Source organism: Podarcis pityusensis, assembly GCF_964106645.2.
Source record: "Podarcis pityusensis genome assembly, chromosome: 4".
Lineage (NCBI taxonomy): Eukaryota > Metazoa > Chordata > Lepidosauria > Squamata > Lacertidae > Podarcis > Podarcis pityusensis.
Genome location: NC_138027.1, coordinates 33,511,532 through 33,653,832, shown reverse-complemented (window position 1 = coordinate 33,653,832; position 142,301 = coordinate 33,511,532). Strand labels below are relative to the sequence as shown.

Sequence of the window (142,301 nt, the reverse complement as noted above, 5' to 3'; positions counted from 1 at the left end):
CGGAGCCATTCCCACTCCCCTGGGGTGGCAACAGAAACCTTAACAACTTACGGGTTGTCTTGTACATTTCACCTTTCTCCCAGTGCATCACAGACAGTGCCATTGGGAAAGGCCCCAGACTGAGCAAAGAGTCAAAGAAGCAGCCAGCTCAAGCGATGGGACTCCTGGGTGCATCATGCCTGCCCCTGCCCATGCTGGTGCAGCATTGCAGCATTTGTCTCAGTGGGTGGTGAGCAGCAGGCAAGAAAACCCGTGAGCAAGTGGGAGAAAGGTATTGGAGGAGAGAGCTGCGTCTGCTCCATGGGCTACTGCGGTGTCAGCCCCAAGCTAGCCTGCTTCCCCCAGTTGCAGTGAAGCATGCTGTCCTATTGCAGGGTTGAAGGAAGAGCCAGCGACTAGCTGTAAGTGGAATTAGAAAACAAAATAGAAAGGGAAGGAAAAAAGTATCAACCTACTCAAGTCCCTAGCAGGTCACAGAAGGCATTACTTTGTGGAAGTTACAAAGTAAAAAAATGTCCCCAACCACACGATAAAATTAGCTTTCCAAAAGAGGATTTCAACAAGCCTTTTAGGCAGACATCTTGCCCAGTCTGTCTCTGTATCGGAATTGTTTTTAGATGTTTTCATTGTTTTATCGCTTCTGTGTTTGCTGTCCTGGGCTCTTTTGGGAGGAAGAGCATGATATCAAGTTTAATAATAATAATAATAGTAGTAATAATAATAATAATACAGTACAGTTGTACCTCAGGTTAAGTACTTAATTTCTTCCGGAGGTCCGTTCTTAACCTGAAACGGTTCTTAACCTGAAGCACCACTTTAGCTAATGGGGCTTCTTGCTGCCGCCGCACCGCTGGAGCACGATTTCTGTTCTCATCCTGAAGCAAAGTTCTTAAGCCAAGGTAATATTTCTGGGTTAGTGGAATCTGTAACCTGAAGCGTATGTAACCTGAAGTGTCTGTAACCTGAAGTACCACTGTACCGGGATGCTTCGAGAGAAAAGAAACTGAAATGGGCTTCCCCCCCCTTCACACACTCCAACACACACACACCTGTCAATACCTAAATATTATAAATACATATATTTGTTTTATTTATTTATTGCATTTATAACCAACCTGTTTTCCCAAGGAGCTCAAGGTGGCTTAACATGGTACTCCCTCTCTTCAATCCCCCCCCCCAAAAAAAACACAACCCTGTGAGGTAGGTCAGGCTGAGCAGCCCAAGGTCACCCAAAGAGCTTCATGGCCAAGTGGGGATTTTGAACCCTGGTCTCCCAGGCACTCTGACCACTATAGCACACTGTCTTTCAATCTATCTATGTCAATTTGGGGCTGACTGAGCCACTAGGTCTATATAGAACAGCAGGGCAGGTGCGGGAAGTGTCCTCTTTCCAGAGTGGCTGGGGAAACCCAGCCAGATGGGCGGAGTATAAATAATACATTTATTATCTTTACACTTGTTACAGCTCATCCTCTCCAGAGACCTGAACATGAACATTGTATTCCCAAGCTGTCTGGGGCCTTGGCCAAGAGGACTTATTGTACTGGATGATGGGATATACTGTAACATTTTGTTCCAGATCCACTTGTTTATGCATCTTTTGCTTCCCCATGTGAACTTGCTCTGTGTTGATCTTCCAAACAAAGACTTCTGGGGCTGCCTCTTCAGAAGTAAGGCCACCCATGATAGTGTCTTTTCAGTCAAGTTTTTATTCCATTACCCCTTTAATTAGGGAAGGAGATGCAAAAAATAATACAACAGCTGTGGCTTTTTTTGGTTAACTTATGTGAGCAACACTTGAACAAATACATTGGTGTGTTACTTAATTTTCCACCTTTCTTTCCATGAGAACTGCTCCAGTTTATGATTCAAGCTCAATACACACTTTATTCCTAAGGATTATGACTGCGATATATATATATATATATATATATATATATATATATATATATGCGGTGTGCCAAGCCGTGACATTTGCAAACTTTTGAAAAAATTGAGGCCATTGTATTTATGGACTATTAACATAAGACTATGTGAAAAGCTTTCCCCTATGGTGGATTTAAGGGCAAAGGATTAGAAAAGGCTGTGTTGCCTTCTGAAAGTTTAATTGAAAAATATATCTTGAATGCCTAAATGTAGCTGAGAGAACAAAAAGGAAGCATAGGCCCTGAAGCTTATCATGATTTTCATGTCGGTCATAAATTGCAACATCTAGACACAACTGCAATGTGCGAACAACAAACCGTACTCATGGAAAACCCTATCTCCTTTAGGCGGCTGTTCAAACAACCCCATCTGTCTTGAAGTGACACTGTGCTATTTGTGATAGCGTTTTTTCTAAATCTACATAATACCATCACTTGCTATTTAAAAGCTACATTCTGTGATGTCGAACAGACTGTTGTTGCTATTAAAACTGAAAAGACTGTGGATATCATGGCCAACCCCCTTTGCCCACTGGAAAATTCCTTCTCCAGAGACTAGTGACTTCCAGGAGTAGCCCATACCAATGATCTAGCTTGGGCTCGAGGGAGAGACTACCAGAATTGCCACCTGATAGCTCCATCTTGGAGTAAGAGGTGCCCAGAAATAGTTCTCTGCCTCAAGAGGCAGCCCAGGCCCCTCATACTCAGGTGGAGCGCCTATTTATTAATTTTCATTAGTAAAGGGCTGTACCTGAGTATGGCCTTTCTCCTGAGGAGGACTTCTTCTGGGAGCCTCTGAGGAACTACAGCCAAACCCTGAGTGGGGTTCTGGCAGTTCCTGCTTAAATCCCCACGCTGAGAGACTTTTAGGAATGATTTAACAGCGTTATCGTTGCTTTTATTTGCAGACTTCATCCTGCACTTTCTCTTGTAGTATCTCCGATACCTTTCCACAGGGAAAAAAGTCACAATCTGCTTACATTCCATCGTATATGGATGAAAGTTCCTTTTTCTTTCTGGCATTTCCAGAAAAGTCTTACCTGGATTGAGCTTCAGTTTGTTGGCTCTCATTACTGAGGTGAGACATCGGTCCAGTACATCCAATTTTCTAAATTATTCAGAGCCAGATCCCTCATCTCATATCTTCTTGCATATAGCATTGCATTATATAGTCATGCATGCCAAATATATAATATCGCTAAATGATGATATCTGGCCTAGTCTGCATTGGACTAAAATCCTTAGCAGCAAATTTAAGCCATGGGTGGAAAGTTTTGCTATGCAAAAGAATGAGCAGAGATTCTATCCAAAGCAATTTACATAAAATGCTTTAGTGGCTTTGCCCATTATAACATGATAGAAGCTTCCAGAAATTCGGTTCATTTAATATTTGTATAAGAGAGTTGATGGATGGCTACAAAAACGTAACAACTGAATGAATGACAGTCTTCCAAAGCAATACAGTGGTACCTCGGGTTACATACGCTTCAGGTTACATATGCTTCAGGTTACATACGCTTCAGGTTACAGACTCTGCTAACCCAGAAATAGTTTACATACGCTTCAGGTTAAGAACTTTGCTTCAGGATGAGAACAGAAATCACGCAGTGATGGCGCGGCAGCAGCGGGAGGCTCCATTAGCTAAAGTGGTGCTTCAGGTTAAGAACAGACCTCCGGAACGAATTAAGTACTTAACCCGAGGTACCACTGTATAAGGGGACGCGGGTGGCGCTGTGGGTAAAACCTCAGTGCCTAGGACTTGCTGATCATAAGGTCGGTGGTTTTGAATTCGCACGGCGGGGTGAGCTCCCGTCGTTCGGTCCCAGCTCCTGCCCACCTAGCAGTTCGAAAGCACCCCTAAGTGCAAGTAGATAAATAGGTACTGCTTTATAGTGGGAAGGTAAACGGCATTTCCGTGTGCGGCGCTGGTGCTGGCTCGCCAGCTGCAGCTTCGTCACGCTGGCCACGTGACCCGGAAGTGTCTCCGGACAGCGCTGGCCCCCGGCCTCTTAAGTGAGATGGGCGCGCAAACCTAGAGTCGGATACGACTGGCCCGTACGGGCAGGGGTACTTTTACCTTTACCTTTATCACTGTATAGGGACTCCAAACTCTTGTGTTTGGAGCTGGGCTCTTCGCCAACTGCCCTCCAAAACAGCCTGTTTCAGCCTGAGCAAAAGTGTCACTGGGAGCACAGGGGGCAACTCTGGTCAAGAAAGGAGAAGGCAGCAATCCAAAACCCTGCTGGGGAGCATTGGGACTTAATGGAGGGGCAGGGTTGCAGATGCAACAATGGCCCTGCCACTCGCACCAGCCAGGATGTGCCGTGCCAGCCTGGAGGTGGTGCAGCAATCAGGCCCAATGCCATCATGTCACAGCGATGAGACTAGCTTGGGATCCACTGGATCCTTGGCTGGCTCAGCTGCTCCCTGCACCTGGAACACCCTGGTTCAGCATGTTCTGTAAGCTACTCCCAACAGGGATCCTGCTAGTGGCACCTCAGCCTGCCTGCACATTTGGTGGGTATAGAAGGAGACCAACAAAGGTGTGTATAGTTAAAGCCATGGTTTTCGCAGTAGTGAATGGATGTATGGAAGTGAGACCTGGACCATAAAGAAAGCTGATCACCAAAGAATTATTTATGCTTTTGAATTATGGTGCTGGAGGAGACTCTTGAGAGTCCCATGGACTGCAAGAAGATCAAACCTATTCATTCTTAAGGAAATCAGCCCTGAGTGCTCACTGGAAGGACAGATCGTGAAACTGAGGTTCCCATACTTTGGCCACCTCATGAGAAGAGAAGACTCCCTGGAAAAGTACCTGATGTTGATAAAGATGGAGGGCACAAGGAGAAGGGGACGACAGAGGACGAGATGGTTGGATAGTGTTCTCAAAGCTACCAGCATGAGTCTGAACAAACTGCGGGAGGCAGTGGAAGACAGGAGTGCCTGGCATGCTCTGGTCCATGGGGTCATGAAGAGTCGGACACAACTAAACGACTAAACAACAACAACAACAGGAGACCTGGTGGTCTTATGCCACTAGATCTAAGAGCTGAACTACAGTTGTGCTTAATCCTGAAGGAGAGATTACTAACCTTATAGGGAAAATCCTAGGCTGCAATTCCTGTTGGTTGAAACCGCTAATAAGTGGGGTCATCCTTCTGTAATCCCTACTAGGGCTCTAAGTGTGTGAGCCATTCTAGGAGCTGGGATTCTGCTTCCCTCGGGATTGGCTGATGCTTCAGAAACAGTCTAGACATAGACATGCAGACGCTCCTGAAACTGGTTTCAAGGGAAGAGCAGATTATGTCTATGTCTTCCCTTGCAATATAATGGAATTTGACCTTTTCAATTTTTTTGTCACAGAAATAAAAAAAATATTTTTTGGAGTAGGAAAGAAAGAAAGAAAGAAAGAAAGAAAGAAAGAAAGAAAGAAAGAATCTAGACATCGAAAGCAGCTACAGGAGCTTCTCTGCTGATAACTGCTGGTTGGAATACAAATTTCCTCCTGCCATCCAGATGGCAGAAGCATATGCAGTGTACACCCAAGTTAATTGCTGCCACCTACTGGAGAATTTATGTTGCAGCATTCTCAAGTTTTTGCATTTTTGTAGAGTGCACAAGGCTCACTGACTGCATCCTTAAATTAGCTATGAGTTGCTTCAAAGGACATAGACTTACTCTAGCAAATCTAGACAATGGGAGGAGAAGGGCAGCTGTGGATTTACAGAAACTTCTCATTTTCCAGTCTCTTGTTTGTTTATAAAATGTATATTTTACCCTTTGTCAAGCTTGCGGGTACCCCTGGATATGTCACTGGAGGCCTAAGCTTTCTCTGTGACTAGGAAAGCTTATAACCACTCTGTGTGGGGTTGCCTTTGGGGCTGGTTCAGAAGCTCCAGCTGGTGTGGAACACAGAGGCCAGCCTGCTGTCGGAGTACATGTGACAGCATTATTTAAACATCTGCACTGGCTGCCCATCTACTACTGGGCCAGGTTCAAGGTCCTTGTATTAGTTTACAAAGCCCTAAACAACTTCAGTCCAGCATATCTCAGGGACCACTTGAACCCTTATATGCCACCTCAGTCACTAAGATTAACTACAGGAGTTTCATTGGTTGTTCCCCGAGTTACGAGCTCATCCACACTTAGTTTTTGCACATTGCTTTCTAGGCACAGGTCTGCACTTACCCGATCTGTGTCTTTCCCCAGGAAAACCCACTCTTTAACACTGAATCAGAACTAATGGCAATTCAGGTTTCCCACAGAATTGCTTTCAAAATTATTTTTTCAGAACTGTATTTGCTGGGGGGGGGGGGGGAATTACTTGGACATGGAGCTTTAAACTGTGGACCTGTGCCTAGAAACAAGAAACAAAGGGAAGTCTGGATGAGCTTTTAGTGCAGCTCAGCAACAGCAACAAGAAACCAAGTCTTTAGTGTTGTTGGCCTAGTTCTATGAAATCCACTGCCAACAGAGATTCATCAGGCGCCTTCTGTTTCAGTCTTTAAATGGACACACACCCCTCACAAAAGGACAGATTGCTAATCCTGCTATTGTCTGTTAACTTGAATAAATACTGTGCTTAGGCATATTTCATGAGCATGGGAATTGTTACCCAGACATCCAAACTAGGGTCCTAGGTTTTCCTGGGCAGGGGCTTGAGCAGCAGTTGAATACAAAAGGTCCCTAGATCAGGGTGGATAAACTTTTTGTTCTGGTGGGCCAGATGGTTATCTTGCCCTACCCTGCAAACCAACTTTGAAGCGGCCCACCTGTCAATCATCTGATGTCATAATGACATCAAGTATCTCTCTCTTTCGAGGCCTTGATGACTTCTTTCAGGTGGACAGCAGCAGCAGAAGGTGGAAATCAGCATCTGTGTGATCACAAAAAACTGTGTATTTCAGAAACGCAACCTCTGCACGGGAGCAAATGCCTTTCTTCTGTACCATTTTTTAGTGCAGGATGTTGTAAACAAAAATCTGCCCTTTTCCCCTTATGGGGTATCCAAGAGCCCATATAGAGTCCGTACATAGGTTCCCTATTGGTAGGAGAAAATAACAGAGGCCAACCAGAAAATATTGAGAAGCAAAGCAGCTAGTAAGCCTGATCTTTATTGAACTGTTGCAACAGGGTCCTCACTCACTACACACAGGAGGGAGGAGGAACCCAGAACAATGGTGCGCATGCCTTATATAGACTTTTGAAATTGCCACCCTGTAGATCAAGACCACCCCCAGATACATCATACCTACATCACAGAAAAGGCGGTCTAAAACAGAAATTTGAATGTTGTTTTTCTCCTGTCCTTTATCTCCTGTCTGGCAGGTTACTTGATTGGATACGCTGCTTACGAGATTGGATTGCCTGAGGAGCCTGGCCAGTCTTTTGTAATGATAAATAATTAGTTCCTGGGCCATGTCACAGGCTCACACCCTATTCAAACACAGACATGCCCTTAAGAATGGATTTGTGAAAGAAAAGACCATGGGGAGGCTTTTCCATTTTCCTTTGACCTTGCAGAGAAAACATTTGGTCAGTTTGGGAATCAAAAATGGTTCCAGGTCGGTCTTCGTGTGCTGATCTATGTACGTGCTTGGTTGGTACACTTATGGACATTTAACATATAACTAAGACCTCAAAATTCCTATCACAAGGAAAGGAAGAGAGGCCAGTGAAGGAAACACCACATAGCACCGCCTCTTCTCCAAGACTGAGTTGGCCATTTATAATCAGTTCGGCCACCTACCGCAGCCAGTCCACCCACCAGGTGGGGTGATGAAGCACCCGCTTCAGGCAGCGCTAGTGCAAGACGCCCCACTGCCCAGGTAGTGCCAAACTGATAAATATACCAGGACTAAGTATTTCTTGTTCTGGGTTTACTCTACGAGTGCTTAGGACTGAACCTCTTGATGCATCGTGATCCAACGCTCTCACGTTAAGAGAAACGGGACCCAGGGCTGCGGGCGCGTTTTACTATTGTGATTTATTGAACTCCTATGCCGCGCTTCCTCCGGCGATCACAGGGCGGCTTAGTTCAGTTTGCTCAGCGCCCGCGTTGACAGCCCGCGCCACCAACAACGCGCCCTACGTGCTGCCCTGCCTGCCGCGTTGCGCAAAGCAGGCGCTTCCCCTTTCGGACGCCCATTCCGGAGCTTCCTTGGGAGTTGTAGTCTGGCTGCCTCCCGGCGGCGACGCGCACCACGGAGCGCCGAACTACGTTTCCCAGGAGCCTTTGCTCGGGATTGTTTGCTTGCTTCCCCCGCCCCTTTCCCGAGGCGAGGGGGCGTGTGCGCCTCTTCCTTGTAGTCCGGGCCGTGAGAAGCAGTCGGTGGCCGAGCTCCGCGCTTGCTCGCCATGTCGCTGCTGATGCGCGGGGTTTGCGCCGCGGGCGCCCGGGGCATGTCGCTGCGCGCCGGGCCGCGCTGCTGCTGCAGGAGGAGCTTCTGGGCAGGCGGCTGCGGGGCGCCGCCGGGAGCTTCCCGCTGGGCTGAGAGACTCGGCTGGGGCGCGGCGGCGGCGGCGGCGGTGCTGGCCGGGCTGGGGCTGGCCCGGCGGGCCGAGATGGAGCGGCGGCAGGGGCAGCTGGCCGGGGGCGGCGGCGGCGACCGGGAGGCGGAGGGCGACGACGAGCTGGCGCTGCGCTGCCAGCGCTTCATGGCGCCGCCGGTGAGCGGACTGGGCGAGCTGCGCGACCGCCGCGGGGCCATGCGGAGCCGCATGGAGCTGCTCATCATGGAGACGCAGAGCCAGGTGTGCAGCGCCCTGGCCCAGGTCGACCGCGGCGCCCAGTTCACCGTGGACCGCTGGGAGAGGAAGGAAGGTGACCCAAGTTCCGGAGGGGGGTGCCGAGCACGCGCACGGAAGTGCACGTCCTACACGTGCACTTCGGGCTCCCGGAATTATTGTTGTCATTGACTACTTTTTCCCCCCTGGCAAGGGCTCTCAAGGTGGCTTGAACCAAAAAAGCGTAGAACGTAATAACAATTTTAAGAAAATGATAGAATTTATATGATCTGTTAAAGCAAACGGATCGCTGAAATCGTAGAGTTGGAAGCATAGCTGTCAACTTTCAGATTTGAAAATAAGGGATCAGCAGCCTCACCTGTCCCTGGGACAGTCTACGGGATATCTAACAATCCGGGATAGCAGTGGGAAGCAGTGGGAAACGGCACTGGAATAAGGGAATTTCCCGCAAAAAAGGGAAGGTTGACAGCTATGGTTGGAAGGGATCCCGAGGGTCATCCAGTTCAACCCCCTGCCATGCAGGGATCTCAGTGAGATCATCTAGGTTAAAAGCATCACAGCAAAGCACTCTCTCCTTAAAGGCAGTCAGTTCTGACCACCTCTACACAGAAAATAAGCCCTGCTGAATTCAGTGGGGGTTTCTTCCTTAAGTAAGCAGGGTTAGGTTTGCAGCCTCATTGATGCAGAATTGCCACCACTGTACTCAAGGGACTTGGTTCTGCTGTAAGTAAGGTCAACCACAAGGTTACTTCCCCATAAGTGTGTACAGGATTGCAAGCACTGCTTGAGCAATAGCTTTCAAAACAAAGCCAGAATAGCTAGTTTGGATTTGACTCCCTTCTTCACCCAAAGAGCTGGTGACTTGGAATGTGATTGCAATAAACTAGTGCAAGGGTAAAGGATATGTAACCTGTGTTACATGCACCTGAGCTATGGGCCATGTGAGTTTTAGGGGTGCCTGTATATATGTGTGTAATTGGGGATGCTGCCACAATGTCATGTTTGGCTGTGTGTTTTGACTATAATAAGTGTGAGCTGTAGCGGGAAGTTTTCAAAGTGAGGATTAATTGCTTTTTGACACCTTTCAGTGGATCTGTCATAATTTTGGTAATTGAAGACACACTTACTCCTATCACTGTGTTTATGGGTGAACTTGAATCCATTCGTGTTTATAGCTATCAAACTAGGACATAGTAGCTTGTTTTGGAGCATAAGAGAGTGTGGTCTTTGTGTACATACAGTTAAAATGCCTAACATAAGGAAGTTGCAGATTGGAAGGGGTGGGAAGCTTAGAATATCTTATATTTGGCACTTTTTTAGTCCACCTTTTGTGAATGGGATCTGGAATGTATGTTCATACAAGTCTCTTTATGAGAGAGACGTCCTTTAGGGAAGACAGGTAGACATCTGAGAAGTGTGTGCCTTGGATTGATAATTGGAGTTTTAAAAAATGTAATCTTATAATTTTTAATATGTAATATATATGAGAGTACCTAACCTTTGAATAGTTTCTGTTTGTGACTTTGTGCCCAGGGCTTCAGGGGCTGTTAATAAATGCCTCTCAGTTTTCTCCTGTTAATCATATTTGTTTCTGGAGTGAATTGCCAGATAAGGAACAAAATGTTACCTAACAGAAGCAGAAGTCAAAGTTGCACAGTTAATTGAACTAGACCATTTTTAGAGGCAAAATTCTCTTAAACGATTTGTGTTTAATGGGCAGCTGACTTTTGAAGATGAGCGTGACTGATTGCAAGGGAGGGTTTTGTACGACTGAGGCCAGTGTGGCATGCAGGGTGCGTGGAGTGAAGCAGATAAGAAAGGAGGATCCCACTGAGGTCCTATCTGCTCTTTACAAATATCAGAGAACACTGCATCTTTAAAACCGGGGGGGGGGGGGGGAGCTATCATGTCTACTTTTTGTCCTAATGCACATCATTTTTGAGAGGAAGCTTTATAAAAATATCACTTTAAATTTAAAAAAAAAATAAGAAAAACTTAATTGGTTGATTTTCTTTAATAAGGTAGTTTTTACTATAGTTCTGCTTAGTAACAGATTTTAGTTTTGTTCACACATCACAATAAGCCAAGGTTGCTGGCTTACATTGGGAACCAGCAGCATACTGGAAGCCACTGCCCAGTTACTCCTGCTTCACTCTTTCTTCCTGCAAGCCAGGAAGCTGCAATTAAGCTTGACTTCCTGTGATGCCCAAACCCAGGTTTGTTGCTCTTTAGCAAACCAGACTTAACCCATAGTTTGTTGTTGGCTTTTAAATGCTGGTTTGTTAGGAGGAAGCAGACCAGGATTCTCCTTGTTTTGGGCAGTATGGAAAGCCGCCCTTAATGATGGCTTCCTGGGTTGTTTCCCCTTTTTGTGCCTGGGGCAGGGTGAAAAAGGAATAATCTGACTGGGCACGAGCATGCTGCTTATTTCTGAAACCATAATATGCTGGCCATCTTGCGTATTGTGACCTGCGAACATGGTCAGTGACTGTTCCTTACAAGCTTCAGGTCATTAGTAGCAATCTCTCCATGAAGTGGTAATGCATCCCAACTTGATTGAAGTTTAATTGAAATAATACTTCTGTGAATTTTTCATGCCTCAAGATAATTATTGAAAGTTTTATCATTGCACAGTTTATCCCGCCGCTCAAATGATTGAGGGGCATGGATGAAAGGAAGACTTAAACATCAATTTAACTCAACATCCTTCTGACTGCCACCAGTTTTAGCAAAATCATCAACAAAGTGTAAAAGTGTCAAGTCCCACCAGGCCCCTCCTCTGTAGTTTGAGTGCTGCCTTTTCCTGTTCTGAAGAGCCAAGCTACCAAATTGCTAGGTTTGGATAACTATATGAACAGGTGTCTTTACAAATGGTGTACACTAATTTCAAACTGATTGGTAGTGAAATGAAATCCTGCTTCTTGTCTTAACAGGTGGGGGAGGCATCAGCTGCGTACTGCAGAATGGAGAAGTCTTTGAGAAGGCCGGAGTTAATGTATCTGTTGTTTTTGGACACCTTTCTGAAGAAGCAGCTCAACAAATGAGAAGCAGAGGGAAAACCCTGAAGGGCAAAAGTGGTAAGGCATGTTGCTCTGGAAATCTGGATCTGCCCAAGGCCAGGCTCTGAATGGGAGCAAAGCAAGGCAGGCTTCAGGCTGCATACAGGGCAAGCTGAGGCAGGGCTCAGGCATGATGCAAGGCTCTGCTATAGGTGCATAAGAGTTCCATTGTCACCTCAGCAAAAAACAAACAGAGACTAAAAAGTTGTGGGTCTGTGCACATTGCTTCTGGGATGCACAATGCAGAATTGGAAGCACGGTTAGAAAAAATTGTTTTGTTTTCAGAGCTGGATGGTGTTTTCATTGTTGGCACAGACTTCCTTTATTTTGCCTTATAGGAAAACTGCCTTTTTGTGCTATGGGAGTCAGCTCCGTTATTCATCCAAAGAACCCTCACGTCCCCACCATACACTTCAACTACAGATACTTTGAAATTGAGGAGGCCGATGGTAAGAACAGTAATGAACCAGGAGTGTCTGAATTATATGTGAGTGAAAAAATAATGGAGCCCACCTTTAGAAGGGAGAATTCTTATGCCGCAGTAAGAGATTGAGAATTGCCCTCCTTGACCTCTGCTTGCCTAAACAAGATGATCTGTGGCATGTATACCAGATCTCTACAGCCATGACCTATTAGAGAAGTCAGCAGGAGGGAGAAAAGAAGATTGAGAAGATGTAGGTAGAAAATTTATCTCCTTTATTCCCAGTGGGATGACTATCTCAAAGAACATGAATTTTACCGATTAACCTAGGCAGTGTGGAATCTGTTTGTCTTAACATCCTAAAAATATCTGAGTATTTTTCTTTACAATGGTCTCTTCAGTTTTCCACAACTATTTTATGAAGCATTTCAGATGCTTTAATCCCTGGTTTTGCAGGATGTATTCTGTGACCAAGGGACAGTAGTGTCAACCTGCCTTTTATATACGAACTTGGTTTTTATTACTTTTTAAAAGAATTTCTCTCATCCATAAGCCTGGGAGAGTGCAGAAGTTAAAATAAGTGCCTTATATGTAATCAATTTTCTCAACTACCCTTCAAAATTTTCCTCAGATGTATTGGCAAGTATAATGCAGGCAGTTGCCTTAAGTTCACAATATGTGTGTGTGTGTTACAGATGAGTCAGTAAGTAAATGCATTATTCATATATTACAAGAGTAAATGTAAAAAAGTGATGAGTTAGAGACTTCCGCTTGCAGAACATTCCTGTCTGCTACAGCCTCCTGTACACCCTCAAAATCAGCTCTAAGGGGTTGCAGGACCCTCCAGAGCAGATTTTGTGGGAATGGCGGAGAGGGGAGGAAGGGGAACTCCCATTGCATAAGTGGAGTTCAGGTCGTGGAGCGTTGGAAACAGCTCAAATATATCTAATAGCTTTCTTGTGGGTACAATAATTATGTAGTTGTTCGGGGGGGGGTTTGCCCTTAGGTACGACACAGTGGTGGTTTGGTGGTGGAACAGACCTCACTCCAACTTACTTGGACAAAGATGACGCCGTTCATTTCCACAAAACTCTGAAGGAAGCCTGTGATCGGCATAATCCAGAGCTGTACCCCAAGTTTAAGAAATGGTATGTAGAAAGCCCTAATCAAATTTTCCTTGAGGAAGGAAGAAACTATCATAAAACATCTTGGAGCTTTTGCCCTATAGTTTTAAAGTTGTCCTCTATCTAATAATAGCAGCAGTAGTAGTAGTAATAATAATAATAATAATAATAATAATAATTTATACCCCGCCCATCTGGCTGGACGGCTCCCAACAGAATATTAAAAACACAATTAAACATGAGACATTAAAAACTTCCCTAAACAGGGATGCTCACCAATGTCTGTACTGTTGAGGTCATTAAGAACTGAATGGGATCAGAGAGAGTCGACTCTCTTCCCTCCCTCCGTCCCCTCCCCTCACCCTACTCTTCTGCTAAAGGTGGAGGTTATGCAGCTGTGCCCCCCCCCCCAGGCTGTATATAGTGATGTATTTCAAAATCTGCCGATATAACCAATTTTTTTGTGCCTAACATTCATGGTTGTAGGTGTGATGATTATTTTTATATCAAGCACCGAGGAGAACGACGAGGGATTGGAGGCATATTTTTTGATGACCTGGACTCGCCTTCAAAAGAAGAGGTCTTTCAGTTTGTGCAGAGTTGTGCCAAAGCCATTGTGCCTTGCTATGTTCCCATTGTGAAGAAGCACTGCCATGACACATTCTCACCAGAGGAAAAATTGTGGCAGCAGATCCGCAGAGGGAGGTGAGCTTTGGAAGGCTTCAAACCATGGGGAAGGGGTGCTGTTTTGCTCGTCAGTTGATCAGCAAGATGGCTAACCCAAAACCTTTTTGCCCCTTTTTCATAAAATGTCAGTTTAATACATTTGAAGTAACCAAGAACCTTCTTCGCGTCTTTGTCCTAAGTCAGTGGTATTCTAATTTCTTCATCATCCGAAGCTCTACCAGGCTTCTAACTGCCAGCCTGTTGAGTTGTGCCCAGAACTTAATTCAAAGACACTGAATTTGTTTCCCTGTTGGCAAGATAAATATATCCCCACCAAATGAACTATATCAGCATACTTGTATCCACAAACTAATGACAGTTTCTGAACAATCTTGTTGCAGCATTTGAAATTCGAAGTGCTGACTATGTCTGATTATCTTTCAATTCTAAAGACAGCCTAGGAGCATGGTTCTGGTTTTGTGAGATCAGGGCGTTGCTTGAAGGGAAAAAACACAGGGGCTGCTTCGTGTCTTCTGATAAACCGTGTAGAGGCTGGGATTAGGGTAGCTTAGTTCTGTTTTTCCTTGCGCTAAGATAAGCAGCGACAAGCTAACCATTGTAACCCCTCTTTTCCCCATTCATTGTGACTGGTCTTTAAGATAGAAAGTTCTGTGCTGTGCACATTTTGAAATTGCAGTCAACGTAACTCTGGCTGTATCTTATAACAGAGCTTTCCAAACTGTGTGTCGTGACACATTAGTGTGTCGGCTGCAGTGTGTAGGTGTGTCATGCAAACGCTCCCCACACTCCTGCCGGCGCTAGAAAGGGGTTAGTTTAACCTCCGGTTTGCTAGTAAAACTCAGTTATTGTGTTGTGAAATGATACATGTCTAAAAAGTGTGCCACCAACACAGACGCTTCAGGTTACAGACTCCGCTAACCCAGAAATAGTACCTCGGGTTACGAACTTTGCTTCAGGATGAGAACAGAAATCATGCTCTGGTGGCGCGGCGGCAGCAGGAGACCCCATTAGCTAAAGTGGTGCTTCAGGTTAAGAACAGTTTCAGGTTAAGAACGGACCTCTGGAACGAATTAAGTTCTTAACCCAAGGTACCACTGTATTTTTGTTTGGCTTTCAACCTCTCTCTCCTTTAATTTGAGACACACCAAAAACTTGCTGCTTCCAACTTTTAAAATGTTACTAGCATTCATTTTCTGTCCTGCTTCAAAGACAATGGCTTATACTCTAAGGTAGCAACTAGAGAAGGTGGCAGGAGACCTGTGACCTGTTGAGATTGTGGCCCTGGGAGGGGATTAGCGTATGGGATAAGGATGCTGCTGTAGAGCTGAGAAGGCTTCTGTGGTTGGTTGGCAAAATTATGCCTAGGACTGAAATGTAATTTTCAGTCTACTGTGACTGGACTTGAAGGTGGATGTTCATTTGACAGTCCATTCAGACAGCTTATTTGGAAGCCCGTCTTCCTCTTTCTTGCAAAAATAAAAGTTTTTCTGTGTTTCCTATTTTGTTCAGGGAGACAATACTGAGCATTGATTGTTGCACAAATGCTGAAGTAGGTCTCACACTGATGCCCTTTTGTTTCTGAGCCAAGCAATTGAGCAGTTCTTTTACTAGCAATGTTGCTAACCTATGTGCACGGCTGGATTTATTCCAAGTTTCTCTGCAAGCATCGACTTTCAGAATTCAGCTTAAGATCCTTGGACTCTGAGTTACTTTTTTCTTTTTTTAGCTTCTAATGAAGTTTGACCTGAAAATATGTGGAAAGTGCTTAGTAAAATCATGAAGGCTAGGGCTTTTATGCAGGATATCCCTGGCCAGGTATTGGAGTAGAATTTCCTGCAGAACTTCTTTCCTTTACTTGTAATTAGCAAAGCCAGAATTAGTAACACAGTTTAAGGAAACAGACAAAAGTCTCTCTTTCTCCCCTGTGTTCTCCCACAGGTACGTGGAATTCAATCTTGTTTATGACAGAGGTACTAAGTTTGGACTTGCAACACCAGGATCTAGGATTGAAAGCATTCTTATGTCTTTGCCACTCACTGCCAGGTAAGAGCATAATCTCAACTTCTAAACAGAACTTTTCAGGTATTGCTTGATAGGAATGTGTGCTAGCTAGCTTTGTGCAATAAGTAGCAGTAACTAGCTTTCTCAGAATCCATATTTCCATGTGCACTAAGCCACTAGGTGAAGAATGTCCTTGCCACTGTGAGAAGAACACTTCCCTCTGGAGAGACCCGAGAGAGGAGGGGATAGATAGATATTTGCTGCTGCTGGGTGCTTAGTGAATGGGCAACTGTGAGGGAGCGCCATCAGCTGGGTCTTTTTCCATGTTGTGAACCTGAACTCAGTAGTTCCTCAGGTTTTTAATTTGGGGGGACCTGGCTGGGGATATTGCTACCAATAAGAAACAACTTGCCTTTCCATTGGAAAGTATCCAGCTACTGTTTTTGTTCTGCTCCTCTGGATTTGATGCTTAAATGAAGAACACGCCGAGTGTCTGGCCAGTACAAGAAACTCTGCTTCCCCTTGACTACCTGAGGGTCTGATGAGTGTTCACCTGGGTTTGTGGTCAACAGCCCCCCCCCCCCCAAGTCCCTCCCATCTGCTTATTTTCCTGTTTTGGAGAGAGATGCTGCTATCAACTCCATAAGGGTGGGTGGTTTGGATGCGTATCTAGTATGAGGAAGAGATGAAGGATATTCAAAAGTCCTGCTTTACATACAGGTAGATCTTTTCTCAGGGAGTTCTTAACTGCTTTACTTACGTGTCTTCCTGGCTATTCTAGAGGGTCCCCCAACTCTTGGGAGCTGAATTGGGGGGGGGGGGCTGGAGTGCCACAGGCTGCAGGGAGAGGGGAAAATTGGTGGACACCCCCCTCCCCTCCTCTCTAGTGAATCAAAATCACAGAGACATTTATTGGGTCCCACTCTTGAGATATCAAAAGAAGTATGAAACTGTACTGTCTAGAGAGCATGCATCCTGCTCTCCAGGTGAAAGTAATTGTATGTTTGTAATTTTAAAATTGTCTGCAGGTGGGAATACATGCATTCTCCTCCAGAGAATTCCAGGGAAGCTGAAATCCTAGAAGTTTTGCGCCATCCAAAAGACTGGGTGGCCTGACAAGCTGCGTCGGCTGCACTCCTCCAGCCATGAAGAAAGGACACAAACTCCTGCCTGCTTGCTCATCAAACTGCCATTGTGTGGCAGTTAGTTTTTTATCTCCTTATTCTCTTATCATGTGCCTTAGAAATAGTGTTTCAATTTTGTTATGTGTAAATATCCATTTTAAAAGCCACAAGCTGCTCCGTTAGCAGTTTCTTGGTGGGAGGATCACTTGACCATTTGTACCGGTATGATACACTGCTGAAAATGCAACAGGCTTGGTGCAGAGGCAGCCCAACAAGGTGAAATGCGCTCAAAATGTGGTCGGCACTCACTGCCCTAAAACTCTGCACCAGCTCCTAAGGTTTAGACCCAAAGCTGTTTTTCCAGGAACCTCCCTTGATTTACCCTCCTGATTGGCATGATTCTTTTATAGGCTATCTTAGCCCATTTCAGCAGTTAAGAGTTGCTTTCTCTTTAAATCCACTTTGTGTCCTATGGGGTCATGTATTTTAAAGCTTGTCCTTTTGATCTGCAATAATTTCTCAAATGAGTAATATGATGGGGAATGTTTTGCAATTAGAACAATGTAAAAGAAATTTGGACAGTGGTTTCCTGTCACTAGATCACCAGTTCAGGTTCCTGTAATATGCGTTCACAAACAGTACTGCATAAATTACCTTATATAAAGTACAGTGCATTATGTTTGGGAAAGGGCCGTAGCTCACTAGTGAAGCGGATCCTTTGCATCCAGAAGTTCAATTCCTGGTTTCTCCTGTAGGGAAGAGGGAATCCTTTTGTGTGTGAAACTCTGGAGACTAGCCTCTGTCAGTCATTGTCATACAATACTGAGTTAGATCGACCAAGGGTCTGATATTGTATTGGGCAGCTTCCTATGTTCCTATATATTTGAACATGTGCAAGTTTTTTGAACATTTTCCCAGCAGATGCACAGAGTAAGTAACATTTCTCACTTGCTGGATGAATTTTTTTCAGCCTTTGCCCTCAAGAAGCCTTAACCTAGTCCAAGGGAGGCGTTTCTACAGGCCCAGAAGCATGGCTAAGAGCATCCAAATAGGGTTGGGCAGTGACAGCTTGGACCAATTTTAGAAGTTGTACACTCTTTGTATTTCCCCCATTTGTAAATAAAATGAAAAAGCTGCATGGAATAGAATGCATACCTTTCGATTTTCAGTTCTGTCTCGTATTAACAATTGCAAGTGATTCATTCCAAACATAAAAGTGAGCCTAGTGACACTTGGAAAACGACCATAGACATATAGACCGTAGAAAGCTTATTTTTATACCACTTCTCAGCCCAAAAGGCCCCCAAAGCCTCAATTAATTCAAATTGATCCTGTCTGGGTTGGCAGAATGTACTGTAGGGATGTGTGGTGATAAAAGAATGTCAGCTGAGAATGTCTTAAAAAGAGCAAAACATACTTCTGTCACATCAGATTTATGAAGAAAAGATTCTCTGATCTCAGGTTTACTGCACCTGCACCTTGTCAAGAAAGGCTTTTCTTAAACACCAAGGCTTAGATTTTACATGTGGAAATGGCTCTATGCCTGTGGTATGATGTTGTTCTACTTGTGTTCTAGCGAAGGTCACAATACGTTTTTAATAATTGAGCCGGAGTGTGCTTCCTTAGAATTTTAAGTGGTTTGTTTGTTTTTGGCAACGCTTTCAGTGGTCTCCCTTACTAGAAACCTAGCAGCAGGGGTGTAACATTCATGATCTGTTAGCCATGCTGGCTAGGGCTGATGAGAGTTGGTGTCCAACAACATACAGAAGGCCACAAATAAACTCCCCTCTGGGTTTAAAATTTTCAGTAGTATATTCTGCACTACACTATGCACTAGTATATTATACCATGCACACACTTGGGAGTAAACCCGCTAGAACTCATTAGGGCACTTCTGAGTAAACATACATGGGATATTTGCCTGGAGCTTTATGGGTTTCAGAAAATGGATCAGCTCTTTTGTGCAAAAGTTAGTTTTGTGTTTCTGTGTGAATGTGTGTCTTCAATTGTTCCTCAGTTTTTCACCCAGTGCAGAAAATGGAGGAATCTGCGGCAACGGAGAAGCTGGAAGAGTCAGAGAAATTCCAAAGGCTGCCATGTTTTGTAGATTTGACCGAATCCTTGATGATATTCTGCCTCCAACAACATTTGAAAGTTCCCAGTATCATGTACTAAGCGTGTTGCTTAATAAGTGCTCCAATGCAGTAGCAATGCTATGATTGTTTACATTGCTACCTTTTGAATCTTGAATCAGAAAAAAATGCACTAGTGTTCGTTGGCTGTAACTATTTGAAAATATTGCTCAAGTTTTGCACAACAGCGTTTCCAATTTCTTCCAAGATTTCTCCCCACCCCAATCATTTAAAACCCCTGGTTTAAAAGGGGAATTTTCCCCCCTGAATTTTTCCACGTCTTCCATTCTCCCTCCTGCACAGCCTTCAAATCTACAAAACCTAATAACTTGTTTAGTGCTCTTACAAAATGCTGTTGACTTTAATGTTCTGTTTGCCAGCAGAACTTCACATCCTTTACTGTGAAACTGAATAAAGCGGCTGAGGCTACAAACCTGTGTGCTGGTCATTTTTCTTTCAGGCTTTAGGGAGCTATGTTTTCTGGTAATCACAGGTGATGAAAAGTCATGAGTAGGTAGTTAGTAATTTAAGTGGTTTATTCTATAGAAAATACAAAGGCAATGTGAACATGGGACCATTCCCAGGATTGGATTCCTCATTGGTGGTCTTGCATGCACATTGCTGTGATGGTTCTTGGGCCCCTGATGTGGCCCTTGCCAGCCTGGTGGGCTCCTCCCTGGGCTTGTGAGCAGGTAATTCATCCCACCCCTCATCCTGATCCAACCATCTCCTCTAGGACATCTCAGAACTCAAGACACTTGAGAACCACCCAGATAACTTCATTTGCTCATGCATCCTTCATGGGACACTTACTCTGTATAACTTCATCGTTTATATAAAATCATGTACTGTATATATAATTTTATATATTTTGAAAGTTAACAATCAGGCTTCCCACTATTGTACCTCATATTCAAAAGCAAAACTTAAATTTCTCTTTTCTAACAGTTCAGTTTTTGTGGCTTTTCAAACCAGACCAGTGTTTTGAAAACACACTACTTTTTAAGTTTTGACTCTTGCTTCTGGCACACGGATGACCCCAAGCAATATTCAAAATTATGCATTTAATATATTTATATCCTGCCTTTCTCCCAAGTTGGGATTTGACTACCTTCTCAAACAGCAGCGGTAACTTCAATAGGCATTTATTGCTGAAGGCGCAGACACACCAAAACAAATAGTGCTTTTATTTGCCATAAGATCTCTGCTCTGTGAGGGTGGGTGCAGATGTACCCACTCATCCAAAATGCAAAACCCACTCATCCAAAATTCTATACACTTTTAGGTCCTGTGAAAGTTGGAAAACACACTGCTGTACACAGCTATAGGTAATCTGAGAACAACTTTTAAGAAAGCAAGCTGAGTGTGTTTTGCAGCATGTTGTAGTATGCTCCCTAGGGGGAATTCTGCTTTTCTTCATATATGTTGCTTCAATGGGTGATGTAAAAAAAATGTGCTCAATGGCCTTAAATGTTATGCCCTGCATTAAGTTGTTAATATTTAAGAGTTGTGATTCTTGTTTGGCTTCTCTGGTTTTGTTTTACTCGATTTCCTGAGTATCACCAAAAAGATTCTACATATAGAAAGCTTTAAGTAGAGAATAAAACTCTCCCCAGCCTGACCCCAGCAAAGATGCCTCCTATTTTAAGATACCTGTTAAATTTTCTATATAAACTAGACTAGGTCTGTTGAAAAGTGTTTTTAAATAGGAAAAAGCAAGTTTCAATAAAAACTTGAGAGGTATACCCTACCCCACACAATTGTAACATGCAACTAGGCTGTTGTATTAGTTATGGATTAAGAAAGCTACCCTGTGACATCGGGGACTTAATTCAACTGCAGGAAGGGTGGAGAGGAAACGAAAATATTCCCCACCATCAACATGCTACATATTTACTAAAACTTACGATCTAGTTTCTTTACGTTTCCTGAATAAGGAAGAGGCAGGAGAGATGTCGTAGCAATGGGTGGGCTTCTATCTAGGCTAAAATGGTAAGATATGTGTGGGAAACCATCCGATACCTTTATACAGAAGTAAAACTATCCAGGGGCTGTCATCAGAAGAAAACTATTTCCAAATAGTGTAAATGCATGCAGAACACAAAGGTTAACAGGATCAAGACCAAAAAAACACAGAAGGAATGCGGGTAGTTAATGAATCAGAAGGAGGCTTTTGCTTTGCTTAATGAACAGTATTAAACAATTTAATTACAACCTGCAGCGAACTCTTAAAGACTTGCCTCTCTCACTGCTATTCGTTTTCAAGTAAGCTTTTTCACGAGAAATTTTCCAGCTCAGTGGTGGCGCGCCGTGATCGTATAGTGGTTAGTACTCTGCGTTGTGGCCGCAGCAACCTCGGTTCGAATCCGAGTCACGGCAAAAGTTTTCACCTTGTTTTCTGGGCAGAAGAGAAACCTGACACAGTAACCACCTTTTGTTTCCAGTTGTTGCTTTTTTTTTTCCTTTTAGAAATGTTTCCCGTCTTTCTAGAGGAAAAGGATGCAAAGGAGTCCTCTTTCCTCCAGCCTCTCTAACGCAATTTATCAGGGGCGCACAAAGCAAACCATTAAAAAAGAAACCATTTTAGTGCATTGGAGACATGATGCAGAAGGAAGAGACTTTATTTATACTGTGCAGAAGCCAACTGCAGGGCAGACACCGTCCTGGAGAACGAAGTAAAGCCTATGGGGGAATTTCCATGAATAAATATAAAAATAAAGCAACTGTATCTGTAAAACTAACGTTTGCCCCCAAGGGGAGAAAAGTAGCAAGAAAAGTTAGCTGGCCCGTACGGGGATCGAACCCGCGACCTTGGCGTTATTAGCACCACGCTCTAACCAACTGAGCTAACCGGCCATAGCTGAAAGAAGCGTTTAGATTTTGCCCCTTCCAGAAATTCAATGCTAGTGTGAAGTTTCGTTTTTTTCAAGATTAGACTACTTTACTGTATATGCAGCACTTTGAATTTCCCCTGATGCCCGCACTCTGAAAACACGCATATTTTTCTCATTGCCAAGGGAAATTGGGGCGGTTGCCTGCCCGATCTCATGCACAGGCAGCGGCGGAGAAAAGCAGAAACCCAGGGGAATAATCGCTGCTTGTTTTTCTGCAAAGAATGAATGGCCAGCTCCCTCCGCCTCTCGGCAGCTCACTGCCGCTTCTGCAAGCGAGGGGACCTTCGGCTGGAAGGATCAGAGGTGACGAGCGGAATGCACACCAAGAGGGAAGCGAGTTTCACAATTTTATCGTACCCTCTTAGGTATATTATTCCTTCTGCAAGACCTGAAGCAAACAAAATTAGGAGCTTATTCGGAAGGAACCCGGGATAGGCTCTGGGTGCATTTTCCTTGAAATCTCCTAAATCTCATATCGTGGAAGGGGAAAATTAGGGTTGCAATTCATCGAGCCTTACCTGGATCGACTCCTATATATGTTCCCCACAAAGGGGAGGGTGGGTCTAGTATATATCATGCTCATAGCTGTCAACTTTTCCCTTTTCTTGCGAGGAATCCTATTCGGAATAAGGGAATTTCCCTTTAAAAAAGGGGAAAGTTGACAGCTATGAACTCATGCTAAATCAAGCAAGATGTTGTTGTTATTGATTTGGCTTGTTGTGGGGTATTTGTAAAATAAAAATAAAACAAAAATCACATTTATTAAGCACTTTTTTTTTTTATTAAGGTCTGCTAAGTGACAAGATAAGGCAGTCTCTGCCCACACACTCATAATCTAATAGTCATACAAAATGAATGGGAAGGGAAGAGGAACATCAGGATATAAGAAGAGCTTTGCTGGATCGGTTCAACGACCACCCAGTATCCGCACAGTGGCCAACCAGGTGCCTTTTGGAAACCAGCAAACAGGGCTTGAGCACAACAGCACTTTCCCATCCTGGCATTTAAGACATTCCTACATTGTGAAATGCAGTAGTTGAATTATTCTTTAGGGGAGGCCTCAATAAAGGTATGATGTAACAATAGGCGCCGTGGCTTAGCTGGTTAAAGCGCCTGTCTAGTAAACAGGAGATCCTGGGTTCGAATCCCAGCGGTGCCTTGAAAGTTCCTTTCATTCTTCTACTAGTTTAAGCTTTTCCCCCACCTAAAGAGGTACAGGGGCTGCATCATCTTATGATTATTCTATCAATGGTTTTGCTCTGTGGGATCTCAGCATGAGCAAAGCGTTCCTGTCCCGAGAAAAGGAAGCGCTCAAAATTCAGGTGTGGCTGTATGAACAGGTGAACATGAGGATAGAAGGCTGTATTATTGGATTTGATGAATATATGAACTTGGTTCTGGATGATGCTCACTCCAAGACAAAATCAAGGAAACAGCTGGGTTGAATCATGTTAAAAGGAGACAATATTACTCTTCTACAGAGTGTTTCTAACTAGAAATAGCTATGGAGTCTGTTTTGCTTATTATTTTAATTTTTAAACCTATAGAAGAAAACATGCAGTGGTTTAATGGTATCACTCCCAATTCTACCATTGGTGTCTGAAGAGTGAAGAATGAAGCCAGTTACTTAATTTGTGCTTGCATAATTTTCAATAACTTTTCTACATTGGTGTTGAATGGTAGATCTTTATAAATAAAACTTTTTATTAGTAAACAAACAAACAAGCTACTCCTCTCAACTGCCTCACTCAATGCTCGCTTACTCACACCTAAGTGGCAGGGCTCAACACCAAGGGGGCGCTGCAAAGATTGTGCATCTGAGCATGTGCAAAGTGCCTGCATTTCACCGGGGCCAACAAACATGCCTCCCCCTCGTCCTCATATCAAACATGAGAGGGCATGGAAGCCTTGGTTTCCATGCAATGGGGGATGATCTGAAAGGGCTCGTGTTCCTTTAAGAAGAATCCCAGGCTCGTTTCGACTGCAGACCGTCTCTCCAGATCGCTTTGCTTCTCGCCTCTGCTAGCAGCTTCTGCAGCAATTAGGCATTGCTCCCGCAATGTCTTACTGAAATGGGGTGGGGGCACCTCTTTGGTCCCCGCTCTGTGCTTCTGACCCTCTGCCCGCCGCCTTGGCAATATATCGTTCAGAAAAGTTTAATAAAAATATTTCTTTCCTCCAACCTCTGAACACTACCTTAAATGGCAATAATAATAATACAGGAGCGAAATATTGTTTCGAATACGTAATATTTCTTTATTCGCAAAACACATCGCAGATTTAAAAAGAAACTACGTCGGAAACTACCTAGGAAAATGCTGGCTGTTATTAGCACTGAAACAAAGAAAATGTGTTTGTCAGAAGTGGGATTCGAACCCACGCCTCCAGGGGAGACTGCGACCTGAACGCAGCGCCTTAGACCGCTCGGCCATCCTGACACCTACAAAATACAGCTCTCAAACAGGTCCTAGTAATCCAATATTATAGCGAGAACATTTTTCTATCCACAAATTTTAAATATGTATGGCATATAAAACAAAGGATTTGCTAACACTCAGTTTACTCTTTGACAAGCTATTCATGTGTCCTGGGTTTTCTTCTTACACATCTCCTTAGAATACACCCATCAGTCTGGAGAGAATCTCTACGCAGAGGTTCCAAGATCATTGCAGGCTACAAAACTTGCTCTATATACACAAGGTTACTGAATAGTCTTTTTGCAGTATAAAGCAAGTCCTATTTTCAATTATTGCAAGCTTGCAATTTATGTAGTGCAAGCTTAAAGGTCTGATCACCATATGAAACAAAAATTGCCCCAAGACAGCACTCTTTTGAGGATCAAATTAATAATTCTTTCATAGCTAATATACTTCCTTTTCCAGAGGAAGCATGATTTAGTGAAATACATTTACAGAGACACAACCTGAAGAAGCTTTGGTATGTAATTATGAAACAGATTGAGATAACAAAATGCAGCAGGAAATTTAGGAATTCATTCTAATCTGAGGCTCCAGTATCCCTTTTGGAACCATTTAACATGAAGGCTGCTGGCCAGAGGTTTAAAGACTGTCTCAAGGCAAATCTTTAAAAACGTAGCATAAACACCAACAATTGGGAAACACTGGTCTGCGAGCGCTCCAGTTGGAGAACAGCCTTTACCAAAGGTGTCATGGGCTTTGAAGACACTTGAACTCAGGACGCAAGGGAGAAACGTGCTAAGAGGAAGGCACACTTGGCAAATCCACACCGTGATTAGCTCCTGCCCGGAAACCAATGTCCCCACTGTGGAAGGACATGTGTATCCAGAAATGGCCTCCACAGTCACTTACGGACTCATTGTTAAAACCGTGTTTATGGAAGACAATCTTACTCAGCTACGAGTGATCGCCAAAGAAAGAAGAAGCTCTGCCTCCAGTCAGAGATAGTGTCTTCCTGAATACCAGTTGGCAGAAACCATAGGAGTGGGGTGGTGGAAGAGTGCTTTTGTGCTTGAATCCTGCTCACTGCTTTCCCACAGATATCTGGCTGGCCACTGTGAGAACAGGATGCTGGACTAGAAGGATTTGGCTATCCTTGGGGATTTCCAGTTAGTGCTCCCAGTTGTACCATCCAACTCCTAACATGCTTGCCCGTCCTTCTGCTGTATATGGCCTGATCTGAACTGATCCAAACTGCAGTATTTGCTTGTTGTTTTAGATTTTGTTGGCACAACACACCCAAGTTGCGACCTTCAATCTTTCAACTGCTGTTTGAACCGCTTTGTCTCTAAAGTTCTTGCAGATGAGCAGGGATGACTTTACACACCAGGTTTCTAAGTGGCCTCAGTTGGTGTTCATTGGGACAGCAGTTCAAAGGAAAGGATTCTGGCCATTGCTGGCCATGTGATATGACGAGAAGTATTTATCTTGCAATGGAGCATACTAGGTAGGTGGAAAAACACAAGACAATAGTCTGGCTAGCTAGCAATGATTCAATATCAGACACAGGCAGATCATTCTTCCTAAATTTCAAAGGATCACAAGTAGGGTACGTCCTCCTACAGAAAGGTTTAATTATGAAGAATGGGGTAAGGCAACACTTAACCACTTTTATTCATTAATATAGTGAATTTTCAAAAGGCGCACACAAACGTGGCAACCACATATTTAAAACAGAAACAGTGTTTAAATGCCAAAAAGGAGCTTGAGATCTGCCAGGGTGAGCTTTGTCGAAGAATCTACTCTTCCTGACAACACTTTCTGGGCCAGCTCTTTTTTCTTGCTTTGGAGCTCCGAGATCTTTTCTTCTACTGTCCCTTCACAGACAAACCTAAAATCAAGTAGACAGCATTATGAATACAGGTTTTGTGCATCTTCATTGGTCAAGCTTTCAAAATAAATTAAGCACAGTGCAAAGAACTGAATTAGGCCAGATTCCACCTTGTTGGCCAGCTTTGACAGGGCGATGGGACAGTTCACCTAACAATCACTGTGTGTCAATATGATGCAAGGTGATGATTTCAAAGGGACTCCCTGCAGCACCCATCAGCTGATTGGTGCTGAAAGCAGACTCTTCAAAGGAGCGGGCTGTTGATGCCAATCAGCTGACAAATTACTTTCTGAGCAGATTTTCTCAGCACCAATAATCTGTGGAGCACTGAAAGTGAGCCCCTTTGAAGAAGCACCATCAGTGGATTGGCACCAAGAGGAGCCCCTTTGATGACAGTGAAGCTTCAACAAGGAACGTCAGGTGTTGGCCAAGTGGGTGTGGTTTCGGGAAATGGGCTTCAAGGCCCTAATCAAGTTTGCAAGCTAGAGGCTCCCCATCGCTGCTTTAGAAGAACTGAGCTGTGATCACTTAAAAACCTCATGAAAAGAGATCAGGAGAGCGGATCAGAATACCCCCCCCCCCAACTTCAGCCCCCTTCCATATGGAACCTGAAGAAATCTCACGACCCCTAGAAATTATGCAAACAGAGATGGTGCAAAAAGCAAAGCCTGACCTGTGGATCGTGACATCGTTTTGCTGTCCTACGCGGTAAATGCGGTCACAGGCTTGGTCCTCCAGTGCTGGATTCCTGAAATTTAAGAAACTGTTCAGTCATTTCCCTCTTTATAACTATAGGTTAATCTAGATGAAAGATATTTTAGCTCATACAATTACATCTAGTACACAGGACTGCCAAAAAGCAAGTCAGAGATATCCCCTAACACTTTAAATCTATCTCAGCCTTGGAAGAAGTAGTGACAACATCTCCCTCAATTTCCTCCCAGCTTCTTGTCATCCTCCTCGCCCTGTTCTGTGGCACACCTGGACTCCTGTTCCTTGAACTGAAGGTGCTTGTGGATACAATGAGTCCCTGCTTCCTCATCTTCTCAAAGACCAACTAAGAACTAATCTAGAAGGCGATTCGCTAACACAAGCTGATTTACTGACAACAGATGTAACAGTGAATATTTCTTATTTAACAAAATTTATATGCCGCTTCATTTTAGCAAAACCTCTTAGTAGTTCACAAGAAAACAAAACCCTCTTATGCAGATTATAGAAATATGCACTATATTTTCCAGTTGCAACGATTTGTAAGAACCAAATACATAATTTGGAGTCCTTCATGAATGATTCTATCCTTTTGGTCAACTCAGATCTGATTCTTGCAGCTGCAAACACACACACACACACACACACACACACACACGAAACACCACGAGAAGGTTTCTGTTAAGTGGCAAAAGCTGCCGCATTTTTACCAATGCATGTCAAGGAGAAAGAGATGGTTTCCTCCAACTAGATTGAGGCCAACACCTCCAGCCAGAAGAGAGATCATCATCACCTGTGACAAGAGAAAGCTGTTAGGTGTTGCACAACACATTTATACACCATTTCTCTTCGGCACAGCCTGCGTACATTTTGCCAGTTACACTGCTTCTTGGTTTGTTTCCAGAATCAATTAGAGTGCTGGTTTTAGCCTATAAAACCCTAGACAGCTTGGACCCAGGTTATCTGAAATATCACCTCCTCCCACAGACCCCTACCTAGACCTTTGCTGTTTTGGTATAATTTCAAAATAAACCTTACGCTCCTTCTCTTGCAGCGCAATCCTAACCATGCCTACTTATAAGTAAGTCCTACTGAATTCACTGGGGCTTGTTCCCAGGGAAGTGCGGCTAGGGTTGTAGTCAAGAGTGTGGTTTTACAAGTGTTATTTTGTCTCTACTAGGGAAAGGTTTATGTTGTTGTTTTTACTGACTTTTTGTTTTAATTGTATTTTAAGATTTATATATATATATATAAAATCATATATATAATCTCATCTATCTACTATATCTATATATATATATCATATCTACCTATATATCATATACCTATATATCATATCTACCTAGGAAATGTTACGGGCCGGTGACTATATAATTATCAACATGAACTAGAAACCTAGATTGTTGTTTTATAAAGCAGAAATTCTTAAATGCAGAATTGTGTGCCCCGCAATGCTTGTTTTTACAGTATATGGTATGTTAAACCTAGAATGTTTACTCAGAAGTAAATTCCATTGAGTGCAATAGGGCTTACTCCTAGGCAAGTGGGTATAGGACTGTCAGATTTTTGGCTAAAATGACTACTGGTTAACCCTGCCTAGCAATTAAGGATCAGGCCTTGCACCGCTAGTCACAGTGACAACAAGCTACAAAACTCAGCAGCTTCTCTGATCTTTTCCCAGACCTCAGGTCCTTCAGGATTATTGTTGAATTCCTCAACCACATCCATCCTCTGCTTAGGATTCACAGAGCCATCCACTGTGGCATATTTCATGCTCAGCTTCTCAAGGTGTACTGCCACAATCTTCAGCATACTAGTCCACTGAGAAACAATGACACTAGGAGGAGGGGAGAGAAACCAATCAATCAATCAATCAATCAATCAATCAATCAATCAGTCTAGTCCCTGGTGCAAAACTCACATTAACTACAAACCCACTAAAATTGGCTTTAGACAAGTTATAGCTTCTCAGCCTTCACCTCACCCCTACTTTCTGTTATATGCAGGTTTATGGAGAAATGTTAAACATTTTGTTATGTTCTTATGCCACGCTGGGAAAGCTTTGTGTTTTGAAAAGGAGGCCTTGAAACTGTAAAAATACAATTAAACACCAGCCTGTCTTTTCTGGCTGGTGTAAAGTGTACTGAGATACGTGTATACGAAGTACTTCAAAACATTTGAGGTGGTACTATATAAAGTGATAAGTATTAATATTCTAAAATGGCTGGAATGCGATACATAAGCATATAAACGCCAAGCAAGTATCATTGTGAATGTTAAAATTACTGGAAACTATTCTTCTTGAACTGGATCTTGTACCTTTTAATCTCTTTCCACCATTCATTTAATCAATCAATCAATCTACCAAGTCATTAGCGATGGCTTTCTTTTTGTGGTTAAATATTGAAAACAGAAAGGCAAGCTACAAGCTTTATTCCATGAATGAAGACATGAAGCCCTCCAGATGTTGTTGGACGACAACTCCCATTACCCTGACTATTAACTGGGCTGGTTGAGGCTGGTGTGAATCGGAGCCCCATGACGTGTCAACAGCAGAGTCCTCCCCATTCCTGCTTTACCAGTTCACATGGAGATCTACATTTCTCTTTCGCCCTCTTTGAATACTCCCAGATTTCAATGCATTTGGAATCCTGAGGTTGGCACTGCAAAAGCGTTCAGAAACTGCACCGTGAAATAGAAGCCCCTTCTTAATTGTTCTATTTGCGTACAGTGGACCCTCTGGATATGAACTTAATTCGTTCTGGGGGTCTGTTCGCACCCCAAAAATTACGTAAATAGAGTGCATGTGGTGAAACCCAGAAATATACACTTCCAGGTTTGCCATGGCTGTAACCCAAAGATTCAATATCCAGAGGGATACGTAAGTAGAGGTACGACTGTATTGTTCTTCCTCTAAGGTATACATCGTTATACACTGTATGAACTAAGATTTATGAAATAAATTGAAACCAGCAGGCGTAACTTCACCATGTTCTTTACTTCCAGTTGGTTTACTCTGAGTAAAACTCAGCTGAATAAAACCCAGTATTTCTGAGTGATCACCTATCTAGATAGACAACTCTACCTGCCTTTGCTTCTGGAGAGGCAATTGCAGGTCCTTCTCACCATTACCTACACACCAACATTAAATAGCATCCAAACCCACCCTTTGATGTTCCTTGAAAGTCATATGGTATGCCCGTACTTACGCCTTCTGGGAACGCCCTTTGATGGCCTTCAGCTCTTCCAAGAGATGCGACAGCTAGAAGGAGGGGGAGGAAAATGCACTTATAGCCCTAAGCAGGTTTACTCAGAAGTCCAACTGAGTTGAGTGGGGTTGACTTTCAAGTAACTCTGCTTGAGATTGAAGCCTCATTTATTTAAATCATTTTTATTCCACTCCAGCTGAAAAGGCTCTCAGAGTTGTTTGTGTAAGAGATCAATAACAAGGGAGTCATGCCTTTGGGCTTGCAATCTAAAATAGTGGTGGGCAAATACAAGGGTTGCTAGAACTTTGGTTTTCACTAGAACCCTAAGAGCTGCCCTCCAGAGCCAGGTGCAAAGGGCACAAAGCCAGAGTTAAAGAATTAGAAGTCTGTGAGCTCATTCTAAGCCTAGGATTTTGTTTTCCGTACTAGAAATGACCTAAGCCCACGTTCCTTTCACACGAAAGTCCACACTTGGGTAGCTTTCTTTATTCCAGCCATCTAATTTAGATGGAAAATACATTTTGTTGTTATCATTGTTCAACAATGGGAGTCAGAAACCCTTGCTGATCTACTGCAAATAATCCTGAGATCTGCCAACGGATCCTGATCAAACTACTAGTAAGCCCTGATAAGACACAACATAAAAGGAAAAGTGGATGGGGAGGGAAGAGGGAAAAATAACCAACTCAGATACCACTTCTTAAAGCTACAGAACTGATCTCAGTTGAGGAGGGGCCAAATGGAGATGATTCCCATTTCTCTCCACACATGATAGGTTGACTCCAGATGTACTAATGCTAACGTTAGCCCTACAAATTTTAGGAACCCATATCTAAGATGGTATTTTCCATCTTGCTATATGAAATCACTACAAAGTTGAAACAGGTGGGCAGCCCACTTAGTATTGCGTAGGTACACAAATAAATCCCACAACAGAAAACTTGGTTCTTTGTCACTGTGTGTGACAAAGCACACTGCACACTGTTAAGAAGGAAATACATTTTGTACTGAGTTATAGCTTTTGTTTGTTAAAATGGTTACCTAGGCTGCGATCCTACCCCTTACCTGGGAGTAAGCTCCGTTGAATTCAACAGGACTTTCTTTTGAGTAGACATGGTTAGGATTGCATTGTTAAATCAGGGATGTGTGTGCCCTGCCAGTAGTTGTTCATGTCGGACTACTGACCATGCTGGTTGGGGAGAGTCATTGTCCTAGAGGGTCAAAGGTTCCCATTCCTGAGCTAAAGAAATTAACTGTATTGAGGTTCTTAAAAAAAATAAAAGTAGAGGGAAGGAAAACCCTGATCCTTAGAGCTTACTAGAAAAGATTGTCATAGCTCTGTTACCTTAAAGAGCACCACACCTAATAGACATCAGATGCCCTTTTAAATGTTGTGGAATGGGGGATTATTGGGTTGTTTCTGTTTTTGTTTTGATTAAGTATTTTGTGTTTTTTTAATTATGTACCACCCTGAGATCTACAGGTATAGGCCAGTATGCAAATTCCATAAATAATAATAAAATAATAACAGATGGGCTCACCAAAATTGTCAGGAGCTGAGCTTTTTGGTGGTGCTTCATGCCCTAGAAATTAGTTCTCGCTATACTCAGAAGAGAAAATTCAGCACAGTAGCCTCAGTGTTACAGAAAACCCTCCCAGGGGAGACACAGATGTCAACACTGTACAGATTGGGGCATGCAGTGAAGACATATTTATTTCAGCAAGCCCTTTAGGAATGTTAATGTTGTTCTTTGTGTTCTGTTTTTATCTACAGATGTTTGATTCCTGCATTTCTTTTTGGTGCAAATCCGTCACGAGATCTAGGATTCTAGGTGATTCATACGCATGCTAAATAAGTAATAATAACGATACCTTGGTGCTCTGTTTGGTTGCTTCGAAGAGATCCACGCTAAAAGCTGTACCAAAGAGGTACACCATAGGGTCATTGGTATCTTTGGGTTCAGACAAGGTCAAAGCACTGAGCTGCTCCTCCAAGGAGAGGGAGATGCCTTCACTATTCAGGTTAGTCGGGTCCAGAGCCTTCAATGTAAAGAATACATATGGGGCATGGCAACTTTCTTATTGCAATTACATTTATATCCCACCTTTCCTCCAAGGATCTCAAGGTGGCCTACACGGTTCCTCCCCCTCTCCATTTTATCCTCACAACAGCCAGGTGAGGTAGGCTAGGCTGAGAGATTGTGACTGGCCACCCAGGGAGCTTCAGGACCCAAACCCCCAACTCTCTAACCACTGCACACCACAGTTCTGAACCAGGCGCCTCCAAGCCTGTTCACATAGTTACCACTTTCAGCAAGGACAGGTGGCAGCAGCACTGGCGGAGCCTCAACAGAAGTGACAAGATGTGAATGGTGGTGGAGACGGGAGGAGCATCCTGGCTATGCTTTTCCAGGGTGCCTTGTGGGTGGCATCTAAACTGCTGCGCTCCTGTCAGAAGATGAAATGGCACAGGTGTCAGAGCAACAGATTCCTGGAGCTACCATTCAGTTTCTTTAAGAAGAATCTGAAAACCAGCCAGTGAATATTTTGAACAGTTTTTTTTTTGTATATAACTGACAGATAGAAATGGGAAGTCCTTTTTATCTAGTTTTCTTTCTTTTTTTCTCTTCTGTTCCTCTCCTTCCTTCCTTCCTTCCTTCCTTCCTTCCTTCCTTCCTCTTTTGTTTTCCATGGTGTCTTCTGCTGTTGGGTCTTTACTGGGATTATTCACACAAGAAGTTCAGGAAGGACCCTGACTGAGAAGCAGGGAAGGGAAGGTTTCCCAAGGTGAGAGGATAGGAGCAGAAAGGACATCTCCCAGGTAAGAGCTGGGACGACCCGCCACTTTGTGCGAGTCGAGCGTCAAGAGCTACCTTTGAGACAGGACTCTGCATTTTCTTTTCTTTTTCTGTTTTTATTGAGATTTGTTTGTTTTCAATAGTATTGTATTATGAAAAAACCTTTATATTACTATTCTTTTGGGGTGGAGAAAACCAAACAGGAAATGTAGGCATGCAGATCTTTTGCAATTTTTTCAAAACAAAGTATAGCAGGTGGCACTAAAACAGGGATAGGGAACCGTTTTTAGACTGAGAGCCACACCCCAATTTGGGCAATCTTCCAGGGACCACAGGCTGGTAGTGGATGGGGCAACAAATGAAAATTTTCCTCATAGTGGGCTCGATTTTTACACACACACACCCCACTCTCGATCCTCCATCTAGGAAAACAAGAGGCATTATCAGAGTTCAAGGATACCTTTTAGTCAGACAAAAACACTTGGGGAGGGTGCAAAGAAGAGGGGCACAGCTGGATGAGGGGGATTTGCAGCTGTGGAGGGAGCACAACTTGGAAAAAGCCTTGAGGGCCAGATCGAGGGGGCTGGAGGGCCTCATCCGGCCCCTGGAGTTCCCCTCACCTGCACTGTATTCTGGAGATTGCTGAAATATATACTGTAGAATAGCTACAGAACAGGGCAAAATTAGCTGTGGGGGTGAGGCCACCCTCATCACATCCCTCTCAACACTTTTTCTGCAGTTGCTAGGGGGCGGGGCAAAGAGTTTAAATTCCAACCTTTGTCAAATGGGTTCTCCCCAAGCTGCTGTCCTGTACACTGCATCTCCTGCCGTTTGATGTAGGACTGCAGGGTTGACCTGGTTGAAGAAACCACAGTTAAATTTAGGCAGCTTTGCAATCCCACTGTCCACGGTATAAGCACGATAAATGTAGATGGATGGGGACAACGTTGAACACAAAAGGAGAGAAAACTTGGGGAGAAAGAGGCAGCATATTTGACTCCTGCCCCCCAAAGAACAGTTCTGTTCTCTTTTCAAAAACGACTCTCTGCTGAGACAGAACACATTCTGTTCCTAGTATCATCTTGCTAACAACATGATAATGGCAGCGGCATCAACATGCCAGAAAATAAAGTCCTCATTTAAACTATCAGGAGACTAACAAGAATCTAGGTCAATGAGGAACAAAATGCTTAGCATGTGAAAGCACTAAAGGGGGCGGCGGAGTACTATTCTCCCTTATTTGGCAGGAGGTGAGGACACTGAAATACTTTGCAGAGATATTATTATTACTAGAACTGCTTCTAAATTAATTAAGATACTACACTAGTGATATTACTTTCATTAATAAATTCATTTATTGTGCTCTGCCTTTTTATAAACCACTTTGAAGTTTCTTCTAACATCAAAGTGGTATATAATATGAATAACTAGTATGCCACCCTACTACTAAATGAATTAATACACCGCACTACCGCCACTAATGAACTAATCAATGTACCACTTCATGTCCAAATTGGCTTCTAAGTGGTATGTGACCAAGATAGTGATTCCTATTGCATAGAGCACTCAATTATCAGGACATCTAGGGAAGGGATGTGAGCAGAGCAGGTTTGCATCAGGAGGGCTACAGAAAGTGAGGTCATTGTGTACACTGTCCTTTACAGGCTGAAATGAACTCATTCTTAATGCCTTCACAGGTCTCTATCATACCTTGATCTTCTGAAAAGCACATCATACACCGATTGCTCATCTTCAGAAAGTTTTAGTCTGTGCAGTCGAGTGCAACGTTGAGGCAGCAATACCTAGAGAGAAAAGAAACAGACTGAAAAGTGTGTCAGTATAATTTGCACTAATATGCTTTTCAAGGAGACATTTCTCCTATGAAAGGTCCAGGTGGCACATTTTGCTTTCTGCCCACCAGCAGGTCTAAGGATTCTATGCAAATTGAGCACTGGCTCCTTTTACACTTCTGTATTTTAATGAAATGAACTAATCATAAAATGAGCTTTTCAGGCAGCCAAAACACAGCCTCAGTAAGTCCAAAGAGGCAAATTTTGACAGATGCTTAAAATCCCACTGTTTAGAGTCTCTTTGTTAAGAAAAAATTAAGCAATGCACAGAACAGGAGCGGGTGAGTGGAAAACCAGTAGCTCACCAAGCCATTTTCAGTGGCCTGCCAGCCCCTGACCCAATTTACTGATGGCATCAGGACTGAATGAAGTGCCTGTTGTCTAGCTGCTGCCGATGAGAGCAAATCAGAGCCAGAAAGGGGAAGGAGCTCTCTAGTCCAATGTTTCCAGAGTGCTGATGATGGTGATGAGCTCAGGAAACAATGGAGATCAGGGCACTCCTTCCTGTTTCTGGAGTGCTCTGATCCCTTTTCAGCATCAAGAGCCAGAACACTTCATTTGCTGGTAAATGAAACCTGCAGATGGAAGGAAAACGGCACATTTGGCTGCGTGTGCAGAACAGCCCTAACTGGCCATCAGTGAAGAGAACACAAATCCCAGAGACAGACAAAAGGAGATGGGCCATCAATTACCAAAGGCTTGCCAGATGAGTCCAGCTGGTCCTTAGTCCTTCGCAATAAGAGGCTCCTGGTTAAGAGCGTCAACCTCTCTCCTCCTTTTCTTGTATTGTTATCCACCTGATTCTTCCACACCTTGAATTCATCGAAAGGAGAGCAGCGAAGGAATCTAGGAGGGCAAATGGCAGCAAGAGGAAGGCAGGAGTGACAGGTGAAGTAAAACTACTAGGCTCCATGGAATTGGGGTGGCCAGGAAATATTTTCCATCTAAAGGTGTTGGGACAAAAGTTAACCCCCCTTTTTAATGTGTGCACTTTTCCTAAGGTGTTTTTAAATGTGCACGTATTTTCTGAAGGTGTGCGTCTTAGGAAAACAGGAATTTGCTTTCTTTGCAGCATGTGTGACAGACAGTGAGAGAAAAACTTGTAAGCTGAAGGCCGATTAAAGAAGAGACTTGCAAATCAGAGTTAATCTACAAGGCATGATCATGGGTGTGTTCAACTCACCTTAGCAGGGCGTACATATCCAAGAGGTTGTTCTGAATGGGTGTCCCAGTGACGGCCCACCTGGCGGTAGCTCGCAATTTACAGGCTGCTATTGAGGCCTGGACTTTGGGGTTTTTGATGTTATGGGCCTCATCCAGTATAATTCGAGCCCAGTGTATCCAGAGCAGGGGAGAGAAGGGAACGGACTTATCCTAGAGCAGAAAGTAGGCCTGGTTTTAAAATGCAAGACTTGGAAGGAAAGGGGGCAGAGTTTAGCTGAAAAATAGTTTAATTTGATCAGGGTCCGAGTCTATGACATCAGATTACAACTACTCCTTCTGTAATAAGGATTTAATATTTCAAACAAATAAAAACACTTAAATTTGAAAAAAAAAAACTTATTTCAACTTGAGACTTAATTATTTTTATTTTTGGCTAAATTCTCCTCTTCTCTGCAATTACACAACTCAGATGTGACGCATGATATCCTTGTTGCTAACTTGGCACAAACCAATCTGATGGCAAGGCTACCCACCATACGCATTTTAAGACTAAAATGCAGCTTTTATCTCAGCATCTCCTAAAAGCAAGTCTGGCATGTTTTCAGTCACCTGCACAACGTGGTCGTCAGCAGCAACTTCTGCTTCTTCCTTCTGTGTAGGGATTTCCTTGGCAAGAATACTGTAAGTAGTGACAACAATGTCGTATTCAGAAAGCCTGTGAAGAAGAGGAGAGGGAAAGCTGGTAAGCAATATGACCACTTTAGGATTTTAATCTTGATGCAGAATCAGTGTGGCTGCTTCCAAAAGGTCACACTCAAGCTCACAAGCACCAATCGTACGTATGCTTGTTCAGAAGTAAAGTCCATTGTGACCAATGGGCTTACTCTCCAATAAGAGTGCTTGGAGCCACAGCCTGTGAATAACTCAGCACGGAGTCTTCTTAGGAACAGAAAAGAAGGAACCAATGGCAAACTTGTCACCTGAGGTCCTTCTCCATGTCCCCACCCATTCCCCAGGAGGTCTGGAGGGTGGCAACTCAAGAGTGGGCCTTTTCTGTGGTGGCCCCGTCTATGGAATGCTCTCCCCAGAGAGGCTTGCCTGGCACCATTATTACAAGACATTCCTCTTTACCCAGGCTTTTGGCCATTATGTGTTCTATGGCCTGTTAATACTGGGGGGCGGGCTCTTAGTATTAGTTTATTATTATGCTGTCTCTTATTATGCTTTTATTATAGTGCTCTGTGAAATGTGTTCTTAATGTTGTACACTGTCCAGGGATCTTTTGATAAAGGGAGGTATATAAACTGAATATTGTAACAATAAACTTGACTTCTATCAATTGTGTGTATATTTTCTTGGCAGAGATGGAGAAAGGAAGAGACAAAGTAGAACACGTGGTGCCACAGAACTTGTATGTCGACACCAGAAGAGACAACACGCCCTGTAGAATCACCTCAGCCCAATAACTGAGGAAGTACTTCTCATTCGCTTTGTAAGGACGTGCAGCAATGGCCTCCAGCAACAAGATACACAAAGCAGGACACAGCTGAAGTATGCCCATTGCCCACATCTTGTGCGCATTTAGCTTGCAGTTTCAAGTATACACATGGAAGGTGGGGGTGCTCTTGCGAGATCTCACAGGTCAGATTGTCCCACGAGGTCTCGCGAGAGAATCCCTACCAGTTCCAGAGCTAGCAAGGCTGAGAGCTTAAAAGCAGTCTTTGCACCAGGGTTGCTTTTTCCACAAGTGTCAGAAAGATGAGAGGGGTGGTTCTTGCTGAACTTCTACTGGTAGGGAGTTCCAAAGGGCAGTACCTGCCGCACTAAAGGCTCGGTGTCTACTGAAGGCCAGCTGAAGCATGGGAAACCATCAAGTGTCCCAAGAGAGGATCTCAGAGGTGGAGCATAAGGAATCGTATGGTCCTTAAGGCACTTTGGGAGCAAGTTGGGCTCAAACAACAAAAAAGGTTTTCTTTAGCTTAACTCAAGTGACTATGTTGCATCAGCTCTCTATGCCTGTGCTTCTGCAATTCAGGATACCTAAGCATTGGACCAGGCTAAGGCTCTTTAATTTCCAATGAGCTGGAAGCTGTGCACTTACACAGTCGTGTTCTTAATTCGGCTGGATCCATGGTACAGGCAGACTCTCAGCCTGCCGCTTCTGACGTGTCTTTCTACCTCTTTTTTCCAGTGATGGATCAAAGATGCGGGGCAGACAATCAGCGTGCCGTGGGAATTGATTACAGAGGTATCTTGAAATGCAAACATTAACAGGTAAAGATGTTTCACGGTAATGTCTCAGTGATGCAGAAAAGATACTGCAGGCAGTCTTTGCCACATTTGCTTTCCAACCAGTAAGTGAATCTCATTTTATTAAATGGTGAAAAACAAGTGCAGACGGTGCTGCTAAAATTGGCGGTATCTTGTTATTTCTGTACCTTGCCTTGACACTGAAAGCTCGAGTTTCTTCTCTTTCTCTTTCCCTTTGTCTTTCTGTAAACACTTCTGAACCAGAACAAGAGCAATCATTGTCAGAGTCTTCCCTAAGCCCATATCATCCGCTGGGAAGAAAAAGCAGCATAGAACAAAACAGAAATCAGGGAGTGATAGGCATGTTTGGTGCTGGATATCTTAACTTGCTGACTCAACTGCCTGGCAGGTAAAACTATTTGCTAAGTGTCTCGCTGTGGTGCCCCATCCTTCAGGGAACAGAAGGAATTGGATCTGACATGTAGAAAGTGTTCCTTCATCCAAGCATGGGCAACTTGTGGTCATCCAAATGTTGTTGGACACCACCTCCCATCAGGTCTAAGGCAGCATGACCAATTGCCAGGGATTATGGGAGTTGTAGTCCAACAATACCTGGAGGTTCAGAAGCTAGTCAACAGGTTTATCCAAGAGAAGCTCTAGTTGAACATTAAGATGAAGTAAGGATTGTATTGTAAGGATCTGTCCATTCTCACTAACAGCCTTCCATCATCCAAGACAGGATGTTTGTAAATCCTTCAAGGGCCATAGGAAAGATTTGTGATAAACCTAAGGCCCTTTCCCAGAGCTCAGATTAATATTTTAGGGTGGAAGGGCCACACAGCCTTCCTATTCACCCCCTTGTTCAACACAAAACCTAAAAGCAAAGCTACCTTCATTACAATCTATCTGACAGCAAACACCAGAATCACACAATATCTAATAGTTCCTTACCCAAAATTCCTCCACACGGTTTCTGACTCTCCCTCCAGAGAAGCCAAGCAAGCGCCTGCTTCTGATGCAGGAGCAAGGAGACCTGAGAAAGCCAGCCAAAAGGTGCAGAATTAATGGCTTTTTCATGTATTTACGGTATAGATCAATTGCGCAGAGTTTAGAGCTAGGATGGGGAACCTGAAGCCTTCTAGATGTTGCAAGACTCAAACTTCCATCATCCCGAACCATTGGTCATGCTGGCTGGCACTGACGGGTACCACAGGCTCCCTATCCCTGATTTCCAAGGTAACCAGAATGGCATACATGTCAGGTAATGAATTGCTTTTTGGAGAAAGGTACACTCAGACCTCTGTCTCAATAAAGTATAAAGTTTAGCTTAAAACAAGACACGTCATTTATTTATAGAAATAATTTTATCCCATGCTTCCTCGAGCAGCTTACGTGGGATTCTTCATAGTCAGCCAGCTACCATCCAGATCCACAACCACTTTGTTTTAGCAATAATACAGCACTGGGCACTCCCAGGCCATTAAAACTGGGGTTATGCAATCAGCCTACAACTCTATGATTCCACAAACTAAGATGGTTGGGTGGGACTAGTCTGCCATTTATTAATCTTTGTCACATTCTTCTTAAGCAGATGAGCAACACAGCACCTGTACAATTTAGTAAGATTCATTGCTCCCTATTACTAGGTGGCAGCAAACTTTTGTAGCTATTTGTTTCAAATGGAAGACGAGCCTCGAAGGGTTTTACTGAAAGCAAAAGATCATAGATGAAACTATTTCAACCCCTTCCCATGCTCTTTTTCTTGCCTGCACAAAAATCGTTCAACATTTGTAGGTCCACTGCTAACGCACTTCTTAACTTGGCGACATATTGGGGAGAAAAGATTATAGGAAAAGCAAGCTGCGCAACGCTTTTAATTTGTCCCAGCTCACCTTTAACCCAGGTGGATCCTCAGCCACTGTCTCCTCCTTTGGGCAGGACTTAAGGGAACTGTGAAGCTGGTTGATTGCATCACTGGTGGCATCATACACGGCTCGGAGGCGGTCTTCAGTCATTCGGCCTCCATAAAGGGCCTGCATATGGGAATCCTCTAAAATACAGTAGCAGGAAAATTAGAACAATGAGGAATCACAGTGCTGATTCTGAAGGAGGTGTGATGTAGCGGTTAAGGCAGAACTTAGTTAAGCGGTTATGTGTCATCAAGCAAGATAGGTTAAGCATTTGCATGGGGAAGTGTCTTCACTTAACAGCACAGCTAAATATGCATTTAATTATTTATTATTATTATTATTATTACTATTACTATTATTATTATTATTATTATTATTTGAATTTATATACCGCCCTACACCCGGGGGTCTCAGGGCAGTTCACAGAATAAAATCAAGATATAAAACCACAAAATACATAATCAAAATAAAAATACATTTTAAAAGGGCACAGGATGTAAATTGGATCGACCAAAGGCCTGGTTAAAAAGAAACGTTTTTGCCTGGCGCCTAAAGGTGTATAACGAAGGCGCCAGGTGAACTTCCCTGGAGAGAGCATTCCACAGATGGGGAGTCACTGCCGAGAAGGCCCTTCCCACTCGTAAATGAATGTGCTGGGGGCGGGGGGAGCCCAATCTTCATATGATACAGTGGTACCTCGGGTTAAGAACTTAATTCGTTCTGAAGGTCTGTTCTTAACCTGAAACTGTTCTTAACCTGAGGTACCACTTTAGCTAATGGGGCCTCCCGCTGCCGCCGCACGATTTCTGTTCTCATCCTGAAGCAAAGTTCTTAACCCGAGATACTATTTCTGGGTTAGCAGAGTCTGTAAGCTGAAGCATCTGTAATCCGAGGTACCACTGTACTTGTAACAAAACCATGTTGGATTTCATCATGGCTGCCCTCTCTCCCACTTACCTCTATAAGTGCTACTGGAACACTGACTAGATCCCAAAGGAGGGTGGAGCTCTAAGGAGCTGGCTACCTGAGGCTCCTGGAATGGCTTTGGTCCTCGCCCTGTAACTGTATTTGGCTGTTCTACGGTGGTCTTGGAGAACGGATTGTGCAGTTTCTCTTCACACTTACTGCTGTTCACGTCTACTGCTGTGTAAAAACCGATTGAAATATGCAGAAAATTGTAAGTGGTACAGTCTTTCCTGGACAGTACCAATTCAGGCTGCAAACGCTCCTTCATATTTTGTTTTGATAAACCAGGGGTGGAGAACCTGCGGCCTTCCACTGACGGGAGAGGTCTTGGCGCTGACCTGCTCTAGGACACAGGCAGCTTATCTGAATTCCCTGCCTGTCAGGGCTGACTCCAGGTTTTGGAGGACACTTCCGGACCTGCTCTGTGAGTCTATCTCCTTGCCACCATTAATCATCAGCTGCTCCTTTGTCCTTGCCACTTCTTGCTTGCCAGGCAGAGAGCCAATGAGCAAGCAGGCAGTGGCATCTACTGCCCCTCCTCTTCCTCACCACCTTTGTCTGGGCCAGAGAGAGACAAGAGAGGGAAATGAGCAGGTTGCAATGGTGAAAAGGAGGAGCAAGTCAGGATGGGGGGGTTATTATCAGTGAGCCCTTTGCTGGGGCTCCTGGCAGAGGCCTGATGATACCAGTACTGCTGCTTCTGGAAGATAAAGAATGCAACTATGTACTCAGTGGCGTAGCGTGGGGGGTGCCAGGGGGGCCGGCCGCACCGGGCGCAACATCTGGGGGGGCGCGCTCGCTGCCTCCGGAGTCGCCGAAGAGCCTCGGGCGCAGGCTGTAGCAGAGCCCCATGTCTCGTGGAACCGACGAGCTGTGCGCGCGCCCGGGCTGAAGGCGTCCGGCAGGCAGCGGCTCTCAGCCCCGCGCGTCAGGGCCGCGGAGGACGTGCCAGGCAGCCCCTCCTCACAGCCCTGCCTCCGCTGCTGCTGCTGCTGCAGCTGCTGGGCCATGTTGCATTTTCCTCGCCTCTCTGCCCCCCTCCTCCTCCGGGCAAGCGGCGTGGTTTGGGCGGCAGCGCCAGCAGCAACTCGACTCAGATCGGCAGGTTAGGGGTTGGGGGGGGGCGCAAATTACTTGCCTTGCCCCGGGTTAGGGGGCGCAAATTACTTGCCTTGCCCCGGGTGCTGACAACTCACGCTACGCCGCTGTATGTACTCAATGATAAAGGAAAATGTTTCTTCCTTAGGCATATGAAACGTGATGTTCATAATTCTGAATGAATAAGCTTACCTTCCTTTACACTTTCTTCTGCCTCCAGGTTCAGAGAACTCAGTGCTGCTTCCAGGTCCTGCACCTGCTTTAGTAACCGCTCGCCTTTATCGGGTAGAGCCTGAACATTCACGATTTTCAAAGTGTTCTAGAGAGAAGAGGGGGGAAAACAAGGGAGAGAAATGTGTTATTGACTACCTGAATGCTCAACTTCTCCGCCTTTACCAGACGTTTTCACCATAACAGCTTTGAAATATTTAAGAGTTACATAGAAATCAACCAGCAAGCAGGAATTTGGATGACTCTCATATAATAAATGCTGCATGTACTCCATTGCATGCACAAGTCTACATATCCCCACTGACTTCCCTTTGCTACAAACAGGTCAGTCACTGAGAGAACAGTGCTTGGTCCAACCAAGCAGACTACTTATGTTTTTGGATTAGGGAATTGTTTCCTGTGAACTTCCAAGAAGGAAGAGTGCCAGATGTCAACGAGAATGAAGGAAGCACACATAACTGGAACCAGCAAATAAATGAGTATTGGGGAAGTTGAAGAGAAACTACTGCTCTGTTCCACTTTGCTGCTGCCCCTATTCATCTTCCCTTTCTCTTTGACCCACCTGGTGCAATATTGCTGCCATCAGTCAGCCCCAGATATTTGGCTGCCTAAAGCAGAAGAGCAAATGATGCCCCAAATACACTTAAATCAAGGTGTTTAGTACACAGGGTGGCCATGTTATTGTGGCAGCTCAGGCAGAGAAGCCCGTAAGCTCCTCTCCCACACTGGCAGTAATAGCATGATAAATCAAATAGCTAACAATTTGCTGCCCGTTAACATCACTCAAGCTTCACTGTGTCTAATGGGAAGGCTGGCTTCAGGTGGCATTTTATTTTATAGTCTTCAGAATAGTTTAAAGGGTTAAAATTGCCCAAAAAGTAAATTTACTATAGTAATATTTTCACACAGGGATCTGTGATGTGGGTAGAAAGTTTTCAAGTGCTTTAGGTTTCCCTTTTCCATTTAATAAGTGCATTAGTAACAATGAATAGATGCCAATTGCAGATACAGTATTAGGCTATATTTTTTATCTTTGATAAATATGAGTAAAATAAACGATAAAGTACATCACTGTAGCATCAGAAAATTTTCCAATGCAACTGACAATTTCTGGATGCAAATTAACCTAATTAGCAATTCAAAAATTTCCGGAACACCCACATCACTGATTTGGATATATGTATTTAAATGCTTTATTGTTAACTGCTTCTTTCAAATATTTCCGGGGGGAGGGATGACGACTATGTGTTGGCTAAACTGCATATTCATTACAAGCTTGTGGGCTTCAGACAAAATGTGTGCAACACACTTCGTGTGACACTGGCCTAAGGTAAAGTCTGAGCGCCTTAATGGTTTATAATTCTTGTAGAACTAGCCCAGTTTTACCAAGGCTCAAGGAGTTGCTATTTTGACATGGGAAGCCTTTGGTGATCAGGTACAGAAGGAATAAGCAAGCAAGTTTATGATCGAAAGAGAGACCTTTTTCTGCTTCAGCTGAGCTAAAAGTTGGCTATGAAGAGCTTTGGAATCCAGACTTTCTGCCATTTGCAAAGAGGCCTTTTTGTGTGATGTGGAAGACAAATTCTTTTGACTGCGATCCTTCTGCTGCTGGGGATCCAATTCCTGCCCAACAGGCAATTTGGAAGATACAAATCTGTCACGTTCATCACTGCTGGCATTTTTACCAGAACTGCTTTTATCTTCTGGAGCCGTTTTAAATTGTAATAGTTTCTCTGGGTTTTCTTTAGGGTGCACCGCTGGCAAGCCTGTTAATTCCTGAACAGTCACAACTTGCCTGGGCATCAGTGTTGTCTCTTCAGTCCCCCGGTTGTTACTTGTCTTCATTTTTACTGCTTTGTCCCTGCAGGTTTCTGATCCTCTCCTTCCAAGTTGCGCCTCATTAATAGGCTTCACACCTAATGTTTGGCCACTGAACCTGGGCCAAGACTGCTTTGGACTTTCCTCTTTTTGCAATCCATATTCAGCAGATCTCAGAGCTGAATCCTGCCTTGTGTGTCCAGAAGTTGTCTCAAACTTTTTGCTTGAACTACATTTGTGTGTATCCAAAAATACTGGCTTTTTAATTTCAGTTGTGGACTCGCTTGCTTTTGTTTCTGTTTCTATTCCTTCCTTGGGTGATCCTTCACATTTTTCTCCCAACTTTTTGTTCTGGATCTTCTCTGGTGCTGGATGTTCTTTCTTAACAGATTCAGATGGCAACTTCAGCTGATCCTTTTTATCCAGAACCTGTATTTTATCCTCATTTCTTGATAAGTTTTTGTCCTCACTGTAGTTTGTTTGTTTGAAAGATTCGTGATTCTTGCTTGGTACTTTGAATGGATTTCTTTGATCTCTATGATTATGGAGCAGACTTGCTTCCGAGACATGCTGAGATTGTGGCTCATTTGGCAATATGGTGGCTTTAGAATCCTATAAGACACACGGGTGGAATGTTAAGTTTACCATATAAATCAGACATCTTGAAAGCTAGAACTAAGTGCTCTCTATGCTTCTGCCGAATAGTTGCACAGAAACTCATACATAGGATAAAAAAATGACATTCAGGGGATCTTTATTTTCATGTCTTTTTAAAAGTTATAATAATATTTTTTTTGAAGATTCAGAAACTACACAGCTATTGAGTTTAAAATGCTGTCCTGTAGTTCCCCATTCTTCATAACAAATGGCATGCCTACTAATATTCATTACATCCAAACCCAATACACTTCCTCCAATCTCTGTTCTTTCTACCTGCCATGGGATACTTCCACACCATCTCTTCCCTTCCAGTTTAGCTTTACTGCAGCGATAGAACAGCCTGGTAAAGGAAACAAAACATGGAGAATGAAGCTAGTTTGCAATACTAATACCCCATATCCCTGCCATTAGAAATATCAAGGGTTCTTCAGAAAATATACTTGTATGTGTCTGTCTCCTGTTGCTGCATCAAAAACTGGAGGTCCACCACATGTTTCTCATGCACCAAGCAGTGAGAAGGGCAAAGCCTGTGGAAAGGAACAAGGGATATTGATATAAGCAGGAAAATTTAAGGAATCATAAAGCAGCTTCAGCACAGGAGAATTTTCTGTTAGATTTTGCCCAGGATGACCACCCAATCTAACACTCTAGCCACATGCCAGGGCCACATTCCCACCACCTCAACAGGCATATACACAATTAGCACCATAGCAGGTAAATTTGCATCACATAATGGGGCCACACTCAGTATTAATGCAATAAATAAGCCAAGCCATCTACTACAAAGGCAAGCAATCCCTTCCAAGGCTACTCACTCGCCAATCAATACATTATCACCTGATCCCAAATTTGAAACCTATTCTAATCCCCCAAATATGTTACTACAGCACAGATCTATTTTCCAGTGACACCAAACAGCTCTCCTTTAAAAAGTAACTTGGACTAAACGTAAACCATCTTCCATGGTTTGTTTGTTTGTTTGGTTTGGTTTGTTTTTTAATCCTGTGCAACTAAAAGTGACAGAAAGGTATTTAACCTACTTTGTGAGCAGCACAAATTCACATGGCTGCTGGCCTTGGACACCACACACATAAAAGCTTCTGCCTTTGTTTGGGCCATCCCGGATACCAGTCTTCAAAAGGCAGGGATGCCCTGGATAGGAACAAAGTGAAAGATAAATATGAAGAAAATAGAAACATGACAGAGGCTCTGTGTCATCAGTCAAAATTTCATCTCACTTCAAGAACCTGCATGTCTTTATTACATTTTCATCTCACTCTTTGCCTGCCCTTCCCAAGAAGCTTACAAAGTTCTTTTTCTCTCTCAGCCATATTTTATCCTCAAAACAGGCCTGTGAGGTAGGTTAGGTTGAGACATATTGACTTGCTAAAGACTAGCCTTCCTAGTGCTGTAGTTAGCCACTTCTGTGCCTTGTACAGACATTCACATCTGTGATTCTTTCTTAAGCAGTAGAACCCAAATGCAGCGTGAGTGAGGACTCACGCTGCATTTGGGTTCTACTGCTTAAGAAAAAGTTAAAATCCATATTTCAACCAGTAAGAATTCCATTTGTCAGTATTGCAAACAATCTCATCAGGATTAGCTACTGAGCCTCTAGTCATTCCAAGAGGTCTGCAGCCTTGTGAGGAAAGGGACAGTGTGTGCAACACTAGCCTATGTATGTGTACTCAAAAGACCCACTGAGCTCAAGTGTGTATAGTCAACCCATGCCATTATTATATGAATCCAGTTCTTCCCCGCTCCTGCGTTTTAGCATAGGCCCATCAGTCAGAGTAGGGTAACTGCCAGTTTTGGGTGGTATGCAAGGGAAGCAAATTGTTAGTTAATGTTGATTGCTGCTGCTGTATTTTTACTGCCACAGAGGGAGAGAGAAGCTTATGGCATGACTAAGCCACTTCTGGCGAACCAGAGCAGCGAACGGAAATGCTGTTTCCCTTCCCGCCTATTTATCTACTTGCACTTTGATGTGCTTTCGAACTGCAAGGTTGGCAGGAGCAGGGACTGAGCAACGGGAGCTCACCCTGTTGTGAGGATTTGAACCGCTGACCTTCTGATCGGCAAGCCCTAGGCTCTGTGGTTTAACCCACAGTGCCATCCACATCCCTACTTTGCCAAAGTAGTTCTGGTTATTTTGCTGGTGTTGCTATTTCCCCTTCCTTAGCTCTCTGAAAGCAAAGGAGGCAGCCTGGTGCCTAGCAAGTAAAGACATACCCGATCGCCCCAGCAAACTTCCTTTTTTTACTATTTTTTTACTACTTTTAGTGTTGAGAAATTACAATCAAAACAAAAAAAGGAGACGAAAACGCCCAAGATGATGATGATGATAATAATAATAATAATAATAATAATAAAGCATCGACTGGTAACAAGGAATCCAATTGCAGATAACAAAGAGAGGTGCAAAAGTGAAAGCATGCTCGACCCGTATTGAAAGTTGCACAAAATCTCAAAAAGAGCCAGACATCTGCACCCCACGCGCAGGGATCCGAGCCTGCGCCTCCCGGCTCCTCACCGTGCCCGCTACACAGCACTTTCTCCATAGCCGAGCCGCTAAGCAGACGCCTCGCCTTCCTCAACCCGGCAAAATTCCGTGCAAAAGGCGTACAGGGCGGCCGGGGGCGGAGAGAAAAGACCTGAGGTAACGCCCTCCCGCCCCCGTCAATCCCTGAAACTGCCAATCGCGTCGTCCTCCTTCGCCGGCGGAGCCAATCACGACGAAAAGTAGGCGGGCCGGAGGGAAATACGGATGGGGTGTTGAACCTCCTCAGAGCGCAGACGGAGCGCGAACGGCGTTTCCTCTGCCCGTGCGGCTGCCCAATCACGGCAAGCGGAGGGGAAAGAACGGGGCGCTGGTTGGTGGGGGAAGCAGCCAATGGATTCATATTCCCGAATTCCCCGGGTGTTGCCGGCTGGGCGACTGGTTTCATGCTCTTTGCAGACAGACAGCGCCGTGTGATGAACTGCAGTTGGACGAGCTCGCGCTCGCTTTCCCCAGTCATTTGCACCGCCAGAAATCCCGCCCCCTCCCAGTCCCTTTGGAAAACCACTGGTCTAAATTCTGGCTTCTGTAAGACGCTCTGAGAGCCATTTCCCGACTAAAGGGGCCAGCTAGAGGTGTGCCAAGTATACATACTGCAACACCGCTCAACACATTCTTGAAATATTAACCAGTGTGGAAATGCTTTGAAATAGACACAGAGACGTAAATAGGTGATCACTTGGGAAAGCAAAGGCCCACTGGGGCTTGACCGTGGCCTTTGGCTTGATGATAAGCAAGCTGGACACCTACAAAGAAAAAGGGGCCAAATGAAGATTACAGTATCTGATGGCCTCTAGTCCACCCCAGCTTCTTCAATCAACAAATATTCTTATCTTTAAAGCGCCACCGGGTGTTTTTTGTTATGTACTGAAGTTCTCACCCTGGGCCAGCAGGGGGATACTGTAGATAGTGTTCACTCAGGTCCACATAAGCAAATAAGGGATTGAAAGTGACGTTCAGTGATTGGATAGTTACAGAAAATTGCTACTGTTGCATTGTAGTGGAGCTCTATATAAGCAGGCTGGCTGAACCCTTCAGTTCAGTTCAGTTCAGTTCTGGTCTGGTCTGTGAATAAACAAGAGCAGTTTGAAGAATTGCTGTGTTGTCTGATATGTTCACCCACAACTTAACAGTTTTGCTGCAAGAGATTAACACTAGCATACACCTACTTCTCTGGAAATAGTTTTAGGCAGAAAACAGGTTGTGTGGTTAAAAATGGGTATGTATTGAAGTTAATGTCACAAACTTAAGTAAAGTTCGTCGAAAAAGCACAAAAAAATCTAGATAATTACTTCAGAGATAATATGGATAAAGGGACAAAAACGAGTGTGGTGTGGGATGCAAGTAAGGCAGTGATGAGGGGCCTCTTTATTCAGCAGAATGTATGGAAAAGAAACAACAAAGAAAAAAAGACAAAAGAGATCTTAGAACAGATTATGAATAAGGAACAAAAATTGATAAAAAAACCTAACAATGAGAAGATACTACAGGAAATTAAGATTCTCCAAACCCAATTTGCGATGTTAATAAATAAAGAGGTTGAATGGAATATCAAAAGGCTAAGACAAAAAAACTTTGAGTTTGCCAATAAATCAGGAAAATGGTTGGCCTGGCAGGCTAAGAAAAGGAAAGAACAAAGTACAATTAATAAAATTGAGGTAAATGGAGAAGAAATAACAGACCCGAAAGAAATTAGGAAAAGATTTTTAGATTTTTACAGACAACTATATAAGAATAAAGAAAAGAATAACAAGAAGAAAATAGAAAGATATTTGAAAGAGAAGATGGTGAGAAAGATCCCAACAGATCAAAGGGAACAACTGAATGCCCCAATATGTAAAGAGGAAGTAGAAGAAGTCATAAAAGAATTAAAAAGAGGGAAAACACCAGGTCCGGATGGACTTACATCTAGCTATTATAAAGAGATGAGAGATACGTTGATGGCCCCGTTGGTAGAAGTAATGAACAACATTTTAAAAGAAAAGGACATTCCAGGAACATGGAAAGAGGCATTTATTACAATAATACCAAAACAAGATTCGGACTTAACCCAAATTAAGAATTATAGACCTATCTCGTTACTGAACACAGATTATAAGATCTTCACAGGAATCCTAGCTAAGAGATTAAAAAAGATATTAGTAAAAATCATACATAAAGACCAAGAAGGTTTCCTACCGGGCAGACAACTAAGGAACAATATAAGAAATATAGTCAATGTTATTGAATATTTGTCCGATAGGTGTGATAAACCAGCAAGTTTAATATTCGTAGATGCAGAGAAAGCCTTCGATAATGTGATCTGGGAATTTATGTTGAAAAATTTGGAGGCTATGGAAGTGGGTCATGAATTTTTTAATGGTATCGAAGCAATCTATACAGAACAGAAAGCTAGGTTGATTATAAATAACATCATCACGGAAGATATTAAAATATCTAAAGGAACAAGGCAGGGTTGTCCGCTTTCGCCATTGCTATTTATAGTGGTCCTGGAAGTTTTATTAAATGCAATAAGACAAAATAAGCAAATCAAAGGGGTGACATTAGGCATAAATGAATATAAAGTTAAGGCCTTCGCGGATGACGTGGTTGTGACTCTGGAAGAACCTATAGAAAGTACAAAAGAAATTTTGGATGAGATGGAACAATTTGGAAAATTAGCAGGATTTAGACTGAATAAGAGGAAGACCAAAATGATAGTTAAAAATATGGACCAAGATAAAATTGAATTATTAAAACAACAAACGGAGATAGAGGTAGTCAAAAAGGTTAAATACTTGGGAATTTGGCTCTCGGATAAGAATATAGATTTATACCAATATAATTATATCCCTATGTGGAAAGGAATAAAGAGGGATTTAGAGGTTTGGAATAGATTGAAACTATCACTATGGGGAAGAATATCAATGGTAAAAATGATGGTGCTTCCTAAGTTGTTATTTTTATTTCAAACTTTACCCATACTAAAAGGTACAAAAATTTTCGGGGAATGGCAAAAGGCGATTTCAAGATATGTCTGGGAAGGAAAGAAGCCTAGAATTAAATTTAAGTTATTGACAGAAGCAAAGGAGAGAGGAGGCTTCGCACTACCAGACATGAGATTGTATTATGAGGCAGCATGCCTGTGCTGGTTAAAAGAATGGGTAAAATTGGAAAACAAAGAATTATTAGATTTGGAAGGGTTTAATAACAAATTTGGGTGGCACGCGTACCTATGGTGTGACAAAAAGAGAGTACATAAGGGATTTGGAAATCACATTTTTAGAGGAGCACTAATAGAGGTTTGGGATAGATATAAAAATATACTAGAACCAAAAGTCCCACATTGGTTATCCCCGTTAGAAATAATGTGTGTTAAGAAAACTAACATGAGAGGAAAGTGGGGAACATATGGAGAAATGGTTACCAATGAAGGAGGGAAGTGGAAAATGAAATCATACGACCAAGTTAAAGCATTAACATATGATTGGCTACACTACTTCCAGATAAACGAAATGTTTAAAAAAGAGTTGAAGGAAAGGGGGTATGCAGAAAAAGAATCAACCTTCCAAAAGGAAATAATAAATAACGAATTTAAAAATCTATCAAAGATGTATAAAATAATGTTAGAGTGGCACACGAAAGATGAGGAGGTGAAGTCAGTGATGGTACAGTGGGCAAGGGACTTAGGATATAATATTCAACTGGAGGATTGGGAAAGGTTGTGGAAAGAGAACATAAAATTTACGGCCTGCACGTTATTGAAGGAAAATATGATGAAAATGCTCTACAGATGGTACCTGTCACCTGTAAGATTGGCAAAGATGTATAAGGTAGATAACAAATGCTGGAAATGTAAATGCAAAGAAGGGACATTCTTCCACCAGTGGTGGGAATGTAAGAAAGTAAAAAGCTTCTGGGATGAGATCTATAATGAGATGAAGAAGATGTTAAAGTATACCTTTGTGAAAAGGCCAGAGGCTTTTTTATTAGGTGTTGTAGGGAAGGACATTAGAAGGAAAGATTGCAAACTTTTCCAGTATGCTGTAACAGCTGCCAGAATCGTATTGGCTCAGAGGTGGAAGCAGGAGGAAATTCCAAGGGTGTGAATGCAATGGCTCTTACTCCCAGGTATAGCATTGCAACCTTAACTCTATCTATAGGCACTGCTTAGTATTCTGTTTTGATTAAAGAGCTGTGTGGTGTAATGGTTATGGTGCCAGACTAGGACTAAGGAAGCTTAGGTTCAAATCATTGCTCAGCCGTGTTCAGTTGGTGACCTTTGGCCAGTCAGTTTCTCAGCCTAACATGCATCACAGGGTTATGGGGATAAAATGAGAAGGAACCATGTACACGACCCTTGAGCTACTGTGAGGAAAGCTGGGATATGCATGTAATTAATAATAGTAATAATAATAATCCAGAGAAAATATGTGCTGATAGGCTAAAGATTAAATTACCAGTTAATTGTGTTGTATAAGGCATAAAGGTTCTATAACATACAGGCATTACATAATCCTACTTATAACTTCTGTTATAACATTTAGAAACAAAAGCTTTGTAGAAAATTGTTAAATTTACTGTGGTTTTTTTGTGCCACCCAATCAGACCTTATTGAAAGAGTTGATCCTTGCAAATGTCTACTAAATCCCTTATTTTCCTGACAGTTTTCCTTGGGATAGAAAATCACTATCTTCATACATTTTTTTATTTTTCAAAGCATTCATATAGAAAACCATATATCTTTTTTAACAATTGGGGGAGGGAATACAAAATGAGAATGCATCAACAACAAAAATCTGTATGAGAATATTATTTCATTAACTTACTCTTCTGCTCAGTAAGAGTACCATAAGGAAATAGAGACCTGATGTACCAAAGCAAAGGCCCATCTAATCCGGCATCCTGTTCTCACAGTGACCAACCAGATAGAGGCCTACAGGAAGCTCACAAGTAGGACATAAGTGCAACGGCACTCTCCCTGTCGTGAACCCCAGCAACAGGCACCAAGAGGCATGCTACCTCTGATGCGAGAAATAACATAGGCATCATGGATTAGTAAACATTTATAGTCTTATCCTCCATAAATTTATCTAATCACCATTTCAAAGTTCTTTGCAATGAAACAGCAAATGCTGACCATAGCTATCTGACTCCTCCATCTATTCCTCCACTACGGAAACAAGGCTGGTTTAATAGGCCCAATTACTCCCAATAGGTTTTTTCTTTGAAATACAGGCAAGAGAAACCATATCAGTCTCTTGAAAATACTTTTGGCTTCTTGATTTGGGGCACAAGCTTCCATTGCCACTATGTGACTTGAGAATTACCTGGAGCCTGAGGGAGCTGGTAGCAGTGTCCTGAAGGCACATCAGATGTGACAATGACATGAAGACATGGCAAGATGCCAGGGCTGGCCCAAGATATGCTGCTGCCTGAGGTGAAAGGCAGGATGCTTCCCTGCTCCAGCTCCACCCCAGTTCAAATACAGAGGCTGACTAGACCACCCAATCTCCATGCAGCTTAGAGGGTACAGGTTGGTTTGTATGAAGCAGAGTCCTACAACATCTTTGCTCTCCCTTATCCCAGCATCTGCCACATTGCACTGCTTAAAATTAGGGCCAGCCCTGCAAGATGCCAGTTCTTCAACAGGTAAAGTTAGGATAATCTTCCCCCCAAAAAATTCACATTGTGTCTATGCTACTATTGCAGTATATCTACTTAGAAGTAAATACTCTTAAGTTCAATGAGACTCCCAGAAGTGTATTTAGGACTGCAGCCTTAGATGTTAGCCACATTAGCCTCCACCTGGGATTCATCTAGAGTGGATTCCTTAATATCTGAAATTTACCAAAGTTGTTAAGAGCTGCTCCGTATTGCAGTGCAGGTGTTATACACAGAATAATAAAACATTTCAAAGCTCTTGGCACAGTTGTAACTGTTGTAAACATCATTTGGGTAGATGGTTTGAGAAAAAGTCTGTGCAAAATCTTGGACTCCTACCATCAAAATAATTGGTTACTCTAAAGATTCATTTGTTTAACCAAAGATTGGCAAGTGCTTTTTGTCACACAGTGATTTACATTACTGAGTGGAGTAATACAAATGGAAACATATCCTTATGAAATTTAAAAGCGCATCCAGAGGTTTTTCAAGCCTCACCTTATGGCATCCTCCACACCCCCTGTAAAGGAAAGGGAGTATTTCAGGGCACCATTTTGCTGTGGTGCTAGGAGGAACACTTAGAAGGGAAAATTCAGCAACTCTTCCATGCACATAAAAGCACTGTTAGCATATTCACTAGGCTATTAGCAGGGATGGGGAACCAGTGGCCCTCCAGATATTGTTGGACTCCAGCACTTATCACCCCCAGCCTGCATGGCTGTGATCCCAACCATATTTACTTGGAAGCCGTTCCCACAGATTTAAGCAGAACTGAAGTGGAAATTAAAAGTGGTCTTCAGGAGACCATGCTAAAGCACCACCACTAAAAAGCGTCTCATTTCTCCCTTCTAACCGTAAAGAATTAGTAGCTATGGACATACTGTATGTCTGGAGGTTTATTCATGGCACTTGAAATATGTTTTGACCACTGTATGATAATTATTTAAGTAATCCTATATGGCACAAGTAGGTAAATAGCACCTACTATTTCTGTATGTTATAGATGGGATAAAAGGAGAATTTAAAGGCAAGGTGCCTCGCAGCACGCAATGTTGAATTCAAAGCTGCCCCTGTGAACCCAGAATTCTGAGCTAACCATTTGCTAATTTTTGTCAAAGCCTGATTAGTGATAGCTATGCAAAACTCCCAATTGTTTCAGCAGACTGAATGTTTCAGCCTTTCTGTGAAACCCAAAAAAGAAGTATGGGGGGGGGGGAGAGAAGAAAAGAGGGACAGAGGCTTTCAAGCAGGTGTCTGAAAAGGTTTCAGTTTGACTGAGTATGAGCTGCATTGTGTTGTGGATGACTTGACGAATTCCAGTTTTCAAACACTCACTTTATGCTGGTTTCACATCAGGAAAACCTGATTCACAGCTTACCTGGAAACACTGCCAATGGGATGTAAAAACTGGTTCAACTGTTGTGCATTAGTTAAAACCCACATACACGGCACTTCTCAAAAGTCATTAAGGTAAGACTAGACATATATTTCTGCACGTGTCCAACCATAAAACACCTCCTGCTTTACAGTGCCGTCCTAACTTATGTCTACTCAGAAGTACTGAATTCAGTGGGGCTCATTCCCAGACAAATGGGGTTAGGATTGCAGCCTATTCATCTCCTTTCCGATCTGGTAAGGAACCAATCCTTGATGCCTGAAAGTTTTCCTTTTCAGTTTCCTTGTCTTCCCCACATCATGCCATCTCTCAGCCATTGCCAAACACTAGACATGACAAACTCCACTTGATCTATTAAGGCAACTGTTGTGTTTCTTTGTACTGTTCTCCAGGAGCGTGTGAAGGAAACTGTCGCATTTATGAAAGCATAGGGTGGGTGGAGGAAAGGAGCGCTCTCAAATGGATAGTGTCAGTGGGTGGAATTAAAGAAAAAACAAGTAGGAAGAGGATCGTGTAAGGAATCCTGTATCACTTCAAGAAGCAGAGCTTATCATTCATGTTGTGAGTAGCCTCCCTGGTCTACTTCTAATTTCCTTTTCGTTTTGACCTGTTTCCTAACTGAGCAGTCAGTCAGGCACAAGGTGGCCTTAACCCTACCCTGAAGGGCAAAACACATATATTTGACATATGCACACAAATTCTAATACTGTTAAGACAAGACTTCAGGTTTTTTCTTTTTAGATGTCCTTGGACTAAAACCCTGAAGGCCATTTTGCTTTCTTTTCAAAAGGCCCTGTATCGTCCCTAGTGGTTCCGTCTGTTCCTCGTTGGAAGAAATTTCAAGTGTTCCCTTCCTCAATGCTTTGTAGCTGCAGTCTTTGGCCAACATGGGTCCTGCCCCCACGCCGGGCACCACCGTTGCTGCCTGTCACAGTTCGCACTGGAAACAGAGAGCCAGGTAAAGCGTCTCCACCAAACAAGGTGATCCTCACGTCTGCCTCAATAGCTTTGGCCAGGCTGGATGCGTAACTGTCCAGAGACTTATGAACGTCAGCTTTTACCTGGAGAACAGAATTCTTTGCCGCTTCTGAACAGAGGAAACAGACAGTTTAGAAGAATGTATGGAAGCCTTGCCCACAAGGAACTATTTGTAGACTTCATACACAAAGTAGCTCTTCAGTGGATCTATTAATACAGATAATTTCAGGATTCTACCATGGAATAACATAATAATTCTAAAGCTAACCAAATGGAGAGTCAAAGCAAAGCAAATGCCTGATATTTTAATCAGGACATCTATCCGTAAACTTAAAACTACAGTGCATTGGCAGCAGATATTGAGGCTGCTCGCAAGAGTCATCTAAATGGAGAAAAAAATGGTTCTGAATTAAACACTGACTTCAGTAATAACAACAGGACAAATACTTGTATCATTGTTTTTTGCACCCGGCTCCATGAGCTAACAAAACACCTGCCCATGCCTGGTCTTACTGGTAGCACAGAAATTACAGGTTATTATTTTATTCAATACCTGCAGCACTAGTTCTGTAAGTTGCCCTTGAACAATTTGCTTAACTCAGGTCCCACTTTATTTTATTGTCTTCTGTGTCTTATCCACTTACAATCTATAGCTCCCCTATATGGGTCCCCTGTTTTTAAAGTAGTTTTCATCCTTCTTTTCTGTATGTTTCACCCCTTGGCTTTTTGCATGTTATTCCTTAGCTTCCATTAGTGAAGAACAGCTGCCATGCTAAAGTATGGCTTAGCAAGATGCGAACAGTTTAGTGAAACCTGATCAAGCTTAGTCACCTCCTGAAGTCACACATTCCCTGCCAGCCTCCCCTGCTCCTTCACTACCTGGAGGAGTTTGGAAGCTTCCACCTTGGATTAACCTCAGTTTGTCATGTCATCTAGATCTGGAACAATGGCTAATATTAAATATGGTTAGTTTTAAACCAACTGGTTTCAGTAATCTGAGTTCTGTTGGCTTGTTTGAAACTAGCCATAGTTAGTGTTAACCATAGTTTATTGGTCCAGAGGACACACCACACCACAGCTGAACCAAAACCTTCCAAATTGAATATAGTCAAGTACCGTACACAGTGCTTTTCTTCTAGAAAAAAGGTGCCAGTAATGTGTGCCGTTGATTACCCCCAGAAAAAAAGCACTGACTGTACACCTTATGTATTGACTGAAAGGTAAAAGTAGTAAATAAATCATGTTTCATCCAACATCTCTTTTCTTCCACTTTATGTCTCATAGCTGTAAGCTATTTTGACAGAGATCTGTCTGGTTTTTAACATTTGAATAGTACACAGTAATATTTTAAGTGTTTTCTGTCTGCTTTGGACTAAAATACCCAGCCTCAGCACACCTTTAGTTTGTTCCACTTCATCTTCAAAAGTCACAGAACTCCTCCGTCGATGGGGATAAAGGCAATGTGGGTGATGAACTCCATCAGAACTATAGTCTTCCAGCAGCATGACATCTGTTCCTAAAACAAGACCATGGCTTGTACAGTTAGTTTATGGAAGAATTACTATGATGAATACGTGCAAAAAAAATGGGAGGAGGCATTCTGTTGGGCACAGAGGTCCCAGGCCATGGATATAGATCAAGACTAGCACCTTAAATTGCTAAACACTGTTACCAGCAAGTGCCACTTTTAATCCAGTTTCTTATAATAATAGTTTCTCACAACTTGGAAAATGCAAGTGAAATTTTAAAAAAGGAAGAGTTACCTGAATCCTGAGAGCAGCTGAAACCTGTATCGCCGGTGCTGCTGCTGTGTCCTAAAGTCCTCTCACCTGCCATGAGAGCTGTGAGATGTGGAGAGAGTCCCAAATCTGCAAAAAAGACCTTCAGCATTAGCAAACTACATCCTGGAGAAGTGCTGGGAGATTTAACAAAAGCATGTTCCAAAGCTCCCACGACTTATTATCCAGCTGTTTGATTTAGCCAACAGCTAAACTGCAGCATCTGTACTGAGAGTTAATGAAAAGGCTGCTACAAGTATGCTTGCATAATCCAGAGTTAAACACCAAATGACAGGAATACCATCTCCAAAGGAGAAATCAAAGATTTATTCCTCTCCCTTTCAGTGGTGGTGGAATCTGAATGTTTCCCTGTTGACATGAGTGACTGATGTTTAAGTAACCTTAACTAACACATTTGAGAGACTACTAATATTTCTTCAACATCACCTGGCAAGCATAAAAATAATAAAAAGGCAACAAGCCTTTGGGTGAGAAAGTGGTATGTAGAGAAATCATACTATAAGCCATACCACCATGCTTTATTACCTGTGATCCTATTAGAAATACTAAATAATCTGGATGTCCTTTGCCGTTGAACAAATGATTCTCTGTAGTACCGGTCTCCAAAGCACATTCCCAGCAACTCCTTGCGTACCGTTTTATTCCAGAGTCCATAAATCAAAGGGTGGCAAATAGCACTCGTAAAAGACAACCAAGTTGCCAGTGTCTCCAAAGCAGGAGAAATGCTGTCTTTCCCCCAAAGTGCCTCGGATGTAATAACCACCATATAAGGCCCCCATGTGATTACGAAAGCACCAATCACAACCAAGATAGTTATCAAAGCTTTGCACTGATTGGCAGAATAAACGACTCCTTGGAAAGCGTTCCTTCGGCTGCCTGACGAGGACGTTGAAGTGCTGGAGTTTTTCCTCCCATTCCTTTGGGTGTCTTCCTCTGCGATGACCACGCTCCCGCAGTGAATCTTCCGCGCTTTAATCCTGGCCACGCGGAATATGAATCCGTAGCAAATCATCATGACTAAGAAGGGCAGCAGCGCGCACCAGATCTGCCAAAAGGCAGTGTAGCCTGCTTCTTTATGCCACGCGGCCACACACATCCATTTGAACTGGTCAAACTCTAACGAAGACCAGCCAAAGAGCGGAGGAAGGCACCCGATGAGGGAATGCAGCCAGACGTACAGAAGGGCAACAACAGCTCTGTTACCTGTAATCTTCATTGGGTAAACCATCGGGTACAGGACAGCGTAGTACCTGAGGAAAAATAAAAGGAGGATTCAGCAACCTAACAAAGCATGCAGCGAGAAGGGGAAATGAGTCTTTTCTTTAAAAAACTTGCTCTTGGTTATTTGAAACTCGCCCCAGTAATCAACCAAATGGGCAACTTCTACAGATACAGCTATTGCATGGTTTGGAGCTCAAAGGACACACAAAGTGATGATGCTAAAATATAAATTGTACAAATCTGTCATTATGGTGCAGTTTTTAATTAGGTATGCTGGAGCACCAGCTGACATTTATGATGTTACATGAATGTGCACACTAAATTTAGTGCACACTAAATTGATTTTTGAATTATGAATTTATTGTTATTCACGTTTTATACTGTATTTTATGCTGTTTTTTGTTGCATCAATTAAGTGTTTTAAATTTGTTGTTAGCCGCCCTGAGCCCGGTTTTCTGAACCGGGAAGGGCGGGGTATAAATAAAAAATTATTATTATTATTTATTATTAGGTACAGGGGAGGGTGCTGTCCAACTCAGACGCTGCTTGCAGGCTTCCCATTGTAATCTGGCTGGCTGCTGAGAGAACAAGACGCTGGATTAGATGAGCCATTGGTCAACCCAACTGGATTCTTATGTTCTTATCCTGTTTCCTAGAGCGGCCAGCCAGATGTCTTCTGGGAGGCCCCATAGAGGAATGGTTCTGTCTGATCACTCTTTGATGCTTGTAAGGTAAAGGTAAAGGCACCCCTGACCATTAGGTCCAGTCGTGACCGACTCTGGGGTTGAGGCGCTCATCTCGCTTTATTGGCCGAAGAAGCCAGCGTACAGCTTCTGGGTCATGTGACCAGCATGACTAAGCCGCTGCTGGCGAACCAGAGCAGCGCACAGAAACGCCGTTTACCTTCCTGCCGGAGCGGTACCTATTTATCTACTTGCACTTTGACGTGCTTTTGAACTGCTAGGTTGGCAGGAGCAGGGAACGAGGAACGGGAGCTCACCCCGTTGCGGGGATTTGAACCACCGACCTTCTGATGGGCAAGTCCTAGGCTCCACAGCGCCACCCATGCTTGTAGACTCCCCCAAAAGTATTTTCTGTCAGGACAATCTTGTCCTGTATTACTTTAAGCCGGGTCTCCCTCTCTGCACAGGTGTATTCTGGCTTGTCTTTACTGCTCACCCACATCCCATCTGTAATGAAAGCAGCTGGATAGCTCAGTTGGTTACAGCCTGGTGCTGATAAGACCAAGGTTGCAGGTTTGATCCCCATAAGGGACAGCTGCATATTCCTGCATTGCAGGGGTTGGGCTTAGATGATCCTCAGGGTCCCTTCCAGCTCTGTGATGCTATGATTCTATGACAACATACCTGTCGATTGCAATGAGTCCGAGAGTGAGCATACTGGCCGAGCTGATCAGCATGTAGAGCAGGGCAGAGAAATTGCACCAAACGACTCCGAAGATCCATTCCCGCCGGATGGAGCTGGTCACGACGAAAGGAAGAACCAGCACGGAGAGGAGGAAATTGGACAGGGTCAGGCTGAAAACAAACTTGTTGCTCAGCGTGAGGAGGTACGACTTCTTGTAAAGAGTGAGGACGATCACCAGGTTTCCTAAACAAATGAAAATGGTGATGACAATAATAGCAATGGACTCTGTAACTCGGCCAGCCCCGTCTTCCAGCACCGTAAGGTTCCCTGAGGCGTTCTCGTTGCTGAGAGGCGAGTTGATGCTCATTGTCGGAGCGTCCTGTGTTGGAGCAGCCAGGACATGCTGGACGCCTGAAAAAGAAGAGATACTATATATATTCTCTGCCAATGCAGGTGGAGACTTACTGGCAGATTTTTCATACTCAGTGTCTGTCCTATTCTCTTGAGGAATGCTGCATATATACCATATTGGCCCAAAGTCACACTTTTCCCCCCAAATTCCGACTGTGAAAAGTTAAAGTGTGGCTGATATTTGTGACCCTACGATATCGCTGCTGAATCAGCTGCCCACGAGGGCCGTCAGGGGTGTGGGACAAGGGTGCCCGTCCCAACCGTGGTTCCCAAGCTTTGCCCGAACCACCAGAAAGAAGGAGGAAGGGGGGGAAGGCCACCAGCAAAGCAGCGTGGCTCCCCCACCAGGAAGCAGCCCAGGAGCGCAAGGGAATGGTGCGCAGCCCACCTTCCGCTCCCAAGCCTCCCCTGAGCCGCTGTAAGAAAGGCGGAAGGCCGCCAGCAAAGCAGTTACTGTATCAGGCAGCGGACGACCGTATGGGCTTTGGTGGTGAGAGTGTGCTTGTTTGGGACGGGTGCTTTTTGACCCCCTTTTTGATTCCCCCCACCTTCCCTGGGCAAGCCTCATGTGTGTTCCTCGTTGTGTGATTGTGCTTCATTGGGTGGGTGCCTTTCAGAATCCCCCTCCCTCTCCAATTTTAAGGGTGCGGCTTATATTCGGGTATTGTCTTTTTTCCTTTCCCCCCATCAATTTTAAAGGTGTGGCTTATATTTGAGTGCGGCTTATATTTGGGCCAATACAGTAGGTAGTGGGGGATGTCTCAATTGGGAGGCACAACTCAGTGTAAACAAACAGCCACCTTGCCCTGAGGTGAAGGAGAAGAAGCAGAAACAGCTTGATGAGCTGCCACCACCCAGTTCCAAGGGGTGTAACTGCCCTCCTGCAACTGAAAAAAGCTTCTTCAAGATTAGCCTCTTCTGTTTTATTATAAAGTTTTATTGATCATTATTGTTTTCATAATCTACTGAAAAGTGTCACCCATCACCATTTGGATCCAGAGTAAATTCGTTGAGCACACTTCACATTGAAATTTATGGGACTTCAATTCTAACCCTACTTACCTGGGAGTAAGCTCCATTGAATGCAACGGTACTTACTTCCGAGTAGACATGGTTAGGCTTGCACTGTTAGCCTCCAATGTTTTTTCAGTATTTCCCTGACTTTTCAAGAATTTCAACCAGCCATAGTAGCAGTAGCAAAGTTGAGGCGGCAATGAGTTACGAGTTCATTGTATGGGTAATAGATCTGTCTCACAGTGGCTATTGTGCATCTAATTGCTTGGTACACAGATAATTCTCCATTTCCCTTTACACCAATTAAATCTGCCCTTTGGGTGATAACAATAATCAACAACAGGGTTAAGTAGATAACATTTATTGCATTCCACACACGCAGATAGCTAGTGATAGGAATATCTCCCTGTTCCAGCTTTTAAATGGAAGAAGGAATTTCTGCCCATAATCTGCTGTACCTTTCTCTGTTGAATGAGCAATAGTGTGCTCAAGAATTCTGAAAGAATTTACAAATGTAGGGCAGTAGCAATTCTTACTCATTAGGAGACTCAAAGCATTTTCGTACATTTATAAAGGACCAGCCTCCTCCCTCCATTGGTTACCACTGGTACCCTGAGCAAGCTGCCCAAAGGTCCGTCAATCAGAGGTATGATTCTAGTCAAATGCAAGCACTTTCTAAGATCTGGTGACATCAGCTGGGGAAAATTAATCACTTGCTTAATTCTCACATTGAAATCAATGGGATTTTAAGTGCTCAACATTAGTTTTGCATGTATATCACAGCACAGTTTTTCATGCAGTGACACAAATGCAACCTTTGCCCTTTTGATCTGGATCTATTAATTAATGCAGAGCACGTAATACCACCGTTCAAAAAGGGGCCTACTAATACAGATCAGAAATCCTACTCTGTATATCAGCTCTTTTCATGCACAAACAACAGAACAATTGGTTCCCTCTTTCTTGTATGTGCAGAAATGTAATACAGTACTATAAAACAGGTAACTAGCTGATGTGGTGCTCTCCAGATGTTGTAGCCGATGGTCAGGGATTATGGGAGTTGTAGTCCGGAACAGCTGGAGGGCACATTGGCTGCCCTTGCTATGAACCATATGGGCAAGACCAATCATGTGAGCCTTATCTTCAAATATCTAAAAGGCTGTCACATGGAAGATGGAGCAAGCTTGTTTTCTCCTGCTCTGGGGGCTAGGACCTGTACCAATAGATTCAAGTTACAAGAAAAGAGATTCTGAGTAAACATCAGGAATAACTTTCTGAAAGTAAGAGCTGTTCGGCAGTGGAACAGACTCCCATGGGAGGTGGTGAACTCTCCTTCTTTGGAGGTTTTAAAACAGAGGTTGGATGGCCATCTGCCATGGATGCTTTAGTTGTGATTCCTGCATTACAGGAGGTTGATGCTCCTCAGAGCCCCTCCCAACTCTACCAGTCTAGGATTCTTTCCCCAAGTGCATTGCTTCATTCACACATTTGCTAGCGACACGGGGTTCCACCACGAGGCAGCAACTCGCTTCCCGCACAATTGTGTGTGTGTGAATCAATGGAAGCCGTCTGTGATCTTAAGAAGGCCTAGAGTTGCATGCACCAAAAGACGGATTCGGGCAACGAAGCTTCCCCATCTCATTCGCTTTTGGGTGTGAGATCTGGGGATCCCTATCTGCCCAAGATCTCGTCACCCGTCGAAAGCAACCCAAACGCAGAGGAGGCCGTCGGTTCCGAGTCCCCCACTCCCTGGATGCTCTCGACACGCCACCCTGAGAAGTGGACCAAGCCCTCCGCTTCTCCCCAGCCGTCTTTGCGCCTTGTATTCCCCCAGTCCCCGGAGCTGCCCGCACCCAGCCGGGCTTTTTTCATTTTTGCTCCGTGCAAGCGTCTTTGGAGCCCAGCCCTTTTTCTCTGGAGCTGCCACCCGTGGAGGCGTGGAAGGGGCCGTGGCGGCGGCGGCGGCGGGGCTCTCCGCGCGCCTCCCTCCCTCGCCCGCCTTGCCAGCTGCGGGGAGAGACAAAGCCGGTTCTGTCCCGCAGCCGCGGAGGCCCCGCCAGTTCGGGGTCCGCCCAGAGCCCGCCCGGGGGCCAGAGGGTCCCCCTCCGAAGAGGCGGCCAGTCGGGACCTCCTCTCGTACACAATGGCCCCTCCATTGCGCGCGCGCTCTCGCCCTTGCGCGCACCTTCCCTTCATCCCGGGCTGGGGCGCGGGGAAGAGAGACCCACTCACCGTCAGACCCGGCCGATCTCCTCCTGCTCGACCGTCCAGGGCCAGCGGAGTCAGGTTACCGCGCCCAGGACCCCCCACAGCCGCCGCCAGACTCCCAGAAAATGCGCCCGACCCCCTTCCCTCCCCGTCCATCCTCCCAGCTACTCTTCCCCATCCCGCCAGTCCCCGTTTCGCTCCTCCCATTCCCCCCCGCTCCTCCCCTCCTTTGTCCTTCCCCAGTTTGCTGCCCCTCTTTTCACATCGCCTCTTGATCTTTCGCGCTCGCGAGTTGAAAGAGAGCCACGGCTCCGCGCTTGCCTGCGAGTCAGCGCCGGGCAACGTGAGGAAACGACGCCGAGGCTCGCCCTGGGCAAAAGTGCTGCCTTGCCTTTTAGAGACCAGGCGGTTTACTCGAAAACCAGCAGCTGGGAGATGTTCCTAAGCAGTACTCTGGTTCACCGCCAGTATTAAACAGTTTATATTATATAGCTGTTCTCCCCTCCACCCTCAGGATTCCTGTCTTTCACACTCCATAAACTTTCTCTCTCCCCTCCATTTTGCTGTGCACCAGACTCAAAACTCAACACGGAGAGAGATTGGAAGAGAAAGGAGTATTTGTGGGAAAGGGATGGCATCCACAGTATTTTAGGGCAAGATCAGAACAGCACACAAAGCTAATTTTGCAAAAAGGGCTTTCGTTCAATGACACAAAGCACCTTCAATGAAGTTACAGAATTCAGCCAGTTTTCCAACAGTTTGCATCCTAGTCCATCAAACTAAAGCAGAATTAAGGAACCTGCGGCCCTCTGCTTAATTTCATGCACCCCTTGGAGTAATTTCAGAATGTCTGTGGCAAAGAGAGGAAAGGAGAAGCCGGTGGAAGAAAAGAAGTTGTTCCACCCAGTTTTGGTTCCAGGCCTGCCCACCTCTGGAATGCAGCCCTGGAAGATGACTCCAGAGGGATTCAAGTTGCCCACGCCTGGGCTAAATTCTTCTGACTGATCCAAAATGAATTAAGCTGAGAGCCAGTGTGGAGTAGTGGCAACACTGGCTTCCCCCAAAGAATCCTGGGAACTGTAATTTACTCTTCACAATTCCCAGGGCCATTAACAAACTACAGTTCCCAGGATACTTTACGGGAAGCCATGGCAGCGGTGTAAATATGCTTTAAATGTCTGGTATGGATGTGTCTGGCTAGGATTGGGAAGATCTGGCTGCAAAGCTCAGCTCAGGCATGAAGCTCATTGGGCAAAATCTCTTCCTTTACCTATTTCACAAAGCTTTTTTTTCTGAGAGAGAAAAACTTTATTAATTTTTAATATAAAGACAAAATAAAAACAACATCAAACATACTGATACAGAAGGGGAAAATAAGGAAAACTACAGTGGATAAGAGAAAGGGAAAATAATACCCTACATTAATCCATGCGATGCATCTTTTATAATCACAATACAAGGGACTGAGAAATCACTTAATCCTATTCTTCTAGAAAATATTCTCTCTGCACTTAATTGGACCATTGCCCATGTTCCATCTCTGTTGTATTGATGTATGTATATATATAAATTGACCAAATAGCATAAAAATGATCAGATTTAGATTCTCCCCTAGTTACTTTTCTTTGATATGTAAGATGCTCAGAGAGAGCTATATCCCAGACTATACCAAACCAATAATCAATGGAGAGAGGTGAACAAGTTTTCCATTTACTGGCCATTGACATTCTTGCTACCACTAGTAATAGAAAGATGAGTGTCTCCTGTTGCACAAAGTTTTAAGGATGAAAGGGCAGTAAGAACTGTGTGTATCACCCTGAACTCCTTGGAGGAAGATTTTATAGTTGTCTTACAGTTGAGTTACAAATTCTACACACTTCTTTGGGGTTGTGTATAGCATGGATTAGCAGCTAGGCTTGTGAGCTGTTGAAAGACGAATGGATCTGGCAGCTTCTGAGTACATATGGGTTACTTTTGTATAGCTGCATAACAGCAACATGTAAAAATGAGTTTCAGCTATTCTGCAATAAGAAGAACCATATTATTTGTGAGATCAAACATTCTTAAATTGTTTGAAAAAAGAAAAAAGAAAATTTATGATGTACAGTAAATGGAGAAGAGTCCTGTGTAACATCTATAAATATGTATCTGGACTCAGCCAGTCCTGGCTGTAAGAATAAGGCTACTGCGAACACTCAAGAGCTGGCCTAATTTCATCTCTGAAATGTGGAAGAGTAAGATAAACATGCTTTCTAGCCAAAAGAAAAATCCTTTTGCTCACTGTGAGCTTGCTATATCACTGGGTGTTGGAACAGAAAACTCTGTGGGTGGGTGTTTCCTAAATGCAGTTAAGCTGCTGGCAAGTGTTAGAAGACACAGAAAAGTTAAAAGCAAGCATTTCGTGTATGTAACATTTGATTGGTTTTGTTAATAAATGAAGAGTTATGATGAAGTAAGTGTTTTGTTTATTCGGTGTCTTTCCTTGCTCTTCTCTACCCACGTAGCTCTATCCAACTGGCAGAATTTAAAGCACCACTTCATTCCCTATTTAGATTAAATGATAAATAGAAACTGTTAATTGGACAGTTGAAGGAACAAAGGAAAAGTATGTGCTTGGCCAGAAAATGAAAAGATAACACATTTTGGATGAATGTTTGACATAGAACTCTTATGGAACAGAGGGATATGGAATATGAGGGTGGAGTGTCCACTGGAGGATTTTGCCACACCCTGGGCAGGGCACCTTCAACTGGCCATCCCTTAGCCTGGACAACAGTTGCTGCTCCTTGTTCTCAGGGGAAGGGCAGTCAGGTGTGCTGGAGCGAGAATGGAGGAAGGACGAGCAGAAGCTGCTGCCTCCCCCCATCCCCAGGGGAACATAAGAAATTGCCATATACCAAGTCATTAAACACTGGTTTATAAGTCGTCCACAACTCACTTCCATAAAGCAGCATGGTTAACAGGCAAGACTGGTTGACCTTGATCTTGGTTGTTAGCATCACATTCTCCCACAGCCTTTTGGAGAGGCGAACCAATGCCATAGCTGCCTTGCCAAGAAGCTTGTCCTCTCAGTGACATCTACGCTGGTTTGGTCACATCCGCAGAATGGAAGATTCCCAAGGATGTGCTCCACAGGGAGCTGGCTTCAGGCACTAGGCTGGTTAGCAGATCAACTCTGTTACAAAGATGTCTGCAAATGTGACATGAAGGGTGGCCACGCCCTGCGTGAATCCCCTGCAGATAACCACAGTGCCAAGAGACAGACAGTCAGGTTGTGTATCTACAGCAGTGACTAGAGGGAGAATAACTGCTGGGAGGAGAATAAAATAACTGCTGGGAGGAGAATAACAATGGTGCACCTATAGCAGCAAAACCAGATGCCTTCATCTGCCCCACTTGCAACAAAACATATCTCTCCCATATCAGTCTCTACAGCCACAGGAGGCACTGTGACTGCAACTGTTTTGACTTTACCAGCTAAGGCGCACTCTTCCACTGTCTCCCGAGACAGACAGATGCCAACAACAACATGATTTATACAATGTAAAAATAAGGACGTAGTGCATTCATTGGCCAGACTACTGAATAGTGAGAGGAAATTTATGGTAGTTCTTAGTGCTCAGTTGGGTATCATTCTGACTGCACTTATATCTTGCAAGAGCTAGAGGTTTGTTTTTAAATGAAAACTAAAAATTCACACAAGGTGCCTTTGAATATCCTTGAGGGAGTCAGGTCCTCCTGTGGCTACAGGGCTGCATAAAAAGCAGATACTCAACAGATGCAACCCCCATGTCTCCATATGGGGAAGACTGCACCAATTGAAGTTGTGCCTGCAACACAGCCTTTAAAGGCATGGGAGCCTGTCTACCACTTTAAAAAACAAAACAAAACCCTGTGCACCTTTTGGGTAAACACAACGATTCTGTCGAAAACATTGCACCTATGGGTTACATACACTCCCGGGCTATTTCAAAACTACACAGCAGGTAGAAAATGAACGGTCTTCACTTTAAGCATGTCACTTTCTGTTTAATTTCTGCTTTCTCTGAGGCTTTGGAGAGGGCAGAAACTCCGCACCCACCAACCCGGTGTAACCCCTGCGAAGAAAACAAACGAGCCTCTCATCCTTGTTTAGTCTCTTTTTCCCTTTGCATGGGGTTTGGGGAAAAGGGGACGCGACTATTTCAAGCGCCTCGTCGACAAAGGGCCTCCCTGCTTGAGTTTCCTCACTGATTCATATGCATTTGCCCCGCACATGGGAGACGGCACCGACTTCAACCAAGAACCGGAATTGTTAATAGCGAAAGACCGCAGCCTCTTTTGCAACGCCCATGTGATGAACCCGGAAGCGGAAACAGGGTTCTTTCTGTTTCCGGAGGCGGCTGTTTGGGGGAGGGGAAAAAAAAAAGCAACAATAGACCCCGCTATTAATTCCTCCGACGGCTCCTTTTCGGGGTTTTCTTCCTGGAAGGGTCTCGGGAAGTCGCTCTCTCTCCCGCTTCGCCCTCTCTATGCTACTTCTATCGCCGCCAACATGATGCCCGTATTCAAGAGCAGCCGCAGAGACTTCACTTTCGGGCCCTGGAAGCTGACGGCCGCTCGGACCCACATCATCAAGTCGTCGGAGGCCGAGAGGTGCGAGGGGAAGGGCCGGGGATGCCAGGGAACACTGTCGCCGGAGCCTCCGCTTCTGGGTCGGCCGAGCCCTTCAGGTTGCAGCGGGCCAATTCGGATGGCCGGCGGCTTTTATTGATGGGATTTCAATGAAAACAAGCCCGGAAATCTTCCTGGGCGGCTGAAACGTAAAGTGACCCCCCGCCCAACCGACAGCATTTTCCATTTTCCTAAAAATCCCACCTGATCCCAAGTGTGCAGAAAGCAAATGCTTTGCAAGGAGGGCGGGGATGCTTTTAAGGTTTCTGAACTGGCATGCTGTTTTAAGTAATCAAGTTACAAGTGGTACCTCGGGTTACATACGCTTCAGGTTACACACTCCGCTAACCTAGAAATAGTGCTTCAGGTTAAGAACTTTGCTTCAGGATAAGTACAGAAATTGGTCCCCGGCGGCACGGCAGCAGCAGGAGGCCCCATTAGCTAAAGTGGTGCTTCAGGTTAGGAACAGTTTCAGGTTAAGAACGGACCTCCGGAACCACTGCATAAGGTTTCTGCCAGACGACTAAGTCCTCCGATCAATCAGATCATATACACTTCACCAGTTATTTATAAGTGATATGTTTGTACAGTAGTTTACTTTCTTGCTTTCTATGGACCGCTTCGCATGCTGCTACATTTGTGGCAAATCCTCTTGTTAAATGCTAACGTTGATCAGACAAGTGTATTTGTGGTGCCCATGTGCTGTGAAGGTATTGTGGTAAATTGCAACCTCCAGTGAATTAACCTCTTGTGGTCTAGCTGGGGACTTATGAGGCAGACCAAAAATGAAAGGAACGTATATGTTTGGGGAAGGTTAGACTCTCCAGAGCTAATTTCATCTTAAATAAGCACAGCTGATTCAGTGTTACTATATTTGGAATTAGATGTGGCATATTGTAATATTCTTCAGAACAAATTATGTCTGTTTTAAATTATGTAGTTAGTGTGAAATAGTTCCAAAGTGACATATCTTTTTTGTTTCCATGCAGATTAGCTGAAGAACTACACATGCCTTGTGTTCCAGAAATGATGTTTGGAGACAATGTCTTAAGAATTCAACATGAATCTCTCTTTGGAATAGAGTTCAATGCAACTGATGCCTTAAGATGTGTAAATAACACTCAAGGTATGGTTAAAGTTGCCTGTGCAGAGGAGTGGCAAGAAAGCAGGTAATAAGATATAAGATTAATCTAATCTAATATGACAAATTAATACGTTCAGCTACTTTGGAGCAATAGCTTAGATTTTTACTTTTTATGTCACCCACTTGAGATGTAACCTGGAGAAGTGCTTAATGCTTGTCACTTTCTCCCTTAACATAAATAACATATTATTGTACATTTTCTCTTTCCCTCGAATCACGGTTTTTGAGATCGTGATGTAAGTGAACCACCCACTAACAGTGTCTCATATGCTTATTACTTCTTGAGTCCACAACTTCAGTTATGATGAAGTAGGATTCTGACATTTCTGCCTGCTAATACAGATGAACTAGCCAACAACTTTGAGCAAAAAACTTGAGCAAAAAAAATTATATGATTTCTGGTCTAGAATAAACAAAACTGATATTGTACAGCTGATAATGTTATGTCAATCTTCAGCATCTCTAGGAATTTGCAAATATACAGGCAACATTTCCATAGACTCTATTAAAAACAGTCTATCCGTAGAGATCCTTTGGTTCTGAAACTGACATGCTACATGGTTGTGTATCTTTTCCCTTGAGGTCTGAGCCTGAGCATACAAAGGAAGTTGTTAAACCATATGACTGGACCTATACAACAGATTACAAAGGAACTCTTCTAGGTGATACGTTAAAGTTAAAGGTACGTTCTTAAATCTGCTGTTAACGGCTGCGTACTTTGTAGTACTAAGCAGTTAAACAATGTCTGAAGACCACTCTTATAAAATACATATCTTTTAAATTATTTTGCCTCTTCCAGGTTTCTCCCACAACAGAACATATAGATACAGAGAAACTAAAAGCCAGGGAACAGATTATGTTCTTTGAGGAAATACTTCTGTTTGAAGATGAACTTCATGATCATGGAGTTTCAAGCCTGAGTGTAAAAATAGTGAGTTTGGTCACTTTGTACATGTTATATCTTACAGTAGGAAATGCCTTTAGAGTTTGACTGAAGGAAAAAACGAAAAGGCGTAGTGCCCAAACTTACATTTCTTTCTCTGTGTTAAAGATATTCCATTAAGATGTCAGCTAGTTCTCCCCCCCCTCCCCAGGCCAACAGAAGCTCAGTATTATATTGGTTTGTGTATAGTACTTGTAAATTGCTTAAAAGCCTATTTTGATATTAAGCAATATAATAAAAAATAACCAGTAATGATGGGCTGGATGCAGTTTCCACCCCAACGTTTGCTTTGCTTAAGACTTTGAGACAGGAAGGATCTAGCTTATGACGTTCCATTAAAAGGACAAGATTATTATCTTGTGAAGGCTATTCCGATTCAATTGAAGTTCTGTACTGATATTAACCTGATACTAACTTGCAGTTGGTGCTTTATTATTTTTGTGCAATCTGAGGTGCCGTCTGAAGATTTAAATCTGAGTTTCTGATAATAATTACTTTGTAACAATGTATATTCTGTAACACTAAAATTGTGATGGGTATGCATGTTGTTGTTTTTGTAAGACTTTGTATTAAAACTGAGTACAGGTCAGACATTTTAGCTAAGCTTTACTCTTGCATAATATTTACATTTTTAGAGGATAAATATCCACAAGAAAGTATTTTAGTTGAACAGTGGAAAAAGAGCTACACACTGAAGTTTTTATTAGGACAAACGCTGGCTCTCTCGGCCTATAGAGCGAGATGAGCGTTGCAACCCCAGAGTCGTCTGCGACTGGACCTAATGGTCAGGGGTACCTTTACCTTTTAAGAGCAAAATACTGTAGATGTGTGCAAGTGCATATTATTTTTCCTGTTTTTCACAGAGGGTAATGCCTTCAAGCTTCTTTGTGCTCTTGAGGTTTTTCTTGCGAGTTGATGGTGTGCTTATTAGAATGAATGATACAAGGATTTATCATGAGGTAAGGAAATGCTTATTTTGTTTTAAGACCATAAAATGGTTAATATTTAGAAATGAAATGCCATATGCTGTGATTTATACGTTTATTATTATTATTTATATTGTCTAGCCAAAGCCATTACAAAATTAGCGATATCGTGATAGGTGTAGGAAGATGGCTTCCTATTTCTTAGGAATTGTCAATCTAGTTTGAGTAGGTTCCTGGAGTCTTAAGAAGACTAAGTACAGACTTCTCTGCACATGATTTTTGTCCCCTTAAAACTGTGCACCCTTAGTAGATTTATGCAAGGGCACCCGGGGGGGGGGGCAGTTGCCCTGGAGTAACCATAATCTCTGGTTTCCCAGCTTTCTTTTTTTAAAAAAAGAGTAAGTTCCTACCATTTGTAAATCCTGTGATATGAAGCAAAATGTGCAGTCGCTTGAGAGAGCAAGCTAGTTCCCTCCCCCTTCAGTGTTCTCCCCCCCCCCAAATCCTGCAGGTGCCTATGGATTCATAGTCATAAGTACTGATATGGAATCTTGTAGAAGAAATGCCTTTAAACTAAACTATTCAGGTTCATTTTTAAACACATACTGCTTTCCATACCCTTCCTAAGGCAGTTGACAACCTTAAAAGACAATCCAGTAAACAAAACTTCAAAATGAATAAACAAAAATACACATTGCAATAAATGCAAATTAATATACAAATTAATAAATTCAGTAACCAGAACATTTGTCAAGTCTAGATGTCAAGTTCAACTGTCAAGTTTCATTCATGCAATAGAACAGTATCTGTAAAACTAGACAAAATAACGTATTTTTCGCTCGATAACACACACCCGACCATAACACGTATGTAGTTTTTAGAGGAGGAAAACAAGAAAAAAAATATTCTAAACGAAACAGTGGATGTATGATTTTTGTGGTTCATGCTGTGGCCACAGACATGTGATCTGACGGTGAGTTTGAGGTAGCCCAGTGCAAAAATCCTGAGGATCCATGTGGACCCATGCTTTGTAACCACGTTTTTGCACCACTGCGGCCTCAGGCAACAGTGGGTGCGTGTTTTTTTGATTCAAACTGTAGCCATGGACATGCTATGTGATCTGATGGTGAATTTGGGGTGACCCAGTGCAAAAATCTTGAGGATCCATGTGGATCTGTGCTTTGTAACCACGTTTTAAGTGGGGAGGGAAGGAAAAGCACTCAAGGGACAAGGAGCACGTGTGGAGCAGGCTCTGCTTCTCCCCCCCCCCCCCCGGTTAGCGAGCTGAAAATCTTTCCTGCTATTTCCAGCAAAGCGGGAGGAGAGCGATACAGAGAGCCTGCTTGCTTTAAAGCGGCTCCTCTCCTCTCCCGCTTTGCTCCTTTAAAGCAAGCAGGTTCTGCTTCTTCCCCCCCCCCCCCGGGTTAGCGAGCTGAAAAAAAGCGGGAGGAGAGCGATACAGAGAGCCTGCTTGCTTTAAAGGAGCCAACCGGACAGGAGCCGCTCTGCTTCTATACCTCTCCCCCCCCCCCTCTTAGCGAGCTGAAAATCTTTCCTGCTATTTCCAGCAAAGCGGGAGGAGAGCGATACAGAGAGCCTGCTTGCTTTAAAGGAGCCAACCGGACAGGAGCCGCTTACACTCGTGTAAGCGGCTCCTCTCCCCTCCCGCTTTGCTCCTTTAAAGAAGCAGGCACTCTGTCCCTCTCTCCTCCCCATTCAGCGGCTCTTCTCCCACTGGAAACCACGGAGGAGGGAAGCATTCGCTCCGAAACACGCACAGACATTTCCCCTTACTTTCTAGGAGGAAAAAACGTGTTATGGAGCGAAAACTATGGTAATTCTGTCACTCACAAATGATATGGAAAGATTGCTTAGGTATTATTTCAAATTGGTCTTGCTTGATTTAGTTGGTTCCATACGACCTGGGTAATTTTCATTACTTCAATGATATTGTTGGTGAAAGACACAATTGGTACATTACTTGTTCAGATTTGTAGATTAGAGGATGCCAGAAACTCATCTTCATTGAAAATGATAGCAATTTAAGGTCTGATGCAACAGATTTCTGTCTTAGTTTAGTCTAAATGGTAATTGGAAAAGCATGTTTTCAAATCCAACCATCTGCATTGTCAATTTACATTTAATTTCTGTGTATTAAATTCACATTTATTGAAGTAAATCTGGGAATCTGATGTGAGATACCCACGTAGTGGAAGTGGCCCCCAGTTCCAGTCACCACACAGAGGCAGCTTAAGGTCCAAAATAGTCCACTGCTAGGAAGATAAAGCTTCAGTAATACAGTTTTGGACGTTGATATATACATACACCTTGTAGGCTTTGCAGATACAGATCTAGACAAATGCAAAATATTTCTGTTGTTCCAGCATTACAAGATGTAATACAGACTCTGAGTCAAGTACAGACTTACTGACTGACAAATGAACTGATACACCTTAAGCACCTATATGGTTGGCACTGGGCAGTTGCCATAGCAATTGGCTTGGCTGACGCTGCACCTGTTGGCTTATCTCATGCAAGAGGTGATTTGTGCCCATGACTGGAATTAACCTCTTCCCCATGACCAGGCCTTCCAACATGTCTGTCTGTAGAATCTTATATTATTTTATGCAGTTACATTTCCGCTGTTTTCTTTCTTACTAGGCTGATAAACACTACATGCTACGGGAATACACCTCGAGGGAAAGCAAAATATCAAGCTTAAAGGTATTAACATTTTAAGCATGAGCGTCTTTCTCTTGTCAGTGTTGGTAACTTCTTGATGCAAATTACTTTTTGATAGGGCACTGGCAGATGCTACCTTTCATGAGCATGTACAAGGTTTTATTACCAGGGAAATGAAATTTAAAAATTTAAAAATAATTTTATGTATTAAGACCTTTTTTATTAATAATTATTTTTTACTGAGCTTTTTACTGCACTTTTTCACTACCTGGACATGTTTCTCAAGCTGCCCATTTATGGGAGAGAGACTCGCTTTGAAGCAGAAATTGGGTAGTGTTAACATGTGTAAAGGTTATATAAACAATATGAATAATTCTAATTTAAGTTTAACAGGGCCCCTTTTAAGTCTGTATAGATATATTTTCTCTTTGGCTGGGCTCTGCATAATTCTTTCTCTTTTGGTTTTAAGCATGTTCCTCCACCCCTTTTCACGGATCCTAATGAGGTTGCTCAGTATTTACCTGTCAAGGAGAACATATGTGAGAAGTTGGAGTTCCCCGAGAATTTGCATCCTGAATCTGAAGCAGCACCAGAAGGCACTTAAGTGGGATCTCCATAATTTTGTGGACTCGAAACAGACCTTGTTCTGGAGACCATGTAATGCCTCGGTCGTTGTCACTGAAGATTTATCTACTTGCTAGATACAGATCTATTTGGATGTCTGACTAAAATTTCTGTAGCTGTGGATGGGCAGGAGCAGGGAGCTAATTTCAAACTTTTGCTAATGTTTTCGTTGTGTCTATTTCAAATGTGCCGTGAAACTGGTTCTGGACTGGAGTTACCTGACATTGGAGAAAAAGCCCACAAATCACCAGTAATTCTTTTGAAGCATACAGCATTTCAAGAAAGTTTAGCGGGTTTAGGAAAAATCAAGACTCATTCATAAGCTCGTACAGCTACTACGAACTTTCTTTTAACATAGTCTTTGTTATACAAGGGCCTTGTTTCATAAGATTCATAGGACTAAGCACATTGGTAAGTTTTTGGATCTCAGTGGATGGTATTACTCTTTTAATCCGTTGCATGGTGTCTGTCTTTAAGTAAGAAATACATGAGAAACACTATTTGGCCTTGTTCACATGCAACATTAAACCGTAGTTTAAAATAAACTGGTTTTGCATAAATGAGCTCTCCCTGGCTTCTGTCTGTGGCACACAGAGGAGGAAACAAGCCTGGGTTGGACATGCTGGAACATGTGACCCTCTGCTTGTGATTTGATTCTTGCCAAACCATGAGTGGTAAACGAAGAAGAAACCTTGGCTTCCACTTATGGTTGGTGTAGCTTAGTCAGAAGTGGTGGGTGATTTCATGGGTGAAATAACGATGTGTAAAGTATGGTTTAATTTGGTATGCGAACTAGGCTGATGCCTTCTAAATGAAACTAAGGGCAGCACTGTGTTGTATATTGCTCATGGAGCAAGATTTTACTTTCCTACCCAAGCATACCTCCAAAATCTCACCCTCTGGAGCAAACTGAGGATGCTTGAGGGGCTACAACGAGGAGAAGGGGAATGTGAAGTCCTGTTGTGTGAGCAAAAGTCTGTTCCACTCTCACAGACATCATTAAGTACAACACAATGACCGTTTCATAGATCTTGGAAAAGCAATTTAACAAAAGTTTGGAGGCAAAATGGAACTCGGTTTGCAAATTGGGGCTTTCTTTGCTCCTCGCCCTACATTCCGCCAAAAGCAACTCCCGAGGACTGAGGGTCCCTCAAAATGCAGTGGAACAGAGGAATTGGAAAAAATGGACAGGGCTTCCAATGTGCATGCAGAAGTTCCATTCCAATTTGTGCAAGATACCTTTGGATCCAAGCCAAAGAGTTCCATAATCAGTTTGGTCCAGTAGTGTTTCACGGTAGGTTGCTTTCTAACAGTTTTGATGGAGTTGGTTCTTAAGCAAGCTAGGCATTTTTAATAGGGAGTAATCGTTGAAATGGATTGCACAGTACCATATTCTTGGTGAATGTTACCTCCCATTAAAAAATAATAATCCTGGGAGTTAATATTGATTACATTGCCAGAATATGTAAATTCATGAGATTCCTTTATATGGTGTCAGTAATTTACTTTGTAGTAGTCTACTTCAAATATGTTTAACTTGTAATTTTAAGTTATCAATATTTTAACTTAAAACAATTACAAAGATATTCATATTTGTGTTCTGAGAGTAATCTGCTACCAAGCCCTTTTCCTGCCTTTCTAATGTGCTATATATTTTGGATGAAAACCTGTGTTTCATGTGTTTTGTTCTGGTCCTGTTGTTTTTTTCTAATAAGAAAAGAGATTAATTGTACTGCTTGCAGGAGATGGGGGAAGTGTGTTGTGTGTTTTCCCACCCCTCCAAAGGAAAAGTTAAGTTGGGATTCCCACGCCTCCAATGGCAGTGGAAGTTTAGAGATATCCTGCTAATAGCATATGCATTTCTGCTGCCATGACAGTATTTCTTCAGTTTCACATGACGGTGAAGAGTCTGAGCAACTGTTTCAGGCTTGCTTGTTTTTCTGTGCCACCAATTCATTTTTCAGCGGTGAGCAAGAATTTCTTTTTCTATTCTACATTTCCCCACTTCTGAAACCTATCTGCTTTGGAGTTTCAAAGCAGTCAAATGCTATGCATGTTTAATAGGAGTTCCCTTGAACATTGTAGGACTTATTTCTGAGTAAACACGCATAAGATTGGAATACTGAGTTTTAAAGGTAGATACCAAAGGATCAATGGTAAAAAGGTCACCACTGAAGATACCTGCATATGGAAGACCTTGACTTCATGCAAATCACTCAGTGATGCAGTTTGCACTGCAAAGTGATTCTTCTAAAGAATTGAGTATGTATAACCTGTAAATAACATGCATGTGTTGACACCACAATTTATGCAGATGGTCAGCTGATTTTGTAATTCTTAGGAATATCTCAGTTGCTCATACTAACTGTTAATTTTGTTGTGGCTACCTTTCTCTTCTTTCATTATTACCAGTCATATAATAAACAGAACAAAGATGATGATTGCCTGACCTGGCGAAGGAACCCGGGTGAAAATAGACACAGAAAGTTGAAGGACAAGCAAGTCTCTTGTGCTAAAGATACCCTCAGTATCTTTAGCACAAGTCTATTGAAATGGAGGGAAATTGCACTGTATAGCTCCCTTTCATTTCAGTGGGATCTGTGCAGAAGCAGTTTAAAGATTTTCACACACAAAGGCCTCTCATATTGTCCTTTAGTCAGCCAAATAAGTGATGGTTTGTACTATAATCAGCTGTTGCTAAATAAAAATGTACGGCACATTTTAATCTCTCAATTTCCAGTTGTCTTTACTGTGAGAAAGAAATATTTTCCTTAAGTAGCATGGTAATAACATTAGATTGATCTAAAGCTCTGTTGTAGGAAGGGGAAACTGGTTCAGCTGTTCAATTGGACTCCAGTTCCCATCAGCCCTAGCCAGTGTGGCCAAGGATCAGGGCTGGTGGGAGTCCTGGTAGCAACATCTTTAGGGTCACAGGTTCACTACCACCTCCCTTATAGCGTCCATACATTCTACAAGTGGGATTGTATTGTTAACTACCTCGATGGCCAGTGTGGACGCTATTAAAAGATCACATGTGGAAGGGAATGTATTGACCGTTTATATGCCTGAGTTAAAACTGGGATACCACTTAAACACCCTGTTTTCTCCCCCCATGTGTTATTTTGCATACTATACCCTAGTGCTGTACATCTAGAAGACAGAAGATGGCACTGTCAACCTTCAGTGAAAGGAGCAGCTGTGGATCTTTGCATTTAGTCACATCTCGTTTAGCATTAGGAAATGCATATTGGCATCTAACATGAACATTTTATAATGAATAACTGCACAATTAGGTTTGCGGCCAGTGTGGCGTTGCCATTTCACCCTTCAGCCCCATGCTATGGTCCAAACAAAAATCATGAGAAGTGTTATTTATGTATGTTAAGAAAGCTTTCAGTGGGGCAACAGTTAAAACATTTTAATGATGGGTAGTGTGTATATGCTACAACCACATTTACACACTGGCCCAAACTATTGACACTTTTTAGTACCGTAATTGGGTTTTGATTTTAAGTAACAAAAATCTGTCTGGGGAAAATACTCTGAAAAAGATCTAACCCGTAGATTTAAATTTCATTTTTATTTTTTTTTAAAAAAGCAATGCTAGGATTGCACCTGATCACCATGAGTTGTGAATCTGGGTTCCATCTTCCCCTTAGCCTGCTTAGTCAGCCCTGATTAAACTGCTATTTCCCAGTCAGTATGCAAAACAGGAATACTAATCAATGTGCCCTGCCAGTTATTTAGGAAGACACAACATCTTCAAACCAGGAGAGGTCTGGAGGGTGGCAACACAAGAAATGGCCTTTTCTACTGTGGCTCTCGTTTTATGGGATGCTATCCTCAGGAAGGTGCCTTCATTACATATCTTTATGCACCAGTCAAAAGCATTTTTACATATCTTTGGCTGGTTAACATTCTAAGGCCTTTTAAATGTGTTTGTGGGAAGGGAGGTCACTGGTTTTTGTTGCATGTATTTCGTGTTGTGAACCGCCCTGAGATCTTCGCGTGAGGGGCGGTATACAAATTTAGCAAATAACAGCCATCAGCATAGAGAAGAAGGAAAGGGGGGCGGGGGAAAGCTTGCTACTCTCTGGGGGAAAAACACACCGGCGCAACCCGCCTACTACTGGACATAAACTCTGTTGCCACAAAGAGGATCGGAGGCGTAGTCGAAAGAGCTCTGCAACGCGCAGGTGCGAGGAAGCACCCCTCCGACTACATATCCCAGGATGCACTGCTCCAGGCGCTGAGGGAAAGCTTGGCGAGCCCCGGCCTTCCTCGATTGCTGGGAGTTGTAGTCTCCGAAAGGCTTGGGCGGCGAAGTGGAGGCAGCCGCGTCGGGAAGTGGAGCTCGCGAGGGGCGACAAGTGTCATGGACAAGCTGAAGCGGGTTCTCAACGGGAAGGACGCCGAGGAGCCGGGGCCACTGGCGGAGGTAAACCCCGGGGGAGGGGGAAAGTGTGGGGTGAAGGAGGCTCTTTCCATGGCTTTGTCGCCCGGTCTGCCTCAGGCAGCTCCTTTCGCCGCCCCGGTTCCTTCTCCGCACCCCTAAGGCGCTTAGCCCCCCTCAGCAATTTCAGGGGAGCAGCTGAGGCCGTCGTTGTTGCTTGGCCTTTTGGGGCCCCTTCCGTTCCTCTCCTCTCCGCATCTTTCCTCAACTACCTGCTATTTCCCTCCCCCACCCCATAAAGGAAGGTCGCCTATAATCTTCCCCCGTGCCAGGGGGGCTTTCTGAGCCTTCGACTGCGCCGTGAGAGACCCTTCCTAGCGCCCAGCTCTCTCTCCCCTCTCTTGGCCAAAGTGCGTGTTGATGCTTCTCGTTTAATTGCTGCCTTCCTGCCCGCCCAGGTGTTTGGGATCTGACGTCACAAGCTCCAGGAAAAAAACCCCAGGATCCAAGCTCTCATCCTGTGTACAGTGTACACGCTAAGTACTGCTCAAAGCTCTCTTCGCCCCACTTCATTTGACCCGAGGGAGGGGGAAAAAATGCTGCCTCCCCTTTTGGTACTTACCTGTTGCTGAACTGGACTCGAACCCACACCTTGCTTGTAATTCAGCAGGTGCTGAATAGGTGCACAGAGTCCACCCAGGTTAAGGCGGTTCTAGAGAAATTAATTTGGCGTTTATGCATCCGACCAGAGAGTCATAAGTTGGTTTCGCCGGTTTGTCTTTCAACAGATCACTTGGCTTAAATGCATTTCTTTTGACATACTGAAGGAAGAGTGAAAAAGACAGGACAGACTGAATGGCTGCTTATCATGACAGCTATATATTTACTCTAGTATCACACCCAGGATGCCTCTGAATACCAGTTGCTAGAGAGCAGGAGCTGAAGAGTGCTAGTGTGTTAATATTGCACATCTGGTTGGCCACTGAGAGAACATGATCCTAGGCTACGGAAGGGCACTTCTTGTATTGTATTCTTTTGTGCTCAAGGGATGAAGGCCAAAGGGAAGCTGTGTCATAATTGTTTACTACTAACGGCACCCTGGGTAGAACTTGCAAAACGTAAGGAGATGGAAAGCGAAACACCACTGTCTCATGGTGTATCTTTGTGATGGTTTGTTATGTTCTAAAACTTAGCCTGCAAGCTTTAGTTGACCAATTAATGCAAATCAAATCAATACTGATTGGTGAAGCCCATAAGTAAAACCTGTTTTGGTTTTGCTGTGTAACTGTGATAGGGGGCTAGAAAGAAAATACTATGGACAGCATTTTCTTCCAACAAAGGTGCAGTTTCTTGCATAAATGGAAGTGCATTCTGCTAGTACAAAGTCAGCTCTGAATGCAACCCTTGGCATCAGCTGGTTCCCCAGAGTAATTCAACACAATAAATGTAGGCTTAATTGGGCGGGGGGGGGGGGGGCTTTTAGAATGGTGGGGTGAGGGGTGAAAAATTATTGGATCCTCTGTGGTTCTTCTCCTTGCCGCTACTTGTGCTGTTTACTCTAGCTTGGCAGATGTAGCATGATATTCTATTCCCAGTTTAACAGGACTAATCTTGCTGTAGGGAGATAGGCATACTTCTTGTGTGCTCTGTTTGGTAAACAGCTTGATGAATACTTACTTACCTTTTTTTTTTTTTTTTGGCCGGTGTTAGAGCATATCAAGAGTAAGGGAATCTTTTAAAATTCAAAGTGACTTTAAAAGTAATGTAAATGGTTAGAAAAGTGGGATAGTTGTACTGCATTTTATTTTATTTTTAAAGGGCATTGCATAAGTGCTTCAGGAGATCAGTAATACAAAGTTCACAAGATGAGGCTTATCATGTTTGTTTGTGGAGAGAGTTGTCATTATCACTAGTGATATACCTATGACACTTGCACAACTACAGTGCTATGCTGTAGTTTCAGCAGCAAGGAATTCACCTCTGAAAGGGGATTCTGAATGCCCTTGTTAATAAATACATTTGGGCTGGGAAAACACAACATCCCTGCAGGAAACCAGCAGCCTTGAAGTTTGCATCTGGAAGTATCTAAGTTAACATTGCTAAGAGACTTTGCTGCTAAGAGACTTTGCTCCATATCAGGTAGTCCTGGGTTTTCATCTCTGCTCTGCCATGAACTCACCAAGTGGCCTTAGGCAAGCCAGTCGCTCAGCCTCAGTCCTCATCTCCGTTTGCAATCTGACGGATAATAACACTCATGTAACTTACAGGGTTTTAGTAAGGATTGCAACTAGATAATTGAAGCTCTTTGAACACTTGAAAATGCTCTAGACATGTTGGGCACGATAATCTTTATTTATGTCCCAGGATGATCTTTGTTTAAATTTAGTTTGCTTTTCCCATCAATTTATTATCAAAATACAAGAATTTTGAACAAAATAATTTGTTGCAAAATATACAAATAAATTCAAATACAACAAAATATTTTGGAAACATAGGATCAGTTCCATTCTACTTTTTTTGTTTCCATGTTTTAGCTGCTTGGATTTCAGACAACTGCATATTAATTGACTGATGTTATATAGATTAAAAAACTAAATGGTTTTGCTATTCTTGGATTTTATAACAATGACTAAAATGATCTAAATCTGCTTTTATTACAGGAATGCCCTTGCTTACAAAATATTTATACTCCGATAGCTGATAGAAACTTGATAGTATTTTCTAAACTATATTATGTCATAAGAAGGAATTAGTAAAGTAGAATCAGACATAATACAACTATCTGAATACATTTGTTATAAAAGTTGGGGTTTTTTCTAGTATTTTCTTTTAAACGGAATCTTCTTTGGAGAAACTTGGCATGAAACTTTGACTATGCGAAGCAGTTGAAATGGATTCAATACACTCTTTGTTTTTAATATTAGAATAGAAATAATGCTAATGGCCAGGGAAATGTAGCTGCTTTCTGTGAACATGTGAAAGGAATAAGCTCAAAGTTGCCTTGAGTGATGATTAATAGAAGCTGTTGTCGAAGAAGAAGAAAATTGAATATTGCCTTATATTAACATTGAGGAAGTGATATCTGTTCATAGAATAGATAAGACGAGGCACTTTTCACAAAGATGTTAGAAGCATGTTTGTGAAGTTTCCTCGTGTAGCGAAGCTGCTGGAAGGAAATGAAAGCAACTGGCTGTATATTGATGCATGCCTTTTTAAAACCTTGACACTACAATTTTAATAAGTCTCTTTTAAAAAAAAAATTATTTCCAGGTGATTGATGCATCTTCCTTAAGCTGGAGTACGAGACTGAAAGGCTTTATAGCTTGTTTTGCTATTGGCGTTCTGTGTTCCATTCTGGTAAGAGCTTTCCTTCCCCACCTCATCAGCTTTTGTTGGATAAAGTTTGGATTTGTTGAATAATATCTCCCACAATGCAAGGCAACCATTTCCCCCCCCCCCCCCAGCTGCTCAGTATTGCACTCAGCTCCATCATTCCTGAAGGAATATAAAAGTTTTGACTCCATGAAGAGTAATCATGGTGACTGATCTATCCTCTTTTATTTTCACATCAGTTGAGATAGTGCAATCTTTTACATGCTTGCTGTGGAAAAAGTCCTACTGTAGATTTGTAGGGTTTACTCCAATGTAAATGTTCACGGGCGACACCAATTTTGTGCGGGCATACTTCCTCTTCTTTCTCCTGCAGCCCCTATGAGTTGTCCAAATTTTCTCTGGAGGGTTGAAGGACCTTCTGAGGAGGATTTTAGGGGTGCAAAAGAGGGAGAAATGCAAAGGGAAGTCCTACAAGTTGTACAAGCAGAAATCCATTTCACATCATTAGATGCCACCTTGTAAATTTTGCAACCTAAATGTAATTTGATGTGGAATATTGGTTGCAAGTTTTCTGCACTGTCATGAGAAGCCTGTTGTTCAGAGAGAAAATACAACCCAAACCATCATAAATTCTAAGACTGGAAAGACTAATAACAATAATCTCTCTAATATCCTTTGTGTAAATTTGACTGGTGTTTGATACTTTAGGGATACTTTCAAGCAACCAACAATAAGCCAGTGATTTGTTCTTTTTCATTCATAGTTGGGATATCAAATCCTTCTCCATAGGCAAGTCATAAACTTGTATTCAGTCATTGCCTTGGCTAACACACCTAACCTTCATGATACTGGGTACATGCAGCCAGCAGTTGTTGTTTTCCCAGTGTGGTGAGCCTGGCTTATTTATGTGTTCAGAATGCCAAGGACAGACTGATTGAATGCTGATTCAGTTGATTGTCTTACTCCCCACTATTGCAGGATACTAAAAACATACACAAAACAGTTACACATATATATATAGATGTGCATATATAAGTGTGTATGCGCAGTTTAAAACAATAGCACATACATCTGATTAATACGAAGCCACTACAGAAAGCAACTTGGGATCATGTTGCATGACTCCCAGCTTGATGAAATCTAAATTTGAAATATTATTGCTTTTAGATGAAATATTAAGAGGATTTTTCATGAAAGTAAAATAATAGTAACATATGCTATTTTTAAAATAGGCTTTGACAAAATAAAACTTAAGGCAACACATTTTATGTGATAATGGATGAGAGCAACCAAAATACTTATCTTCTCTACAGATAATTGTTTTCACAGACTTCTTTTCCTTACAGTGATGGTGTATGTTCCTTCTCTTGTCTGTCTTTCCAGGGTACTTGTCTGCTATGGGTTCCCAGGAAAGGGCTAATCTTGTTTGCAGTATTTTACACACTGGGGAATATCGCGTCTCTTGGAAGGTAATCTTCTTTTCCTTGAATTAGTAGGTTTGCTCAGAATATCAAATAGGTGAATGAACTAAACAGTTCATGCTTGAAATATATTATCTTTCTCCTTTTTCCATTTTACCATCAAAATATTTTACAAACGAAATGTTTTGATTGTATCCCTCTCAATTCTTATTCCCTGTCTCATGTTTATGATTGGGGTTCAGCGAAACAGTTTAACTCTGTTGGCATGGCTTCCGTATTGTTTTTAATACTATATGATTTTACTACTTGTTTTCCAATAGAGTGTTCCCTAATTTTCTCTTATGAGTTATACTATGTGATTATAGTATCTTTGAGGCTAAAGTATGGTCTGTTTATGATTCCTACAATACAGTAATGGTAGCAGTTTACGCTTGTATAATGTGCATTTGTGTGTTTTGCTTTTAGCAGATGGGTTAAATAATTTTTTCTTATAGCACTGTCTTTCTTATGGGACCGATGAATCAGTTGAAAAGAATGTTTGAACCCACTCGTTTGATAGCTACAGCTGTTATGCTTGTAAGTAACAAAACTTTTCTGTTTTAACTTGTATTTGAATTGAGAAGGCTATCAGTGTTAATGCTTTTTTTAAGGGAATTTGCTTAATTTTAAAATACAAGCAAATGTAGCATATAAAAGTACCTTGTGGTAAAATATCAGTAGTCAGAAAACAAGTCAGAAAACATAGTCAGAAAACAAGTGATGCAAAACAAAGGCGCAGAATTTCCAGCATGTGTTTCTTGTAAAATAATAATAAAAAATTGTAAGTTCAAGTCTCATGAACTGAAGGAGCAGTTAAGGGGGGTGTGGGGAACCTCAAGCCCTCTCTACCTGGCCCTCACAAGTCTCCCTAGGCCCCCCCCCAAAAAAAAAATTTTGCATTCCAAATTTTCTGTCTTGAACTCTGGTAATGTCTCATGGTCACCTGGCTGGATGATGGTGTGTGACTGTGTGTGGAAACTAGCCTACTGTAGAAAGCTAACATTTACATTCAGCATTCCATTCATTTTTGCCTCTGGCCTCACACACCACAGCTACATGGTCTTGGATTGAAGAAGGTTCCCCATGGTTTGTTAACTGTGCTAGGATTATTCTGTTGGTTCTTCTTAATATAGCTTATGTTGTAATGGGCATGTGGGCCTTTTCTAGTGCTTAATTATGTGCATTTATTTATAGGAAGGGTAATAAACAAATAAATGATTTGTATTCCCATATGTCCCCAGCACCTTGTACCTGGAGGGCTATTGTGTCTGTGTATATAATGATCCCATTTAGCTGTCATGACAAATGTGTATCTTTAGACTGCTCCTTCGGAACTGGACTGATGTTTCTTAGTTACGACTGCTACTATGTTTGAGATGGGGGCTTTGTCTTTTCTTTTATTTGTGCTGGGATAAGATACTGGAAATAGTTTGACAAATATATTGGACATATTCTTAGGGTTTTTATTGACCTCTGATTCATTGCAACTATATACAGTGGTACCTTGCAAAACGAATGCCTCTCAAGACGAAAACCTCGCAAGACGAAATAGTTTTTCGTTTTTTGAGTTGCTTCGCGAGACGAATTTCCCTATGGGCTTGCTTCGCAAGACGGAAACGTCTTGCAAGTTTGTTTCCTTTTTCTTAAAACCGTTACAGTAATACAGGGTACATTGCTTGAAGAAGTGCAGTTGCGACTTGACTTCGGGGAGCAACTCATAGTACGCGGTGTGGTAGCCTTTTTTGAGGTTTTTGAAGATTTTTTTGAAAAAATTGAAACCGTGCTTCGCAAGACGAAAAAACTCGCGGAACGAATTAATTTCGTCTTGTGAGGCACCACTGTAGTGTGGGGGTGTCCTTATGGGTACATAACCTCCTAATTAAGTGGAGTATGAGTATTTAATTAGGAAGTTCTGTACCGATAAGGACACCCCAACTTGATACACTTGGGGTGTCCTTATTGGTATATTGCTGAAACCAGGTCCTTTTGTCATGAGGTAGGGGCAAAAGTGTTGCCACAATTCCCTGGAAAATCCAAAATGCATAGGTCACTCATCTATTGCTGATCCTTGGGTTACTTTAAATTAGCTATAGTGTACTTCAGTACTATTGGGTCAGATGTGCAGACTGACAGTGCAATTCTATTCATGTCTGCTCAAAAGTAAGTTTCACTTCAGTTCAGTAGGACTTACTGTTGCTAATAATTAACTCAGTATAAGGCCTTCCAATATTTGTGTTCTCCAGGTGACTGATAAACATAAAAGATAAAATACAGTATGATAAAATAACAATAGCATAAAACATGCAGTCTGACAATTTCTAGCATAGAGATGAATTAAACCAGATGATTAAAAAGAAGAAAAATATTAGGATTGCAGCCTGGCACCGTACTCCAGTGCTGAAAGAAACAAAAAACCCTTGTTCAGTTACAGTTTTAATGTCTTGCTTATTTTAAGATTGTCTCTCCTCTCTTTTAGTTATGCCTCATATTAACTCTTTGTGCAGCTTTTTGGGTAAGTACTTGAATCTCCGATGCAACTATGCATATAAATTTAATGACATTTTCTTTGCTTGATTTATGATTATTCCTTCCTCTTTCAGTGGCACAATAAGGGACTTGCCCTCATCTTCTGCATTTTGCAGTTCTTCGCCTTAGCATGGTAAGTAATGCGCCCCCCCCTTTTTATGTCTTTTGGATTGTGAGCCTGAAGGCAAGGACTGTCTTCATTTTAAAAATATATATATAATATTTTAAATTTATACTGGTCTATCACCCCAACATTGTGAAGGCAGCCTGAGGTGTTGGGGAGCACACTAACTGAATGGAGATTTCAGAGCTGGCCCTTGCAGGAATCCACCTCAGAGCCTGGATGGGTCACCTGAGTGGGAGGAGGGTAACAGCAGAGGAAGGCTCCACCTTCCTGCTGGGGGGTGGTGACTTCTTCTCCCTCCTTGTCTTTCTCCCTGGCACTGTGGGAAGCTTTTTTGGCAGGTCTAATGAAACTGAGGCATGGTGAGGTTGTCCTAAGCAGAAATTGAGGCAGGCAGGGGGAAATGTGGTCCTGGGGAGGGAAAAACTGAAATAAAGAGGGGTGGGGGGATGCTGAGCACACTGAGTAGAACTGGCTATCCCCTAGTTTTAATATATGTACAGTGGTTTGAAAATTTTAGGTGCTTTAGAGATTATTATTATTATTATTTCATATTATTATTTATTAATAGCAATAGGTTTGCGTACATGTATAATAGGAGAGGTTTATTTCCTCATCCTCTCTGTCACATATCTTTATAAAAAGACTGCAATAATGGAGCCCAGTGTCCATAATAAATACATCACCTCCTAAATTTCCCTCAACCAATTGCTGTTTGGGATTCCATTTGGACAGGAAGTTTCTTACGAAAGTCTAGCTACCTTAAAGTAAGAGTCACCAAGGCCTGGCTGAACTATTGTCAACTTCTGTTGATCTTCCACATTTGGCCACTTTCCTCTTTCACAAGTGGTCTCCATGTGCGCAGATGTTGCTAACAATGAGAAAATTAGCTCCTGTTCTACCTTTCTCCTGGAAGGAGACTCTACTTCATGTGGAAAGGGTGGGAGAGGTGATGGAAACTGATCCTGACATGGATAGTTGAAAAACTAAACTGGAAAGCAAATGCTAGTTTTAATTTGTCAGTCACTTATCAAGCCACAATATGTGGTAGACTACCTTTGGCATGGGCCATGTGTTATGCAGACTTGCCATTGACACTCTGTGGGAGAGTGTGTGTGTGTGTGTGTGTGTGTGTGTGTATGTGCCTGTTCTTCCTAATACATGTGTTTGTCTTCTCTCTCTTCTAGGTACAGCATTTCCTTCATACCATATGCAAGGTAATCTTGACTTCCATTTGCTTCAGGAGCTACCCAGGTCATAAAACATAAAAGGGAAATTTCTTCTGTGATATGGATGGCTGGAAAAATCGATCTCCCTTTAATGCGTTCTTCTCTGTATTCTCGAGATTACTTGCTATGTGGAATGATTGAATAGAGGAGGTGAAATATTTCACTCGTAGGGTTGATATAGCGCTGCGTGATTGAAAATATAGAAAGCTCAGCACTCTTGTGAAATGTGTTTTATGATTAATAAATCCCAAACAAATATTTATCATTTAGATTGTTTATATAGTGCCATTACTGTACTTGAGAAAGTACAAGAGGGTAGGCTCCTGCCCTGAGGGCTTAAAATATATAATTTGATATAAAGAGACAACAGAGGAAGTGGAGGCAGGAGCAAATAAGGAAAGAATGTGTGGTTATTTCAGATACATATTTCACTTTGGTTACAGTAAAGCTTAGGGGCTAAGGAGTGGAACCATGTTTTCATGGAAAATGTTGGTTTTGTGGGAACAGAGAGTGGCAGCATTATATATTTTTGTTTGTGGCAAAACTACCCATAGATCTATGTTGAAAGTCTTTGTAACAATTTGCAGACAGGTAGCTATGTTAGTTTATTTCAAGAAAAAACAAAGTCTGGTGGTGCTTTAAAGATTTAAGGTTTTTTATTATGGCATATGCTTCATCAGGTGATGCCACAGAATTGTTGCTGAGTCCCTGCAGGCCACCCAAAACCTGTATACAGTGGTACCTTGGTTCTCAAACTTAATCCGTTCTGGGAGTCCGTTCGACTCCCAAAACTGTTCGAAAACCAAGGTGCGGCTTCTGATTGGCTGCAGGACATTCCTGCAGCCAATCGGAAGCTGCGTCAGACATTCAGCTTCCGAAAAACGTTTGCAAACTGGAACACTTGCTTCCAGGTTTGCGACGTTTGGGAGCCGATTTGTTTGACAACTAAGCCGTTTGGGAACCAAGGTACCACTGTATTGGCAGATAGTGCCATATACAGTTAGCGGGTTAACCACCACTGCTGAAAAGGGAAAAGATTAATGTAGAAGGTAGGGTTAAATGGCAGTGGAATGTAAAAGGTAAAAATGCATTATGAGACAGTTGAATTAGAGCTTGTGTATGCAATTTGACCCTTCACAGCAGCAGTGATTGGTGATAACAAAAAACACCTTAGCATTGTTGAGTGAAGTGGCCATATAATTAGAGCAGAACATTTGCAAAATGAGCATGGTGACCCTTCATACCTATAGTGGGACAGGAAACCATTGTCTCTATTCAGACTCGGATTAATAGAATTGAACTGCTTGAGAAGTTGCAATTCGGTAGAGAGGATGGCTTCTGTCCCACTACAGGTGTTAATTTACCCAGCAGTGCTAAGATGATTCTGTTTGTCAAAAATCACTGCTGCTGTGAAGGGTCATTGCTTATACATTTTAAATATTTGTGCGGCTTATTCAAATACTTAAGGGGACAGTGTATTTGTTTTTATTTTTGCAGGGATGCTGTGAAGAAGTGTGTCACTGTGTGTATCACATAACAGAGACGCAAATGACTTGGTAAGTATGGGGGGGGGGATATGTTGTGGTAAAATAGCTATATTCCCAGCTCCTTCTTTTTAATGCAGTAATCTCTGACTATACACTTAAGTAGCATACGTAAACATTGCTAGCTTTTTATTTTATTTTATTTGAAAAGGTGTATTTAAATCTAGATTTTCAAGATAGCTTACAAAAGAGAACCATAAAACAAATATAAACTGTCCTGTACACTGATGACTCAACTACATTTGTAAAGCGTTTTATATGTGTTATAACACTGTGACACCAGATGGTGCTGTGGAGGCCCATTTTTTGCCAACGGAATTTCCCTGTATGAAGTTTACAACGCATTTAACTGAATCTCTTCTTTGATATGTCTAGATTCAGCCTGTTAGTACTTGAGCTCCAGTCTTAAACAGTCTAACTCATTTGAGCTTGTTTCTGGATAAAGTGAGGCAGCTTAATGATTACCTATATTTGCTGAGATGTACCAAATTTTTGCTCTTTGCTGATGTCACACTGTAGAAAGAGAAATTAATTGTGAGATGGTCTTTTAGGTGCCCATATTGGGTTGTATCCTATGCTGCTGTTCTACTTGTACAACTTGAGCACTGGAACTTCCCCCTTCTCTCTTCTGCAGCCCACTGTACACCTTCAAAATCTGCTCCAGAAGTTGGTGGAGTGGGGTGTGTGTCTTATTTCCCATTGTTATGAGTAGGCATATATTTTGTCAATTTTAAAAGGCTTTTCTACATATTCGCTGTAGTCTGGAGATGTGCATAAACAGAACCCACAGTTTTGCTGGGACTGCAGATAAAGACCGGTCTGTCATGTAGAAGAGGCATAAGCACTTCTCTCTGTGTGCAGAAGCCTCTGCATACCTATAAAGCAGGGGTCAGCAAACTTTTTCAGCAGGGAGCCGGTCCACTGTCCCTCAGACCTTGTGGGGGGGCTGGACTATATTTTGAAAAAAAATGAACAAATTCCTATGCCCCACAAATAACCCAGAGATGCGTTTTAAATAAAAGCGCACATTCTGCTCATGTAACAACACCAGGCAGGCCCCACAAATAACCCAGAGATACATTTTAAATAAAAAGACATACAGTGGTGCCCCGCAAGACGAATGCCTCGCAAGACGAAAAACTCGCTAGACGAAAGAGTTTTCCGTTTTTTGAGTCGTTCCGCAAGACGAATTTCCCTATGGGCTTGCTTCGCAAGACGAAACGTCTTGCGGGTTCTTGCGAGTTTGTTTCCTTTTTCTTAAAGCCGCTAAGCCGTTAATAGCCGCTAAGCCGTTAATAGTTGCTAAGCCGCTAATAGCCGCTAATAGCCGTGCTTCGCAAGACGAAAAAACCACAAGACGAAGAGACTCGCGGAACGGATTAATTTCGTCTTGTGAGGCACCACTGTATTCTACTCATGTAAAAACACGCTCATTCCCAGACCATCGGCGGGCTGGATTTAGAAGGCAATTGGGCTTGATCCGGCCCCCAGGCCTTAGTTTGCCTACCCATGCTATAAAGTGTCTTACTATAATTTAACTTGTGCTTTGGGAAAGGAAAACAATATACAACCTGACTGATGTAAAGTTGTAAATGTTGTAAAGGCTTTTGACTGAGAGCTGTCATCATTATTTCAAAATATAATTCATTGCTTTTGTGCAGGCCAGCAAGATAAGCACCATCTCCTTACACTGAAATGTGACCTTGAGGACTAGAAGGTTTGCACAGTCATATGGCGTTTGCATCTGAACACACCTTCCTAGGGGCAAGGCTATTAATCTTGCTAAGTGAACCTGTGAATCACTGGACAAAGCTACAAAGTATTCTCCCAAGGGTAATGAGTTTTGTGATAAGAAGCCCAAAGAGCAACAAAACATTCCTTTCACTCGCTTAGCTAAGCCGTTGTGTGCATTTGGTGCAATATTGTCAACTTCAGATTTTGCTGTTTTGCTGGTGAAAATGATATTATGGTAATTGCAAAGTAGGTGGGATTTAAATTTACTAGTCACACATTCTTAATTTACAGGGTCCAAAGAACAGTTTACACATTGGCTACTGTGGCCTTATAGCAAAGAGATTGATTTTCAGAGTTCATTTCTTGGGTCCCAAAGTACTTTTTGTCTCCTACCATCGTATAAGGGAACTTAAGAGGAGCTGCCTTCTAATTGAACAGCAAGCATGATTCCTTATTGTAATATAACCGAGACATTGATTCATTGTCCAACCAGCAACAGAAGCAGCATGAGCAAATATACTAGTGGGAATCATAAAAGCAAGCAAGTGCCCTTCCATTTCTGCAAGCAGTTTACTGCCTACTTTTTATGGTCTCTGAAGTAACATCAAGACCTCTGCCTTAGTGCTAACATTGCCTCATGAATTATTTGCCACTCTTGCTGCTTCGGTTTTGCTAGATTCCCACCCACATCCATCTAAAATATGACTTTGTACAGCTCTCCCAACTGTGGAGAGGAGGAACATCTCGTGTTTTTCAACTTCCCTTTCCCCTATTTAATCTTGCTGTTTTGATTTCTGTTTACATTGTCTGCCTAGCTGATGATTGCTTTCAGTTGGAGGGGCTTGTGTCATGACATTCTGGCTTCCTAATAGGACATTATCATGTAATGATTGGAGCAAACACCTAGACATCGGGAATCTTTGCTGCATTACACTTTTTTTGAACTGGTGTCAATAGATTTTTTTGTCTCCATTTAAGAAGGAATGAAGGGTATTCTCCCCTCCAAAGAAATACTGTACAGTTATTCGAGAGTAATTTGTCCTTTTTTAATGCTATCCTAAAGCTTGTGTCTTAGAATTGTCAATAGAGCATTTTGGGAAACCTTGAAGCTGCAGGTGTTTGTTTGCAAAAGAAAAGAGCCACTGAACAAATTCTTTGCTGTAGTGGCTTTTGGGACTGACCGTCTTAATCTAGTATACCTCCTATTCTGCTTTCTCCCATCATTGGGCAGAGACTAGCACTTGTGTATCTGAGCACAGAAATTTCCTTGAACAACTCTGGAGTACCAGAATTCACCCTAATCTTGTCTAAAACTCTCTCTATAGCTTTTTCATAGGATATTATTGACTATTTATAACCTGGGTTTTTAGGAAGCTTAGTTGTACTGTGCAGCTTTGCCAAGCAAGCACATTTAGAGATTTGCAAAATTAGGTATTTATGAGGATTTTATATATTTTTTTAGATTCTAGAACTGCAGCTCTGATGTCAGTAAGCTATAAAAATGAAAGTCTGTGAATTTTCTTGGTTTGAGTAGTCTACCAATTTACAGTGCGCAAGTGGAAAATTGCAGCCTTGATTTATAAGTCATGTTGGCATAGGGCATTAACGAAAAGGCATAGGGTTGCCAGTCATACCCTAAGACAGCTATTGTTGCACAGAAGGCAGAATTTCATCTGGTGTGGCTTCTCTCATCACACCAGTGCAGTAAGCTAAGGAGCCAGGTAGAATTTTCTTAAAAGGGACAGGGATCCTTCAGCATCTGGGCTTGGTAGCTCAGTACTGGAGAAATACTTGCATAGGGAAGTCATTGCTGAGAAGTGGCAGGGGACAATTCTGCCCTTCATCTACTTTTCTCAGAGATTGGAGGGTCTGGTTTTTCTGTACAGGGGAGTCATAAATCCTATTGGGTCTTTTTAAAATACCAGCTCTTATCTTCTTACCAGCTTTTTTAGGCTGGAGACAGACAGTAGGTCTATTCCTCCTCCTCCCCAAAGTGTAGAAGGCAATGTGCACATCACAAGCTGGAACCTTTGTTTCACATTTTCCCCACGGTCACCTCTGGTAAAATGGTGCTTTTGCATTCTTTAAAATTCTCAAAACTTCCTTGATTTAGAAGGTCTTCACCCCCAATGGCAGATGCTGCACAATGGTAATGTAGGGTTTTCCCCCGGATGTTAAGTGCTATGCTAGTGTACTGCTGGAACTCACAAATTTTAAAAGAAGAACTTGAGCAGTTTTGTCAAGTTTCCTTGCTGTAGTAATAGGTTTACTTTATCGGGAGAAAGTTCATTTTTTCAGAAATCCATTTATTAAATTTGGATTATTAGTGCACTCGGTTTCAGTATGGAAAGGGGTAGGATCAGTAGTTGTATATTTAGCACATTGAGGCACATAAGCCCTCAATGCTGCATCTCTTCTAAAGCAGCTCCTTCTAAAATATTGCAATATTTAATTATGGAATGCATTTCAGATATTCGTACCGATACTTTCTAGTTGTAATTTTTCTATTTAAAATCTGTCTTTGAGTATCTTTCTAATATTGACACTGCTGCTGCATTTATATTAAAGATTTGGGTTTTTATTCAAATGTTAAAATCAATGTTATGATTTGAATATTTGTCATGATTTGAATATTGTTTTTTAACTAATTCAGTCCGGTTTTAAGTCACTTGATAACATTGGACGTAGTTAAAAATATTCAAATCATGACATTGATTTTTATTTACTGGGACCTTTGCTAAATGTGGATTATGGTGGTAAGACATAGCTGTCACTATCTTTGTACATTTTTATTTTCCAGGACTTTAAAATCATCTGTATACTGAATTTTAAATTTCTGCTATAGTTACCCTTTGTGTTCTGGCATAAAGCATTTTTTCACATTATGGAAATGATTTAGTTCCTTATTCTTCTTGTCCTAGATGTATATGGTCACTTTCTCAAATTAATCAGTAGCTTGTTCACACTTGTTACAACACTATTTTAGATGAACCCAGTCTTGGCCTTAACTACAAATATGTCAGTGTCATAGCTTAAGGCCTTTCAGCTACTAAATATAAGGTGGCTTCTTTAAGATGTACTTTTTTGGAAAACAAAAAAGTGCCTACTTGCACCATGCAATATGACTGCATTAATGGAGACTTTTGTAATAAGGTTTTGATTTTTTAAAAAGCTTGAATGGATGTTCCATTTTTGTACACTTTTCTTGTTGGCTTTTGTATTGTACCTTTTGTATATGCTGGTCTTTTTTCCTGCCTTAAGAAAAAAACTACTACTTTATACTACTCTTACTGCACTATCTCTTCTGTAATAAAGCTGGTTTCTCAACACATGTGTACATCATTTTTAAATAAAGTTAGCACTGCAAAACATTTCAAGAAAGCTGAAATTTGATACTGAAGCTATGGAGTAGTCTTTGAACAATGGATTAGATTTTAATAGTGTTGGCCATATACCATAATGGGAACAGGAAATTGTTTACAGTCTTTTACCTTGTAGTCAGTTCACTTTAAGCTTGCAGCCCCAGATAAGGGATGAATGAATCTCTGGGGCATGGGTGACCAGCAAGAGTGCCCTATCAGAAGATAGCAGAGATTGAGCTGGTGAATACTACTACTACTACTACTACTAATAATATAAATAAATAAATTTATAAAATTAATTATACCCTGCCCATCTGGTTGGGTTTTCCCAGCCACTCTGGGTGGCTTACAGCATACCTAAAAACATAATAAAAACATAAAGTGTTAAAAACCTCCCGATACAGGGCAACCTTCAGATGTCTTCTAAATTTATTGTTTATCTCCTTGACATCTGAAAGGAGGGTGCCACTACCGAGAAGGCCCTCTGCCAGATTAGGAGGTCCTTCAGGTATTTGGGTCCAAGTTGTCCACCTCTGAATTAACATAACACATGGGCAACCACCACAGCTCTCTCAGCAAAAAAGTAACATGTTGCTGGTAACCTTTGAGCAGTCTGGCCACTGTGTTCTGCACTAATTGTGGCTTCCACACCAGATACAAGGACAGCCTTCCATATGAAAGGTTCTTAATGAACATGGAATGGAAGATAATGTTTGCTTTCTTTCTTATTATTTCATGAAGCTTTTACCGTTTGATGTTTGTTTGGTTGTGGGTGGTGTTTTTTTTTTGGGGGGGGAGTTTAATTTTCGTTGGAAGCTTCCCAGGGTGGCTGAGGCAGCCCAGGCAGTTGATCGGGGTATAATAAATGAATTATTACTAGTTCAAATGACAGAAAGGTAAGAGAGTCCTGGCTGAAACCTTAGAGACTCACTTCCAGTCAGTGAAGTAGAGGCATGCCGATCTTGATGGACCAGTGGTCTGACTTGGTAAAAAAAAAAACAGCTTATTTTGGGTTATCACATGGTAAATGAGTGAACTTGTGTAATGTCATAATAGTGCACCTTTGGCATAAACATGCAGGAGTGGGACATCCTATCATCTGACATGCATAGAATGAAACCATAAAGGTTGCACAGCAAGTCAGATTGCCATAGTGAAACACCAATAATTTGCTTCCCTGTCTTTGCAATGCATTTGCCAAACTATTTGCCAGTAATACTGTAAATCCAAAGCATGGTGACATTTGATTTTAAAGAATATTACAAACAGGTACAGGCAACGGTCATCACTAATAAATGCTTTATACATTAACATCGCTTGTGCAGGTTTACCAGTGTGCACATTTGCCTAGACGCTGCTTGAGATTATTTCTTGACTTGCTGATTAAGCTCAGTCTAAAACTACCCTTTAGCTAATACAGTGGTACCTCAGGTTACATATGCTTCAGGTTACATACGCTTCAGGTTACAGATTCCGCTAACCCAGAAATAGTACCTCGGGTAAAGAACTTTGCTTCAGGATGAGAACAGTTCCCGGCGGCGGGAGGAGGCCCCATTAGCTAAAGTGGTTCTTCAGGTTAAGAACAGTTTCAGGTTAAGAACGGACCTCCAGAGCGAATTATGTACTTAACCCAAGGTACCACTGTACCTGCTCACATCATGCAAGGTTGGGGGGAAGATGGAAAGGTCTTTCCCCCTCCTTGTCTGATATTTGATAGTTGTTTTTTCCTACAGACTTTTATACTGCATGTAAAAAAAAGAGGAGACATTCTTGATCAAATGAAATCTGCAAGAAACAAGCTCATTCTTTCCATCTCCCAGACGTCCTGTTTGAATGCCGTCCCTTCCCTGTACGTTCAGTTCCAGAAGCCTGGGGAAACCAAATACCCACCCAGCCATGACATACAATGCCAAGTCATAATTACGAAGGACAAAACGACAGCTGCTTTGCTGGTGTTTTTAATCAGGGTTTGACACCATCGGAGATTATTGGACTTTTACGTGATTTAGGAAAGATTAGTCTTTTCTTTGCTTTTTGCAGGGATCAGTTCAGATAAAGGGCCAATTAACCGTGTTTCTAGTGGCTGAGAGAGGCAGACTGCAGGACTGGTACACATCAGCGCCTAATAGCTAAGGTGATAGTTGCTAATGGCAGAAGAAGAGGTCTCAATTTTCACAGAGTTCAGGGAAGCCAAGAGAAGTATGGTTGAGCAGTCAAACCACACACTACTTTTCCAAAGCATGGAAGGTTTCAGTCTTTGGCCAAATGATTGCTTTTCACCCACCCAGTACAGTCAAAACTCGGTTGTCGAACGTAATCCGTTCCAGAAGCCCGTTTGGCTTCCAAAATGTTCGACAACCTAGGCACGGCTTCCAATTGGTTGAAAGAGCTTCCTGCACTCAAGTGGAAGTCACGTCAGACATTCAGCTTCCAATAAACATTCACAAACCAGAGCATTTACTTCTGGGTTTTCAGCATTCGGGAGCCAAAACATTCCAAATGGAGTCGTTTGGGAACCAAGGTTTGACTGATCTATTGCACAATGGAAATCAGGTGTGGCAAGGCTAAATTATCTCCCTCAAGTACCATATTCAGATATATAATTGCAATAATTTATAGCTTATCATAAAATTGCCAAGAATTAACTATGCTAATTTAAATGAATCCGGCAATATTGATGTTGAATTTATCTTCCCTTATGAAGGTGAACTAAGCATCTTGAAAACTATGTTTTCTCCCATTTCTCAGCAGAGTATACTGAGTATACAGGAGAATATTCTGCAATTTCCACCCTGTTCCATTATGTTTTATTTAGCCAATAGTTTACTGAAGCGCTAACTGCTTCACTAATCACTGGCACCATGTGTTTTAACCAATGTTAATATGAGACAGTGCAGCTCTCAGCAGGAGCAATGATGTCATGATATGCATTGCAGGCTGTTTGGACTAGATCAGGGATGTCCAACCAGTAGATTGCGATCGACCGGTAGATCTCTGTGCAATCCTCCCTCAAAAAAGAGCTCAACAACTCTGGGCAATCCACCCACTGCACGCACACTCCTCCTCTCTCCAGTGACAATGGGTAGATAATTGCCAGTTTTTTTATACTGGGAGTAGATCGCAGTCTCTTGGGAGTTGGACATGTCTGGACTAGATGATCCTTGGGTTCCCCTCCACCTCTATATGATTCTATGACCTGCCAGAGTGCTTTTTGTTGTAAGCCTAGGAGAAAGGTCTAGCCTGCACATCATCCTTTTGTTATGTAGGCTACGCTTGACTCAGAGGGTGACTGGTCCAAGATTACTCAGTGAATTTAGTAACTGATCAGATACAAAGCCCAAGTCTCTCCAGCTCAATTTATATTTTTTAAAAAACTGAATTCAGTTAGAAATCAGCATTTGACACCCTCTCCAAAATCAAGGAATACAACATGATGGTGTGCAATGTTTACCTATAAAGCAAACATGCACTTCCCCAAACACACTTTCTCAAGAATGAACACTTACAATAATATTTTTACACTGGCCAGTAGATCCTTCAAAGTCTAGGATGGTATTCAACTAGAATTCAACTAGACCCACAGAAATCAATTAACATGACTAAGGTTCATTAATTTTAATAAGGACTGTTCTGAGTACAACTACCCTTAGTTAATGGACTATTCCACTTGTAAAGCAATCTACGTCAGTATTATGACGCATTATGAGAGTATTATGAGAGGGGAAAATGTTTTCCCTATCCCTTTTCTCCATACTGCTGACTACATGCAGTTTTATATGCTCCCATCATGTCCCTTCTTATCAACCCTTTTTCTCAACTAAAATGCCCTAGATATTTAAGCTGTTATTCAGGGGATTCAGACGATTTATCGCCAAACTGAGTTTTGTAAGCATGATGAATTTATAAGACCATCCCTTTGCAGTCTCCCAAGTGCAATCTGGGCAAGAAAAGCACTCTGAAATGGAACAAGTGGTTGCAGGGGTACCAACTTGAATAAAATATTGTGGGGGCCCTGGTAAGGCTGCCCCTCACATAATTGATCGCATGACGCAGTGCACACACACCATTTGAATGGGAATGCCCATCAACTTAGCAGGGGCCCAGCCCCCTCAAATATCTTATTGTGGGGGCTGAAGCCCCCACAGCCCCTAGGAGTGGGCTCCTATGAATGGTTGCATAAACTGGTTCTCGGCTTTGAGTGCTGGGTGTGAACAGAAAGTATTAGCATTCTTTTGAGAAAACTTAATCACACCCCTTCTCCTCACCCACCTTCATTTCATTCCCCAGAATTAGCTCCTTAATCTCAAATACAGGAAACCTGCACAAGTTATTTTCCAGTTTCAAGGAAGTATGGTCTGATGTTGAGCAGAGGATTTGCTGTTGAGAAATATATAACAGGTAAATGGCCAGATTTGTATATCCATCAAGTAATATCCCCACAGATTGCTGTTGAATGCTGTTACTTCTCCCATTTCTAGCAGGAATTTGCATCTGTACAGACCCACTTTCCATTCACTGTTTCAGTTGAGGCATTAAACCATTTTCATTAATGGAAATATAGTTCTTGAGCAGAATAATTAGACCCTCCTCAGAAAAGATAAAAGCTTGGTGATTTGAATGGAAGATTCTTCTTCAGAGGCAGCCAATTGCCTAATCAGGCTGTCTCCCACCTGACAGTCAGTAATTAGAAAATGGTTGTGTGTGCATGTTAAAACCTTAACACACAGGTGTCATCCTCCTGTTGGGACATAGTGGGGGGAAGAGCAAGTCTGTGGCAAAAGGCTGAGGTGAGCACATTTGTTCCACTGTGGCTAATTAATTGGTTTAGGTTCAGATCTGTGGGGTTGTTGTTGCTGCTTTTTTTTTTTAAGTCATCTGAGAAGTTTCTGACATTAAAGTCACCATGACTGATTTGGGCTGCAAGAAACATAGTGACTGCACTGTCTCCAGGCTGCTCAATGTGGTGGAGAACGAGCTCCAAGCTGGCAGAGACAAAGGAGACCCCACCGAAAAACAGCTCCAGGTTGTCTTAGAGGATGCTGCACTATGGCAGAGATTCAGAGAAGTTACTAATGAGATGATTGTCACGAAGAATGGCAGGTGAGTCTTATCTTCTGCTTAGAGGAAGCGAGGGGTGAAGAGAACTGTTTATGGGACAGCAGCTTAACTGTGCACTTAGTTTGCTCAACAACTCACAGGGGATTCTCCTGCGCAAGACCCACTGAATGGGAGTGAACGAGAGCAGGGAGTAGTAGCACTAATGCACAGCTCCCAGTTGTTTGAGTGGTACTTGGGCAGGATATTTTGCCAGTGGATTGTACCCAAATACTTCTTTGAACAAATGCTGGTCTTTCTTAATACATGAACAAACTTGCCCATTTACCCTTTTCCAGAATTCAGAGGTTGTTGAGAGCTGCTATTTCTGTAGATTTGGAGATGGAATATCTGAGTGATGTGTACATAGCTGATGGATCTTAATGAATAAGCAGAAAGTCGAAAGAACTAAAACATTCATCATCTTCCGGAATAGTATTTTCGTTAGCAGTACACAGTCTTATTGATTGAGTGATTGCATTTATATTCCATCTTTTCTCCAGGGAGCTCAAGATGGTGTTTGTGATTCTCCTTCTCCTCATTTAATCCCCACAATAATCCTGTGAGGTAGATTAGGCTGAGAAGCATGACTGGTCCAAGATTACCCAGTGAGCTTCATAGCTGAGAGGGGATCTGAACCCTGGGCAACTAGGTCCTAGTCTGACACTCTAACTCCCACCCTCAGAGATACAGAACTTTCTTGCAGAAAGATTGTAATTTACAAGGGCTCCATTGGATGTGATTTTCCTGCACAGATATCTATCTATATAACCTATGCATTCTACAACAAGTATGGCAAATGTACACAAATTACTTTATTTTAATTTGTACCCTGCTTTTCAGTTCACAACAGAACCCCCCAAAATAGACTTAACATCAAAATGCAAAGCCAGCCAAAAACACATTAATGAAATAAACATTAAAAAAAAAATGGCGACCCATTCAACATATGTGCACATTATGCAATTAGCGATGGGTTTTCATGACATCTAAATGGTCATGTGTGTTTTTCTCATATACGATGGGGCACACACAGGTCTGACATCATGGCAGAAAGAGCGCATGAATACCCAATCTGATTTTTGCCAAAATCCATCCAGAACTTTGTTAAAATATTGATTTACATTGTTCGTTGACAAAATGAACATGGTTAGAATCAGGGGGTTACACGGAATCTGTTCTCAACCCCCCAAATTGACAGTGCATTCCTAACCATACTTGTTCAGAACTTTGGGCTCAAAAGAGCGTCACTCCATAGAATATTATAGGATTGCTGCCTCAAATATATGTTTTCTAGTGAACCAGAACTGAACCTGAAAGTTGAAATCTCTCAGGGTCAACACAAAATATTGAGAAGCCCTAGATATTTTGCTGCTGAGGTAAAGGACAGTATGGGACACACATATTGGCTGCCTCTGCTTCACATGCAGGCTGCCTGAGGAGGCTACCTCATTCTACCTAATGTTAGGGCCAGCCTTGTTTGTTCCTTGAGGGTATAGTGCCTCTGAACACTTCGTTTTCATTTAACTATGATGGTTAATGTTCATGGATGATAGGTCTATCAAGGTTTTGTCTAACTGTCTTAGTGGTCAGTATGGGCTTAAAGGGTGAATGGACAGCAATGATAATAGCAAGTAGGGGCATTTGGGTATCTGAGAATATTGTGCCCAAGTGCCTCTCGGAACCTGGAACCAGCATTAAATAAATGCATCAGATGAACCATTTTGGTACTGAAATGTGCTTAAATGCAGTTGTTGTTGTTTGTAAGAGAGACGGAAAGGGAGCTTGGCAAGCAAATCCCTTCTCAGTTGTATTGATGATGTAGTGACATTTCTCTGATGAAAATAGGGATGTCCTATTCCATCCCCTCCAACATTTCTCTGGCGAAAATAGGAATGTCTCAAGGAAAAGCGGGACCTTCTGGGATCAAATCAGAAAATGGGGCAGCTTCTGTAAATCCAGGTCTGTCCCTGGAAAATCGGGACACTTGGAGGGTCTGGATGACTACTTGGGCTGTGCACACACCATACATTCAAAGCATATGACACCCCCCCCCCCCCCAAGAATCTTGAGAACTACGTAGCTACAATTCCCAGCATCCTTAGCAGGGAGAGGCCATGTGTTTTAAATGTGCTTTAAATAAAATTGTGTCTATGCAGTCTTGAATGGCTTTAAAAGGGGATTGGACAAATTCATGGAGAATAAAGTTATCAGTGTCTACCAGTCACGATGGTGGAGTATGACCTTCAGCATCAGACTAGGCATGTTTCTGAGTACTGGTTTCCGGGGGACTCACATCCTGCTTGCAGATTTCCTGTAGGCATCCAATTGGCCGCTATGAGAATAGGATGCTGAACAAAGGAGATTCAGAAGTGGGGTTCTTAACTCTTTATTAGAAACAGAAAATGTTGCCCTGGTCATAATGCATGCTAGCTTATGCAATCATGGCTGGCTGTTTTGGTGAAAGCACATTGTGATGTTAAAACGTGTTCTCCTTCATGGAGAGCACGTGTTGCGGTGGGGGCCGCCAGGACACTCCAAAGTTGGGGGCGGGCTAATTGATCGTTGGCCACTGATGCGATTGGGGCTTCCCTTGTTGTTGGGAAGAAGTTAATGTTGCCATTTGTTGATTGATAGCCAGAAATACTAAAACTCCTTGCACAAGGCTAGGGCTTCCTCTTTTCACCCGTGCATCGGATTGCCCGTCCCCCCCTCCCTAGAATTAGGGTTGTTCACTTTGACCTTGCTATGCCTGTCATGGGGTCGTCTGCTCTTGGGGCAGGGGCCCGGTGGGAATTTTGTCCATCTGGCTGATTGGCTGGGGCCATTGGGTTTTGCCTACTGCGTAGCAAATCGTCACAACTTGTAAGGCTGCGGTTAGGCATTAGTTTATGGTTTGGTTGGTTGAGGGGCATGGATTGGCTGTGCCTGCCCCTCTAATGCTGCTGCTGCAAGGGATTCCGTTAAAGGAATCAGGGGCTAACTATTGCTTGTCCACTCTGTCAAGGGGGCTTGGGCCATAGCAATGAGCTCCTGGTTGCATTTGGGGAGGGCTGAGGGCAGCTTCCCTGCTCCGTCGCTACCCCCAAGTGTATTCCCCTTTTCTGACTTTCGCATTGTGCGGAATGTCAGTCTGTCCCCCATGGTGGGGGCAGATAGTCACAACCAATGCCTAAGCAACCACTCACATTTTTGTATTTTAATAAAGTTGTGGCCAAAATTATGCCAAAAACCTTAAACAAAAATTCTGTGTGATGTGTGAGTTATTGGGGTGGCCCTGGGGACCTTGACACGCAAACAGATCCAGACATAATTTATAAGGAAGTTACTGAACAAGTAATTGAGAAAGATGATTTCTGAGTTTTAATGCCCCCCGTTCCTCATGTTTCTCTTACAGACGGATGTTCCCTGTCTTAAAGATCAGTGTCTCGGGCTTGGATCCCAATGCCATGTATTCTTTCCTGCTTGATTTTGCTCCGACTGACAGCCACCGCTGGAAGTATGTGAATGGAGAATGGGTCCCAGCCGGAAAGCCAGAGCCGTCGAATCACAGTTGTGTCTATATCCACCCAGACTCTCCCAACTTTGGGGCGCACTGGATGAAGGCTGCGGTATCTTTCAGTAAAGTGAAACTTACCAACAAGTTGAATGGCAATGGGCAGGTATGGCACCCTGTTTCCTCCATGCCTTTTGGCTTTGGTTTCAGGCTTCTACCAATCAAGAAATATCAAGGGTGCATTTACGCAATTAGAAGGGCCCTTAGAGGCCTCTTCACCCACAGATGCCAATTATTCCATGGAGTCCAAATGTAAACAGGAATAAACAGGTCTTAATTGGGGCTTTCAGATTTTAATGGACTCCTTGATGTTAAGAGAGACAGAGTGCGCTGTGGTTTAACCATCAGGGATGTTTCCCCCTATAGTTTTTTCTTGTGTGTTAAGGTTTTTACACAGGACTTCAGAGAAGGGGGAAATGATTGTGGGTATTAAGGTTTTGTTTTCTCCCCCATGCCGTTTGGTGCATAAGTGGAATGTTGGCAATAGTCAGGTACTCGAATAAAAGGCTTCTCCTAAATGAAATAATTACTGTGCTTGCTTTTGCTTCATGATAATTATCAATATTCCATTGAATCATCTTTGGCCTTGGGAATAATAATAGAAAACATGTACCTGTACCAGAAAATAAGTGGCATTCTCTCCGAGACCCTTAAAAATGCAAAGAGGAAAGTTGGCTCTGTTGGGCTGTTTGTAGCTTTAGATGCATATTAAAAACAATGTTACGCCTTGCCTTTGACTTGTTTTGTGCAGAACTCTTGTATTGGAACAAAACTGTCAGAAAACCCATTAGCAAGCAATGGAGGAACTTTCAATCTTGTATGCTCTAGTTTGTTGGTGGTCACAGGCAGTCAGGATCTTAATGAATCTAGCCTTCTGAGAAAGAAATGAAGTTGGAAATGGCGCTCAGTATCACATCAGATAAGAAAACAGAGGCACAGAGGACCCCTGGCTTGCCAGTTCAGTCACACAGCGGAATACAGTGGTACCTTGGGTTAAGTACTTAATTTGTTCCGGAGGTCCGTACTTAACCTGAAACTGTTCTTAACCTGAAGCACCACTTTAGCTAATGGGGCCTCCTGCTGCCGCCGCTGCACGATTTCTGTTCTCATCCTGAAGCAAAGTTCTTAACCTGAAGCAATATTTCTGGGTTAACGGAGTCTGTAACCTGAAGCGTATGTAACCCGAGGTACCACTGTAGTAGCAAACCTGAAAATGGAATCCTGGCTTCCCGAATGCTGAGCCTATATCCTAAGTACAAGATTGTTCAGTCATGGAAAGGAATAAAGAGAACTGGGCATGGAATGCCATTAATCCTCAGTAGCTCCTATTCTAAATAATTAGTGATAGATAGTAGCTGCTTTTAAATTGCAATACAGATGTCTTAGCTGTTGTGGTGGTGCCTAAACACTCATACAGTGCTGTAGTCCCATGTTTTTGTTGCGATGGTGGTGCAGCTAGATAATTTTATTTCTTGAACTTAGTGGTCTTAATGGGTGGGAGGGGGGCATTTATTTTTTTCAAAACTTGTTTTTATTATTTTCGTTAAATATTACAAACAACAAACATAACCACACAAAATTATTTCAGTTATAAGTTTGTACATAGCAAAGCACAGTACAGAAGCAAAGAAAGTATCCACCAGTGCGATTTTGTGAGCACTCTGCTCTTATGCATTTAGAGATTCATGTTATCACAAGGATACTGTGCCTCGTGCGTGATGCCCCCACTTTCAATGAGCCCTCACGTGGCCTCTCCACATACAAGCCTGAGAGACCAGTGGATGTCCACATATCAGGACTGAATCATTCACAGCTAATTTACATTCTTTTTCTCCCATAGTATGACTATGCATTAGGATCACCCTCTTGGTTTGCATAGTTTTTCAGGCAGTTGAGGTGATCGGGGCCACTGATATTTATTATTTAAAAAAAAAATAAATCCACACATCTGAGTGATTCCAAGAGAGATACGTTGTGCTGCATGATTCCTTCAGCTGGCTCTCCAACCTCTCTCTCTCTCTCTCTCTCTCTCTCTCTCTCTCTCTCGCCTCAGAAGTGCTTCCTTTTCACACATGTGTGCATTCACGCATAACTTTCCCTCTCCCCTAAGCTGGAGTAGGTAAGATAGAGCCATGTAGGCCAGGGGGAGGCCAACATGGTGCCCTCAAGATGTTTCGGATCCAACTTCCAGGATCCTTGGATATTGGCCATGCTAACTGGGAAATGATGGTAGATGTTGTCTATAACATCTGGAGGGCACCATGTTGGCTACCATTGATGCAGGCCAATGATATGGAATTGAATAAGACATTAGACTTGATCCAGGGCTAATTCAGACTATACCTAAGCCCCACTGAAGTCAAAGGAACTAACCAGTCTCAGCTCATTTCAGTTTCATTGCTTTCAATGAGACGTGATCACAATTAGTTTTTTTGTTGATTCAGGAACATTATTTCTGGTCAATCTCTGCCTCACTTTTTCTTGCCACAGATTATGTTGAATTCTCTGCACAAATATGAGCCGCAAGTTCATATTGTTCGAGTTGGAGGCCCACACAGGATGGTAATGAATTGTTCCTTTCCTGAAACTCAGTTCATAGCTGTGACTGCTTACCAAAATGAAGAGGTAGGTGGGTATAAAACATCAAAACAGCTGGGAATTGTTTAAGAAAACCCTATAACTGTGTACGCTAAAACCAGTGATATGCTTCCCTACTTAAATGCTAAAATTAGGATGAAAGGGGTGGGGTTTTTTTGGTTAAAATTGTATTTTAATCTTGATTGTTAGCCACCCGAAATATCCTATAGAAAGGCAGGATATAAATGATGATAAACAATTTAATATAGAACAACAATAGTCAGCCTTCATCAAAATGCTTATTTATTGTTCTGTCCACTTTCATAGCTGGATGGTCAATTTTATGTTAAGATCTCATCTTTTTAATGTAGAATTTGTTAGACCTATTCTGTGCCTAGTTCGCGCGCGCTCTCTCTCTCTCTCTCTCTACTGCAGGTAGCCTATGGGGAAAAGTATTGAGCCCTATTTTGGCCTTTGAAGTAAACATATACGGGATCAATGTTCCTGTGTACAGTGGTGCCCCGCAAGACGAATGCCTCGCAAGACGGAAAACCCGCTAGACGAAAGGGTTTTCCGTTTTTCGATGCGCTTCGCAGGACGAATTTCCCTATGGGCTTGCTTTGCAAGACGAAAATGTCTTGCGAGTCTTGAGATTTTTTTTCACTCCCCCCCCCCTTTTTCTAAGCCGCTAAGCCTTTAATAGCTGCTAAACCGTTAATAGCGCTAATCTGCTAAGCCGCTAATAGGGTTGCTTTGCAAGACGAAAAAACCGCTAGACGAAGACACTCGCGGAACGGATTAATTTCGTCTTGCGAGGCACCACTGTATATTCCCTACACATCTTCCTAAGTCCAATATGAAGGTCTGAAAGTAGATTTTGAGTGTGATTGGGTGAATGTGCTTAGAATCCTCCTTGGAAACAGAAACCTTGTGTTATCCAGGTGCCCAGTCATGCACGTTCTAAGCACGTTCACCGAACCACAAGACCTGTATGCTGAACATGGAAGGTCAGAAGTGGCATTAATGTACATAGGGAGAATGGAAGGAGGTTGTCTGTGTGTGCATGCCCGCTCACCCTACCCACTTTTAGTCGCATGTGTTTCCCCTAAACACCAGAATAGGGCTTTAGTTCTTGCTTATTTTAATGATACTATGTAAAGGAGAAAGAAACAAATTCTATCCATGTTGTTGTGGCCTTTTAACCATCTTTTTGGCTTCTCTAGGGACACTGTGGATGTTGGCACTGGGATGCTGCCCAATAGCATATGGAACAGAAATTCGGGGCCTATAATTCATTTTCTTCCAGCAGCAAACTAAATGCCACTGCTTCATAAGAGGGCAGTCCTTCAGTATAGTGAACCCACTGACTTATAACTACATGATTAAATAGAATGCAAGTTTCCGCGAGAGTGATTGCCTCTGGCAAAACTTACTCTGGAAAATGGCAGGCTTCAGATGATCAGTTGTCAAACGTCAATTTTTCTTGCTAATGCAACTCTTTTTCTTTTTCCAAACTCAAGATAACAGCTCTCAAGATCAAGTACAACCCCTTTGCCAAAGCTTTTCTGGATGCAAAAGAAAGGTGAATTTATTTCCTAATAAGCCTCATTATACCTGCTGCCCTTTTGTGCTGTAGTGACCTCAGATAATCGTCCCCAGGCTTGCTACTTGCTCTGTTGGCAGAATAAACATGTAAGGTGCATTGTGATGATAGGGCATTAAAACAATAACAACATTTGTACCCCATACTCCCCACAAGAAACATTCTGGACTTTCCCTCTTGTTTCCCCCTCACAAAAAGCAGGTAAGGTTGAAAAATAATGATCAGACCAAGGTTACTCAATTAATTCCATGGTTAAATGGGGAGGCATCTGTGTGGACGTAGTTTTGCTAGAACTGAAATAACCTTTATAATACTATCTTTCAGAAACCACCCCAAGGATGCTTCAGATATTGTCTCTGAAAGTCAGCACATCACATATTCTCACTGTAAGTTTTGCTTTTTGATTTCTTTGTCATATTTGGGAATGCCAATGACCAATTGGCTCAAGCATCTTGATCTGTCAGTGGTTAGTACCAGAAAGGCTTCTGGGGGGATAACTAACCTTCTAACATCAGGAACATTACTTCTATTTTCAACAGCTACCATTTGACTTATACTTCCCCTCCCAGCTCTACCTCCTTTGATTAGCATTGTATGCCGGATATCATCTGGTTGTTGATGGGATGACATATAACCAGAAGGTTTCTTCTACCCACAACAGTTTGTTTGCTGCTTATTTATTTATTTATTTTGTCCCCAACCTTTCTGTTGTGTGCTGCTTGCATGCTAAGCCATTTGCACTTCCTAAATTACCAGCATGCCAAGCTGGTTGCACTTCCTTCATTACCAGATTCTTACGGTTTTCTTAGAATCATAGAACAGACCCCGAGCATCATCTAGTCCAATTCCCTGCAATTCAGGGATCCCAACTAAAGCATCCATCACAGATGGCCATCTAATCTCTGCTTAAAGACCTCCAGTGAAGGCGAATCAATCACCTTCCAATGGTGTACATTGCACTGTGAAACAGCTCTTACCGTCAGAAAGTTCTTCCTGATGTTGAGTCATAATCTTTTGTAACTTGAATCCATTGGTTTGGGTCCTACCTTCCAGAGTAGGAGACAACAAGCTTGCTCCATCCTCCGTGTGACAACCCTTTGGATTTTTGAAAATGGCTGTCATATCTCCTCTCAGTCACCTCTTATGCAGGCTAAAAACATACCCAAGCCCCTCAAGAGTTCCCCATAAGAATGGATACAAAAACCTATGGAATATGCAGAAATGGTGAAACTTACTGGAAGAATAAGAAATCAAGACAACAAAACTTTTACAAAAGAATGGAAATGGTGTATTGAATATTTACAGATAAATTATAAACAGATAAAAACATTGACAGGATTATTGTAATAACCTGCAATTTTATAAGAGTATATATTTAAAGAAGATGATTAAATGCGTAAATTATGTTAATTTGGATATGCAGAAGGTATTACAAATAAATTTAAGGAACCGCAGAAAGAGGGGGAAGGAAGTCAAATTTTGAAATGTCAAAATGATTGTAAAATTCGTGAAATGTATAAAATAAGTGAAATGTATAAACTTAAAAAGTTTAAATAAATAAAATAGAAACTTTAAAAGAGAGAGAGAGTTCCTCATAAGGCTTGGCTGTATGTTGACAGTGAAACTAAGGCTGTTTGGGTATCTTAAACTAAAAGAATTTCCTCCTCTCTTTGAGCCTGAAACATTTTGGTAGATTGTGTGTGCACACACACAGAGGCAAAGAAAGGGGTTTTGAGATTGTCATTTGCTGTTATTTTCCTTGATCAGTGCTCTTTTCTTAATGTCTCTCTAGTGGGTGGCTGGTTGATTTCCAACCCAGATGCGATGTGCACAGCAGGAAGCTCAAGCTATCAGTATGGTGGGACTTTTCCTCTGCCTGCTGCCCATTCTCACCACGGCTGTGAGCACTATTCGACCCTTCGAGGACATAGGGCTGTTCCATACCCTGCTTCATACATGCAAAGAAATCACTCTCCAACAGGTAAGTTCTTGGCCTGACATTTTAAAAAAACTATTTATGGGGAAAGAGCAACGACCTAAAAAGCAACAACAACAAGGAAGCACACAATTTACATTGCAAATGTTAACAAGTGCAAATCAACAGGCAAAGAAACTGAGAGAGTTGTCGGCAGGATGCTTATAGCAAAAAATTGGAAAGGGAGAAAAATTCCATCAATGAAAGAATGGCAAATTAAATTTTGTGAATATATAAATCTGGCAAGACTCACAGCATTCGTAAGGGGACAATCGGACCCGAGATGATTAAAAGAATGGGGATGTGCTAAAGAGTATATGAAAAAACATTGTTCTGGAGTAAGCATATTGGTATGCAATGAATGATGCTTTACAGCAGGGGTGTCAAACTCAAATTCATCGGGGGCCGCATCAGCAGTTTGGTCACCCTCAAAGGGCCGGTTGTATCTGTAGGACTTACAGTACAGGAGAGAAGGGTTCAGGCAGCCGTTGGATCTGTCACATCACAGGATGGCATGCGCTCAATATAAAAACAAGTGGAGGTTTCCTGAATGCATGTAAAGTGGAGGTTTCCTGTGTAGAACGGCCGGTGCCGCTAGAGGGCAGACGTTCTCTGGCTTGTAGGCTGCCGCGCATGCGCTGAAGAGGTGGCTTTCTTGTGTCAAAAAAAAAAAAAAGCGAGAATAAAAGCTGAAGGCTGGTGGCCGGCGGCGGCTACATGGGCCACATGACGAGGTCTGGCGGGCCAGATTCGGCTCGCAGGCCTTGTGTTTGACACCCGTGCTTTACAGGGTAAAAGAAAAAGAAAAATGGAGTAAAAAAAGTATAAAGATAGAAGTAATCTACATTAGACACAACAATTTAGAAAGGGTAAAATTTTTGAGGTCTTAGAACAAAGGAAGCAAGTCAATATGTATATATGTATGTAATGACTAGATTAGAATGAAGATATGGTTTTATTTGTAGATGTGTGCTTTTTTCTTTTTTCTTTTTTGTGTTCTGTTTTTCTTTCTTGTTTGTATAGTATTAATTTGGATTCAATGTTTGTAATTTTTGTTGTAATTTTGCATTGAAAATTATATATATATATATATATATATATATATATATATATATATATATAATATATATATATCCATGTGTGGAATCAATAAGTTCTTCTAGGAAAACTCTCTCAGTGTTTGCATATATATATATATATATGTGATGGGATGATGAGCTGCTTGTGCGTAAAATCGTATCCCCTCAGAGTTTGTTCAAGTCCACAAACCTCTGTCTGTGACGGAGCCCCTCAGACATGGCTCCTCTAGTCACTAGCAGATTCCGACAGTGGTTGCTTTCGGAATCGCTTCCAACATAAAAGCTCCTTAACGGAAACACGTCTTCTGGACTCTCTGCGTGACAGTTTCCGGCGAGGAGTGGGTGTCCCTACAGGAGGTCCTGAAACCTCCCCACTGTTTTCGCTGGAAGTGTCTCTGAGCCATCCCTCCAGCTCACTTTCCCTCAGCTCAGCTCCTCTCCCCCTACTGGTTCCCTCTTCAGCTGCTGAGTCTCTCCCAACCTGTGTGAGCCCTTTCACCTCCCTTCCTTCCGATGGCAGTTCCCTGACAATATATATACTGAGAGAGTTTTCCTAGAAGAACTTATTGATTCCACACATGGATAAATGGTTCCTATTTCTTTTTTAAATTAAGGGCAAAGATATTTATGATCTCAAAGAATTCCCCTTCCCAAGTTCATGAGTGTATCCCAGGCATCTCTTTTCTGCAATACTCTCCCTCAACTCTTGAGATGTGGGGATGGCAATTAGGTTAGGTGCCTTTTAAAAAGGATTAGACAAATTACAAATATATTGAGCTATTAGCTTTCCATGAATCTAGATTCAGTTAGGTAGCCGTGTTGGTCTGACGCAGTCAAAATAAATAAATAAATAGTCCAGTTGCACCTTAGAGACCAACTAAGTATTTTCTGGGTATAAGCTTTCATGTGCATGCACACTCCTTCAGATACACTGAAACAGAAGTCACCAGACCTCTGTATATATAGTGGGAGGTTGGGGTGGGGTTTTTCTCAGTAGGGTAGTAGGAGATGGGTGATTGACTCAATGGGTATGGTAAACCTGTTGACGACTGTTGACGACAGCAATTAGTTCTATAGGAAAAAGCATGGGATAGTATGCAGATGACCAAAAATAGCTTTAGCATGTGTAATGAGACAAGAACCCAATATCTCTATTCAGAACAGGTCTCTCCATAGTTTTCAGTTTAGTAAATGCCAGCAGCTCTCTATATTGGACAAACAGCCAAACCCTCTGCCAAAGTGAAATATACTCAGAGTCGCAAACTCCCAGGACTGGGGCCCTTGGGGGATCTGGGCGGGATTCTTGGCAGGCCTGGCAGTGTTTGACCCAGGCCTCTATCTCTCCATCGATCCCCGGCCACCACACATAACTCCTGGCAAGGGCCTTCATTCTTACTACCCCTGGATGTGTCTCGTGTAGGGCTGTGAGGACCCTTTTGCAGAGGGGCTGGGGAACAACGACTCTGCTTCCCCATAACAGGCACCCCTTGTGGGCCGACAGTTCATGTTTGCGGGTTGTGTAGCCGGCGAATTCTGGCCCGGGGCTGCTGCTGGGCCATCCCCTCCACACCCAGTCCAGGACCCGGGAGATGACCCTATCTTTCTTGGAATGGTGTGCAACTTCTTGTGCCTGAATGGGGCGGTCGGGAAGCAGCTCCAGGCTCATAACCTCTTGTGCAGGTGCTGGGTCAGGGCCTGTTTCCGGTAGTGGTAGCCTGCTGAGGGCGTCCGCATGGCCCATCGCCTTCCCAGGTCGGTGAATCAGTGCATACTGGTAGCTGGCAAGGAAAATTGACCACCTGAGGACGCGAGGAGACAGCACTTGGGGGGTCTGCTTTTCGGGGGCAAACAAGCCAAGCAACGGCTTGTGGTCAGTCACCACGGTGAAGGGCCGCCCGTACAAGAAATCATGGAATTTTTTTACTCCCTTTACGATTGCCAGACCCTCCTTGTCGATTTGCGAGTAGTTCCGCTCGGTTGTGTTGAGTGTCTGGGAAAAGTACGCCACCGGTACCTCTCTTCCATCCGGGAGTTGGTGCCCCAGGACAGCTCCAATGCCATAGGGTGAGGCGTCGCATGCTAGCACCACCGGCAGCCTCTCGTCGAAGTGTGCCAAGACCGAGTTTGAGACAAGCAAGTCCTTGACTGCCTGGAATGCGGCCTCCTGGCGCTGGCCCCACACCCAAGGGGCCCGCTTGTCCAGGAGTCTGTGTAGGGGCTCCGCTACCGCCGCCTTGTGGGGAAGGAAGGAATGGTAAAAGTTCAATAGTCCCAAGAAGGCCTGAAGTTCAGTCTTGCTCTTGGGCGCTGGGGCATCACAAATGGCCCGTACCTTGTCCCCAGTCGGGTGGACCCCTTCTGCGTCCACCATAAATCCCAGAAAGTCCACCTGAGGCACTCCTAGTAGACATTTTTCCCGCTTCACCTTGAGACCCGCCGTCTGGAAACGGTGCAGAACGGTGCGGAGGCGGTCCTCAAACTCCTCTGGTGTGGGGCCGGCAATCAACACATCATCGAAGAAGGGGGTGACGCCAGGAATCCCTTTAAGGAGAGAGTCCATTATATTCTGGAATATGCCTGGTGCCACGCTGACACCGAATTGCAGCCGCTTTACCCTGAACGCTCCTCTGTGCGTCACAATCGTCTGTGCCTCTGCTGTGGCCTCATCTACTGGCAGCTGTTGATATGCTTGGGCCAAGTCCAACTTGCCAAAAATTTTCGACCCAGCCAGGGTGGCAAGGACATGGCTGACCACTGGCACTGGGTATGCGTGGGCCGTGAGGGCCTTGTTTATGGTACATTTGTAGTCTGCGCAGATGCGGACCGAACCATTAGGCTTGACGGGTGTGACGATTGGGGTTTCCCAGGGAGCATTAGGCACCGGCTCCAGCACTCCTTGCTCTACGAGTCGGTCCAATTCCTCGTCTATACGGGGTTTCAAGGCGAACGGGACCCGGCGGGCCTTGAGCCTGACCGGTCGTACTGCGGGGTCAAGCTGTAGCGCAATGGGGGGGCCCGTATACTGTCCCAATTTCCCATCGAAAACCCCTGGAAATTCCTTGCATATGGCGTCCACGTCCACTTGTAAGCTAGTGTGGTTCACCCTGGTGACAGCTAGCCCCAGTGGTCCAAACCATGCCAATCCCAGTAAGCTAATGTAGGGGCCCTTGACCACAAGCAAGTCCAGTTGCCGCGTCCGCCCTCGGTATTGCACCCTGAAGGTCCCCACCCCCATTGTGGGGACCTTACGTTTCTGGAAGTCCCGGAGGGTGAATGGGGCCGGCCTGAGTTTGGGACCCCCAGTGGGACACAGTTTCCTTAAGGTCCTTGCCGAGATTATGGATAGAGTTGAACCCGTGTCAAGCTCCATGCGGCATGGGGCCCCCTCTATCTGTACCTCTACATAAATTTTCTCTACGTTGGGGTGGGGCAACTGGTATACCTGGAAGTCCGTGAGCTCCGTCGAGTTGCCTTGGTGCGTTGGGCCCCGGGACCTGGGGCTCTTGGATTGGTCATCTGATGCCTGGTGTCGGGTGGGCCGAGCCCGACACACCCGGGCGATGTGTCCCGATTTTCTGCACTGCCTGCACTCTGCGTTGCGGAAACGGCAGGTCCTCCTCTCGTGACTCTCCCCGCAGCTTGCGCAGTTCCCTCCTTCTCGTCGAGGCAGCTGTGGTCTGTGCGCTGCTTGAGTGCGCTGCTGTACTCGGTGCACCTCCTCCCTGTCGGATCCTGAGTCGTCGGTGAGGTCTTCATGGTGGACCCTCGGTTGGGATGGCAGGCTCGGCCGTGCCTCTTGGGTCGACCTCTCGGCAGCTTCTGTTGCCAGGGCCTCCTCCAGAGCGACCTGGAACGTTAGGTCCTTCTTAGCGTAGAGGCGCCGTTGCAGCTTCTCATCCTTCAGGCCACCGACGAGGCGGTCACGAAGCATGTTCTCCAGCTCTGAGAAGTTGCAGAACCGGGCGGCTTGGCGGAGAGAGGTCACAAACCCAGTTATGGTTTCCCCAGGGGCTTGCCGCTTTGCGTAGAAGGCATTTCGACGAGCCACCACTGAGGGCTGCGGCGAAAAGTGCCCCTTCAGCTGTTCCATTATTGTTTTGTATGGAACAGTAGCGACGTCTTCAGGCGCAAGGAGAGCCCGGGCGATTTCAAACGTCTCCTCTCCGCAGACGCTGAAGAATATCGCCCTCTTCTTGGCGTCTTCTTCGTCGGTGACCCCTTTGGCTTCTAGGAGGAAGGTGAAACGGGAGGCGTACGCTTCCCAGTCTCCAGATGCTGGGTTGAATGGCGAGAAGCTGCTGTTGGCTGCCATTCTGAGTTCCTTGTGCCCCGGAGCTGAAGCCTGGATACACGGTGCGAGGCAGCGGTGCGGCAGTTGGCGGTGCTGCGGTGCTGTGTGTGGCAGTCAGCTCAGCGGGATCCCACCTTCGTCGCCAGTGAAATATACTCAGAGTCGCAAAGTGATTTCATGCTCTTTATTCAGCTCATAGTGGTGAGGAGGAATGAATAAATGTCCCCTCACAGTATCTGCTTTATATACATTATTTACACAATGGGCTGCACATGATTGGCTAATTCTGGAATTCTACTGTAAGCCAATCAGGTTGTGGATTCACTTCTATCTGGAGCAGGATTGGGTGGTTCCTGCCAACCAATCATACTGCTGCATTGTTCTAGGACCAATCAGACTGCTGCATTCTGAATCCTATTGTTCTAGGACCAATCAGACTGCTGCCTTTTGGATCCTATTGTTCTAGGACCAATCAGACTGCTACAGTTTGGATCCTATTCAACTCAGTACATAACACAAAGGATAAATGGTCATAAATATGACATTAGGAATTACAAGACAGAGAAGCCAGTAGGAGAACACTTCAGTCTTCCAGGACATTCAATCTCAAAGCAGCTACAACAACAAATAAACAAATGCATTCTAATTTGTCATCTTAAAATAATTTATTTAGAAACATGTCACTGTTGCTAACAACTTCTGCTTCCCTTTCTAAAGTGAATTTGATAGAAAGCAGCAACAATGAACTTCAAGTGCCATCGGTCCACGAAGGCTGGGCTGCAGTACCCTCCAGTCACCATGGCAACTTGCTCCCAGTGCCTCACAACAGTGGTACGGCCACCCCGGGTCCGAGGTAAGCACCCCATTGATTTGCAATTGCCCATAGCATCAGCAGCAGCCACTGAGCAACCTTAGCAGCTTTCGGTGTAACAGCTCCCTTGGAGAACCATCACGTATGACAGTGGCCTCCCTGGAGATGAACAAGTCTCTTCTTGCTCAACCTTCTCCACAAAATTGTGAAGGAAATGGGTAAAGGTGTGGTCTACACATGCAGCAGAATGAGATGGTAGAATACTGAGATTATAGAGTGGATTGTTTCAATTGGAATGGCAAGGAAAGGATTCAGTTTTTCCATGGGGGGAAAAGGCCTGGAAGTGAAGCACCAGTACAGTAGGGAGAAAGGCTCTAGCGTAGCCTTACCTTCCATCCTAATTTCCACTTGGATGTAGCTGTAGACAGGGGAGCATTCCATTTGTTCGAAGGATGGCATGTGAGGTGGCAGAATGAGAACGGATTCAAAAATTGCATGAACCCAGGTCCCACTAGAGATTATGGATTCCAATCTTGTTGTAAAACAATGAAATAACAATGTATAACTTTAAGACAAAAACTCTGCCAATAGTGGGTGGCCTTTACACCTGGTCAAAAAAAGAGGACATGCAATTGCACAATCTTTTCCTATCCTAGCTTATATGCATGGAGCATACTTAGAAATAAATTAAATAGAAATACAATACAACCCACCATAGTGGAGCAGACTGGGTGAAAACTGACTGGGAGTTCTGTGTGTCTGCTTAGTGCGCTGTCTAGGTGCAAGTTGTTGACAGACAGCTTCAAGATCTTTGCTTTTGCTTCTTACAATTATTTAAACTGACCAAACAGCCCTTCAAATGAAAGACTAACCTCTGTACAGTAGGACACAAGGCACCCTATTTAATAAAAGAAGCACTGCACCTTTTGAAAGATTTCCATTGCTTCTGTTTGGCTGTGATTTTTTTCAAAAGGACTTAGGGCTAATGGCTGGCTAGTTTACAAGAAGTGCTTTACACCCAGCATCCCTAGTAAAGGTAAAGGGACCCCTGACCATTAGGTCCAGTCGTGGCTGACTCTGGGGTTGCGGCGCACATCTCGCTTTATTGGCCGAGGGAGCCAGCATACAGCTTCCGGGTCATGTGGCCAGCATGACTAAGCCGCTTCTGGAGAACCAGAGCAGCGCACGGAAACGCCCTTTACCTTCCCGCCGGAGCGGTACCTATTTATCTACTTGCACTTTGACGTGCTTTCGAACTGCTAAGTTGGCAGGAGCAGGGACCGAGCAACGGGAGCTCACCCCATCGCGGGTATTCGAACTGCCAACCTTCTGATCGGCAAGTCCTAGGCTCTGTGGTTTAACCCACAGCGCCACCCGCGTCCCTCAGCATCCCTAGAGACCACTGCAAATTTCAACTGTTGAGTGTTGTTGTTTTTGCTTTGCTTTGCTTCAGTCACTATCCATGCCTATGGACAGTCAGCAACAATGCCCTCAATGTGGCCAACCTTGCGAGTGATGCAAGCAGCAGCCCTCCTGGACCATTCCTGAGAAGCAACATTGCATTGCCTGCCACATCGTCCTCTGCTTCAATTCCTTTGCAGGGTACAGTTGCCGGCAGCATGGAAGCACAACTGGAGCCCACTTTCTCCAGGTTAACAGAGTCCACCTGGGCATCTGTAGCCTCCCATTCGTTTTAAAGGACCACTGGGCAGCACAAGAATGCCTGGTAGCACCCTGGACAGAACAGGATTTAAGGCTGCCATTCTTGCAGCAAAGAAAAGAACATGTTTAGTGATGTGCTGGCTTTTCCACATCTTGAAATCTTGGATGGTGAATTGGGCAAGTATCGTAGGACCAAAAGAAGAACAGGAGACCCCTTCTGCTCTTGCAGTTCCCAACCTTACAGGCACAGAGTAAAACAAATCCCGATGAGGAACTCTTGCTACCTGTCATGTCAAATAGGAGAGGAGGAAAGACTCCCATTAAGAAGACATAGAACTTAAAATTATTTCAATCTATTTTCATATAGGTCAGATGGTTTCTCAGGAACATATTCATTACTGAAAGACATTACATCACAGTGCTCTCCTTGAACACTGTCTCTTGAAAGGACATTGCCATGACTTCTTCAGAGTTTAAGCTATAAGAGAGACCAAATGAGTAAGGATATATCTCATTGAACTAACTTACTGGTGAAAATAAGAACCTATTCTGCTCATCCTATTCAACCATCCCTGCTTTGAATGTCTATTGTAGGTTGTACGTGCTTTAAGATCAGAACTGTGTCTCTTCATGTTGTGAGCAACACTTAGCATGCCCACCTGGGAGAGGGGAGATTTTCATTGTATTCCCATCAGCAAGTTCATCCAGCAGATGTTAAATCTAATTTTTTGTAATGCTTGGAGTCCTTTTGGTGTTTATAAAAAAACTTTTATAAGTGCTTTGTAAAGGCCTTATATGCTGTTCTCCTACATGGAAGATTCACTATGTGATTTATTCTGCTCACACAGTGGACAGAATGTTGGACTACATTGATCTGATCTAACAGGGCTCTTACGTTCTTATGACGGTTGCATTCATGCAACTTGTGGACTTGCAATCATACATATTTTCATTAACAAGCCATGTGCACAACCAGATGATCAGCCACAGCTACTGGTAATCACTTCATTTATTTTTCTTCACTTGGCTCAGTCACAAAAATAAATCAGTTGCTAATCCATGACCACACACTGAAGTTGGTCAATATGAGCAGGTGCCCAGGGAAGGGCAAAATTGCACAAATTAGTTCTATGATCATCCATCTCCAACTTTATAATGTTACTTCCTTTACTATTGCTATGTAGTGTTCATGCATGAAGAATGCCATCGTGTTCTAACACTGCTAAATGTTGAGTACACTCCATGGCAGATGAGTTCACCATCCAAGAGATTTGTGGTGTGTTTTCATGATCTTCTTGAGAATTAACATGTCTTGGCTGGATGTAATAAAAATGGAAAATATTATTTTTGAATTTCTACCTGATTCTAGTAGAAATAAAGGAACTTACTGCAATCCAATAATGTCTGTTCAGAAGTAAGATCTCTTGTGGTCAAATAGGGCTTACATCCAGGTCAGTTGGGTATAGGATTGCCACCTTAAATGTGCCATCTTACACTGATATGTCAAGAAAGAGGAAAAGGTATTCAATTTGCATTCTGAATTCGCTTGCTCATTAACAACATTCATAAATGACAAAAAATGAGACTCGGGAGCATTTTTAGTTTCACATTTGCAAATGCTCTTAGGTAGAAGACCTATCAGCTTCTTCTACCTGAAACACCTGTGCAGAAGGAGGACACCTGAAATAACATTGGCCATTCCGCAGGCTGCACATGCCAACTCTGAGCTCATCACTAACAAGGAGGTGCCAGCCAGAGAGAATAAGAGAAGTGTAAAATTATTTTCTCCCCCAGACATATTATGTGGGTGGAGGTATAAGCTTGTAAGTTGCAAGGAATGCTCCCCCCAAAAAATATTTCACACCTTATTTTTCTTACACGTTAATTCGAGAATGGCCTGGGAAATGCATCACATTATGGGGCACAGGATTAGCAGCTTCAGTGCAGTTTTTAATCCAACAACATGCACATGGTAGCGATTGTATCTGGTGCCACTGGCAGGCTGCGGCTTCACAGGGCATGTTTGACACAGAAATGCTCTCGCACTGCTGTTCACATATTACAAGGCGTACGTTGTTCCAGAAGGCAGGCACCAATTCCCTGGGACCAGAATAAACTTTGCAACACACTCTCCATTCACCTCCACTCCCACCCTTTGTCTGGTTTGAAAAACTGTAAGGGAAAAACAGGTCCCTTTTGAAACACTGGAGGACTGGTGGGCTTGTTGAAGAGGGATATCGGGAGGAATCCCTTGCAGCAAAAAGAGAGAAAGAGAAAACACGAAGCGTTTTGTGGCACCTTAAAGTCTGACAAGTGTATTTGCAGCTTAAGCTTTCACAGACTACAGTGTTTGTACTTAAAAGTAGACATGGCACTGTGGCACGAGTGCATAGTCATTATAGATAAATTACAATTGCCCTTTAAAGCACTTCTCCCTGCCTTTGTGACTTAGTTTTAGTTCCTCTGGAGAAAAGAGGCTGACCTCACATTTGTTCTAGGTCTTGGAAGTCCTATTTATTTATTTTATTTCATAAGGTTTCTACACCACCACTTGATTGTAAAATACTTCAAAGCAGTTTACGAAAAGAAAAAACAAGAAAACCAAGGTGGAAAATCACAGCCACTCTCTGGCTATTATGTTATTTGCCTCTCTCTCCTGCTGCTCTCCCAACCTGGCCTGTTACCCACTCCTGTCAGTGCACAGGAAAACACATACTTGCAGAAGGTTTTTGCGAGGATGATAGGGGAAACCTTGTACACAGCCATTGACTCAGCTTTTTGGAGGAAGGGTAGGCTAAGTAAAACAAAAACAAAAATAAGCATGTAGTTTTAGGCTGAAATCTGAAGGTCCCTGTGAAGGCGTCCTGAGGTTCATGGGATTTTTCAGATCTTAAGAATGTAAGCAGAGGCTGCTGGGTGTGGCCTGTCTAGTCGAGCATCCGGTTCTGACCATGGCCAACCAGATGCCTATGGAAAACTGAAAGGAGGACCCGAGTGCAACAGCTCACTATCCTCTGAGGCAAGAGAGAGACCTTTGTCCTTGTAGGTGTCTTCCTTGAAGCTGCAGAAAGCTCTGGACCACAGCTGTTGCTCCTGGAAAGATTGCACTTCCAAAGCCACCCTTCTCTGCCATGGGGGAAAATAATGCACACCAACCCTCCAGATGGTAGATTTTATTATCCTCCAGTTGGAATCAATGGGAGTGCAAATTCTATTAAAAACACAGTGGTACCTTGATTCTCGAACGGCTTAGTTGTCAAACAAATCGGATCCCGAACGCCGCAAACCCGGAAGTAAGTGTTCCGGTTTGCAAACTTTTCCCCAGTGCGCCTAGTCACTGTAGCTGTTTTGCCTTTATGTAATTACCACTGACCTTTCAGCATTTTATTTCCCTCAGCCCATACTACTTTTTTATTCTTCCAAAAGCCGCGTTTACAGATTTAGGCATTTAGGATTGACAGTTGTGCATCTGATAAATGGACCCCGGTCCATGAAATCTTACCCTCAATAAATTTGTTTCTCTTTAAGGTGCCACAAGGCTTGCTGTTGTTGTGCGTATTGGTCTTAGGCTGACACAGAACTATACAATATTTCAGCCCCTAGGTGGCAGACTTAGTCTAAAAATCTTTCCCCAGGAATATTCACATGTATATAGATGGACCAGTAGTCTGACCTGGTATAAGGAGGAGTGGAAATGAGGGTGGTCTGTGTGCAAGGCGGTGGGGGGGGGAGCTGAGAAAAGGGAGGAGAAGCGAGGGGAAAGTGGGTGAAGTTGAAAATGTGGGTGGGGGTGCCAAAAGGAAATAGGAGGAGGCATGGGAATGGGGGTGAAGATGAAAGTGGGGTGCAAAATGGGTGGCAGAATAGGAGGGGGTGGTGGCTACATAAATGGGTGGAAGGTGAAAGGAGTGCTTGGATTTTGCAATGTATGTACGGGGTTACCATATGAGTGGATTGTGTGCAGGTGGCAAGGGGGCAGGCATGGCTGAAAAGTGGGGCTGCAGACTAGGAGTGGTTTCAGACACAGGGTTAAGGAAGGTGTAAAAAGAAGCTTAGCCTTTCCTTGGGGCGGGAAGGAGAAGCTCTAGGGGAGTTAGAGTGGCAGCCCCATGTCATATATTAAAAGGTAATGTTTGTATACAAAATACAGTGGTACCTCAGGTTACAGACGCTTCAGGTTACAGACCTGAATAAATATTATAACCCATAAATATTATCTCGGGTTAATAACTTTACCTCAGGATGAGAACAGAAATCATGTGGTGGAGGCGCGGTGGCAGCAGTGGGAGACCCCATTAGCTAAAGTGGTACCTCAGGTTAAGAACAGTTTCAGGTTAAGAACGGACCTCCAGAATGAATTAAGTTCTTAACCTGAGGTACCACTGTATAAAACAATCATTTCTCATCCCTGAGAAAGTGGCAAGCAGATGTCTGCCTTCACCTTTCTTGTAAGGGGCAAGTGACTACGATGTGTTTAAAGTCTTCCCAGCTCTGTGGGCTTAATTTGACGTTAACGGTCTGCCACTTGCTCTTCAAAGGCAGATGCCCCTAGTTTCTTGGTTTTACTTTGAATGACACAATGGAAAAGTGACAGATTATGTAGTAGGATGTGAGCGACCACCATCTGGGAAGGGGAGAAACACGCATGGTGGGAGGAGACTTCAAAGGATGAGAGGAGATTGCGAGGGAGATAGTGGAAAACTTGGGTGAGTGAGGTTTGTGGGGATTATATTAAACACTGACAAACTAGCAAAAAATCGCTCGAACCTTTCTTTTTAAATGTTTATTTTATTTCAAACCAAGTAATAATAATACAAGTAAAAATAAAAATGTACCTCCCACCCCCAAGAGCAGTGTTCATCCCCTTCTCAAAGGTGACTGAAAAAGAGATTGAAATGGGCTTGTTAGAAATAGAAAGTCTCAGTGTGCCATTTCATGCAATACTATTTTTAATCCTGATCTACTGTTTTATGTTTTATGTTTATTTATTTTTTTAAAAATAAGAATGTACTGCAACCCCCACTGCTTTATTTGAAGATTCAAAAGGCATCTCATGCTGGTTTTTTGTGAGGAGAGTGGGGAGTAAGAGATTGACAGTGCAGTCTTATGTATGCCTACTTAGAAATTAGCTATGTGAGATTTGTGGGACTTACTCCCAGGTAAATGTGCTGAATACTTCATGAAATAATTTAGAGAAACAAAATCAGGGTGGAGCAATTTCACAGAACCATTTCTTCTCAGGTTGCTGAGGTAATTTCATGACTTTTCAGTCAAATCACTTTCTACTCAGCTCTACACTTTAGTAAGTTTATTAAGGACTGCAACCTTAATGGCATATGCCTTGTTGGTGGGTATGTCTATTGATCCTTCTCCCCCACATTGTGGCCCTTGTATGAAAGGCTTCCCAATAAAGTCAGACACTAATGGAACAGGAAATCAATGTCTACAGTATATAGTTCTGTATCTTAAATCAGCACATGATTCAACATAATGATGGGCAGATTCCATTTGGTTCAGTACATATTCAGCATCTTTGAATAATTCTCAGGAAAAGGTCATCTGGTTCTTGAGAGCTTCTTTTCCACCCAAAACACTGACATGCACACTGGGACGATCCTGGAATCATGCAGTTCCATCTGGGAACTGAAGTTTAGCTTCACTTACCCCACATTCACCACATGACAGAGACCTGCCTGGAAATTCAACCTCTTCTCCAAATAACCCCAGTCCAGAACTAAGGAGGGTTTTAGATCTTGATGGGGGAGCAACAACAACATAAAATGTTTGAAAAGAAGCCATCAGGAAAAAGGATTGACCCAAATAAGAGAAGATGCTCACCAAAAGAAAGGAAGCTGCTTGGGCAAGTGGCTAGGTCACTGGGGATGAGTAAGTCTGCCCATTTTAGTTTCCCTCATTTTTCCACTTTTAAGTTGAGCTTTCCACATTTTGACATAAGTTTGTGATTAAGAAAAAGAGTATTCATGAAAATTCACCAGCATCTTAATAGGAAATTTCTCTTAATATACACATTTTTGTATACCATCTTGCCCAATATAGACATTTTTTGCAAAGCAGTTTCTCCCCTAGTATTATGCATTTTTGGATGTTATGTTCACTAGTATATGCTTTTGAATGCATACTTTACCCCTATTAGATGTGTTACGTTGTGGGCGAACTGCATCACAACATTCAGAGAACTGCGAATGCCCAAGTATGGCTGGGTTACAGCTATTGCTGTGAAAGTGCAAACTGCCAGGCAAAAGTACTCAGGGAAGAAGTGGTGCAGGGCCAGTGAGGGGTGTAGCTTGGGGACGGGCTTTGGCCTAGAGAGAGAGAGTCCTGAGGCCCTGATCAAGAGGCAGCACTTAGCCCCCATCTCTGACCCATGGCATGAAGAATTTGAAAGAAGACGATGAGAGGTGAAGGGCTACACAGGAGCAGCCATGTCTATCCACATCAGAATTGGTGCTGAACATAGAGGGCACATGCCAAATCTCTGACTTGTGCAACCTAATGCTTATGTGTTGTTTTTCTGTCTGTTGCTTTACCCACATGTCTCACTTTCATGGGTGGAAAGATGAAAGGGGGGCGTTTGCTTATTCTTTTAGCTGCCTCCAGGAAGGCAAAGATGGGGAATATTGTCATGGGTCTTCATCCCTCCTGGGCTCCCCCTCTAAAGCAGGGTTCTCTCACAAATTTGCTGAGAGAGTAATGGCTGCTGCTTGGCTGGCGCAGTCTCTGCACTGCTAATGTATGACTCATCTCTGCCCAGAGAGACTCCTGCAGCAAACAAAGGGAGCTGCCTAGAATGGCAACCTGGTTCTCCAGAAGACTCATTTTGAGCAGCCGTCTCTCCCCCCACCATTTCCTTTTCATGTTACTAGAAAAACAAGAGAAGAAAAGTGGGGAAACTGTTCAGACATAAAGGAGCAGGCTGGGGTGTTTTTTCATGACTGGATCTGCTGGCAGGGAAGGGCTCTAGGACAACAACAATAACAGAAGAGACACTGCCAATTCTCAGAAAACCAAACTGGTCCTAGTACCAAGGAATTGCCATGATGGGAAAGATGAAAAAAAAACACACACACATCTGTGCAGCCTGTAAAACACACACATGCAGAAAAGCAGTTATTTTATAACAAGGAAGACAACATAAAATGGTGGAACAATGATGTGCCTCTTATTGTGTACGTTGCACACCGTATATTTCTGGTCATGAAAAAGGCATGCCAAAATGATGTCACCCACTATTGCTGTTCTGTTCAGTTGGGAATGGTTTTACTGGTTTCATATTTGTATAGAGTGGTACCTTGGGTTAAGAACTTAATTCATTCTGGAGGTCCGTTCTTAACCTGAAACTGTTCTCAACCTGAAGTGCCACTTTAGCTAATGGGGCCTCCTGCTGCTGCCACGCCGCCAGCATGTGATTTCTATTCTCATCCTGAGGTAAAGTTCTTAACCCGAGGTACTATTTCTGGGTTAGAGGAGTCTGTAACCTGAAGCGTCTGTAACCTGAAGCATCTGTAACCCGAGATACCACTGTATTACATTGCTTCAATCCACCCTGGGTCCTTAAGGTGAAGGGCAGGTCAGAAATCTGACAATTAAACAAGTACCCAAGCAAGGGTCAATGGGAGACTGAGTTCCCCCTTTAAAAAATGCCCAGGACAAGTCCTAATCAGGGAAACCACCTGGGATTAGGAGCGCTGTGTTCCTTGGGAATAGCTCTCCCACTGATCACAGAAGAAATACTTTATGTTCTTCTTTTGAAACAGGGACTTTGCAGCACAACCAGGCAAAGTGTGGTGCTGGTGTTGTGTAGCCTCCCTCTTGGCACCAGTGTTGCTGCCTGCTGCTTATTTGAACGGTGTGTTGCAGGGCTGACCGGGGCCATTGCAGGAGCACCAGTTTGGCTCCGCAGCCCCTGCCCCATCCTTGTAAGCAGCAGCACCAGGAGGGGGCGCCACCCTCACTGCGTTGGCTGCTCCTAGCACAGGCGAAACCCACAGCTGAAAGGAGTGTGTCTCCCCAGTCTGTGGTTTCTGCCTCCTAAAGTCTCCCTCACTGCTTTGCAAGCTCTTGCCTCTCCCCCCACATGCTGGCAGATGGAGTCAGGTGGCAGTTTAATGACTCACCCTCTGTTTGATGAGGGAAAAAAGGGATCATTTTGGCAACAGAGCTGAAAGACATTCATATTTAAGCCCTGCCAGTTTGGTAAGAATGTGCATGAAATTCAGAAGCTGATACAACCAGGATGCCAGAATATCTATGACTGGGTTGTTGTTGTTTTTAATGGTTACCTGCCCCACTATAGGTGTCAATCAATGCAATCATCTCAGCAATCATCGCCAATCAAGCTGCTTGAGTAAAGGATCAAAGGTGTGCCTATTTAACATATATTTCAGCTTTACTTCTCATTGCTTGTCATTTTCCCACCTCATTGCCATTCAGCCCCCATCTCACAATTTCCTGCTTCATATATATCATGCCAACTCAGATTTCATTTGACAAAGTGGGCTTGTGTCCATGAAAGCTTATGCCGTAACAAATGGGTTAGCCTTAAATGGCTTTTTAGCATTCTTACTCATCTAACACATATCCTGTATGTGGATGTCAGCATGTGTGTGCATAGTGACACCACCATTTTATATCACAAAATTAGACCCAGATTTGCCGGGAGAAGGATTTTATGAATTCTCAAAGCACCAACCAGAGGCAAACATGGTGATAAGGGATGTGTGCCTATGTGAGTGATGGTGATTTATGTGGACTGTGAAGCTAGTTTCACGGCATGCAAAAATGATGTTAGCTATCATTGACCTGGCAGCACAAGCTTAAATGAGAGGCATCTTCAATCAATGATATTTGTTCAGCAGAAGACAAAGGGCTCTTAGCTGACTGCATATATGATACCTGAGTGATAATGAGTTTAGCTAACATAAAAAGAGTTTTGTTGACTTCCCATTCATTGGCTTTCATGTGCTTTCTTGTACTTCCTAACTGCGGCTAATACGAGATAAGAGAGGCAGGCTGAATGACATCGCAAGTCAGGCTTCTCCACTGATTCACAGCATGCTATAGTGGTTAGTACTCTGGGCTGTGGCTGCAGCAAACCTCAGTTAGAATCTGAGTCACTGTAAGTTGGTTGTGATGGCTGTCTATGGGACCACCCTGATCAAAGGCAGCAGCAAAGCCCCTGGGTGCCAGTTGCTGGGGAGCACAAGTCTCAGGGAGATGTGGTGCTTTCATGCGCTGCTTGATGCTTCTTGGTGTCAGGGGCTGGACTGAGGAAGAATGGTGGGAGCTGTGTGTCGTCCCCCCCCCGCACCTTCCTGAGAAGAGGAGAATCATATAGATTTAGAACAGTGGTTTGCAGAAGGGCATAGTTCAGAGGCTGCTGAGGATAAAAGCTGGGAAATAGTGGGGGAACAGCACCAGGAAGGAGAAGCACTGGAGGAAAGACAGATAACAGACCTCAGTGTCTCTTGAAAGCATCCCTGACCCCCCTCCCCAAATCAGGCGGGCTGTGAGAGTAGCAGAACAGAAAGAAAGCACTGACCAGCTGGCGCAGGGATGATGTAGATTAGGAGGGACTGAAGGGGTGGACTTTACTTGTAGTAGAGACAGTGTTCCTTTGTCTCTCTGTGAATACTGAATATGTAAATTACGTGGTAAGAACTCTTTTCGGTTATCTGTGTTTTGACTGCCACTGGGGGCGGGATCGTAATTCCTTTGAGACTTGGCTGCTGTGAAAAGCAAGATCCTGAATTTGATGAATCTCTGGCCTTAACCAATATGGTTTGCTTGCTTTTAATGTTCTTGTGTTTGCTCAGAAAGAGCATCACCTAATGCAGATAGAATACATAATACTTGTTCACGTCAGCACGACTGATTAGCAGATTTGTGGAAACATGCTTTTGCACCCACCCACCCACCCTGACAAGCAGCTGAGTTTTCAGGTTAAGGCACAAAAAGGCAGTAGACAGTTTAACAGATCAACCCTAAGTACCAGTTGTGTCAGTGGGTGTGGTACCCATATACCATTGTGACATCCCCCATATCCTGCACTCACACAGCTGAGGATGCAGTGGTGGCTGTTGTCCATTGTGATCGGTAGGGTGAAAGGTCAGGAGACCAACAGTAGTTGGAGTCAGAGCCAACAACAGGCAGAGTTGACTAATTCTCATTTTTTGCCACAACCTCTTCCCTGTTCTGACAGAGCAACAGTGAGACTATGGAAGAGGAAACTGACTGGGTGTGCCACCCTCCAGACTGGTAGCATGTAAGGAGGCATGCTACTTGCTGAGGGCAGAGTGAGGTTGGTGGGCCAATGCCTCATTCAACCTAATGGACCAGCTTCCATTAACATGACAGACAGGGGATAAATACACCACTCCAAAACACACAGAATGCAGCGAAAATGACAGTCACTGAGTCCATGGCAACATTGTGGGTGCCATAGGCCCATGCAACCATGACATGGAGATAACGCAGTGATGCTCCAGAGGGCATTGTGGAGATGCTGTGGGGAAGATGTGACAATGTCTCTTTGGCAGTTAGACATAGGAGGAGACAATCCATTTATGGTGGCATATAAATAAATAATTCAGAGCCAATCAGGAGGAGCACTACACAGGCCAATAGTGTATTTGATCATCTCTGTTCAGTTGTTGTAGTCATTATAGGTACCTAATGAGACAATATACCTGAAATGCATCCAAACTTTTAAAAAATAAAAAGCAGTCCTGGAAGGCTGCCACATTGGATGGAGGAATAGTAGAAGTTGGACTGCTTAATTTTTTCTCCTCCTGTTACACTCTGGCTCAAAATCAACTCTAAATCTTGTTTTTTACCCATGGGGTGGATGGGAATTGGAACCTATCTTTTACCTGTGTCTCTTCCCCACCAGGTGAAAAAGCACTTTATGAGAGGTAAGTGGAGAAATGGTCAGGGGAAAGAGTTATGTAGCATCTCCCCCACAGTTCCTCCACTCGGATTGGCAGCCTATTGAAATTGGCAGCCTGAATGAAAACATTCAGCAAAACTGGCCAGTGTCCGTCACACCTGTCTCCAGTGCAACATCTAGTTTGTCCCTAAGAAACTTTCTTTTCTAGGCTCCGTATTTCCTTTTTCTGCTGCACAGAGCGTCAACAACAGCAAGTGACATTTTCTTATGACAAACTTCCAACATTTTCATCATTAAATTCCATGCCATATTGAGAATGGTAATTTGCAGGGAAATATCACAAAAGCCATTTCCATTTCCATTTCGAAAATGCAGGCAAGTTGAAGGGTAGCACTCATTTTTAAATGCAAATTTGTGCACGCGGACATGTTAAAAAATGAGGCACAATATCACTCCACAAGAAAGCAAAGCTTAACACAATACTGCATGATCCCATGTGCACCGTTTGTGAAAGAATTTTCTGCTTCTTAAAAAAATATTTTGAAGGACCCTGTGATATGAGCCAGGTGACACATTGTAACTCATTAGTTGTCAGAGAAAGGGCAGAGTGATGGGGAGATCAGGATAAGAAATGTGAAGGGGAAGCCTGTTTTAGTAACTTGTGTGTGCTGAGCTATCTTCCTTGAGCAGGGGATTGATGGGGGGGGGGGGGACACACTCATAAGCCTAGCTAATTTTGAGCCCAATATTCTGCACTGTACAGCCAAGGTATTTTCATCATCATTCTTATTGCTATGGCTATTATTAAAGATTCATAGACCTCTGCACATAAAAATACCATGATAGTTTATTATAGGCCTTAGCACAGATGAAGGCTGCATGGGTTACAGAAGAAGACATTCAAGTCCCAGAGAGTTTGGCCTGGTGCCTTCTTTATATTCTTTTCTGTGCCAGTCAAAGGTCTTCTTTTATGTGGTGAAAGCTTTCAGGAAGGTAAAGATGCAGCTGCAGAAAGCACAAATGGGACACATAAAGTGCCCTCCTCATTGTCCCTTGGTAAGCAGGTTTGTATCTGACACCTTTTAAATTTACTGCCAAATTTACTGTCCTGCTGGCGTTGGTTCCGTTCCTTGCCCTCCCAAGCACAGCTCTTGAGTGGAGCCTATCCTTGCCAACAGCGAGGTTTGGGAACTCCTGTTGCAGGCGATCCCGGCAGAAAAGCAGGGTTTGCAGGTGGGACTGACCAGCTGATCCTCAGTGGCTGCAAGCTCTGATTTTGTCAGGGAGCTAAATTCATAGCCCAGTTTGAGTTCGAGTGGTAAATTTTACTATCTGAGAGAGTTTGTCCCTAAAGCAACGCTCTCTTGGCCAGACGTCAAAAGCCTGTTCACCACTTGGGAAAGTTCTCTTAGGTGGCTACTTGTGGACACAATGGTGAGGGAGAAGTCAGCTTTCTCCACTACTGCCACTGCCATTTGGCAGACATGGTAATATGACTTCGCGTGTTTTCATTTGGGTGCAGACTCGAGATTTTCAGCACCTGTGCTCTAGCCATTGACCCTCCTGTTTCATTGCATGCAGGTCACTAGGGTTCAAAGGGGACCTACATGGTTCACAATGAGGGCAAAGGCATTCAGGAATTACCGTATTTTTCGCTCTATAAGACGCACCAGACCACAAGACACACCTAGTTTTTGGAGGAGGAAAACAAGAAAAAAATATTCTGAATCTCAGAAGCCAGAACAGCAAGAGGGATCGCTGTGCAGTGAAAGCAGCAATCCCTCTTGTTGTTCTGGCTTCTGGGATAGCTGCGCAGCCTGCATTCGCTCCATAAGACGCACACACATTTCCCCTTACTTTTTAGGAGGGAAAAAGTGAGTCTTATAGGGCAAAAAATACGGTATCTTGTTGATGGCTTTACCTATCTCATTCCACAGTGTGATGAGAACCTCAACGGAAATGCCAACCATGTCAGCTTTGGAGGCCAAAGTAGAATCTACACTTCGATTTGCTGCCACCTCATGCCCCAGTTTCCTGGGATGCCTGAAAAAGCAAGGAATAGGTTTTGCTGCATCTTTGCAGCAAATGATTAATGGAAGGGAAAAGTTAATAACTGAGCACATCTGATATGACACTCCAGGGCAAGATTTATGCAATGTTAAGAAATGAGCTTCATGGGAGCAACAGCACTTTAGTGACAAGATAATAGATGCTGTTTTATAGACATGTTCGTGAGCGACTGCTAAGAATAGCATTTGCGTATATTCAAATATTCAGAGTGCTGGCATGAAGGAGAAGGAAGGAAAAGTGCTATTGAAAGTGAACGTACTCACCCATTTAGCAGGGCTTTTCCTTCTCGCCTCTATGGCTGCCCCCCCATGAAGGGTCTATGTATAGATGTGCTGGGATTATAACACTTACATTTCCTCCTGATTTCTGCTTGATTTCTGAGGTCATTAGAAAGGCACTATTACCTATCTGTATTTATTTTCTTAGTGAACATTAATGCATAGTTTGCATATGTTCAGTTCACTATTTCTAAATTTCCTTTGCCCAAAAGGAGCCCTTTTTGTTTTAAAGCATCTAGTTTGTAATCAGAAGGCTGTGGAAATGAAAGAAGCACTGGAAGAAGAATGGGTTAGACTCTGGACTGTAGCTGATCCAAGCAGACTTGAAGTCACAGGTGGGAAGTGACTTCAAGCCCGCCTTCCAGCAGAAATTCCAGTGGGGGTTGTACATTTGCAGTTAAATTTCACAAGTGCCAAATGCAAGCCCTGCTTGCCAAGGAACAACCAGGAGCGCACTTGAACACCTCCAAGGATTCCTTTGCAGCTGCATCTTCACCTGTCTCATACCTGCTTGTCAGGAGCCGGTTTCAGGAGTAGTTTAGCAATAAAACACCTGGTGTTGGTGAAGTTAACTCTTTCTTCAAAGAAACCAAACAGTGCAGGCTTAGTGATTACAGCAACTCTTCCCAGTAGGTCTTATCCCAATGAAGCAGTTGCAAGTGAAGGTCCCCACCTTCCTACAGCTGCCTAAGACCCACCTCCCCCAGGTCCTTCCCAAGCAATCTCGGGCTCCTTCGTCTTATCTCTCATTGCTCTGCCCTCTTCATCCCTCTATATGTTCTGGGAGACTGGGGCGGAGGGGAACTGGTTGCAGCAGGAGGGAGAGACTCCCTGGATTCTTCAGCAGCCTGCCTCCTCTCTGTCTCCTGGTCCCTTCCTCTCCTGCCTTTGATTCTGGACTGCCCCAGCCTCTTCCTGCTCACTGCTGCCTCTTCAGCTCCTGACACCACCTCCTCCTCCTAGTCTGGCCCTCTTCTCCCCCTGACCATTCATCATCGTCCCACCACCAATCCCCTCTGAGCCTTTTTCCTTTGGGGGTTCCCCAGCTGGTGCCTCCCACCTCTCCTCTACACCCAGCCAGTCCATGACACTGATGTGTCATCAGTTGTGGAGCAGGGTGGCATGGGGAATCCTGATAATGCACCCCACAGACCGGAGCACCCTCCTATTGTTGTGTGACTCCTTCTGGCTTGCGTTTTATCAAGCAGGAAGCCTTTTTGACTCATGGAGCATCCCTCCTGAGGAAGATCCCTCTTCTGAAGCTAGTATTTGCATTGCAAGGAATTCCCCCAGTGGTGCCACTAGGGGATATCACCCCCCACCAAAGCAAATATTAATTTCAGAGGAGGGATTTTCCTCAAGACTCCAGCAGGAGAGAAAAGGGTTACATTTTCCCTGCGTCTCTGCTCTGATCCCATTAATTACCAGCCACTCGCCATGTGATGCCATTTGCATTTTAAAAACCTGCTCTAGCTGCAAAGCAGTGCTTAACAGCCGCTTTGCAGTTTGGCCCTGGGAAAACTATCTTCGAGATTGAGGTTGATTACTACAGCTACTGTTTCCTGAAGACCCGGGGAAGTTTATTCTGGTCACGGTTACAAGATGTGCATCAGTATCAGTACAGATCTAGTGATCACTAATTTAAAAATAAAACCCCCAAGTGTTCTGACTCAATTCCAGCACATTTATACAGCCCAACAAGGGATCTATAAAGCCAAATGAAATGAAAAGTAGCAGGTGTGTTGATGCAGATACAAACCCAGTTTGGATAAACATATCCCTGCTCATTAAGCCAATATGTTGTTACACACCACACCCAGTGGCAGGCCTTAGGGTCTCAAATTTCAGTAGCACCCTGTGCAACACCAACATTCATTGCCCCCCCCCCTTGCTCCATTCTAAATCATAGTTGTGGCACCCCCTGCAGTGCCCCCGAGGCTCTGCACCTAGTGCGACCAAACTGATCACGCTCCCCTAAATCATGACGGAAGGAGATTTTGTCCAAGGCCACACAGTGAGTGGAAAAATGAATGCCAGAACACAATTCAGGAAGCGCCCCCAACTTCAGTGGCCTCGTAACCTGGGCTTCTGGTGCCACTTCTGATTCGGTGTTTAAATCCTGTGGTTCCATCATTGTGTTGTTGCTGATAGCTTCCTCACACCTAGCTTTTCCGGCTTCCCAGGATGAGATGCTGATTTGTATTTATGGATGCTGTGTACCAGGAGTTTCTGTTTGCAAAGCTCAGTAGTAACACCAGCGGTATCGCACGTGCACCTGAGAGGCTGATACAGTCTCCATGCAAAACGGGGAGGTGGAATTAGAAAAAATCCTGGTAAGAATTTGATGGCCCCAACCCCCACCCCCAACCCCAGCCTGGTAAGCTTAAAATGCAAACTTGTGCTTGGTGGGAGTTTCTGTGACTTGGCAGCATTGTCTACACAGCTCACAGCTTCATAGGACCTTTGTGCAGACAAAATTGATCAACAGCGGGAGGAAAATAGCTGTTGCCTTGGTAACCAGCTGATGACTCATCCCGGGTAGCAAGTGGCAGAAGCTGAGAGGCTGCGGTAATTTTCCAGATGCTTAATTCAGCTCTCTTTTTCTCTCCTCCTCAAAGACAGATTTCTCTTCTTTCCTCACCCCACCCCCTGTAGCCTTATGTGATGCAATAAACAGTCCTCAAGGTAGCCCAAGACATTTTATTACCTGAGGTGAAGCAGCAAATGGTGGCTGCTTGCCTGAAGGCAGGGTGCATAAGTACTTCCCAAGGCTGGTTCAAGTTATTTTGGCAACTGAGTCATTCGTGGTGCTCACACAGGACAGCATCTCGGAGAAAAACTAATGATATGATGATTGGATTAGAGCTCCTGTGCCCCAAAGAAGTTCCCAAAAAGTATTTGAAAATTAAAATTAGAAAGTTCTCCCCAGGACACTAGTTAACTGGTATCATGCTTGCGACAGCAGTTCAGGCCCACCCACCCTCTGAAAAATTTGCCACACTTCCTTTTGTTCCACAGTGTTCAATGCTGTGCTGCTTACCTTTTAACACACTGGGTTCTGGCAACCGGACTGAATAGATTTGAAATGCTGCATGATGCTTTGTACATTTTGGGTGGCTCGAGAAATATTCAGTGATGATGGTGTTGATGCTGGAGCCCCCTCTTTAATAGGCAGGACATGGAATGAAAGACAAGTGGGATGATTTTGGGCATCTTGCCTGTTGGGGCTGGTGGCTAACCATTCACCCTCAGAATGTAAGAAGAACCTGCTGGATCAAGCTAATGGCCCGTTGAGTCCAACATCCTGCTCAAACAATGGCCAGCCAGATACCTGTAGGAAACCTGCAAGAAGGCAATGAGCTCAACAGCATCCTGTCCACTTGAGATTCCTGGCAACTGGTACCCAGAAGCATATTGACTTTGACAGTGGAGGTGAAACTACTGGGGTTTTCTAGAGGAACATGGTTTCCTCACTACACAAACACACTATTGACTGCACAGGGTCCAGCTACCTTCTATTGAGAAAATACTTGTTTTTGATGGGATACAACATTTCCCCAGCACTGAAGGAGCAATATTTCATGGCTGAATGTTCCAGAATGAATTTGCTGAAGAATCATAATTATTTTCCTTTACTCCAACACCCTGAGGCATAATTTGCCAAAGAGGCTCCCCTCACCCCCCGCTGGTGCCTACATTAATTTCCTTTCATTTCTGTTCTCAAATGCCTTTTAAACTGTGAAACTACTTTATAGTTTATAGTTTATACTTTATAGTTTTGTGTTATATTGGTATTATATTGGTCCCCCCCCCCCGTGAACTGATGATAGTTCCTTCTCTGGTATTCTTCTTCTTCTTTTTAAAAATGTGCAAACTTTCTTATGCCACCACCACTGAGGGGTAAAATGTATTGTGGCAGTGATAGTGGTGGTATTGGTGGAGAAAGGGGTCCAGCTGGTTGTCTCTTTGTCTTATTTCTGTTGAATAAAAGTTGTATCGTTATACTGGATTAAGAGTGAATTGCTTGTGGCCTAGAAGCTGTGGAAGTGGGCGATCAACAAATCTAAGAAATCCTCCTCCCCCTCCTCCTCCTCCTCCTCCTCCTCCTCCTCCTCCTCAATGTAACCAAAAGAAGATTAGACTAATCCCTCTTGAATAGGAACCTCCCACCCCTCTACCTGAACAATCAAGAGCCTTAGCTTAGTGGTAGAGCTTCTGCTTTGAATGCAGAAGTTCCCAGGTTCAGTCCCAGGCATTGCCAGGTAGGGCTGGGAATATTTGCTGCCTGGATCCCTGGATGGATGGTGGCTGCTGGCCAGTGTAGATGATGCTGATCAAAATGGACCCATGATCTCACTCAGCTTCCTATGTTTCTATGTTCAACTGAATAATGGGAACAAATTTCATTTTATTTTGGCCTAAATGAAAAGCATAAATAATAGATGCTGAGATCCATTATAGGGTAGCAGCAGTGAGGACCCTTTATATTAAATATTGGCGAGTAAGGGAAACATTTGCAACAGAAGAACGGGAGACGAATATGCTGTTATGACTAAATTAACAATGTCAGAACCACAAGCAAAACTCCAACCAATTTAATGAATGCCAGGAATCCTTATTGAAACAGTAAAGCACATACTGTACATTTCTACTATGGTAGTAATGTGTTTGAAGTATTATAAAGCTTAAATAAACGAAATAAATATTTGTTCATATGTTTTATAATTTTAATCACATAAGAAAGCACCTCCAGTCTGAAACCGTAATGCAACCTGGCACCCACTAGATGTTTTAGACTACAATTCCCATCAGCCCACACAGCTGAGCTGACCTCAGCCATGTGGTGTGACCAGCGTCCTGTCAATCAATACAGCACCAGGGGCAGTTTCAGGACTAGCCTCTCCTACGCCGGACCACCCTTGATTTTTTTATTACAACCTATCTTTTCACCCTTCAGCTTTCTGCCATACAGCCACCTCTTTGAATGAGGATGAATCCTTCCTTCCTTGAAAATTTGGAAATACTTTGATATTTAGGTTAATTTCACAGCTTTGTGCATGCAAATTTCTAAAAAATTTAGCTCCTGCATGTGTTTCTCTCACCATTTCCTCCATTTTTCTCCAATGCCCAACCCTCAGAGCCCATCCCCACTCCTGTTTCTGCCTGGGAAAACTCGTGGTTTAGTGCTGAATCGGAACAAATGGCAAACAGATTTTTCATGGATTGCCACTTGTTATGATTTATTGTTAATGAGTGGGTTTTCTGGGGGAAAGTGATGAGGCACTCAGACTCATGCCTCAAAAGCATAGGACATGCAGAAAACCTCTTGGATAAGTGCAGGTGTAGACTGATTCTCAGTTTAAAACATTTGCCCTTTATTGTAGTATTTTCATGGGCTTGGTCAAGTAAGGCGGGGAGAACGCACTACTAAGAAGATCTGCTTTTCAAACAAAGCAATCTATCTTGAAATGGGAAGGCTGACAACCACATCTCAAGAACTGCACTCTCCATTGACAGTCACAAATGACGAATATGCTAAACTACAAGGCTGTCATTCGTCTTTACTAATATCCGAGATTTTAAGAGGCATCACGACAGCATGCCTGAGAGATGTATGAAGAATGGCTCTATGGTTACGGAGAAGTCCTCCCTCCTTCCTCAGCCAGTTGGCAGGTCAGATGCTGCCAGAACAGAACCATCATCTATCATCATGACCACTCGTGAAGGTGACATTTTTCAGAGCTGGCTGGTTTTGCAGCAACGTGAGTGAAGGAGCTGGCAAAGCACTTTGGTAGTGGCAATGAACATAGCTTTGAGTTGTCCTTGACAGTGGAATGCTCTGAATTCCTTTTGTTTTTCCATGGAAAGCTGAGCTGATGCATTCTTCCTATGAAGTGATTAAAAAAAAATCAGCACAATGTATGTCTGTGAGTTTGGAAGATCCTATTAAACAGATATCTGTCAACCTAGTTTAGCTTCTAACACCATCCCCAAGCCCTAATTCAGTGGTGGGGAGCCTGCCCCCACCAGGCCTCCCGTTTAGGCCTGCTCACCCAAACATGGGGGCACCAGTGAGTTCCTAGGGGAAACTGGTAGGCACACCCAAATTTTGCAGAAATCAGGAGTGAATGGGTGTTCAATCCTGCTCAGTTCAGATACACTAGTAAGTTCTCAAGCGGAATTGGCAGGCTCACCCAAACTGCAGGGTGAGCCTTCTGTGCACCAACTGATGTGTGGGGAGTTCAATTCTGCTTGGTTTGGGTGCACCAGTGAGTTCATTATGATGTCACATGATTGACATGTGGGTGGTTCTTCTGTACATGGTTTCTGAAATTTGTGCCCACAAGATGTAGTGATCACCACCAACTTGGTTGACTTTAAATGAGGATTAGAAAAATTCTTTGAAAGGTAAGGCTACAAACGGCAACTAACCATGGTGGTTATGTACTTTCTCCACTGTTGAGTGTAATATTACTCCGAATACAGTGGTACCTCGGGTAAATACTTAATTCGTTCTGGAGGTCCGTTCTTAACCTGAAACTGTTCTTAACCTGAAACACCACTTTAGCTAATGGGGCCTCCTGCTGCTGCTGTGCCACCGGAGCACGATTTCTCTTCTCATTCTGAAGCAAAGTTCTTAACCCGAGGTAATATTTCTGGGTTAGCAGAGTTTGTAACCTGAAGCGTATGTAACCTGAAGCGTATGTAACCCGAGGTACCACTGTACCAGTTTCTCAGATTTGCAAGTGGGGAGATGGTTTTTGAGCATATGTCCTGCTTCCAGGCTTCCCCTTACAGCCAAGTGAACATGATGAACTTTTGCTGGAATTAGCAGCACGGTTGTAGTATGCCCCATCATTCTGCAGTTCCTTTTCTTGAGTGGGTTGCGGCTGTAATGAGATGGCAAAGAATCTGGAAAGCATATTGTAGAGGGTGGTTAGAGCGGAAGGAATAACTTGTTCTCTTTTGCACACGTTCAAAACACATCTTATACGGACATGATTTAACTGGTTCAAATTATGTTCAACAGTTTGCCGTTAACATTGTTTGGTTCATGGCCTGCCACTTGTTTCTCAGTGCAATGCCATGGCTTCACAACAGTTTTATGCAAGTCGAGAGATCCCAGCTTCAAAAAAAGAAAAAGAAAAATGTAGTCTCAAAGAGGTTCTGTTATTCACTTCACAAGAAATTATTGAGCTACACCTTATAGATAAAATGGACATCCATTCAATCACTCTGGGAACAAAGTGTTCAAGGACAATACATGATAAGCAAGTCCCCAGCCTCCAGGCGAGGGGTTGGCAAGGAACTGAGTTCATCATTCACCCATAAAGGGCCTGAGTTTATGATTACAAGAGCAGAATGGTTACAATATCTGTTTATTTCCAAATGGAAACACGCCAAAAGAGCCTTCGACGGCACAGAAGTGTTGTGTGAAGATGTTTCAGCCTCAAAGGCCTTTGTAGACTGTAAGTCAGGAGTCAGTGAACTTTTTCAGCAGGTGGCCGGTCCACTGTCCCTCAGACCTTGTGGAGGGCCAGGCTATATTTTGAAGGGGGGAAAAGGAACGAATTCCTACGCCCCACAAATAACCCAGAGATGCATTTTAAATGAAAGCACACATTCTACTCATGTAAAAACACCAGGCAGGCCCCACAAATAACCCAGAGATGCATTTTAAATAAAAGTACACATTCTACTTATGTAAAAACACGCTGACTGTCCGCGGGCTGGATTTAGAAGGCGATTATGGCAGATCCGGTCCCTGGGCCTTAGTTTGTCTACCCATGCTGTAAGTCTTTTTGATGTGTTTGTAAATCACTTGGAGTCATTTCCATGAGTAAATCATCAAAAATCATTCATTCCCCAAAACAATTATGATGAGGCAGTGGGGCAACTTTCTCTTTAGGGTCTCTTGTCAAAGCCCCTCTTCAAAAAAATCCCTGAAGGTGACATTGTATAGCCCTCCAGTTCATAGGCTGCCTATAAACACATCCCCCCTCTCCTAAGAATCCTAGGAACTGTAGTTTATCCCTCACAGAACTATAATTCCCACTACTGTTAACCAACTACAGTTCCCAGGGTTCTTTGGGGGCAGAGGAATGTGCTTTAAAGGCATGGTGTGTATGCAGCCACAATATTATGCCACCACTGCAGTATCAGTAGAAATCAAAATACCTAACTGAAAGGTAGTAAGCACAAGGAATCCAGCAATGGCCCTCAGCCACCTGTGTTTTGAGCTTTGAGTGAAGGAGAAAGAGAACATCAATCTGATGGGCAACAAAATATGCCTTTCATTTTCATTCTTCCTGAGACACTGTTCTGAAGACAGCTTTTCTTTCCCTCCCAAGTGGCAGCTACTGCAACGTTGCAGAAAGCGGGCTGACCAATGATCCAAGAAATGGTGATTAAGTTTCAAGCTGAAGGTGTTTTGCTGAAACCAACACATACCGCTTCAGACATGTGTGGAACTCAACCCTGTATTTTTAACACGCCTGATTCAGCTTGCACTGGGCACACACACACACACACACACAGTGCATATATTTCCAGCTGTTGACATCTCACTCCTTTTTTCCAGCACCGGGAGCTGTTCCCATACTTCTAGTTCAGCAAACAGCATCCATCTGTCAAGGATGCTGTGCTCTTGCTTTAGGAAAGCTCTTATATAGCAGTGCAATGGTGATGCTTCCAAAATGAGGAAGGGATAGAGCAATTTTTTGTGGGGGAGCTGCTGGGAGCAATCTAGACTAGAGCCTATTGCCTGCCCTATCTCCCCTTTTCTTCTTTCTCCACCTTCCACGTGACAGCCCTTTAGATATTTGAAGATGGCAGTCATAAATGGGTTTGATCACCAAAGCATCTCTATACTGTAGCATCTTCATGCTACTAATGTAAGAGGAGAAAACTCTTGCAAAAGCTATTTCTGTTGGCCAAAGTCAAATAAAGATACAGACTTATATGGAAATGCTTGCATATACTGTGAGCAGATTCAAACTGATTTCAAGACTGACTCCATCAAGTGTAACACACTTCATAAAGCGATATGCCATCTGTCTCTCATCTTCTCCAGTGAAAGATACTTCTGCATGTGTGATGAAAACCTTCTCCCCACCCTCCAAGCACTGCTTTTGACTAGCTTTGCCAGCAACAGAATTTGACCTTCTGATAATTGTGCTGTTGTATGTGCCATTCATTTCAGTGCCCTGCACAGAGAAGTCTCCTTTTCGTAGGTATCTCACACATGCCAGTACTTTCCCATCATGCCCCTGTGCTCCAGGGCACATTGTAGCCAGGACTGCATAAGCATGAGAAGGTACCTTAAGCACTGGCTTTGCCCACCTCGTTCCTTCACCTATCATGCATGAATGGAGCCGTACAGGAAGAAGCTAGAAGGAAGTGACTTCACACTGCTCCAGTATTGGCCCTAATTCCCATGTAGAGCTTTTCCCGTTTTCTGTTTTTGATGTGGGAGTGACCTCTAGGAACCCAAAAATTCTATCTGGGGGGCAGCCCTTCTTGTGTCATGTTGTCAGTATTCTGAAAAGAGAAGGGTGTTGTTGTCTGCGGCTGTGAAAACAGATACTATCTCTTACCATGAAGACCGACCTTCATCTACACAGGAAAAACAACAACACCCCCCCCCCGGTGTCATGCATCTGAAACCCTGCAAGCATCTTTGAGGAAACCATTAAAGGAAGAACTTGACCAAGCAGGTTTTGTTGCTAAGCCCCTAAGTTGTTTATGTCAGAGAGTGCTAACCCATTTGCAGATGATTTGCCAGCCATGTCAGGCCCTCTGACCCTGCCTAGTTAGTTCCAGAGGTGCAGTTTGGTAACTTAAAACTCATGGACTTCATAATCATATGTCCTACCCTTTAGATGGTAACCTGTCTTCACTGAATTCAAAATCTGGTAAGCCAGTCCTTCTGCATTTGAAGGCTCTCCTGCTCATTCTGCTAGGTCTTGCCATGATGGAAGGAAGTCCCTTCCCACTTCATGTCCTCTCACAGTTTCCCTTGCATTTTTCTCAGCCACTTCTGGAAGTTGCTAGTGCTGCGTTCTCAGCCACCATGTTCCCTTGCATTTTCTCAGGACTAGCCCTACTGTTAGGCATGGTGGGAGTGCAACCTCAGGCAGCTGACATTAGTGAAGGTGGCAAGACAGAGCTGTGTGTGCTATGCAGCCTGTCCTGTGACCCATAAGCCAGCCTCCTGCCTTCAGGTATTGCTGAGGACACTATCCCATCACAAGTAAGATTCAACTACAGGTCTAGTTGGCTTCCATGCAAGTAGACCTTTGGGTGACTGGGAGTAATATTATTCTATTATTTACTTATTAAATTTACTCCCCATCCTTCCTCCCAAGAATGCAGGGTGGCAAACTGAACCGCTGATCACTCCTCACTTCCCCCTCGCAAATAATACAGTTTGGTAATATATTAGTGATATGTAGTTGAGGCCAAGTGGGGAGAGTGAACTGAGTTTTGAAATGAGAAACACACAGCGCTGAGTTTAGAAGGTTAATTGCAAAGTCGTTTTACTACAATACTAACAGAGCAGGAAATTTAGTTTCCAAGAGAAAATAGATAGATGCTACCTTGTGCAGAGATTTCCAACCTTAATTACCTTGTAAACGCCACCCCTGACAGAGAGCCTGTTAGCTACCTCCCGAGGGACATACTTCACAGCTTCTGAAAGCAACACCCTTAGCAAAGCTTTTGTTCCATAATGATGGCTTGGATGGCTTTAAAGAGGATTAGATAAATTTGTGGAGGATAAGGCTAACAATGGCTGCTAACCTTGATGACTATGTTCTACCTTGCTTGCCAGAGGCAGTATGCCTCAGAGCTTCTGCATTTTACAAGCACTCAGGTGCCTGCAGGCTTCCATTAGGCACCTGGTTGGCCACTGTGAGGATTCTGGGCTAGATGGTCCTTCATTCTGAGGCAGTCAGGGCTCTTCTTATGTTCTGTTGATGTTTGAGTGGATGACATAGAAATCTTCTTTTATTTAGAAACTGCCCTGTGCAGAAAAGTGAATCTGGGCTGCCATGATGGTTTATGGCTTTACAAGAAAAGTATAAGCAAACTAGTTTCGCCTTAACTTGGCCTTTCTTAGCCATTTATATTCCAGAATGTCGTGTGTGTGTGTGTAAGAGCTGTTTTGCATGCAAGCCTCGTGCCCTCCCATTGAGCTACAAGCACTGGGTCACTTGTTTAATTTGCCACAATTGCATGTTTCATGAGCAAACAGGGCACACCACCAGTCCTGCATAACTCCGTGTCAGGTTGACTTTCTCAGAGTTGGAAGGGGGACCCTGAAGATCTTCTAGTGCAACCCACTGCAATGCAGGAATATGCAGCTGTCCCTTACGGGGATCAAACCTGCAACCTCGGTGTTGACAACACAACACTCTAACCAACTGAGCTATCCACTTTGACCGATTTGAACCATGTGAAAAAGTCAGTGCTACCCACAAGACAATGTGCTCGCCTGAAGAACAGCTCTCAGGTGAGGGCAAACACTTTCAAGAGTTTTGCTGCACCGTTCAAACACCAGCTCCTGATTTTATCTATATTCTCTCTCCTGGCAATGCCTAAAAGCGATCGTTTTGCTCTGTTGTGTGGAAGGGCCAGCCTTGCAAAATATGTATGACAACTAATTTATTACAAAGGAATATGTTGCTTGAGAAATGGTGTTGAGGGGCCTAGCTTGGTTGATTTAGCTATTGCCCTGCCCAGAATCAGCTGGCATAGTCAGCTAGGGTTGCCATATTTCAAACAGCGAAAATCTGAACAGAAAAGTTGTTTCTGGTCAAAGTTGTTGAGTTTTTTGGGCAAAAGAGCCAAAGGAAAATGGCTGTTTTTTAGCTATTTTTATAGAAATCGGCAAAAACAGCACTGCCGACACTGGGTTGCCATATACCTGGATGTTCCCAGACATTTTTACCGATTTCTGCCTGGACACTGCTGCCAACTGCAGTATTCTGGATATGTCCAGGAAAATCCAGACATATGGCAACCCTACAGTGGG

General features: G+C 43.3%; 6 protein-coding genes and 2 long non-coding RNA genes across 14 annotated transcripts; 5 read left to right on the top strand and 3 right to left on the bottom strand.

The window, feature by feature from the left end:
* Positions 1 to 8,236: 8,236 nt before the first annotated feature.
* On the top strand, positions 8,237 to 19,656 carry CPOX (coproporphyrinogen oxidase). The gene is made up of 7 exons (XM_081002738.1): positions 8,237 to 8,751; positions 11,609 to 11,752; positions 12,073 to 12,183; positions 13,162 to 13,303; positions 13,766 to 13,984; positions 15,905 to 16,009; positions 16,996 to 19,656. The coding sequence occupies exons 1-7, from the start codon at positions 8,286 to 8,288 to the stop codon at positions 17,081 to 17,083; spliced, it is 1,275 nt and encodes a 424-aa protein (XP_080858864.1). The 5' UTR covers positions 8,237 to 8,285; the 3' UTR covers positions 17,084 to 19,656.
* Positions 19,657 to 24,349: 4,693 nt separating this feature from the next.
* Positions 24,350 to 47,725, bottom strand: TTF2 (transcription termination factor 2). 2 transcript variants are annotated; one of them, XM_081002652.1, is made up of 23 exons: positions 47,624 to 47,725; positions 46,131 to 46,242; positions 45,531 to 45,617; positions 45,364 to 45,430; positions 44,092 to 45,042; positions 42,574 to 42,700; positions 41,275 to 41,460; positions 40,300 to 40,457; positions 39,359 to 39,440; positions 38,596 to 38,718; positions 38,259 to 38,409; positions 36,767 to 36,872; positions 36,177 to 36,367; positions 35,686 to 35,839; positions 34,854 to 34,945; positions 33,919 to 33,998; positions 32,651 to 32,793; positions 32,218 to 32,385; positions 30,346 to 30,398; positions 28,820 to 28,973; positions 27,847 to 27,929; positions 27,099 to 27,173; positions 24,350 to 26,425 (listed from the first exon to the last, which is right to left on the bottom strand). In XM_081002652.1, the coding sequence occupies exons 1-23, from the start codon at positions 47,649 to 47,651 to the stop codon at positions 26,281 to 26,283; spliced, it is 3,516 nt and encodes a 1,171-aa protein (XP_080858778.1). In that variant the 5' UTR covers positions 47,652 to 47,725; the 3' UTR covers positions 24,350 to 26,280. The 2 variants fall into 2 exon arrangements, with proteins under 2 accessions (XP_080858778.1, XP_080858779.1); XM_081002653.1 differs by having other exon boundaries at positions 41,275 to 41,457.
* On the top strand, positions 36,917 to 42,740 carry LOC308475639. 4 transcript variants are annotated; one of them, XR_013985326.1, is made up of 6 exons: positions 36,917 to 37,142; positions 37,520 to 37,708; positions 38,349 to 38,431; positions 39,500 to 39,643; positions 41,572 to 41,707; positions 42,602 to 42,732. It is a non-coding gene; the product is annotated as an uncharacterized lncRNA (long non-coding RNA). The 4 variants fall into 4 exon arrangements; XR_013985323.1 differs by lacking the exon at positions 41,572 to 41,707 and having other exon boundaries at positions 42,602 to 42,740; XR_013985325.1 differs by lacking the exon at positions 39,500 to 39,643.
* Positions 47,726 to 52,323: 4,598 nt separating the features above from the next.
* On the bottom strand, positions 52,324 to 63,836 carry GPR161 (G protein-coupled receptor 161). 2 transcript variants are annotated; one of them, XM_081003839.1, is made up of 6 exons: positions 63,713 to 63,836; positions 60,055 to 60,466; positions 57,992 to 58,716; positions 57,431 to 57,535; positions 57,064 to 57,183; positions 52,324 to 55,776 (listed from the first exon to the last, which is right to left on the bottom strand). In XM_081003839.1, the coding sequence occupies exons 2-6, from the start codon at positions 60,420 to 60,422 to the stop codon at positions 55,529 to 55,531; spliced, it is 1,566 nt and encodes a 521-aa protein (XP_080859965.1). In that variant the 5' UTR covers positions 60,423 to 60,466; positions 63,713 to 63,836; the 3' UTR covers positions 52,324 to 55,528. The 2 variants fall into 2 exon arrangements, with proteins under 2 accessions (XP_080859965.1, XP_080859966.1); XM_081003840.1 differs by having other exon boundaries at positions 58,670 to 58,716.
* Positions 63,837 to 67,928: 4,092 nt separating this feature from the next.
* On the top strand, positions 67,929 to 77,393 carry TIPRL (TOR signaling pathway regulator). The gene is made up of 7 exons (XM_081002826.1): positions 67,929 to 68,323; positions 69,331 to 69,510; positions 70,068 to 70,167; positions 70,285 to 70,416; positions 71,292 to 71,387; positions 74,016 to 74,078; positions 74,506 to 77,393. The coding sequence occupies exons 1-7, from the start codon at positions 67,944 to 67,946 to the stop codon at positions 74,638 to 74,640; spliced, it is 1,086 nt and encodes a 361-aa protein (XP_080858952.1). The 5' UTR covers positions 67,929 to 67,943; the 3' UTR covers positions 74,641 to 77,393.
* A 1,437-nt stretch (positions 77,394 to 78,830) lies between these two features.
* On the top strand, positions 78,831 to 94,330 carry SFT2D2 (SFT2 domain containing 2). The gene is made up of 9 exons (XM_081002800.1): positions 78,831 to 79,098; positions 82,324 to 82,410; positions 83,770 to 83,855; positions 84,302 to 84,383; positions 86,323 to 86,358; positions 86,447 to 86,505; positions 87,684 to 87,713; positions 89,223 to 89,281; positions 90,931 to 94,330. The coding sequence occupies exons 1-8, from the start codon at positions 79,036 to 79,038 to the stop codon at positions 89,260 to 89,262; spliced, it is 483 nt and encodes a 160-aa protein (XP_080858926.1). The 5' UTR covers positions 78,831 to 79,035; the 3' UTR covers positions 89,263 to 89,281; positions 90,931 to 94,330.
* Positions 82,426 to 101,761, bottom strand: LOC308475641. 2 transcript variants are annotated; one of them, XR_013985328.1, is made up of 4 exons: positions 101,681 to 101,761; positions 94,495 to 94,577; positions 89,735 to 89,782; positions 82,426 to 83,368 (listed from the first exon to the last, which is right to left on the bottom strand). It is a non-coding gene; the product is annotated as an uncharacterized lncRNA (long non-coding RNA). The 2 variants fall into 2 exon arrangements; XR_013985329.1 differs by lacking the exon at positions 82,426 to 83,368 and having other exon boundaries at positions 89,300 to 89,782.
* A 1,099-nt stretch (positions 101,762 to 102,860) lies between these two features.
* Positions 102,861 to 118,381, top strand: TBX19 (T-box transcription factor 19; the record flags this gene model as incomplete). The annotated part of the gene is made up of 7 exons (XM_081002747.1): positions 102,861 to 103,121; positions 105,506 to 105,640; positions 107,113 to 107,174; positions 107,520 to 107,581; positions 108,988 to 109,176; positions 115,258 to 115,393; positions 116,805 to 118,381. The coding sequence occupies 7 exons, from the start codon at positions 102,861 to 102,863 to the stop codon at positions 117,046 to 117,048; spliced, it is 1,089 nt and encodes a 362-aa protein (XP_080858873.1). The 3' UTR covers positions 117,049 to 118,381.
* Positions 118,382 to 142,301: the final 23,920 nt, after the last annotated feature.

Coding starts and splice junctions, on each gene's coding strand:
- TTF2 (XM_081002652.1), bottom strand. CDS start 47,651: ATGGAGAAAGTGCTGTGTAGCGGGCACG. Junction 45,431..45,530: donor CAGGAGACAGACACATACAA/GTATATTTTCTG, acceptor TTCCTTTACCAG/GCTGTTCTATCGCTGCAGTA. Junction 36,368..36,766: donor CTGACGACCACGTTGTGCAG/GTGACTGAAAAC, acceptor TTTCTGCTCTAG/GATAAGTCCGTTCCCTTCTC.
- CPOX (XM_081002738.1), top strand. CDS start 8,286: ATGTCGCTGCTGATGCGCGGGGTTTGCGCCGCGGGCGCCCGGGGCATG. Junction 8,752..11,608: donor CCGCTGGGAGAGGAAGGAAG/GTGACCCAAGTT, acceptor TTGTCTTAACAG/GTGGGGGAGGCATCAGCTGC. Junction 16,010..16,995: donor TCTTTGCCACTCACTGCCAG/GTAAGAGCATAA, acceptor AATTGTCTGCAG/GTGGGAATACATGCATTCTC.
- SFT2D2 (XM_081002800.1), top strand. CDS start 79,036: ATGGACAAGCTGAAGCGGGTTCTCAACGGGAAGGACGCCGAGGAGCCG. Junction 86,359..86,446: donor CTCTTTGTGCAGCTTTTTGG/GTAAGTACTTGA, acceptor TTCCTCTTTCAG/TGGCACAATAAGGGACTTGC. Junction 87,714..89,222: donor TCCTTCATACCATATGCAAG/GTAATCTTGACT, acceptor TTATTTTTGCAG/GGATGCTGTGAAGAAGTGTG.
- GPR161 (XM_081003839.1), bottom strand. CDS start 60,422: ATGAGCATCAACTCGCCTCTCAGCAACGAGAACGCCTCAGGGAACCTT. Junction 57,536..57,991: donor TATTTCTAATAGGATCACAG/GTAATAAAGCAT, acceptor TCTTTTTTGCAG/ATTTGGGACTCTCTCCACAT. Junction 55,777..57,063: donor TGAAGTGGAACAAACTAAAG/GTGTGCTGAGGC, acceptor TCCTCTGTTCAG/AAGCGGCAAAGAATTCTGTT.
- TIPRL (XM_081002826.1), top strand. CDS start 67,944: ATGGGAGACGGCACCGACTTCAACCAAGAACCGGAATTGTTAATAGCG. Junction 68,324..69,330: donor AAGTCGTCGGAGGCCGAGAG/GTGCGAGGGGAA, acceptor GTTTCCATGCAG/ATTAGCTGAAGAACTACACA. Junction 74,079..74,505: donor GCAAAATATCAAGCTTAAAG/GTATTAACATTT, acceptor TTTGGTTTTAAG/CATGTTCCTCCACCCCTTTT.